The 137,731-nt window shown below is 38.9% G+C and overlaps 5 protein-coding genes across 5 annotated transcripts; 2 read left to right on the top strand and 3 right to left on the bottom strand.

The window, feature by feature from the left end:
- Positions 1-2,027: 2,027 nt before the first annotated feature.
- On the bottom strand, positions 2,028-54,420 carry LOC133522202 (regulating synaptic membrane exocytosis protein 2). The gene is given in 23 exon segments (XM_061857438.1): positions 2,028-2,321; positions 3,030-3,164; positions 3,838-4,035; positions 6,859-7,021; positions 11,206-11,317; positions 20,940-21,116; positions 21,588-23,509; positions 23,613-23,796; positions 26,309-26,417; positions 27,358-27,485; positions 27,867-28,014; positions 29,637-29,723; positions 34,718-34,876; positions 38,212-38,349; positions 38,553-38,798; positions 39,411-39,562; positions 40,265-40,429; positions 40,530-40,746; positions 41,481-41,691; positions 41,693-42,017; positions 44,150-44,618; positions 44,814-45,018; positions 54,287-54,420. Coding segments are annotated over 23 exon segments (5,763 nt in total). The 5' UTR covers positions 54,397-54,420; the 3' UTR covers positions 2,028-2,318.
- A 17,997-nt stretch (positions 54,421-72,417) lies between these two features.
- LOC133522173 (DNA-directed RNA polymerase I subunit RPA2) lies at positions 72,418-101,668 on the top strand. The gene is made up of 20 exons (XM_061857404.1): positions 72,418-73,006; positions 73,086-73,415; positions 75,242-75,334; positions 75,697-75,843; positions 76,378-76,550; positions 79,580-79,829; positions 80,644-80,799; positions 82,493-82,659; positions 83,353-83,500; positions 84,062-84,122; positions 84,925-85,124; positions 89,307-89,460; positions 90,034-90,124; positions 90,371-90,566; positions 91,023-91,237; positions 93,484-93,622; positions 96,014-96,220; positions 96,593-96,796; positions 97,916-98,080; positions 101,420-101,668. Exons 1-20 carry the CDS (start codon positions 72,884-72,886, stop codon positions 101,633-101,635), a joined length of 3,435 nt encoding a protein of 1,144 aa, XP_061713388.1. The 5' UTR covers positions 72,418-72,883; the 3' UTR covers positions 101,636-101,668.
- A 139-nt stretch (positions 101,669-101,807) lies between these two features.
- LOC133522181 (serpin I2-like) lies at positions 101,808-112,167 on the top strand. The gene is made up of 7 exons (XM_061857415.1): positions 101,808-102,930; positions 103,333-103,506; positions 104,755-104,964; positions 107,308-107,547; positions 109,988-110,191; positions 111,448-111,565; positions 111,836-112,167. Exons 1-7 carry the CDS (start codon positions 101,950-101,952, stop codon positions 111,943-111,945), a joined length of 2,037 nt encoding a protein of 678 aa, XP_061713399.1. The 5' UTR covers positions 101,808-101,949; the 3' UTR covers positions 111,946-112,167.
- On the bottom strand, positions 107,549-109,914 carry LOC133522191 (neuronal acetylcholine receptor subunit alpha-5-like). Its single transcript, XM_061857426.1, has one exon. The coding sequence runs from the start codon at positions 109,015-109,017 to the stop codon at positions 107,668-107,670; it is 1,350 nt and encodes a 449-aa protein (XP_061713410.1). The 5' UTR covers positions 109,018-109,914; the 3' UTR covers positions 107,549-107,667.
- A 6,532-nt stretch (positions 112,168-118,699) lies between the features above and the next one.
- On the bottom strand, positions 118,700-133,476 carry LOC133522149 (dnaJ homolog subfamily C member 5). Its single transcript, XM_061857380.1, has 2 exons — positions 132,672-133,476; positions 118,700-120,047 (listed from the first exon to the last, which is right to left on the bottom strand). Exons 1-2 carry the CDS (start codon positions 133,282-133,284, stop codon positions 120,022-120,024), a joined length of 639 nt encoding a protein of 212 aa, XP_061713364.1. The 5' UTR covers positions 133,285-133,476; the 3' UTR covers positions 118,700-120,021.
- Between the last annotated feature and the right edge of the window lie 4,255 nt (positions 133,477-137,731).

Here is a 137,731-nt window from a genome sequence, read left to right as displayed (position 1 = left end):
GTGTATCGTAAAGAACTCTTCAAGACATTTTAAATGAGCCCAAACTCAATAGCATTACTAGTAGTTATCGATGAGTTCTATCAACACCTTCCGATTCCACCATCAGACCCTCGCCACCATGTGTATCGTAAAGAACTCGTGAAGACCTTTAAAATGCGCCCAAACTCGATAGCATTACTTTTAGTTATCGATGAGTTCCATCAACACCTTCCGATTCCACCATCAGACCCTCGCCACCATGTGTATCGTAAAGAACTCGTCAAGATATTTAAAATGAGCCCAAACTCGATAGCATTACTAGTAGTTATCGATGAGTTCCATCAACACCTTCCGATTACACCATCAGACCCTCGCCACCATGTGTATCGTAAAGAACTCGTCAAGACCTTTAAAATGAGCCCAAACTCGATAGCATTACTAGTAGTTATCGATGAGTTCCACTGACACCTTCCGATTCCACCATCAGACCCTCGCCACCATGTGTATCGTAAAGAACTCGTCAAGATATTTAAAATGAGACCAAACTCGATAGCATTACTAGTAGTTATCGATGAGTTCCATCTACATCTTCCGATTCCACCATCAGACCCTCTCCCCCATGTGTATCGTAAAGAACTCGTCAAGACCTTTAAAATGAGCCCTAACTCGATAGCATTATTAGTAGTTATCGATGAGTTCCATCGACACCTTCCGATTCCACCATCAGACCCTCTCCACCATGTGTATCGTAAAGAACTCGTCAAGACCTTTAAAATGAGTCCGAACTCGATAAAATTATTAGAAGCCATTGATGAGTTCCACTGATACAGGAGATGTGCACAGACAGCTAACGATAAAGAAAGTGACTATAATAGGAGTAATAGGTACTAAACAAAAATATACCAAAATCAATGCAATGCCTTACCATATTAGGTAATTTGCCTTAAACTTTAGCATGTGTTTTGAAATCTACGTTCTGCGCTACTTGACTTAACGTACACTTTTGTTTGAATTAGCAATATTAGGTCGGCAAATTACAAAGCCTTTGACAAATACCGACTGCCGCAGCGCCGCGCCGCGCACTCGCACGTGCACGTAGGGAATGGAACCGCCGTGTTTCGCGTCGGGCGCTACGTTAATAGACCATATGCAGTTCACGTAAAAGTTAAAACAGCTTGTTCGTATTTAATCAGCGCTTGAAGCGGTAACCCTTTCCCGGGTTTTTAATATCGGTAAGCGCTAACCTGAATTAATTCAAATAAAAGGATTAGTTTCTTAACCGGTAAGCCAATCAAAAGCTTACCGAAATGAAGCGGTTTTTGGAACACAGCTTTACAATAACCCGGGTTTTTGAACGGGTTAGGGTAAGCGGGTCCGGTCCCTGCATGACAATCGTGCGTGCCGCTATTGATGACTGGCCTCGTCGTTTGAGGGCCTGTGTCAAGGCCAGAGGAGGCCATTTTGAATGATATTGTCATATGTGATTCCTGATTTTGTGTACTTCTTTTTAATATATAGTTTATTTAACTTTCGTTCGTATATTTTATGTAGATAAAGATTATTGCAGTAACAGAATTTAGTAACCAACTAGGTATATGCGGTAGCAACTGATATGCTTGAAGCAGAGTTCAATTGGCACCGACGCCAAGCCAAATCTTAAACGCTTCAACACATTGTCGTTTCAACACGTTTGTAGTTGGTTTTGCTTCTTAATTAAAAGGTTAATGAGTGACGGAGCATTCTGCAAGTCTCGGTATGAGACGAGGCACGAGTACGAGTATATCGGTGAGTGAGATGCATTACGAGGCAGTTTCCGCAATCGCTACAGAATATGGCCGCGTTACATCCATGGTCAGGGTACCCAATGGTCAGTTAATTAGTGCAACCTACAATTTCCTCGATGATGGCGTTTATCGACACGAATAAATTAACTGTCTCTTCCTAACAACAATATCGGCTACCAATATACTTACTTTATTCTTTGGTGCTACTTCTGGTTTTAACTCATTATAGAAAGGGAAAGACATTGGTAAAAATAAACTCAGACATGCAATTTGGCTTTTATTTTAATACTTAATTACATATTATTGAGTACACTATACATTTGTTTCATTGCTATAAAATGCTATCTATTCAAAACTCCGGTAGGCATTTCACAAGAAAAATGATAATATAAATAATTTTAACTTTCGTTTTATAGAAAATTTCCTATATTCAAGATATTTTGCGTTTTATCATGATATTAAAGCAGTATCACTAAATTTATTATTTGGACAATTTAATTTTTATTCTGATGATATAGGTTGTTCAAACGTTTTAAAGGTGGTGGTAAACCTCCGTTACTGAAACAAATAAAAATTCATTATGTCATCGCACGGTAAACAATGAGCCATACCTACCTTACTATATCGCATTCAGTATCTTGGACACGTGTTTTTTTTTAAATATATGTAATAGGTAGCAAACGAGCAGACGAGCCGCCTGATGGGAAGCAGTCATCGCCGCCCATGGACATAAGCAACATCGGAGGAGCCACTTATGCGTTGCCAACCTTTGAGAACCCTAAATACCTGCTTCTTGAAGAACTCCATGTCGTAGCGCAAGGGAAACACCTCAGAGGGTAGCTCATTCCACAACTTGCACTTTCTGGGCAAAAACGAGCGTGATGCCCGCTTGTTCTTGGTTTACCACGTGTCGAGAAAGTGAAGATGAACTTTGTTTCTTTGGCGGGAGGTGCGGTGATAAAAACGCGACGGTGGCACCAATTCAAAAAGTTGTACACAGTAACTTTTAAGTATAGTTACTGTTAGTTGTTACCATGTAGGTATTTAGAGTCAAACCAAGATAAGTTGGCAGCGATTTTGATAGCCCAGACGGTGCACGGGTAATTTTAAACGTCAAACTTTTGACGTTTACTTGACACTTGCACCGTCTGGGATTTCAAAATTGTTGCCAACTTATCTTGGTCTGACTGTATACGTTTGCGGCACTGAGGAAATGTTGTAATACATGCCAGCATTGAAAGCGCTGTCAAGACGTGCGGTACTCACCAAAGATACAGTTCCGAAAAGCTTGTACCATCCTATAACAATATTGGAAAGGTTGAGGTCGTCTAACATAATCTGCGCCACGCCCATGAACACCTTCTTTCCCTCGATGCGGCCGTAGTCGCCCCAAACGGTCACCTGCAACGAACACCATTTGTAACGCATCTTAAATTAACCGGTAGAAAGCGACTAGCGACCGACTATGTGAATGACAGAGATCTGTGTTAATTTGTTATTCGCTAATTGTTCAGCATGCTGACGAGTACGTTTTATAAGAGAATGTACTGGCCCACAAAGGAAACTCGCTCATCGCTATTCGCATTTCGCTTCACTTGCTTTAAACGCTACAGGAAAGAATTGTAAGCTTTTAATTATTATTTTAAGTTCAAAATCAACGGTGAGAGTATAAAGAGAAACATATTCGTACATTTACATATATTTTCGTTACTTCTGATTGCCAAAGGACTTTATAGGTGTACTTAAGGTACTTACGGCTTTTGACGTTCAATGTGTTTTAACGCATTTGACACTCCAAACGTTCATCAATAGGTGGGTCCACCCAGAGGAAATTGCCTCGCGCGTATGCTCGCCCTGTGTGGACCCGCCTAATCGTGTCGCTTAACTTCAAAGGGATAAATCCATGCCAATCCAATCCAATCCATCGACCCTCTTAGGAAATTTCTACCCTATTACCTACCTCTTCTTAATACCAAAATCGCAAAATCTGACAGTTGGATTTATCCGAGTTTGAAGTTAAGCGACTCGATCATAATATTCATAATTGTATCTAGGAGTTTACTAATACACTCACTTGCAATACACATCCTTTAAAATTTTCCCGAAACGTGAGCGTCTGCTGGTAGAGGGGATCGAGGGTCCTCCGTGCGGTGCTGGTCTTCGCCTTGGCAACGCAGCGCTTGCCGCTGACGAGGTATACCTTCACGTAAGGCGCTGGAAGAGTGCGGCAGCCCTGCCGGGCTTGAAGACCACGCGCTCGTATTACCTCCACCTGAGTACACAGGAATATTATGTACTCTAAAGGGCTCATGGTACGATTAATATTTCGTTACAGACCAATCGAAACGACGGATTTATAGTGTATGTTAATATCGTTAACGATTTACTTAATCGAACCCGTGCAATCATGAATATCGTAAACATGAATCGACATTGTAATTAGGTTTTCTGGTTTCTCGGCCTTTTTCATTTCTCGAGGCACGGGAATTCTCGGCCAGGATTTCTCGAGTTTCTCGAGTATCTCGAGAATTATTTGTTATTTTCACTTTTTTTTGCATTATTACAAATCAGATGCATAGAAGTCGTAGGTGAGATCAATAATCATACAAATGGTAAATTTTTAATTACCATAAGTTGCACTTAATAATCAAAACTTCAATAACAAACAAAAAAACTATAGGTGCATAACACCAGACCCTACTCATAGTGTTGTGTTCCTGCCGGTGAGTAAGGTTGCCAGAGCTCAACGAGGGGTGGGAGGGGGTTAGGGTCGGCAACGCGCATGTAACTCCTCTGGAGTTGCAGGCGTACATAGGCTACGGATACTGCTTACCATCAGGCGGGCCGTATGCTTGTTTGCCACCGACGTAGTATTAAAAAAAATTGCGTATTTCTTTAGGTATTTATCAAAATGTAAACAAACCACAATATGGTGCTTTATTATTAGGCAAGAATATACAAGTGAATTGGGTGAATCAACTTTTTAGCGTCACTCGTTGCCATGGTTACGATTAGTTGTCCAGGGGACAAAAGTTCATTGAAATACTGATTTTATGGTACTTAAATGTATCAAACTTGCGTTTTTGTGGTCATTATAACCAATGTCCATAATGGGCCCCTTACTAAGCATGTTAATAGAACAGCATACACCGTCTCTTCAAACAAACTGTGCCACTGTTGTCCCTTGGACAACGGGACAGGATAACAAAACAAAAAACTTGATTCACCCAATTAATTTAACTCGATTTGACAAACTTACAGAAGATTTACTAATACTTACTCAACGTAACAATAAATCTGTTAAAATTGTGCTATTTTGCCAATAGGAATATATCGTGATGATTTGATTTATTAATAGTAAATTATTTTTGTAATATTTGTTATTACAGTGCCCAGTAATTCGTCTTTTAGCTTTAGAAATAAGATAAACGATCTAATCTTGGCGTGTCTTTTCATTGAAAAAACACGTTTGAAAAATAAGTCGAGACAAATATGTAACAATTATAAATCATATACAATTACTTTCGTTTTTATAAAGCGGTTTTAATAAAAGACGCGTCTAGATTGTTTACCTTTTTCTAATGCTAAAGGAAGCATAGTAATGAACCTTACAAGAGATGAATTCTTTAGACATTTGAGGATAGCAGTTCAAATGTTACATATATGAAAATCTGTTGAAGCCAGAGCGTTAGGAGACGGATCAAGGCAGTTTATTATTCGGTGTTATTTTGCCTAAAAATTAAAAAAAGCGGCCAAGTGCGAGTCGGTCTCGCCCATGAAGGGTTCCGTAACATTTATGACGTATTAAAAAATAACTACTTACTAGATCTCGTTCAAACCAATTTTCGGTGGAAGTTTGCATGGTAATGTATATCATATATTTTTTATAGATTTTTCATTCTGTTATTTTAGAAGTTATTATGAACACTACGATGATGACAAACAAGCATACAGCCCGCCTGATGGTAAGCAGTCTCCGTAGCCTATGTTTGCCTGCGACACTCCAGAGGAGTTACATGCGCGTTGCCGACCCTAAACCCGCCCATCCCCTCGTTGAGCTCTGGCAACCTTACTCACCGGCAGGAACACTACACTATTATATTTATTTATGTACCTAAAGAAATACACTATATACACATCACGTCTTATACGCGTGTTTTCTTTTTACTATAACAAGAAATTTATTTCTGTAGTTCTCGAGGCATTAAGTTTTTTTTCCCGCCTCGGGGAAGAAACCCTAATTGTAATACTCTTTGCGACTAACGATTTGCTTTTTGTCTCATCCTTGACCCAGGCGTCGCAACGACGACGCACGATCGTAACGACCAATTGCTTCGTGTATAAGCGCTGAATCCCTCGATCGCGCATCGATCGTAGCGACCAATGGGGAAGGCGGCTGAAAGCTAATTGTAGATGGCGCCACTAGAGTAAGAGTCAACTTGACCAACTCGTTCTAACTTAAAAAAATATTTGTATTTAATAAACCAATGTTTAATAAAACTTCATAATTAAACTCTCTGTATAAGTATTAAACTTTGTATCTAAGGCCGAGAAACTGTCGGATAGTTTCACAGCCATTCAAATAGAAAGTTTTGTTTTGACAGGAGCATGTAGGATATTTTCATGTTCGTAATAATAATCGTCTGTTTAACGCAATACAATGGATCCTCATGAAAATGTCATGTCACAAACTCTAGTGGCGCCACCTAGTAGCAAAGTTTGGCAGCCGCCTTCCCCATTGCTCCGTGTGTTGAATGGCATTTTCGACCGATTGTCACGATTTTCGTCAGATTAATAGAAGTGATTAATCGTATCATGAGTGAACCCCTTTAGTCGAAGTTCGTTAGTAGTTGAGGGTAGAGCTCTAGAGAGGACCTGTCTACCCGCATTATCTACTAAAATAATTATGATTTGACGAACATATGAGATACCAGTAGTTAATAAACCGTTTGGACGCCACGCCTGCGAGCCATAGTAATTATAACTGTGCGCGTCTGTGGGCGTCAAAGGATTAAATAAAACGGACGCTTCGCGCGGAACAGCCTTATGTAATAATTTCCTCATATAAACATGTCATAACGAACGGAAACCGTACCTCAAGGAAGCCTTTTTGGTAGCACATGGAAAGTTGGACATCGCCCAACGTAGGCGCCCCGAGCAACTGGCGTCCAACTAGTTGTCCGGGACCTAGGCCGTCGATGAAGTCCGACAGGCCACCGCCGTCCGACGAGCCCGACCCACGCATGCCGGGTGACCATCTACCAAATTGTATATTCGATAATATCATTTTTCGGGTTACTTATGCTTTTTACTCACAAAGGTTAGTACACAAATGTATTTGTGGCGGGGATATACACAAACATACTATAAATACATTATTTAGATTTACACCTATCCACTAACATATATATATATATATATATATCTCTCGCATGCATAGGATTTTGGAATAATAGACAATTGGTTATTAAAATGAAGGGCGAAGCGATAACAAAGCTAATATAAGACCGATTAAACTTAAGTAACAAACCTATCGCGCCAATCTCGCGAGATTTGTGCCTAGTTTCTTGTAAACACTGGCACCATTTACTGTCTGGCATGCACCGTCAAACATCTAAATCAGCCTTTTACAGCGTGATAAATTATGTTGTGTTGTATTAGGGAATGCAATCTCGATATCGAAATTTAGAGATCTCGCACGTTGACAGGAAATCTCGATTTTTGTAATCTCGTTAGAGATCTTGATTTTTTTTCAGATTTCGAACGAGATTGAAATATTGTTCCATGTGAATTACTTACTTTGTTTTGAGCAATCTTTTAGACCTTAGGTTCATCCCTTTCATGTGTGCGGCCTGCTTTAGCTGACTATAAAAGAACTGTGGCGCACTCTGTGCGGAAAAATTGGGCGAACTTACGTTACCCATAATGATTATATGATTTTTGTTCGCTTACGCTACATTTTTATGTAAGGTGCTCATTGCTTGACAAAAATATCAACTGAGCACGTTAGTGCACCTGCTTCGAAATCATTTTCAAAATACATAGCGAACTAAAATGCTGATTTTGAACGTCCAACACAACACGTTATAACTAATTATAATTAAAAATAATGAATACCACTTTTTCATACTTAGATGCAAATTAGAGCTAGGTAATTTTTGGTTGTTTTCTTGTTTTTATTTTCAAAATATAATATGACGTACCGCAAAAGTAAAATATACTAAATTCTTAGTGTTTTTTTTTTAAATAAAATAACTATTAATTTGTCACATCTCGAAACACTCAATCTCGATTCAGATTTTTCGTGCGAGATCTCGAATCGCCAATCTTGGTGTGAGATTGCATTCCCTAGTTTGAATATCCTTTCGAATAAGAATCTGGCCACAAAGATTATATATTGAGATTTTATAATTTATTATGGTTTTAATTTTCTTATGATACGGCTTTGACGATCGCTGGCACTTACACACTTGGCGAGGTCATATAACAATATTAAAACTTAATTTTTTTTTTAAATCAGCATAGGTACAGCTCAAGGTCCTGGTGTGGGGTTAACACGTTGCGTATACGACGCCTCATTATCTCTCGCTGCATATGTGTGCTACGAGGGATACGCTGTAGCCTGTAGCATGTCTTTCCGCCATGTAGCGAAAGCTCTTTGTAGCTGTAGAGCTTTGCTTTGGCATCGGTTCTTCAGTCAGTGAAAGGATTGGTTAGATTGTTTTATAGTTGCTTGGGTGCTCAACCATCGAATCGATAGGAATGTGTTTTGAAACAGTAGCTATCGGTTCGCCTTTAATTATTTAGTTTAGTGAATTGTTAGTGCTTAGGTTTTGAGTACAGATTTAAAAAATTATATAGACGTTAGATATGTGTAAGTTATTCATTATATAGAATTTGCTATGCATTGGTTTAATATTATATAAAGACCTGTTTGTTAGTCAGATTTCAAGACGCAAGGTCATAAGACCCTAATAAATAATAGACTTCATATAAGTACTTATTAAGATTGAAAACAACAATTATTAAAGTGTTACGAGTTAAACATTTTAAGCTAAAGTGGTTTTTTTGGATACATCACTGTCGTAATAGTAAAATAGAAAATTACTTTTTTTTAATACTACGTCGGTGGCAATCAAGCATACGGCCCGCCTGATGGTAAGCAGTCTCCGTAGCCTATGTACGCCTGCAACTCCAGAGGAGTTACATGCGCGTTGCCGATTTAAACCCGCCCCCCCCGTTGAGCTCTTTAATCGTACTGTTAGTATTTTAGTATTTTTAACGGATATCATGAAAGCATACTTGGGCAGTAAGAACTTAGTTCCGCATATCCTATGGGTCTGTCTTCAAATGTCGTTATTTAGTTATATCTACGTTAGGAGTTACAGTTACTTGTTTATTTTTTGTGTTACTATTACTTCAATTTATAATAAGTAAAGTCTGGACTGGATTTTTCTTCAATATTCACATGTCATTATAACTTTATTAGGAAATAAGTCATAATATAATAAAGTCGCTCACAATCCCTCCGAGTTTCTTGCCGGTCCCATATGGGATACCCTCCTACAATTTAGGAGGGATTTAAATCTTCTCGGGCCAGAGGTGTAGGGTTAGAGCCGGCGTAGCTTTATTATACGTTCATAAGCACATTGTACCTAACATGCCTACTTGAAAAATAAAATCGTTATGTATCTTTATCAATATCGATTCGCCCACTGGTTAGGAACAAGCAGTGTGCCTTTCTGTCCAATGAACTTCATGTTTTCAACCTCATCTGTCGCAGTACTCGTACTGTGTGTAGGTGTACTTATTTTACCAATGCATAACAAATCGAACATCGAGGCTCAGTGGTTAAAATTTCCGGTTTGCCCGAAGTCACATTCGAATTAACTTGCGCAAACTGACTTATTGAAACGATCACATACTTATTTGATGTGATCACTACTGTGGGTACTGTTTAAGCACAATACTATTACTATTTCTATTGATTACTTGTGTGTAAGTATGTGGGTAATGCGTTAAATGATTAAACAATAATATATAGTACATACATATGTGAATAGGTAATTCGCAACTCGTGTCGATTTAAAACACTCTTCGGTCGTGTTTTAATTTATCGCCATTCGTTGCGAATTTCCTATTTTTGGAACTTGTATTGTATAACGTTTTACAGTACATTTGTTGTCGACATAGTTACGTAATGTGCTAATTATCGCGCTAGTGCGGTAAATTAGCACCATATATACTGTAAAATAAATAAATTGATATCAATCAGTTTACAGCTAATTAAAAATGCGACTTAGTTTAATAGTGATCACAAAATTACAACTAGGTTACATGTAATACCAGAGCCTTGTTTTATCCACCAGTCCTCGATTTTCAAAACTACCACAGGATCAGAAAATTCATAAAAAAATTACAACATATACAATGACAACATTGATACAATAGTGAAGAAGAGGGCGGTAGTCTTTCAGATGCATCGAGTGGTAAAAGTCAAGGTTCTTCCTATGTGGAAAGTACGGTAGAAAATTGAAGGAATCTAGGAGGAAAAACTGAGCAAGTGCTAGACAGTAACTAAAGCTTCGTAAAAAATACAAATCGCCTTGATTATTCACTATTCCAAATAAAGGCGCTAAGATTATATTACTAAAGACAAACAATTCTTTAAATTACTATATATTTGTAACTATACATTTTTTATAAGGGGCCTACCTACTATTAAATACTGGTACTGGATTTTACTTAGGTAGATACTTTAAGAGTAGTTTTAAATTATTACAAACTAGTATAGAAAATTCAATTGACTATAAAACCAGCCATTTGCCATAATTGCAAGAAGTTCAGAGGATTGACACTACAACAGCGCCCCAAACTTATTCCTTCTCATTATCAATGATTTATGAAATGTATATATCAATCATAGTGAAACATGCATGGAAATCAAGTAATAGGTGTGTGGTGTGAGTGGCGGTGAATGTACATTGATCAGACATATATATAAATTTGACAAACAATCTGAAATAATATTTAAATTAGTGCAAACATCATAGGCGTTCAGATCAGGCAACATTTAAATTCCAACGACACTCGTGCAACTTAAAGGATTTCCTGACCCCAGTAAACAGAGTATAGCTATTGACTCAGGAACTGTGCCACGAAGCTTATGACAGGAGGGACTAATAAAAGTTACATATCACATTATCGAAAGTGTGCGTTGCCTAAGCGAGAGAAGACTGATGCGTGCTGAACGTGAATAAAAAGAATGAAGTGAGAAACACCAACACAGTCCCAGTTCATGCGCTTACAAGACGAGAGGCATAACAGAGAGGATTAGAGAAGAAGACGCGAGCAACATCAATGCGCACATATTAGAAGAGTCGAGTTTGGCGGGTAATCAGCGAATGGCGACTTGGGTCGGAGCGGACAGCGAGCGACTTACGAGGATCCCTCCGAGCTAGATATGGAGGCGAGGCTGGCGGCATACACCTCGTGCGAGCGCTGGAAGGTGGTGGTGGTGGGCTGGGTACGCTTGCGCCGCGCGCCGCCGCCTTCTACGCGGACAAGCGCGACGTTAGCAGGCGGGGGGTCGCAGGCGGCGCGGGCGCGGGCGTGCGGCCGCGGCACCGCGTCGCCACCGTCGCCACGCGCCACTCCGCCGCCCACGCCGCCGCCACCGGTACAATACAACGTCACAACACATTCAGTACCCGTACCCACAACATTGTACATACATTTGTTTAACGGCCTCATTTCCTAAACATGAAAATACGTGGCACACACAATGGTAGTATTGGTAGTGAATCTTTTACTTATGACAGTTATGACCATTGCACATGATCTATGATAAAATCTGGTTATTTGATGGTGGTTGTACGATCTGCGTATCATAGAATGAATTCATATATATTACTTAAGTTGTGTTGTGGTAGGTATAAGAAGTGGCTTTGTTAGAACTCCTTAAACGTTATATTTGATTGTTTTCAATTGACTGAAACGTGTTATAATAAGGTTCCCTGCGTGACGGTTTCAGTACTAACAACACGTCGATTTTTAAATAAAATTATTATTTTAATAGAGTCCGTCTATACGAACTTTGCACCGATTTGAATAGAACAAAGAGAGAGAGAGTGGTCATCAATATAAACGTCATATTGTTGTTATCGAGTTATCTTTGGTTATCTTGCTCCGACTTTAGCTTGGGAGCGAACACCAGCCCAGACCACATTCATATTAAGAAAATAATAATACGTACTGTCTCTAACATTAATAACGGTATTTCACGAGGAACCCGAAAGATTTGAATAGTGTACTCCTAATCATATTTTAAGACTAAAATGTCCTATAAAGTTTTCTGGATTCACCTAGTTCCAGAGTTACTGCCAATTGAAAAAAATAATGAAATAAATAATGGATTAAATCTTCTCGGGTCAGAGGTATAGGGTTAGAGCCGGCGTAGCTTTATGTGACGTGTTATTTCGCATCATATTATGCCTACTTAAAAAATTAACTATCTTAGCTTTAAAAGTGCACAGAATTATGTTTTTGTACCGGAAACAAAGGGCATTAAATTGTTTCATAAAAACATATAGAAAGTATTTTATTTAGCATCATAAAATTTAACAAAGAAAGCATAAACAGATACTCCTACTCGACCATTTTGTGAGATAATCGACTCCTAACGCGAGTCGAGCTACCCACGCTGCGGTCATTTAATATATTTTTTTCACCATATTTTTGCGTTGGAACATTATTTAAAGTGTATATTTTTTGAATTTGCATGAATTGCGCAGTATTATTGTATTTTTTGTCACAATACTAATATAAAATTATGGATAAAAGTTATTAGCTCTCAAAGCAAAAATCTCTCTCTCAAAACTTGTAATATTACTATGAAACTCAAAAAAACTAATATCAACAAGGAATTTTACGTGTTCGGTTTATGCGAAAATGATATCAAACTTGCCCTATTAGCCACCAGTACGAGAATAGATTTTTTTAAAGATGACGTGTGGCAGCCATCTTTGTACCCCACTCTCCCCGACTAGCCGCACATTTCTTATTACCTCCCGGACTAGAAATGCTTAGTATTACTCAAGTAACATGTGTGATGAAGCTCATAGCTTAATTTTTTTGGGTAAACTTTATAACTGCCTCCACTAAAATATCCTGAATGATATATGCAGAAGAAAAGTGACAAATAACACTTTGCAAAAACTAGGTTTTGCGAAAAAAGGACAAAATCATTTTATGTGACAAGTTTACTAATAAAATTTGATTTTTATATACAAATACATTAAAAAACGAAAAAAACCTAAACCTATAAATTTTATTCCTTCTTTGGTTTCAGAAGTGCGTGGTTAAAATCTTTCGGGTTCCTCGTGATACGCCGTGTACACTATACCAATAAGTTACGTTAGTTTTTACCTCAATCATATAATGTATATGTAAGTATAAAACAGATCATTTTTGTAATCGATCGGGGCAATACTGTTCTGATCCGAACACATATAATGAACCTACAAGTGATAGTCTGGCAAACACAACTTGTCAGTCAATAAGGACCACTAGGACCAGGAAAATTAGACTCATCCCTTTCTTTTGGGTGCTAGTGACTAGCGTGAGACAAAGACAGTTTGATTCTCTAAGTATATATATGAACAAAGGGTATAGCCGGGTAAGCATGGCCAAACTGCCCTTAGCGAAAAAGAAAATCCTTTTACTGGATTATTAACCTATATATATGTAGTGCTTGCACCAAAAATTAAGCGTCAAATGCTTCAGGTTTTAAAAAAAAAAATTAAAAAAAGAAAAAACATTTTTATTTTATTACAGCCAAGCTACTAATCCGATTTCTTTGTAATTTGGGTATGTTGTACATACAATTAAGGTCGTTTTCTAAAAAACTGAGTTGAACATTTTCAGAAAAATTAAAAAATTACGTGCGAGATTGTGACAGTCATCAAATTTATATATATCATTTAGAATTTAATAATGTTTAACATATATTTTTTTCAAAAATTAAAATCGGGATTTACAGTGCGACAAACTCGAATTTGTAACATCCCATGTCTTTCTCTTCATACAAGCAAAGTAGACAATAAACGAATGAAGTAAATTGTGAACGCAATCTTTAAGACTAGTTAAGACGCGGACTGCTAAACGAGTGTTACGGGTTCGAATCTCGCCCGGTGACTAACTTTTGTTTTTTTTTTATATGTTCAAGTTTATATATAATTTTTTAATTTTTATTGTTTTAGACAAGTTTAATTTAGTAAAAATTTTTAGTTAAGATTATCACCTATACACCACCATATTACAATAAATAGTTATAATCGAGCAAAGCTCGGTCGCCCAGGTACTAGTACATTATGATACAAGTTGGTCAATGCACACAAGGCGATATTGTGCGCGCGAGCTGTAAGCGAGCGCGCAATAAGAAAGCCGATGTGTGTAATGACCAATGCATACGCGTTTCATACGATGTTTTTCAACACACTTGCGAGGAAAAAAACAAAACTTATAAATTAGATTTTTTTTGTCAAAAAAGTAAAAGTTTTTAAAAATGGTGACTCACAGTTTTAACATCGAATAATTGCACCAAAGCGTGCTGGGCTTGTAGGCACTTATTCGCCAGTTCATTGAAGTAAGCTATTTACCAACACGTTTTTCAACAAAGACTGGGCGTTATTGCTGATTTTCCATTGAATAAAAGTTTCATATGCCGCCAATTATTTTTCACCCGATTTTGATGGTAAACGGCTATCGTTCTCGACTCTTGCCTCTATTAGTTAGGGAGGCGAGGTAGCTAAATGGCGTAATTCAACGGCGCCGTCGAGACCTATCAAAATCGAAAGATCAAATAATTTCGAAAAGAAAAGCTCGTATGATAAAAACCATTTTAGCGGTGGGTTTGGCGTGTACGGTTTTTCAAAAATGTTAAAAAAAACAGTTACTTGGGCATTCTCGAGCGCGTCAGATATTCATACTACGTATGCCCCAAGTGCCTCTGATAACAACGGTATACTAATCTGCCGGTTTGCGTGGTGGGGGTAGGAATATAAAGTAGTCAAAAATTCAAAATAAAAAAAATTACTCGAGCGCGTCAGATTTTCGGAAGGGGTGTTAAGTAGGCCCCAAGGAAGCTCCCTTTAAAAAAACTGACGATTTCGGCTTGACGATAAGTTACGATGAATTTTTGAAAATGCAAAAAAAAAAAGTTTTTTTGAAATACTCGAGCGCGTCAGATTTTCATAGGGGAGGTTTATCTCGGTATCCTGAAAGCATATTTTCTTAATCTGACAAAAATGTTGGTGGGTTCTCTTAATCTGACCGAAAAAGGTTTTTTGGTTTCTTTTTTTTCCTTTCTTTCTCCTTGATAAAACGGGGATTTTAAGAATGACAATAAAGCGATAGATGCAACCAACGTAAATGTAGATGAAATATAGTACGAATTGTATTATTTATTGTATAAAAAAATGAAATGATATAAAAATTGTATTATAATTGTATTGTTATATATGGCCTTCTCCTCGACACCGGGGGCGGCCCTAGACGCACTGCTGGATATTATACCACTCCACTTGCAGGTGCAAAAGGAGGCTAAGCAGTGGGTCTACAGAATATGCATGCTAAACAGGCCAAAATGGCGCTCTCAAGCATTAACCAAACTAAAGGCCTGGGTTTTTGCAAATAGAACCCTTAGCATGCCCACCGATGACACGCACACTGAATGTCATTTCACTAAACTGTACACAGTAGAAATACCTCCTAGAGACAAATGGACCAACGACCAAATGTACGTCTAAGAGGGAAGCCATATTTGGTACCCGGATGGTTCCAAGAAAGGCATTGGTGTAGGATGTGGGATCTATGGTGAGAGACCTAAGCTCAGAGCCAGCGTCAGCATGGGCACACAGGCCTCAACCTTCCAGGCCGAAGTCTACGCCATCAACAAATGTGCGGAGATTAACCTGGATAAAAACCTACGACACCAACATATCTACATCAACTCAGACAGCCAGGCTGCTCTGCTGGCACTAGAATCCCTTGAGTCAAACTCAAAACTAGTCCAGAACTGTAAAACAAACCTCAATGCACTGACAAACTCCAACAAAGTCACACTTAGATGGGTACCAGGGCACTCCGACATTAACGGAAACGAAGAAGCGGACGAACTTGCTAGAAAGGGCGCAGACACACCCCTGGTCGGCCCAGAACCGATCTGTGGAATCACAAAACGGGATGCATATTCACTGCTCAGCAATTTAGAAAAAATAAGGGCAAACGATTGGTGGAAGTTCGTAAAAGGACAAGAACACTCGAAAGCTCTAATCAAAGGGTTCAACAGCAAAACTGCTAGGGAGCTTCTAGGGCTCAAAAGACACAAAGCCTGCGCGGTGACCAGAATTTTGACTGGACACTGTAAATTGAACAAACACATGTTTCAAATTGGAAAGAAACAAGACGCGACATGCAGGTTCTGCCATGACTCAGAGGAGACTGCAATGCACATTCTCTGCTCCTGTGGACCACTAATGTCAAAAAGAAGTACCCACTTAGGGCGGTACGTATTGCAACCCTATGAGGTACACAACATTACGGCCCAAAGAATCTGGAATTTCCTGGATTCAACGGGCATCAGTAATGAACTTTAAAGGGCTGTCACAATAGACCAATGCCTGGTCGACGTGGCAGTCAAAGGCCCACAAACTACAATAATAATAATAATTAATATATATGACCTTTACATTTTTGCTCAATACAATTCATCTTCTTCTTCTTTCACATAATTTAATCATCGTTATTTCATATCAATTATTTTTAACACCCTCAGTTTTCGTGATATACTCAAAAAAACCGGGAGTTTGAGTTTTTATGATGCTTCAAGTCAAAAAGTTTTAACTTTGGACAAAAATGTAAAGAGACCTTTTTTGTGTATAATAAAATTACCTTTTTTGTTTATTTAAACTTTTTTTTGTAAAATGTATCGTTTGCGACTTATATGCCGCAACGCGTTTTTCGGAAGACTAAATGGCTCCTCCACACTTCCGGTCATGCAGAAACCGGCAGATTTTGTATTTTTAGTAAGTTTTAGATTATATTCTTCAAAATAAAATTAAAAGAAATCGCGCTCGAGAATGCCGGATTAACGTTTTTTTTTTACAAGTTCGCGACCCTATAACTCGGCGGCGTCAAGGACTTATCGTCAGATTAGTTAAATTTAGTCTTAAAACACTAAAATCAACCCCCAATATCTTAATCTGACGCGCTCGAGTATTTCAGACTATCGATTTTTTTTTACTAATCTGATCGTCTATCCTAGGCGCGCGTCACTACATATAGAGCTAAATACTTTACTAGGTTGTTCTATTAGGTCTAAGGTATCTCTCATATCTTAAACTGCCACGCTCGAGTATTACCGAAAATTCCCCTATTCGCCTCCCTAACATTAGTATTACTGGCAGCGTCAATTTTATGTGTTCTACATTTTCAATGCTTGAAAATGACATTTTCGACAATATATAAACTAAAAACATGCATAACTGAAATACTACTACTAAATACTAATACTACTGACAAATAAGGAAAATGGCTGGCGCGTTATTTTTTTTATGAACGATTCCAATGCGCGCGCATGGCAAAGGCGCGAACGAATTCGCCAAACAGCCAATTGAAAAAATGTAAAAAAAGCTAATATTTTCGTATTTCTATTCGACGGATGGAGGTCAAATCGATAAAATGTTATGTTTATTCATTCATGTAATTTACGAGATAATTTAATCTATAAATTATGTTTGGTGTGATAAAACCTCTTTGAACTAACATTTGATACCTAATAGTTGGTTAAAAAAATTATTACTCGACCAAATTAAGAAGGAAACGGAGCCTTCTTAAATTGGTCGAGTAGATTTTACAATGTGGACTGTCGGGAGCCGGCGCCCCACCCGCCGCCGTGGCCCGCGGCGGCGGGGCAGGCAGTATATGATATTATGACACATGCAAGACTGCATACTAACCGATTTAACTGAAAAGAATGTACAAATTCGAGTTTTTCACACTGTTAATCCCGATTTTAACTTTTGAAAAAAAAAAAATTTAACATTATTAAATTCTACATGAAATATGTAAATTTGAAAACCGTCGCAATCTTGCACGTATTTTTTTAATTTTTTGGAAAATTTTCAACTAAATTTTTTTGCTGTTTATTCACGAGATAATTCAATTTTTTTTTTTCAAAAAACGACCTTAATTGTATATTCAACATACCCAAATTACAAAGAAATCTGATTTCTACTTTGGCTGTAATAAAATAAAAATGTTATTTTTTTTAAACCTCAAGCATTTCAGGCTTAATTTTTGGTGAAAGCACTACATAGACATATATATATATATATATAGGTTAATAATCCAGTATAAGGAATTTTTTTTTTTTTTGCTAAGGGTAGTTTGGTGCTTACCCGGCTATACCCTTTGGTTTTAATCAAGGCTATACCTTATATTGCCACACAAGAACGGAACCTTGACGCAAGTAACCTACTCTAGATCAGCCTTTTTGTACCTCCATGAGGGTATTTAATATATTTAGCATTATAATACAATACCAATTGTATGTTTTATTAAAAACACGTTTGAAATTGTCTACTATTTTCGAGTTTTCAGACGTTTCAAATTTATTTTAAAAACTTAGTCGTTTAACGGTGGACTTGAGTACTTTTTCTTTAGTAGATATATGACATCTATTTCTATTTATGTCGTATATAAGTTTAATAATGTATCAAATTATTTGAATATTTTATGGAGCGATACATTAAGGTAAATACATATTATATATAGATAAATTGATTTGTATGATTAGTTAGCCATAACGAGTGATAACAAAAAAATGAGAATGATTTTCTGTAGTTATAAACAAAACTATCTATATAAACAAAAAATGCTGTTAATAAAGTTGTTGCTAGTTCTTTTGAGATTCTTGAATTCCAAATGTTTTATTTTTTCAAACATTTGTATTTGTTAGAATGGAGTCGATAAAAGAAACTCAGTTGAACATTTAAAAAATTATAACTTAAACATGGGAAAAGGGACACACTGGGTCTCATTTTAGTACAGAAAATGTACCAGTTTCTATTATATATAGAATTCTTGCATCCTCGAAGATGATAACCAAGGCAAGCCTGACTTGACTCCAAAGCACTTTTAATTATATGAATTCCATGAGCCAACGAGATACCGCCAAAATTTTTAAGTGTACATTTATTTGTGTTCATCCATTTGTATTATGTTCAACCATACATTTGTTGATCATTAAAAAATATAGGTTTGGAATGCTGCTAGAAGTTAAGAGCCCCGGAATACACTGATCAGTAAAAATCGAGCATTATGTCTCAGTGTCGTTAGATGACTCGAAATTACAAAGGGAAATCATTCAGTTTGGATGATGAAAGTTATTTTCCTTTTAGCAAAATACCAGGCAATATCAAACACAAGTATTATGGACAAGTTTAAGCAGACTTATATTACAATTCTTGGACTCCAATAACATACCATTTATAAATAATAAATAAATATTATAGGACATTATTACACACATTGACTAAGTCTCACAGTAAGCTCAATAAGGCTTGTGTTGAGGGTACTTAGACAACGATATATATAATATATAAAAAACACCCATGACTCAGAAACAAATATCCATGCTCATCACACGAATAAATGCCGTTACCAGGATTTGAACCCGGGACCATCGGCTTCTTTGGCAGGGTCACTACCTGCCGGTCGTCTAAACCATTTGTATGTGAAAGTCCGAAATCCCTCAAACCTTCCACAATGTCGGCTTATTGATAGTTTTTTTGGCTGTTTGAGTAGTTGAGTGCATAAAAATAATTGGAGAGCTGAAAATTGTGCCCAGCTAATAAAAATGACTCAGACTTGTGTTCCGAAAATGGACAAAAACGGTGTCCAAAGGTCTTATTCGAACTTTATATCTAAACTACGTCAAAAAGCTGACCACGGGCCCTATTCTAACACCCACTCATATTATTGTAAATAATTATCATGTATATATTGCCTCAGTATGAAGCGGTGGTGGCCGAGTGGATATGACGTCCGACTTTCAATCCGGAGGTCGCAGGTTCAAACCCTGGCTCGTACTGATGAGTTTTTCGGAACTTATGTACGAAATATAATTTGATATTTACCACTAGCTTTTCGGTAAAGGAAAACATCGTGAGGAAACCTTCATACATCTGCGAAGAGTTTTCGAATTCAAAGATGTATGTGAAGTCCCCAATCCGCATTGGGCTAGCATGGGGACTATAGCCCGAGCCCTATTGCCTAATAATAACAAAGTATCGTAGAAAGTTATATGAGTATTTTTTCACAGTTCTAAAATAATTCTCATTTTTGTTATCACCCGTTACCCATAACGTTAAAATACAAAAATATTATTTTATTTTTATATTATAATCCTTAGTTTGTAATTTTTATACAGCTGTGTGAGCTATATTACATATTATATTTAAACTATTTTAGGAGTACCTAGTAATATGGCGTTACCCAGTAAGTGAATTTTATTAACTCGCTTTAAACTAATAAATAGCTGACCAGTGAAAGCTCTAAACATAGTTGGCTGGTTTATATACAAAAGCAACACCGCACATTAACTACGGTTTCTGTAAACTGGTTTGGCATGCTGTGTTTTCTGATGACTTAGTCGAGATTTCGGTAATAATAATAACTAATATATTTTGAGAGGTAAGTGGTCATAGTGGTGGATTAGTCAGTCGCATCAACGAGCCGCCCGGGACCGCACTATTGTGTCAATGTCGCCGCTCGACGGCCGCCAACCTGTCCTCGTCGTTCTCGCTGGACGCGGAGGAGGCCCGCGACACACCCACAGCGCCTCCTCGCATTTCTCCTGGCACCACTTCTTCACTGCGTTGTACCGTGAATGAATTTTTCCCACGTTTACCGAACCCTAACCTCCGTTTTCGTCCTGCCGATCATTGCATTACACACTTCAGTCAATATAGTTAGGTACATTAACACATTAGCCTTTGCGCATTAATAATGTAATTAATTAGTTTAATGTTTCGAAACGAATGCAAAAAGGCTAGCATGTATGACGCGGCGGAGATGCACGTGTGGTGGGTATAAGCGAGTAGTAGGGTTCACCTGTGGCGGACAGCTGCGAAGTGGAGTTGCTCTTCTTGCCCATACCGGGACCGAAGTAGTCTCGGGGTTCCGCTTTCAACAGCACGTCGTCGCTATTGGGCTCCATTTCGCTGGCGCCGCCCAGCGCCGTGTCGCTCAGGCTGCCGTCTTCGCAAAGTTTTACGTTATAGTGGAAATCTTAAAAAGTATAACACTCTGAGTATTGTAATCGTTATGCAAATTATATATATCCGTCAAGTTCCGGATATTCGCCTGCGCTATTTATTTTCGCCTAGTTTATAAAACAATATAATACTATTAAATAAGCAGTATTTTTCATGCAAAAAATTCTCAGATCAATTCTGGCTAAACTTCACACTGTTGCAGATCAGTTACTCGTTTTCGTTGGACTGTCAACACGTGTTTTTTTACCCGCTATAAGAATTAGCGCATAAGAGTCTAGTCAACGCTTTTAAAAATAGCGACTCTGCGCAGTTTCGCCAACGTTGCGTTGAACAGCAGCCATAGAGTTGACTAGACGCCGATGCTCGGGAGACGCTGGTGTGGGGTGGGCCTAAATTGCCTATATATTGATAGTATGCATGCATGATTGAGAAACGTGCCAAAACCCAGGCGAAGTCCCGGAACTCGACACTGATATATATGTACCTGCTTTTTCATCCGGCGGGACGTCTGCGTTGCTGAGGCTCCGTGTGAATTGGCCTCTGCGCGACTCTCTTCTCTCCAGCGGCTGCGTCTGAGTGCCGTTGCGCCCGTTCTCGCGCCCTCCGTAGTCATTACTGCGTTTGGACCCCCGCCGCGACGAACATTTTCCGCGTTGATTTTTTCCAGATTTTATAGATGTTTTTTTGAGTTGATTAGCGGCGCGTCGAGATGCAGATGGTGCCAATGATTGTATAGTTTGAAATTCGGGATGCGCGGGTGGTGCGTTGAGCACGGGTGGTTTGACGTCCGGGCGTAGTGGCGAGTCGGCAGTGGTTTGATGGGTGTCGTCGGATGGCAGATGTGGGGCGACGGGAGTGAGCGCGCAGCGGGGCGAGCCGAGGTTTGTAGGAGAGAGAGCAATACACATAGAATTAGCCATAATCATACTAAATTCTTGGTCTAGATGATTTGTTGATGCTAAAGAATACGAACGGATGCGAGCCTTTTTAATTATAGACGGTAACGGTTCTCCGAACGATAACTCTAAGTCGGGTGGAGGAGAGAGGGAGTTTGGTGAGCGATATTCTTGGAAGGTGGGGTTGTCGTTAATACTAACAGAGCCTTGCCTCTTTGTGTTCATGCTGTTTGATTCATTCTCTTTATGATCACTGGAATATTTTGCGGCAACCGTTTTAAGTACCTCGGTGTCTTTAGACGTTATGCTCATCTTCTTAAATATATTATTTACATTTTCCGGGGTTGTGACATCATGATTTTTGATGGAGTCTAAATGACATCTAGTTACAACCTGCGAATCGGAATGACGTCTTTGGGATCTTTTATGATTATTTGGTTTGTAACTATCCTCGTCTTTTTGTTCAATATATGCCAATTTGAAAGAATGTCTCTGATCAACAGATTTGACTTCGTTTTCATTGTTCAAATGAGATACCTCTTGTTTACAGTCAGGTGCGATATCTGACTCAAACGGTTCGCCCTGGGAGTCACGCGATTTTAATTGGGCGGTATCGGTGTTCTCCAAACTATTTTGTTTATCTATGCTTACGTGAATAGTTGTTTCTGCTGTGCTGCCATCACTGTCATACCCATGGTACCAGGAACAATTCTCACAGTTTTGTGTTAGGTCGGTACTTGATCGTTTATGCAATGTGAAATTGGATGCCCTTCGTTCATGATGGTGTGAATCTATGCTACAGTTAATATTTATGCTTGGATTGGGTATATTACATTTGTTTGAGGTGATGAGATCATTTACAAACACCTGTGTTGCTGTAGTACTTTCTGGTCTAATGAAACTTTCGATACTAGGCAGTTTTCTTCTAACGAGTTCTTTAGATCTGAGCGGATAACTATCAATAGTAGCGGATCGTCGATAATCCCGGGATGAGTTTTCTAATTTTAGTTGTGGTTTTCTCCTAGATGTTACAGTTTGGAGAAATGGATGGGTAGGAAGAGCACGATGATTTTGATTTGTAGACAAACTTCGTTGTTCTTCATAAAATGGCAAGTGTTTTATATTATGTATCTGTCGAGGAGTTCGGAAGTCTATTTGATAAGCATATCCGCTATATCCTTCGCTCATGTTGTACGCGTGAGCGTGATTGTAATATTCTGGGCAACTTTGACTTCTTTCGTATAAGTGACGGTGTGAATATTCTTTGGAGGATGAACCAGTCGAGCCGCTGCGAGCCAGAAGCCGTCTGAGGCGTCGGGTCGGGCGCGCACGGTGGCCCGTGGGCGGCCCGCTATGGCCAGCCTCGAGGCGCAAGCGAGCTCGGCGGCGCGACCCGTTCGACGTGTACACGTAAGGCAACAATCGATCAGGAAGTTGGCGATAGAGTCTAGGGATGAGGGAAGCACTATCACAAGAGGATGATGTGCTATGTACAGGAAGGATGCGTTTCCTGCAGTAAAGTTGTTTGAATCAGTAAATGCTGGGCTCATTTTCATCAAAAAGATAGTGAATATATTTTACGGCATACGGTATTTAATTATTAATTAGTATACCTGAGCATGCGTGTAGGGCGTGGTCGCTCAGACTGCGTGCTGAAGGCGCTGGAGGTGACAGACGCGACGGACTCGAGGTCGGAATCCGCGGCGGCCGCGTCGGGCGACAACCGGCGCCTCGGCCAACCGCCGCCGCGCGCCGCCAGCTCGGAGTCCGACAACCCCGCGTAGTGCCGCTCCCAACCTAACAACACGTAAACTCTCGTAACAATTAACGGCCCATTCTCAATGGATTTCGTTAAATAAATAAATTTCAGGTAAATATCACATTATGTGTCTTAGATTATATTAACCCATTTATGAAATCCGTGCATTTTGGGAAAGCCTCATTCAACCCGCGAGAGAACGAAAACGAGAAATGAACGCGTTTTGTACCTATATGATGGAAAGGAAAGCTCCATAAACCAACAAGTGGGAGATTGTTAACTCCGTCAGCAGACCCCCGGAACCGAGCTGTAGAGAAGCTGTGCAAATGTTCACCTGTGTGCGGCAGGTCGAGCCGGGGCAATCTCGTAGTTAATCCAGATGCAAGAAATTTTCTCTCAAGAACAAACAATCTATGAAGCAGTCACAAACGGACAAGTGGGGACGAGAACCAACACAGATTACCCAGAACAGCACGGTGTATATGTCCCTAGTTCAGCTATCAGAAGCGGTTTATCTATCTTAGGGCTAATACACAAATCTAATCTTTCTACACTTTAGATATAATACACGCGGGAAGAGACTTGGGTTTTATAGCGCGGGCCTTACCTTTTTTCGCTTCCTTTCCGTGGGCCAGATTGGACGGCTGTGCTGTCCGAATCTGACCCGCGGCCAGATATATTATGTGTTGTTTGCGTGTTTTCATCTTTATATTTTGTCACGAGTAAACGATTTCTATTTTTATTCTATTCTATTTTGGACGCATCCTAACAATGTGCACATAGATAAGCTGAGCAACTCATAACTTACGAATCTGGAGACAACGCATTACATTACCTCAACGACTTAATAACATCAGGTATATCATGCAAGAAGAGCCAGTTACTGGACATCACAGACTATTGTTGCAACGCTACAAATTTTACGAATCACTCCACATAGAACAGGAAAGAACTCCTAGAATAAAGTGTTGCATTTACATTTGTAAGGGCACATTGTTTGCTTGTTGAATTCATATTATAGTGTCTGAATTATTTGAAAAAGGGACATCTTGAAAGGACCTGTGTGAGAAGCACCTTTATTAGGAGTGGCAAGGCCGGAAGACAAAGATATAAGTGACGGATTGAATGAAGTAATAGAACATATCGAGAACTAGAAAACTTGCTCTATTGTAAAGTCACGTCTGAAAGTATCTATACGGACAAAGTGCCAAAAATATGTATGCACGACCTTATTGCCCATATATTAAGGTAGTGTGTACATATTTTTTGGCACTTTGTCGGTATAGATATTTTCAGACGTGACTGTATGACAATATTCCGTTATTTTTAATAGCCTGTTTGAGTGTCCCACTGCTGGGCAAAGGCATCTCCCCTTGATTTCCACTTGGCGATGCCGAAAAAATTCCGATACTTAACCATAATTCAAGATATTAAAACAAGAGTATTACTTACATTAATACTATAATAAACTGAATCAATGCAACACTGAAATCACAATTCACTGTTATGAAATGGCAATCCTAATGTGGCGCTGTAAAGATTGAGAACGATTCTTCTGAGGACCTGTAACTAACCTCAAACCGGTACTAGCGCATATTAAAATGCAATGATTTAAGAATCAGTCGCACTAATCAAATGTAAAGGTTTTAGTTTATAAGTATTTCGTCAGACGATATTCTTCAGGAAATGGTGCTGGGCAACCAGCAATGGAGCCAAACTTCACTCAACAGAGATGAAGAAGGTGAGAAAAACAAACCTGGACATAATCCGAAACGAGTTCGTAAGGAACAGTTTTAATGTGTGTGGCAGCAATCATAAAAGCGTACTCGAAAGCTAATTACGGTACGGATATCACATTCGCAGGAGCAATGATCATATACCTAAAAATCACATTAAATATCAATGGAAAACAACTCCTAGCCCCAACCTACCCCAAAGAAGGAAATCAAATTCTAGAAAAACCGTCAACAGAATCTCCAGAACACTTCCAACAGAGCAGAATATTTCGCTGAAAAATATTCTGATCGATGGCCCCAAATGCAGTTACTCGTATCAGATATAGAAAAAGTAAGCAATATCTGTGCAAACTAAATCACTTGCTCTACATGTAGTTTACTACAGATCATTTACAAGAATGCAAATAAAGGTGATGATTAAAGCAAATACTACGGCTAACTATAACTTTTATATTTAGGTTTAATTATTACATAGAAGTTTTAAATAAATGATGAATTCTAATGGCTATATCAGCTACGTGATAATTACTGTAGGTCAAATGATAAGGTCTCATTTTATTTTGCTCATAACCAATTTGCGTCGATATCTTAAGGCAAAAAGAAAGTACTGAGTTTCGCTGAGAATGTACAGTAAGATGCAGAGATAGGTGACCCCCCCTGCATACAATCAGTCTATGCAGGAGAAGAGGGGATCACCTCTTTCTGCAGCTGACTGTACATTTAGGATTAGTAGAGATTAAAATTTGTTATTTCATAGATATGAACAACCACATTTTAGTGGTGTCCAAGGGCAGGGCATTTTCGTGTTATTGACCTTGTGGCGTGCTTCGGTAGGTGAGTGTGGCGCCAATGTGGTGCGGGGCGATCCACTTACGTTCCTCGAGGTCCGCCGACACCTGCGCGCGGACCGCTCGTTGTGCACTCTGCACAAAAAAATAACATTATTTATCGTATCTTTTAATAATATTCCAAGAACAGAAAAGTACTGCATTGCATGGCGTGGTGTTTGGTTAGAACGAGTCTTACATGCCAATTCCAACGTACACAGACATCACAATGAGATCTAAATGATTTCATTTAGCTATTGTGTATTTCGATCATGTATTGGCGCGAGCCAGGCGCACGACAACTAGATGTCATCATTCAAATATCATTTTGATGTCAATGTACGTTCGAATTGGCTTGTTCGTTAACTTTCTTGGTAACGATCAGGTCGTGAAGAAGAATACTGAATTTATAAAATCTACAGAAACATATTGTTACGCTAGCTTAGAGACAAGTTAGGAAATTCCGGATTCTTTCAAGATTTTTACCATACACTAATTTTATATACCTAGGACTTTTCTGAAACATCATGTATGTGTATAACAAATACATAAATTTAGCATTCAACTTGGTTACAATTTCCCCATGTTTTTACAAAAATCGTGAGCCTAATACTATAAACTATAAGCGAGTTGGCTTTGAAGTATAGGTACCGTATTTATTGTAATACACCCCCACGCTTCATAAACTTAATCTGAGTAAATATATAGGTATTACAAAACAAAATTGTGTTCATAAATTCGCTTTGCCACCTTTTTATTTTCTTTTTCTTATCTTACATTTTAATGTTACAAATAAAAAATCGCACTACCTCCCTCTCGCTTACTGGGTCGGAATACGAGCGGGTTGCTTGGCAGAAAGTCAATTTCCCTTACATTAAAAAAAAGGGTATTATTTTATTTTTACCGAGAGTAGAAAAAAATTTTTTTTAAAGAAGTAATGAAAGAAAACTAGTTTGTTAGTTTTTCAAAAGAACTAAGGAACAAAAAATGTCAGACCAAGGTTGAAAAACAAAAAACGCTGTTGAAATATTTATACCTGGTGGGGTATTTGAGGCAATTGTCGTTTCTTGGGGCTAGTAGTGGGCGTGGCGGTGGCGGAGCGCGACTGGAACCGCGGCGCATAAGCGTGCGTTGGCAGGCGCGACGCCTCGCGCTCCTCGCACACTGCAACACAAGCTCCGTCAGCACCCAGCCGCTCCGGCTCAGCCGAGACCACTCTTTCACTAATTTGTTCAGTAGGTAGCAGTAAAAGATCATGCAAGAGGTCAAGATGAAGGTTCTTTACATCGGTGCGATGTGCGCACGATTATTATAGTAATTCCGCGTGCACAACGCAATCTAAAAAGTAGATACAGTTAGCGTGCTCGTGGTCAAAAACGGGACGAGGGCAGTGGAAGATGCGTGAAAACAAAAATAAAGAGGAACAGAGCGAGGAAGTCGATAGTAAGTGGTAGTAAAGTGATGATGAGCGGACGCGGCGACACGCTTGTCCCGGCGGTAGTGTTCCGTGCGGGGTGGGCCCGCGTATGAGTGAGGCGTGGGCACCTGGGACACCTGGGCCACCTGTGTAGCGCCACGAGCCGTCGCGGTCGGCCGGCGGGGACAGCGAACGTCGCGGTGACTTGCTGCGCGCGCGCGCCGGCCGCGCGCCCGCTGCCGCCGACTGTGACCGCCCCGTGCTGTAGCCGCCGCTCTGTGTACAACCAACACATCAACTACTTGCCGGGTTTTACCACCAAAACTTGAACTAAAACTCAATGTAAAGCTCAGATAAAATTCAATACACAAGTTCATACTTTGTGTGTAAATTGCCACACGTCCGGACCGACATTCAGACGGAATTGACGAAAGTACAAGACATCCGACATACTTTTCTTGCCAATTTGGCTACCTTTAAAACTACTAGATTATTCATTCAAGAGTAAAATAGGTATTACTCTGCTATATTATTGACCTAAGATTCAATCATTATATTAGCCTAAGCAGTCTAAGCCCATGCTTCGAAGCTGACAGGTTCCGTACGTTATGCGGTATAGAAGTAAGTGTGGTTGGGCAGGCTGCCTTTCATTGGGGCCCTTTTACTCATTGATTTGTGTGTTTTGCGAGTTCATACACTTGCTACTCGCGCTTAGCAATCAACTCGCAATTAACAATAATCAATGTGTAAATGACCCAATGTGAAGGACAGCCACGCCCGTATGCCGTATGCCACACTTATCCTAATTGGCATAAATTACGTTAGACAATTCAGCTGCCAAAGTCCAGGGCACGATTTTTTCTTTGACCTTACACATTTTATATAATAAATGAATCTTTGTTTTTCACTCTTTCTTTCAATCTTTGGAATTTACATACCTATATATGTATTCGTAAAACGATTTTATGACTCCAAATGGAAAATGACAATTTGCGATTATGATTGATTAAAATAAACATGCAACTTGGATAAGGCGTATTCAGATTTTAAAATATGATGCCACTAACACCCCACCTCTGTCGCGTGACGTGCTATTGAGATTGGTATGATATTGCTATAGGATATTTAAAATCTGAATATGCTTGAGGTGAGGATAGTAAATAAGACAAAGGGCAAAATTCGACTTGTTTCTGTATTTGCTGTGTTACATCAAAAGAGTCATAGAAAGTTCGAACGTTAGGTAACTCATAGCAAATATCAGGACCAGATTCATCGGAAATAAACAGTTTAATATTTTTATCGATATTTGTGTCTAATTGGGGGCTTATTGTTACTAACAAGAAACACTACAACGCATTTTATATTGAAAAAAAAAATGGATCTTAATTTTTAGATTGCTGCTTAAGGTGCGTTCAGTTCTAGCAAATGCAATGCGAGTGATCACGCATGTCTGCTACAGATTGCGTGCTTTATGCGGCGGATTCTACTGGATTCTATAGATCTGGACGCACCTTAAGTGTGCAAACTAACTGAATGCTCAAGCGGGGCAACCAGCGGAGGGTGCCGTGCGGTGTCTATATTGCTGTTAAAAATGAAACTGATGTTGAAGTGTAAAAAAATGCAAACGTATGCGAACATTGCGAACGGTCTCAGTAAACGCTGCTTACTCGTAGCTCGATGCCACGCTGCCGCCCCGACGCACTCAACGCGCCGCTGGACGCCCGCCACTGGGGGCCTACCGCGAAAACCGAAATTCGCAAATTGCGGGGATCTTTCTCTTTTACTCTCACTAAGACGTAATTAGAATGACAGTAAAAAATACCTGCAATTGACGAACTTCGATTTTCGCGGTTATAGCTCTGAGTACACTTAGAGCAAGCGGCAAGCGTGCTACTTACTCTGTCCCTGGTCATGCCTGCGGCGCGAACGCGTCCGGCGGGCGACATGTCGCGGCGGCTGCAGCGCGCGCCGTCCGTCTCCATGCGCTGTCACCAACAAAACAACTCAAACTCTGCTACCTACTACCGGCGAGGCGCCCATACGAGTACTAGGTACGACTCCAATTCTACCGACTTACTTGTACAGCATCTGATTATATCTAAGTCTTTGTATTAAGCACCCAAATTTGAGTCGTTATGAGACCGAATTAAATGTCCTAAATTAAATACATTGGGTATTAATAGGTTAAGGCAAGACACAACTGGCTCGATTTCTGGTATTATTGATTTGATTTTCTATCGAGCAAACTTAGTTAGGTTATATATACTTAATGATAGTGAGACGTGAACATATATTAATAACACTAGTTTAGTGATTTCGTAATACGTATAGTTCGCTATGTAATCCTAATACATAGTTGCTACAAATCGGCCTTCACCACAGAGCAGGTACTTGGGTAGCATGCTAGGAGCGTTAGACGAGCACCTCGACTCTGCTCATTAGGTACTGGACAGAAGTAGTCATTGGTAGGTTTAAGTAGGTAGATAGGTTACCTACTAACATAGTGGTAAGTATAAAGTGTTAAATAAATAATTATTATTTTATTTATTTACTCAGGTTTGACGTAGCGTCAAATATCTAAGATGAATACTAAATTTTGGCCTACTTTTACTATGCAGGGTGTTTATTTAGTCACCTGTAATAATTTACGGGATGTACATATAGGTCATACTGACCAACATTCACTATTGGACCAACTCTGAAATCATACATTTTGGCTCTCTGACCTTGACACTTTCTATGGGAGAGTAATTTTTTTTCGCGATTTTGGGGTTTGGTCCCATAGTAAAAGTTGCTCGGTGTAACTTATACACCGTGGGCTGGTAAAACCCGATAGATTTTAACCACGCATTCCTGAGGTCATGAGGAGCAAAAAAATTTATATAAGTTTTGGGAAAATTCGGCAAAAAATATTTTTTATCAGACAAGAAATTTTTTTTTGGTTTTTCTTCATACGACGTTATTTCTTCTTACATCTTGTCGACAAAAAAATAATAATTAGTTACAACGAATAACTAAAGTATTTTTTATTTACACTAAAAATTGCGAGTTTCTTATAAAACTTTTATGTCTGCCAACAGGTATATCTAAACCAAGTCACATAGTGGCAGCGTCGCAGCCAAAAATGCGTTTTTCACTAAGTTATTACAGAAACAATTTTTTACAAAAATTGTCATTATCTCTAAAACAAGACCGATTTCAGGAAACTTTGTATCACATTTTAGTCTCTAAATGCGGTCAAGATTATATTAGCCAATATCTACAGCCCAGAAAGCTGCTCACAGTATTTTAGGCAATATAAACTTCTTACGCTGACCTCCATATACATCTTAGAATTGGGTAAATTTGTTAGGGAAAACCCAAACCTATTTATCTATATTCAAGATCAGTCGCGACGGTATGAATCCCGATTTCACAATAATCTGGCAATAATAACAGGCTCTAAATTAAAGTTATACAGCTCAAGTCCGTACGCCATGGCAATAAAAGTGTACAATAAAATAGATAACAGCATAAAAGCAGAAAAATGTAACAAAACATTCTTGACCACACTTAAAACTTACTTGATTGACAAATGCTACTACAATTTAGAAGATTTTTTCACTGATTCGTCCGTTTAGCAACACCTCTATTTCTGTGCATTAATTATAAATTTAGATATTATTGTATGTAAGGTTAAAATGAATCAAATCATTGACATATTGCATTTAAATATTAATTATATTTCTAATACAATTATTTTACATCTCTTATTTTTATTGTACTTATTAATTTGACATTACTTAATAATTAATTATTTGGCTATTTGTATTTAATTCACTGACAATTATTTGATTCAGAATAACTTTCATATGTACAAACAAGATTAGACCCTATGCATGTTATATTGCTATGCCCTTACAGGGTCCATGTGGAACTACCCAGACTTTGTAATATCGATAATACCATGGTTGCAATAAATAAATAAATATGAAATATAAGAATACATCTTTAAAATTTGTCGGGTTTTATCAGCCCACGGTGTATATTCAGCCTGTAAATGATTGTAGGTGACTATATAAGCAATCTTTATAGGAAAGTATGTTCAGACTTGAAGTGGGCTCGATGGACGCCTTGCCACTACTATTCCGGAGAAACAATAAGCCACAATAATTTTTGGGCAACTAACTGGACTTTGGAAAAAAGTTCAGTATTAGAATTGGTTGATATTTAGAAACATCAAATGTGTCGACGCATGACAAAATACCATAGTTAATTTGTCACTTGTATCGTTATTAAAACATATTTATAAACGGGATTATCGCGAATAAGGGCATAGCTGTGGTTGATATACAACAAATTGTCAAAATATTTCCAATAAGTAATGTTCATATCATCATATCTAAAGAGCAAAATAAGGACTACGTTTGTATGAAACGGCGATTACGCACGGGTCGTCCACTTTCGTCTTAACAGATTTTGTTATGCATCGACATGTATTGTGTGTAGGTTTATGATAATCACATGTGTTACGCGATTTTTTGATCCCCAATGATCTTCAAAATTTGTGCCGAATTTTAAATTAAATATTTTTGTAGCTTAAGCCGGCCAGAGACCGTTTCTTGAATGCTTACACCTTGGAGCATAACCGGAAGTTCCTATTTTATTATTTCTCTTGTAAATATTCAAATATTCATTTGTATTATAAGTTACAAGCTTTCCTGAAACGGGCTCCAGGACTACTTACATGAAATGTTAGTACTGATTGATTTGTGATTTCATAAATATCGTGGTGGACCTATTGTTTCGGGGTTGTTAGTTGAAGACAATGTAAGTAGATAATTATGTTGCTGCAAGCTATGATAAAATTAGCGAAATCTTAGCGCAATGAACCTAGATAAAAAACACTGGTCCCGCGTAGCCAACGTGCAAATCGTTCACGCTCCGTGGCGAACGAAACGCAACTGTCACAGTGCAGTTGCACTAATATGGAAGACTGATAGAGAGAGATGACTACGCTACGCTACGGAGCGTTAACGATTATAACGTTGGCTATTTATAGGTAAGTTAAACCCTAAGTATGGAACACGTACCTATGTGATCCTTTATTGTTTGTTATATCACGCTAAGCAATCGCAAGTAGAGATGCAACGAATAGTGGCTTGGCCGAGTACCGAATATTCGGTTAGAAGTTTTACCTAAAATGAAGTAATTTCTAACGTGCGCGTGCGTACGCTGTGCAAGTTGCATGTAGGCAGTCTGATAGAAATTGCGCTTATTCTGCACGCAGTACGTATTGAATTGCGGACATTGCGGTGCGTTCGTTTTCGTCGTGTGTGTCAAAACTATCTATAAGATTATACTGATATTAATAATTGATTCCTTGGAGTTTGTTACTTTTTAGGGTTCCGTACACAAAGGGTCAAACGAGACCCTATTACCGAGATATTGTCCGTCCGTCCGTCTGTCACCAGGCTGTATCTCATGAACCGTGATAGTTAGCCAGTTGAAATTCCTACAGATTATGTATTTCTGTTGCCGCTATAACAACAAATATTAAAAACAGAATAAAATAAATATTTTTTCCCAATCTCGAGGTTCTCATCCAATCACCGAAGTTAAGCAAAGACGAGCGGGATCAATACTTGGATGTGTGACCGTTTTTTTTTCTAGATAATGGTATGGAACCCTTCCTGTGCGAGTCCGACTCGTGCTTAGCCGGTTTTTTACTCCTCGTTTACCGTCATCTACGTGTTAACGTACTATTCGGTATTCAGCGGATACTTTTCCGTTATTCGGTATTCGGCCGAATAGTGAAATTGTGGCCGAATATGCCGATTACCGAATAATGGCCGAATATTCGTTGCATCTCTAATCGCAAGGTACCTATAATTGAAACATGCTAAATACTGATAGTAACTAATAATATATTGAATATTAAGCAAATAGATAAAAGTAAGGTGGTTCGATTTCCATACAAAAACCGATTGCGTTTTATGAAGTCATTACAACGTTATTTTGGTGTTACTTTGATAGAGAAATATTGTTTATTGCGTGATTTCTGTATAAAACATAGTTTTTCTATCAATTTAGCGCAAACTAACAGTCGAAAGTAGATAGATGCGCACATATTTATGTAGTAATAGTGTGTAATGACTTCATAAAACGCAATTGTTTTTTGTATGGAAATCGAACCACCTTAAAGGAAGTTATTACGTCTACGTATTAGTTATATATAGGTAGGTAATGTATAGTTTGTCGAATCGTTGAACAAGTAGTTGTTAGCTACATTAAGCAAGTTATACATGAAAACGTTACTATGAAATAAAGTCACGGGTTTTACGGACAATTTTCGCTTTGTAGCTGACAATTAGCACTTTTCAGCTACAAAGGCGACGCAGGATTACATATTCTACTTATGTGCATCGCGTGCACTAATAACAGTAATAACGCATAAACACGATTTGTTGGGATTAGTGTCATATTAATAAAATAAAGTTGAGATTTTCAAAGGCCGTCTAAGCCTTCAGTATTTTGTCTATGTTTTATCCCAGTTAAGTGAAAATTTATGGTCCGTAAACGCAATATAAATATTATACATATTTTTCACCACATAAACTCTTAAAGGGTCTCTATAGACTTCAAAAACTGACGAGAAAGTTGCATTTTATCCATAATAGTAGCAAAGTAATCGGACTGTTTTGAATGATACTTAAAGCTAATATCGTTTGTTTGAATTTGATTTGCAACGTTTTTTTACAGTTTGTATTTTCCTCGCGTTGGTGTGGTGAAAAATTGTATGTTTCACTCGGGAGCAAATTTTGTTTAACACTCGTGGCTTCTTGTGCACTATCAATATTAGCACGAAGTACATTGGAATCGCATGCGTAGTTGCGTATCTATTGAATAGGTTAAAAGGTGGACACTGGCCGGGAAGTCCTGTGCCGATGTCTTGGTGTCTTCTTCTTAACTGCGCCTGCGATAAGTCAAGGTGACTGACCTCGTGGGGCGGCGGAGGGCTGGAGCTGGACGCGAGGCTGGACAGCGAGTGGTGGCGGCGCAGGTCGCACTCGCTGGGCGTGTCGGAGTCCGACAGCCGCGACGTGGACGTCGACGGCGGCGACAAATGCTCGCCGTCTGCTTCTTCTTCGCGGTAGCGCTACATCACCATATTTATTTACATGATATTTTCCTTTATAAAAATTTACTCTGCGAGGACCATTCATTCCACTTTGTGGTACAGTAATAAAATCCTATCATTAAGATAAAAAACATTTTACTCGTACACAACATTTTTAGTTTGTATGAAAGAAATGTTTACAATTTGGTAGTGCGCATAAAAAGTAGTAGGTATAAATCCTGCGTTTCCATGTAAAATGTACAACTGTGGGTACCACGACAATCAAATTGCAAATGTCAGTATACAAGTCCTACGCGATCCAACTGATGCCACTACAAACAATGTTAAGCACGTTCGTAGCATTATATTGCTGCGCTGTGGTGCGGTCTCTGTTTACTAAGTTAAGTATCATCTACCTATTGTTTGCATGATTACAATCAAATACAATATTCATACAATGTCTAAAAAAACTATTTTTATATCCGAAACAAAGTTTAGTATTACTTAGGATTGGTTAGTCTGGAAAATCATTAAAGTACAAATTAATAATATTCAACCATTTTTCAATATATGTTTTCTGAGTGTATATTCCCATCTGTCAGAGTGTAGTGAGTGTAGCCCCCCCCGGTCAGGGGGCAGGCACAAAGGGGAAAGTCCGTCATAGATGGTAAAGATTCATTCCTATTTGTTCCCGTCGGCAGCAGATGGGAATGGATCCTTTCCATTTGTGCCTGGCGGGGACACACAGTTAAAATTCAAATACTTGAAATAAAAATCATATAATGTACCTACATTATATTATACTAGACGCGGATCAGCATAGACGTGTGCGCCGATTTAAAAACGATCGGCGGCGGCTTTTGCCAAAAAATTGGCGGCGGCGGCGTGAGATCGGCGTGACCTTCGGGTTTCTAAAGAAAAATCAACAATTTGTTGTTTTTCTTGAAAATTTCATCAATCCAGGTTGCTATAAGTGAACTATGTATAGTTTTGAATAAGCTGTGAGTAAAATAGGATTTGTAAATTAATATAGGATTGGTATAATAACTTCATATCCCTTGTAACTGGCTTGCATTAAGGGGTTACCTAAACCTGGCCCCGATGACCTTCGATCATAACTGTAACTCTCCGTTTTCTCATGATTTCCATGCCTTATCGTATTAAAAATGAGGTAGTTTAACAAAATAGAATTCCAAATATCTTTGAAATTTACTAGACATACTGAACTGCTATTAGGGAAGCCTCCCTTAAATGGTTTTCTTGTCGTACAAGCACCATTTTCTCATTGCTGAGGATCGCGACCACATGTAATTTGTCTCCATTTCGTGCGGTCATAAGCCGTGTGGACTTAACGGTGCAGACTGCCGCCAGGCGACATTTTCATAACGTTCTACCATCTCACATGTGTACCATCCACCTCGAGCACGTTTGCCATTAATTGCCATTAATTCATGTCTTCTACACATCATGCGTTGAAAACCGCTTAATATGCCCTAAGAAGCTAAGGGCTCGCCCATGGAGAGCCGGGAGGGGTTTGATCTTCTAGCTGTCCATGTCCAGGGTATGAGCAGCAATCTTCTCAAGAGCATCAACGTAACGTAAAACTTTTGAGGCTCCACGTATCGGGTACCATACTGGAATATTGAAACGACGAGAGCGAATACCAACTGCACGTTAGTTGCACGTCGAATACCTCTGGCCGTGTAGCTAACATGCCAATCGCTTACGCTCCGTAGCGATCAAAACCCAATTGTCATTGTCGCACTAATATGGAAGAATGATACAGAGCTACAAAGCGTTTCGTTGTCGTAAAGATGGCTATTGACACCTTGGCTAGGGCTGTTATTTCAGATCTTATCGAGGTTAGTCATAGCACTCTTAGCCATGCCAGCTCTGCTGCGTATCTCGGAGGTGCCACAACCAGTACTGGTTAATAATTCAAGAATTACAAAATAGCTCGTTTAATTGTAATCGCCGACGAGTGCGTCGGTAACTGGGAATATGTCTACTCTGTTTACTACCATTACTGTCGTCTTAGCATGGTTGATCGTAAGCCATTTCTATGTATTTCTTTTTGTTATTCCCGTCAACCAGGTGAAAATAGTAACACAATTTGCTACAAGAACTTTTGTACCGAGTCATACCTATATTACCGTTCTTGTTAGATGGCCCATTTTGGAAAGGGCTTATAACTACCACAAAAACGCATGTTTGGTTAACTGAAAGGCCCAGGTGACTGTAACCATAGCACCGTGTGATAAGAAAATGTCGCGTCATTAATCGCGCGCTAGTTAGTTTTCCTTTTCTGTTGCACCTTGAGATCCCATGGTACATGAGCCATGTGTTTTCGTTGCGTAATTAATTGTTAGCCTTTCATAACGAAACATTCTGCTTTAGTGTGTGAGGTGAGGGCATAAAAATTAAAATTAATAGTTGAATGTGAATTCATAATTAACAGAGAAAAACCTACTTCATATATCGCTCCCTCATCTTTCATGACGCTGAATACTGAGGATTAATCGGTAATTTTAATTGGTGTGCCAAATACTTTGTACAACTAGCTTCATTTAGTTAATAATTGATGTATTTAACAACTGTAACATATATAATACAAAAAAATATAAATTGTAATCCAAATATCAAGTTGGAATAGCTAATTAACAACACTCAAGGTCACGCAGATTACACGCCGATCATTTATCGGCGGCAGCGGCGTGGCAAAAAAACCTGGCTGCGGCGCGCCGGCGCGGCGCACACGTCTAGTCAGCATTAAATAATTTCCATCATAAATGTGGAAAAAAAAACTGGCTTCATCATAACAACAACCTATAACAAGTATAGAGTTATGTAGCAAATTTGATTGTTATTTTAGTATTAAAAGTAAAGTATTTCACGAATTGGAATTTTAACTGTTCAATATAGCGACTAACAAAATCGACATTAGTATAATAAAAAAGACAGGAAAAAACCGAGGCGGTCACAGATGGGAAGGATTCATTCCCATTTGTCCCACAGATGAGACTGAATCCTTCCCGTTCGAGGTAATTGACAGTTTTCAATATAGGCATTCTGCGGAAAAAGGACTGTAATTCTTTCCGTCATGGTGGTTTAATTTTTATAGTGTTTCGACTACAGTCAGGAATAATAGTAGCAGATGAAACAACGCACCGAAAGTAAGTATCTGTCACCCTCGAATACTCTTCCGAATAGGAATTAATCCAGTTCCACGGTCTAATCGTTCTACATAAAGAGAGATATCTTTTTTTGCTAAGGCGCACGACTTTTGACGCAGTCTGATACGCTAGTTTTGATACTGACTGTACATACCAAACAAATCAATATTATTAGGGTAAAGTACCCTAAACTAAACTTACGCTAAAACTGGAGTTTTCTTCATGCGGCTTCAAAGGGTACCAGCAAGGCTCGTTGTTCATCACGGCCGTGTCCAGGTCTAGGAGCGCTTCACCCAGGAAATCGTTTGGGCCATAACGGTTCAAATCCCAAACCGTTACCTACAGAAAAGTATTCTTATAATTTTCTGTTTGATGACGTTTGCGTAGAGAAAGCTGCTACGAAACGTTTTTTAGTACTATGTGTACGTGTAGTTAAGTGATCAGTTGAAAATAAGCAATTACTGACACAAGAAACGGTATATGATCAAGATTATTTTGTTAATCAAAACCAACGAAATTGTGTAAGTAATTAATGTTCTTACCTCCAATATCCGTTTCTTAATATCGGTGATACGTATGCCGCAATACACGAAGGTCTGGTTCCACCTTGGTTCCAGGGTGTTGGCGAGAGTTTTAGTCCGACGCTTGCTCTTTTCGCTCTTGTCGGGCAGCAGGAAGATCTTCGCGTACGGGCAGCGCGTGGTGCCGTCCGGTCGGGGGCAGAGCCCGCTGGCCGACACTACTGTTAACACCAGCTGCAGGGCGCTGATGTCGAAGTATACTTTCAACTGGACGGAAACAGACACTCAATTGAACGTGGGATATGTGTACGAGATTGTCTCAAACATGCTTTCCTCATAACCCTTCAAGTTGCTTTTCAATACGAAAATAGTTTGTTTTTCAAATAAAAAGAATACAATTAAAACCCTGATGTAAAATGGTCACATAATACCCATTTTTTGGAATGAAATAGTAGTAGCTATTTTGGCAATTGCAGATAAAATGAAATAACAACAAAATTACTCCCTCTATCCAACCAAGCAATCCGCTCGTTATTCAACATAAGTGCGTTGCGTGCGATCGATAGGTTTTTCATATTTACTATTTAGATTATTAAAAAGGTGGCAAAATTATGTTGTTTAGAAAAAAAAATGAAGTAAAGAAAATAGTTAGATTTCAATTTTGTTTTTGATTTTTAGTACACCTAATCAACGGGAAAATTTTTATGTATACAATATGTATAACCAAATGTTCCGTTAAAGTTCTGTATTCCTAGTAGCATTATTGGAGACAAATACATTGGTGAAAAGAGTAGACGGTGTATTCGTCCTTTTGCAGGCGTATCCCAAGCTTCTGATTCAATAACGTGCTAAGTATTAAGTATTAGAATGGGTAAGTACCTGTATCCGTCCGGCGACGTGCGCGCTGTGGTGATGTCGAGGGCGGCGGCGTGCGTGCACGTCGGGCGAGCCGGGCGACGTCACCAGCACACTGGGGTTCTCGCAGCCACCCATCACCTCCGTGTACACTTCTGCACAGTACAACAATCTCGCTAGAACAAAGTCTCGCTACAATCAACTTAATTAAGAAGCCCGTGCCCGGCCGGCCCCATATTGCCTTTCGTAATAAATCGAAAAAATATAATAAACCGACTGAAGGTTTCGAGTTAAAAAGTTATTGACTGTGTACGTGAGTGGTAACTGCTTAACGGCTATGGCACATATTGACAATGGACTGATAGCAAATACCTAGTATACAAATTATGATTATAATATTTACATTTTTACCACGTCGTACGCGACGCGTAAGGTGCCATGCATTAAATGTTAATAATGAAAGAAATCTCTTGTTATATTCAACTTGGACCCTTGTTTGAAGTCCCACCATTATTCAACGCAAAGGCGGAAAATTAAATAGCCTATAGTAGTGAAGTCAAGTCATTGTACCATTCTCTAAGAGATTTACAAAAACCGGCCAAGAGCATGCCGGGCTATTAACCAGAGAGCACTCAAAACAATTAGAGTATGGAAAATAGTTTTGAACGTGACCAAGGTGATAATCGCTTGCGTTACGATAGCGAAACGCTTTGTGTCTCTTTATCACTATTCCAAATTAGTGCGACAGTGACAGTTGGCTTTCGTTCGCCACGGAGCGTAAACGATTGGCAACTTACTTTGTGCAGATATGTGTATTACTATTCGTAAAATAAAAGTATTAGAGGATGTCAGATAGTTTTGGCGCATTGTTGTAGTACCTTTGTGTGTCCTCCACTGCGGAGCGGGGGGGCGCGCGGCTGGTAGCGGGCGTGCCACGAGTAGCTCCACGTGCGAATCATGCTTGCTGTCCGCCACCACCGCCGCCACCTCCTCCGCACTGCGGTTCTGCAGCGGCACTCCGTTCCATTGCAGCACCTCGTCGCCTGATGGTCATCGAGTCCAGTTAAGTACAGTACACGTATTATTTCATGTGACCTTTTTTAAGAGGCATGCAATATTCACAAGCATGATGCAATTATCTACCTGTCCTCAGTTGGCCCTCCAAGTCCGCGATGGAGCCCTTCTTGACTTTCTCGACGATGGCGCCGCGTGTGCCGTCGGACAGCAGCTTGCCCCCTACGACCTTAAGGCCCAAGATGGCGGCGGAGGAGTGTCCGCTGCCTTCCACCACACTCTTGCGTAACACCATGTGTCCAACCATGCGCGAGCCGTCGGTCGACACCTGCCAGCTCAGCGGGAACTGCCGTAGGTAATGCACACAGACTTTATAATAAAACCCTCGAGTCACGAGTTAATACTCATTTTTTAGTTGATATATTTTATTCTCAATAGACATTGAACTACTAGAGCCATGCTCACAAAATAACTAAAGAATTACGCAAAGATTTTTTTATCAGAAATATAATTTATATAGATTTTTAGTTGAGTATTTAATTTGAAATAAGCTCGAAATTTGCCTCGAGAGCGGGCACAGGCTTAGAACAGAAGCTAATAATAATAAAATGAATAAATTATCAACACAATGGGTATGCAGCGTATAACATCTAGGTGCACATTTAATTTGCAACGTGCATGCGTGGCAATGCAACCGTGCTACAGCTAAACATAAACGAAAAACAATCATTCACGAATCTTGCACTCACAAGAATATATCCTACTGCCATTTAGTTATTTAAAAACTATTAACTATATCACAGGTGAATAATACATAGGTATAACAACCTTTCTTTCCATAGCATAACTTAAATGATTTGAGCGAAGAAGGCAAATCAAGGTTACTATTTTACAACGACGCTAGACGCTATTTAACTAAATTGTACCTTACGGGTAAATCATAAAAAAGCAACGTAATGTTGCAAACTCTGGGTTGACTGAATCAGGCCATGAACGGCATTGTATATTTGAACAAAATGTGAAGCGGCTATGGGAAATGAATCAATCAGGTACAATGTAAAATATGGATTCACAAAGTACCTTAGGGCAGTCGCCCCTGTTTGAGTCTTCGCTGGAGGTGAAGGTGCTAGAGGTATCGATGCCCGAGTCTTTAGTGGCGGAGTCCTGGCTGGTCTGGCGCTCAGACTCCCAGCGCAGCGAAGCCCAGTCGTGAGGTGCGCCAGACGCGTCGCGACCGCCCCGCGGGAATGTCGCAGCGCCCTCGTGTCCGTCGAAGCGGACTGTTTTTTTTTCTCCTCTCGGTAAAGCGTCGGTTGTCAGAGGAGTCTTCCCACAGATAGGCACTCTTATAAACGGCTCGGTCCGGGCGCGGGCCCTCACCGAGCGCGAGCGGACGCAGGTAGGCGCCCTCGCCGTCGTCGCGTGCGCGCCAGCGGCAGTCCGTGACGGAGTCGAAGCTGCGTCCACCGGCGGGCGCAGGTCGCAAATCGAACATACCGCGCGGCTCCGCTTCGTATGTGCTTGCAGCATGATTAGTCAAATTGTAATAATTGTTGGCTACTACGCTGGCGCTGCGCAGGTGTGGGTGCCGTAGCGTCGCGCACGCCTCTAGTTGTCCTAAGGATAACATCGTATAAATAGCAAAGGTACAATTAAGTTACTAACTTGCGTCCGAATAACGAGTAGTACTGCGCGTCCGTACGCGCCCGGAACCGTTGTTATAACTGCGATGTGACGTTTTGATAGTATTAAATTACGACCTGACTAAGCGCATGATCAACCCATTGATTGGGATTCAAACTTTGGAATGAGTGCAGTTCTCTGCCGAAAAATAAATCATTTTAAAGCGGTGATCACGCACAAGCGGAAAGAATGTGTGTTTACCAGATCATACAAGAAAACAACAATCAAAAATAAAACACACGTTCACACAATCTAATGCAAGACTGTAGTCAAATGTATACACTTCTTTTCGCTCAAGCATGCGATTTTATTTGAACCATAAATTAGATGAAAATTACGGTATCTGAGCAAAGGTAAACTCAAACGATGTACGACGTGCGTGGCGTATAAAGACAGTCATAATTTAACTAGGTAGGTACTACAGGCTGTTTATTTAGTCACCTGCAATAATTTACGGGGTCATAATGAGCAACTTTTACTATTGGACCAACCCCGAAGTCGTGAAAAATAAATTGGCTGTTTTATACATTTTGGCTGTCGGATCTTGAGATTTTCTATGGGAGAGTAAATTTTTTTTCGCGATTTCGGGGTTGCTCCTATAGTAAAAGTTGCTCAGTATGACCTACCCCGTAAATTATTGCAGGTGACTAAATACATGCCCTGTATAATAAGAACTACTTTTGTAAGTGCTTTTATAATTGCAAATTATACAAATCATTAAAAACAATTGCCGGTAATAATTTTAGTTCTGCATGATAAGAGCATGACTATGAAATGTTGTCTAAATATTAAAATATTGTCCTTATCATGATATCTGCAATAGTAAGCTGAAGTTTGGTGAAGATTACGAGACGCGTATTTTACCGAGCACTATTTTTTTTTGTATGTAATTGTGTTGTTACTCGTAAACAATTATTTTTGGTTCAAATAAAAAGAAACAGAAGAATGAAACGGCCCAAACATGCTTATGTAGGTATCATAGGCTATGAGCACTGAATAGGTATCCAAGTACCCATCGAAGTGAGAAAGGTATTTTTACAAACGTCTGTTTAACTTATCATAAGCAGGTTTAGGTGAATTCAAACGAAGTGACAGTCTTTCTTGAATTATAGGATAGGGTTTACAAAGTTTAACAGCCATCACAGTTGATTGGTCATAGGATGAAGTAATTAAGATGTTGCGCTTAAGAACAATACGAATACGGAGACATCTAAGAACCAGCAATATAGTACAACGCATATCTTCCCAAAAACGTCCTCACCGAAAAGAACGTATTCATTTTCTCGTTTAACATCACCCGTCGTTGACTCGTGGAGCTCTCGGATCCGCTCCTATCTCTATTACCTGCGAACAGTGGGATGCAAGGTGAGGCGCGATTCGGACAGAGCGGCAGCGACCGCGACTGCGGTGCTGCTCCGGGCGCGTACGGGCGCGCGCGCTCTCAGCCACGGCACGCATTTAATATTGTTAATGATTTAAGCGCGGTACACACATCGTGCATGCGTGTGTGCCAAATATACAATTCGTTCTGCACCTGACTAATTCTGAAAAGAAACCTAGTGTACCTACAGGGTAAAGTTGGCGAACATCAAACTCGGGATGATGCCGTCATGATACCGACATGAGACAATGAGTTTACAATTAGGACAGTCATGATGATAACAATGGATACACGTGTACGTAGATAAGTTTAGGTGCTCTACACTAGCCGTTTCTGTAAAAACATATCAAATTATAATTAGCCTTAAACATAATTACCTGAAGCTACCACTGCTAATACTTAAACATAATTATTTGAATACCTCGCACGGAACACCTTAACTTTATCACTGCGAAATGAAATGATGGATAAGTTTATGTGCACACGCATTTATGGCAGACAGTATTGTGGGCCGGTTAGTGTACCAAAAGGTGGTCAGAACTGTTATCGTATCGATAGCATGTAGTGTTGTGTTGTAGGTATGTGGGGTGATATATAAATAAAATTAGCTCAGGTTGTCGGGATCAGTGGTGAGACGGGCGGGATCGGGTGGTGAAACAATGGCTTAGCGAGCGCAATGACTCACCACGATCGCGATACTCGTCGTTCTCGTCAGAGATGCACTCCGGGGCCTCGTCGTCGGAGGAGGAGGAGCGCGGCGGCAGCGGGTGCGCGAGGGAGTGCGGCGTGAGCTGCGAGGCCGAGGGTGGTTCCTCCACGCCGTACGCTGCCTTCTGGCGCGGGTGCACCAGGTGCGGGTGCGTGCGCGCCAGCCCCTCCAGCTCACCGTAGCAGCGCGGCTCCTGCTGACTGTACTGGCGCCTCAATGCACTTCCCGAGCGCTGAAGCGGCAGGTTCTCTTTCTCCGCGGCGCTGTGGGCTCTTTCCAGTTTTGGTCTCTTGTCGATGGTGGAATCAGCGGGCGACACTAACCCGTGTAGGTCCGATTCCATGCGCCATAACATGGCATCTTGCCCGGCGCTTTTGTGTATCCATTGTCCGGTTTTTGATAACAGTTCTTGTTTTTTGCGACATAATATACATACCCAAATTACCTGTCAAAGCAAGAAGTGCACTAAGAGAAAGATTTTTGTAAATGACGGTCGGTATTTATTGCTGTGTCCATATTTATTGTCAACATTTGCCATCCAGTGCTGGCTTAGCAACAATCAAATCAGGATTCATTCGCGTCATGAATTAATTGTCATTCAGTACCGTAAGAAAGCGCAAAAGCTACTTGTATGACGTACCTTGTTAGAGCGTAAGGTTACTTTTCCGCCACAACGAGCGCAACACCTGACGCGGCAGTAATGGCACGAGTGGCCCACTCCGTCCGCGAACTTGGTCTTGAGGCAGATGTGGCAAGTAGCGGCCAGCTCCACGCCCGCCGCGCGTTGCATTTCGTTCCTCGTGCGTATGGTCTGCTCCAGCACGGCCACTTCGTCTTGTTTACGCCTGTCATCGAAGTGAATTCATACGTTATTTTAGATTTAGGTGTTGGTAATAGCGCCAGACTTGTGTAAATACCTATACTATTGATCGACTACACCAAGGGATACTGGGTTAAAAATCGGTTTCGGTTGATAAATATTAGCTAGAAGATTTGGTAAAGGCATGCGACTTTCAATCCGGAGGTCGCGAGTTCAAACCCCAGCTCGTAGCAATGAGTTTTTCGGAACTTATGTATGATTTATCATATGATATTTACCAGTCCCTTTTTGGTGAAGGAAAACATCGTCAGGAAACCGGGCTAATCGCAATAAGGCCTAGTTTCCCCTTCGGGTTGGAAGATCAGATGGCAGTCGCTTTCTTGAAAACTAGTACCTACGCCAATTCTTGGGATTAGTTGCTAAGCGGATCCCAGGCTCCCATGAGCCGTGGCAATAAACCGGAACAAACGCTAGTAAGAATATAGTATTAGCTAGAAATGATATGTATTTTCAATATGTTTTTTTTTTTCAGTATAAGTCGGAATAGCGTTGTTGTTAACGCAGCTTGCTGAGAACCAAGCGGACGGCCGCGCGTGCCTAAGGTATCGCGGATATAATTGTTATTTTTAGTTATTTTTAACAAAAAAAGTAATCGATGATATTGATGAAAAAATATCATTATGCATTTTTAAAAACAATATTTACGAATGGCTTGTGTGCAAAAAAAGAAACATTGTTATTATATGCGTGAATTTTCCTATATTATAATTCACTATAAAAAGGTATCGAGCGAAAGTTGTTTAATGGTTTCGAATCGATGAAGTTACTAGTCCTTTATACTACGTAGGAAATTGATTCATATTTTTGGCATTCGTATTTAAGAAAAGCCCTACTATGTATTTATTAAACACTACTTGCTGTCTTAAAAAGCTGAGAGAAGTGTATATTTTGTTTTTGTTACACCAAGAATGTATGATACCCAGTGAACGTTTCCGTTCACTGATGATAGGTACCCAAGTTACACACTCATAGGTTGAAGCAGGGGGGGGGGGGGGGGCACTAGGAAAATAGTTTACGTTAGTAAAGATGGTGGCGATTTCTATAATTCCATTCCAGACAACCTACTTTTGCGCAAAGTTGACTTCCGATTATGTAAACTACATCACTAGATGTCACTACAAATTGTACAAATGTATATAATTTTAAGGCATGAATAAAACATTAATAAGGTTGCATATACCTCGTTTGTCAAGACCTTTCTTTATTTATAATGTTGTTACCTAGCAACTGTTGTTTACAGTTAGAAATAAATAAAAGTCGTAAAGAGATATGAGCTTATTTGTCCTATCTTATACCTTTAAACAAGCAATTCTTGTATATATATATACTAGTAGCTCTGTGAGCTGTAGACCTCGCGAGCATAGCTTATGGCTCCTCTACACGATGGCCCAGCGTAGGCAAGTCCTAGAGGCGCATTTATGCGTTAGAGCAGCGGTTCCTAACTTGGGGGTAATTACCCCCGTAGGGGTAAATCTGGTATTTTACGGAGGTAATAAGCTCAATTAAATATAACAGAAATTAGACCTGTAAGAAAGAATATTGATATTTATTGGGAGTAGGGGTAAAATCGAGTTCCCTAGTTAGTCATAGGGGTGGCAGAACTAACAAGGTTAGGAACCACTGCGTTAGAGGGAGCAAGTGATATTTCTATCTCATTTCACCGCATAGCTGCGTCCCTTACATTGGCCTACGCTGAGCCATCGTGTAGAGGAGCCCTTAAAACTGAATAAATGTAAGGCTCCGCTGTTTAGAAGAATTTATAAAAACTAAATTGACAAAAAAACATAATTATCGAATAGGATGGTCCAACTTTGTATGTAGATAAAAGTTGAAAGGGTTTTATCTTCACATGGCTCCCTTTATAGAACAGTAATCTATGTGCCAAATTTGAACTCATTTGCGAATGATTAGGTGGTCGCTATGATTTTGTGATTTGCAATATCCTCATACAAATAAAAAAAATGCAAAGTTACCTAAAACAAAATAAACGATCGCCATCTTTTTTAGCATACTTATAAATAACAAATAAAATGAATAAAGAGCCGTTAAAGACATTTTCAAAAAAGAATTATTGATGGGTCAATTTATTTTCTTACTATTTTGTATAGCAGTATTGTTTCATTTATAGCGACCTCTAAATAATGTTAATTGCTCTTAATTTTTTATAGATACTTTTTCGTATACCTATTAGAATTTAAAAAGCCCGCACGGAAAAGGAATTTTCATTAATTATTAACTAAGAAAACTTTGTAGACACGTAAATTTACTGCCATCTTTGGACACATGATTAAAACTTTTGGAACGTTATGGTGCCATCGCTCGAAACGATGCTGTCAAACATTTGGGCTTTAATCTATTAGATGGCGCCACTTTAGGTATTTAACAATTATAACATATATTAGTAAACGAATAAGGATCAAAAATATCATCAAGGAAAGGAAAGTCAAATGGCGTTCTACAAATTTTTATCATGTGTCGAAAGATATAGCAGCAATTTTACAGTAGCAACAAAATTTTGTTTGACAATCCACCTCCATTTCAAATTCTCTTTGCCAACGCCTACAAAATGGGAAGAAAAGAGAAAATACTCCCTTTCCCGTTTCCAAATGCCCACAGTTAGTCGGTCATCCCCTGAATGGTAAAAGTAGAACCACCTCCATCTTCGTCGGCAGAAGAAGGGCTATCAGAGCTTCACTCTGTAGTGTTTTATCTCTATAGGATTTGGCAATTTAATCCACTAAAACATCATTTTGCTACATCGAATACCTTGACTAAAATATCAACAGAAGATATATAATGTGTTCCTGCAAATTTGTGCCCTGAATTTTTGTAGACAAGATTATAGCAAGCATCGCTGGCTCTTAGTAATCTATATGCACCTAAATTTTCTAAAAGAATGCCACGAACCGTACCGAAACTTTCTGCGGCGACTGCACGCAGGAAATATGTTAGAAAACCGTTTCCCTCTTTTAGCTATGATATATATTTTTTTTTTATTAAAGCAATATAACATACATTTACGTTTAAACTTCTATTCCTAATATAATATCAATATTCCAATCTACAACTACGTCTCTATAGCAAAGCCAAAGTTGATAAATTAATCTAAATGCAAAAACTGCTCAGATTTTTTTTAAACATGAACCCGTTTTCGCCTGCGCAACTGTCCGTCTCCTTGAACTTAAACGGCTGTAAAAAAAGTTCAGACAATAAAACTGAAACGAATACGCTTTGCTCGCGCTTCGTGCTCGCTTGATCAACAATACGAAATTTAAATACAAAAAAAATACAAAATGTTACAATTCAGGGAATAGATCCAGGGTCCTCTTCTCTCTCCCTGTTACAAAGCTTAGTCAATAAAAAATAGGAAATTAAAGTGCATAAAAAAACAAAAAATATTTCATTGTTTGGGATTTGAGCCCGGAACCTCATGATTGTAAAGCTAGTGTATTCCAATTGAGCCACGAATGGATATATGTGACACAGTGAAATTAGGCTACTTATTCTCGAGTATAATCTAAATATCTAAATACCCCCTAAACCAGCGTTCTAAAATATCTGAATTTTTCGCAAACCACTCTGTAACCATGTCTCACAAGGAGGAAACTCTTATGATATCGATACGGCTATTTGTTTAGGCGCGACGTACCATGACTCCGCCATTTTGAAAAAATTCCAAAAAGTGGATCGACAAAAAAATTCTATTTGATCATAGAATATGGTCGCAAAATTTCACGCGAATCGGTTGAGAATTGCGACCTGTAGAGGAGAACATCCGGACATACGAAAGCAGATTGCGCGAGTCAAAACGTAGACCTACGCTACGCTTCGGTCAATAAATTTCTGTGATCTCGGAAACGGCTCTAACGATTTCACTGAAATTTGGTATATGGGGGTTTTTGGGGGTATACAATTGATCTAGATTAGTCTTATGTTTGGGAAAACGCGTGTTTTCGAGTTTTCATGCGTTTTTCTTTCGACGCAGAATATGGTCGCTAATTTCGTGTTTCCGGGCACTGTCCGTCTGGTCCAGCGGGTTAAGACGCGGACGGCTAGCAACGAGTGTTACGGGTTCGAATCTCGCCCGGTGACAAACTTTTTTTTTATATGTTCAAGTTTATATATAATTTTTATTGTTTTAGACAAGTTTAATTTAGTAAAAAAATGTAGTTAATGTTTGAGATAACAATATATATTTCTCATAAATATGTCTAACATTTACCTATACTGATTACGTATATAATAATAATTGTCAGTTCACATTTTACTTTTTAAGTTTATATAGATTATCATTATCACCTATACACCACCATATTACAATAAATAGTTACGAGTATAACAAATTGTGTCAAAATATTTTCAATAATTTTAATATCCAGAGAGGAAAATGAGGACTACGTTTGTACGAAAAGCCAATTTCGCGTGGGTGCTCCACTTTCGTCTGCTAGGCGGGTTCTAGTCAGGGGGGCGACACTTAGAAATGTAGTTAACATTAGTAAAGATGGCGGTGGTTTCTATTAATGTGATCCGATAACCTACTTTTGCGCAAAGTTGACTACCGATTGTGCAAACTACATCACCACATGTCACTATAAAATTGGTACAATTTAAGGGCATGAATACAACATTAATAAGAAGGTTGCATATACCTCGTATGTCAAGACCTATCTTAATTCATAATGTTGTTACCTAGCAACTGTTGTTTACTGTCAAAAAATGTAAACATATGTGATTGATATGAACTTATTATTTCTCTATTAATGTTAAAGTGCAGAGTAGAGTAAAATCGGAGCAAGCATTAAACACGAGTCAAATTCAAATAGGGAAATTAGAATTCCAATAGTTTCAATGTTACAAAACCTGGAGGTGTAAAATTTTAACTGTCTTCAAGACAATGCCGGGACGTTTAGATATTTTCTAAGGTAAGAAGAAAATACCATCCTCCTTAGCGCTCATGCAGCGATGAAAACAAGCAATGATTATTTTAATTTTGTTTACGGCAAACATGTCCGATGATACTGCCAAGATATGTGCAATTTGATTCCGCTAAGTTAGACGAGCTTAACATCCAACTGGATTTGAATTCAAGATATTCCGGAGGTAAAGTGCACATTAGGAGAATTCCTGGTAATTTGGTCTCGCTCTTTAGCTCCGTAAACAATTCGCTCCGGATATTCTTTAAAATAAACACTTGAGTAATGATGTCGTGGTTCGGGTCCTTCTTGTACTAAATTCATTAGTCAGGCATAGGACGTATGTCTTGTCTACGCACGTACCTCCACAGATGCACTCTATCTCGTCTAACTTAGCGGAATCAAATTGCACATATCTTGGCAGTATCATCGGACATGTTTGCCGTAAACAAAATTAAAATAATCATCGCTTGTTTTCATCGCTGCATGAGCGCTAAGGAGGATGGTATTTTCTTCATACCTTCGAAAATATCTAAACCTCCCGGCATTGTCTTGAAGACTGTTAAAATTTTACACCTCCAGGTTTTATTACATTGAAACTATTGGAATTCTAATTTCCCTATTTGAATTTGACTCGTGTTTAATGCTTGCTCCGAATTTACTCTGCTCTGCACTTTAATAGAGAAATAATAAATTCATATCAATCATATATCTGTTTACATTTTTTGACAGTAAACAACAGTTGCTAGGTAGCAACATTATGAATTAAGATAGGTCTTGACATACGAGGTATATGTAACCTTCTTATAATTGTTGTATTCATGCCCTTAGGCACTGGTCCCACCGCCGGCTACAAACTATAAGCGAGTGAAACTATAAACTACAAACTAGTGGGCGAGCGGCGAGAAGCGAGTATAGTTTTACTAGTTTAGACGCTGAGCTATAAGCGAGTGTTTGCGTGCGACGGGCGATTACTCGCTCCACTAGCTCAGCCGGGTGGCCCAGCATAAAGGTAAAAAACTTAAGAGGGCCCTATTCGCCAATGACCTATACAGGGTGGAAATAGATTTTGGCTCAGTGAGTGCAGCCACCAGATTCCGTACTGCTAAGCGAAAATGGTCTTAGAAGACCTTCCTTCTATTTCAAATTAATAAAGATTGGCGTTTAAAGATTTTTGAAAAAACATACGGGGTGCGAGAAAATTTTTGACAAACTTTTTTATTATGTCTATCGATTCTATTCCTATCCAGTATCAATAGTTTCCGTGGGTCAGCTTTCGGTAATGTACAAAAAAGTCAGATATAAAAAAAAATGTTTTCGTACATTTACTATGAAGAAAAATTTACAATTGAGTGTTACAAAAATAGGTACCTTATTAGTGCGGCAGAGACAGGTAGATGCGATTAACCCGCAATTATTTCCTTTATATAATAAGTTCGATCGACCACTTGCAAAGTATGGTTAACTATGTACAAGGTATATTTAATTGCCGCAGCCAAGGTGTTAAAAAAAAGAAAATCCTAATCAAAATGTTTGTTAAATAAATCGATCTCTTTCAATTGGCACATGGCACACGTCAAAATCTATCAATCTAAAAAAAGTATAGAATTTTTTCATTTTCGTATAAGCACTTGCTTATGCTCGGCCTCCTAAGGAATGAAATCTTGATATCCTCGGAAAAAATCACTTACTTATGTTTATACTATCACCGAGAAAAGTGGCTTGCTTCCATCTAAAAATGCAGCTTTTTTCATAACATCTTCTATGATCCTAGCAAGGGTCGGGATTACACTATCTGAAGGAAGGGGTGTATGACTAAACATACTGGACCCTTTTTTTAAATTTGTGATGTACGCAAACTATACGTATTGTATGCAAGGTATTAATAAGGTAACTATACTATTGATCGCCAAGCAGGCACCGGCGAGTACCGCTGAGCTAGTTTTATAGTCGATAGCTTTTATCGCGGCGGTCAACTAGAAAACAGTGGTCCCACCGCCAACTATCAGCGAGCTCGGCTATCAACTAGTAAAATTATGTACTAGAACAGTTGACAATCAGCGGGCGGCTAGTAAACATTGTATGGAATTATCGCTTACTCGCCGGGCGGTGTGAGAGTGTCTTCGCCGGCGGTGTGAACAAGCCAGCTATGAACTATAAATATATATCTCTCTCTTTTATTTACACGAAAGCGATTATCTTTTGTTCGTTTCTTGAGCTAGAAAATAGCCGATAGTTCATAGCTTACTCGCTCGCGGTGGGACCAGTGCCTTAAAATGTACCAATTTTATAGTGACATGTGGTCATGTAGTTTGCACAATCGGTAGTCAACTTTGCGCAAAAGTAGGTTCTCGGATCACATTAATAGAAACCACCGCCATCTTTACTAATGTTAACTACATTTCTAAGTGTCGCCGACCTGCTGGTTCATAAACGTATTGTAATATGCCTACTTGAATAATAAACTATCTTTATCTTATCTTTATGTTTATGACTTTTTAAATTTTAATACAGCCCGGCAGCTCGAATTTACCATGCTTGCTTAATAAAAGTCCTTGCTTACGGTGGCGTCGGCACTTTATCGAATGAAGGTTGAGGGAGGCGATGGCCGAGATACGCTTCATACTACTCGTGAACGAGTGCTGTTTGTGTTGTGTTAGGTATTACACGAACCGGCCTAATTTTTTGAGTGGCATTAACCAGAGACACCTCCACTTTTTTGTGATATAGGAGGCAACCGAGCAGACGGATCACCTGATGGTAAGCGATTACCGCCGCCCATGAACACCCGCAGCACCAGCTAGAGGGATTGTAAATGCGTCGCCGGCCTTTAAGATGGGAGTACGCTTTATGCTTGAAGATTTTCTAATTGGGTTAAAAAAGGTTTGAAAGTTTGTAATGGGAACGATTTGAGTAGGGAATTGAAATTAGTAGGAAGAGAAAATATTAGAAAGTACGAAAAATGATTTTAGTGCTTTAGAAAATTCAGCACTTATAATAGGTTAAAAAGGGGTTGAAATTGTGTGTTCGGGAAATAAATCCACGCGGATGATGTCGTGGGCAACAGCTAGTCCATATTTATATCGGTTGCTACGTGGTTCTAAAAAAGAAATCTTGAGGGTTGCGAGGGTTTTAATCTTTTCGCCGCCATTGACTTGATATATAGTCAGCACATTCGTGCCCCACACGCCACGACTTCATATCAAGTTGTGGTTTTGATCGGATTTGTATACGTATACGTGCAAGTTTTGACGTGGCATTGATCATTGATGTCTTGAGCATTGATGACGCCACGACAAAAGGTTAAGGCACGGACGTTATACAATGCTACCGAGTGAAAAACCAAAATGTTCACAACACCAACGAATACAAATCGAATCCAAATGAATGCTTTTACTAATACTCATTATTCAAAATCAGCACTTAAAAGTCTACCCCAGTAAACGAGAGGAAAAACTAAAAATTTGCTATTAATTACTTTGTCACTCTCGAGTATATAACTATATAATATAATCCAAGTTTGGTATCTTGTTTTGAAGAATAAAGGTAGGCTTTCCGAGCTAGTTGTGTAAAATTAGGTAAGTACAGATACTTAAGTACAGATTTATAGGACTATAGATATGTCGTTCAAAAGACATTAATTAGCACGATATTAATAACATAAAGTGTCCCTTTTGAAACGAATTTTTTTCGATATTACATACCTTAGAAGGTTTAACTTCCGATGGGGTTAGTTTCGATGATAAACATCATTCATGACTCTCTGCGCAGGCACGTACGAAAAATTAACAAATAATACTATAAGGTCATACTTTACAACAAAATCGTACCAATAATAAGACTCCAGAAACACTGGAAACAGTGTCAAAATACTAAATAGTAGTAGTAATTTTAACTCGCCCAGCCAGAACGAATTGAGTAGAAGGGTTCCTTAATTCAATTATCTTATTATTTTCTTAACGTTAGGTACGTCAGCAATATGTATTGCGTACCTATAATAAAGACACCATACAGAACTTCCACTACCTACCTACCTAGTTGACCTTATTTTTGAGACTCATCTTAAATCTGTGCACCTATAGTAGGAACACATTTTATACGAGTAGATAATAGCACTAAAATAACACTATTTAATGCAGCAGTCCAAGCCACGTACGCGTTTAGCGCAACGGTAATCGATTATTGTATCACAATAAATTATTTCATAGCGCAAGCTTAGAACTGAAAACCAAAATTCTTCATAAATAATTAAGGTGGGTAGAAGAAAATGAAAACAGGGCGGAGGTAGGAAGGTGGTGGGGTCGGGTCGCGGCGGCGCACCTCATGATCTCGTGCTCTCGTTGTTCCTCCTGCCGCTGGCGCAGCATGACGCCCTCGATGATGGCGCGCTCCTCGGGCGTGAGGTGCGACAGGTCCGGCATGTCGGCCATGGCGTGCAGGCGGCGGCAGGCCGCGAGCGCTGCGCGGGTGCGCGGGCCCGCCGCGATGCGGTGCTGTGCCCGCGGCGCGACGTTCGAGCGCCACTCCGTTCGGAGGTTTATTTAATAATGCCGGACGGGCCAATGGCGCTCGCCCGCCGACTGACGTCAGCGCACTTATTGATCGTGGCGCTCCGCCGGCCGCCCTACCCGCGCCTCGCTCCCCTCGCTAGCGCCTCAGCACGTTGCGGCCGCGGTACCTCTCTCCGACAGCTTCAAGTGCGCGCGCACCCCGATCTGCACCTGGATGTTGCCATGTCAAAACAAATAATATTTACCATTTTTAGTCGGTACCGAAAAGATTACAATAAAAAATAACACACCCAATTCTGTTTCATATTTTGCTTTATTTAATTGGTTTAGCAGACATAAAACATACATATCTAACATTGCAAACTATGGAATGTTTAATTTTTTACTTTCAATTAATTACTTTTACCCGGACTTATTACAAAATTGTTACAGATTTTAAAAAAATATATATAAATTATGAAAATCGTATACCTAGTATCTTCTTATTTTACTCAAACTTTTTACACCGAGATGAGGGTCAGTTTTCAATTATAGTTTCCAAGAAGTTAACTATTCAGTAGTATAGCATAAGGTAGTTTGTCGACTTTCTGAAGTTTGAGATGGCCTTAGAGCGCTGACGCGGCTACATGCTAACGCGGCGCAGGGTTCTGTCATCTATCAGCCGACGGCGGCACATTTCAATCGCAGTCCAGCGGCGCGGGCGTGCATTCTGACGGCAGGTGGTTCGTTTCATCGTTATGGAAAAAAGTCTTAATACCATCGCCCCATGGGTACTTTTTGGTGCGTCTACGCATATACTCGTATTCACGGCATTCTCCTTTAGGATGGGGACAATGCCCTAAGCAATTAATCGTATGGGCGATTATTACCGGTAAAAGGAAAAGGAATATGTACTTGTATTTTTTCCAGGTATCATGGCCATGGTGGAAATGTGGGCAGCAGGGGTTGGGCGCGATCTTGGATGGACGGCAGTCCCTTGGGGGCGCGGGCTGGCGGCCGCCGCAGCCGCACTGGCCGGGCGGCGTGCGCGGCGGGCAACTCAGACTATAGGCCCGGTAGGTGCTCGCATTTTGCACCCATCTTATTACATGTTGGGTTAAGTTCATTGCAAATTTTACTATTTTTTCTAATCAAAATATTATGCCAAAAGCTGTCATTCTTTTATGACAAACTGGATCATTTGTTTGTTGGCAGAATATAAATAACCAGTACAGACAAGACAATCAAAAAAGGTGATGGTTGGTAATTATTTTTATTTTTATGATACTAATCAATCTAATTACCGAATAAAAATATCATAAAAAGTACACATATTGAAACAAATCGAAAAACCAAATAAAATGTCGATACAGCTAATCTCTTAAATGCATTTGCGGTTGCGACTAAATGCCACCCTATTTTACAAACCTTTTATATATGGAGACTCGGCGATTAATTAGACAGACCCAAAGAGTAAAGTAAGTATCAGACCATCAGACCACAAACATGTTGATTTTAGAAAACAAATCAAAGATTCCGAAAGTAGGTATTTAAATTGACTTAAATTTTGAGAGAAACGTCAAAGTTTAAGTAAGTAGGTCACCGGAAGTGACCTGAGTCACTTCGCAGACTTATCTAAGTTTTATCTTAGGTAGGCATTGATTCACCCTAGAGTTACGAGAAAGCACACATATATAGGTACCTACGCAAGTAACTTGTAAGTGCAGTTTCAGCTAGTTCTTAATAAAAAGATAAGAGAGCGGGGTGGCCTATATTGCTCTCGGCAGTAACCTAATTACAAAAAAACCGGTCAAGTGCGTATCGACCCACAATATGGAGTTCCGTAGTCAACGGTACGAAGATGATGTATCTACTTATTTCGTTTAAAGTTTAGATGTAACAATGTTACCTAAAATATAAAATTTACGTGCTTATTGCTATCTCTACCTAGCTTGATATGTCTTGCGTGTTTGAGTTGCCTTGTTAGCAAAGCACATCGCTGACCAGGCAGATGTTTATTTATAGATTATATTATATTCACACATTGTTTGCAGTTCAAGGCGAATAAAGGCACTAAGTAGTATTTTCGAGACATTTACCTACGTTATTTTATGTAAGAATAAAAAAAAATGTTTATTCTTGCGAAAACAAAAACAGGCTCAACCGATCATGTCTTGGAGCAACACTGGCTACCTTCTGACACGTCGGAAGGAAGGACCCCAATCGTTCTGTAATTTTTTTCGGGGAAACGTGCACACAGTCCCACTTCTCATTTATAACCAGTGAAATTTATTACATACAAAATCCAAGCTGTAATGACGACACAAATGCATAGGAAATGACACACGTCAAAGAGAAATCATGCACACCTCAATCTCTTATTGTGTATGGATGAGTCACATCATCCACCGCGCTATGCCTAGTTGGGTATGTGCTCCGGCAGAGGGGAAATAGTGGGAATGCTGACTCCCTTCCCGGTGTTGCTCAAAAGGTCATGTCACAAGTGCATAACAATTTTCATACAGTCTTTATTAATATTTCTACATATTAATGATTTATTTCACATTTCTCAACCCACATTTCAAATGTTAGGGCAATTACGTATTCACAAAAATGTTAACATTATTTGAAAACCGGGCAAGTGCGAGTTGGACTCGCCCACCGAGGGTACCGTACAAATACAACTTATTTTTTACAAATTTATAGTTTTCTGATTTTTCCCTGTAAATGTTAGTGTAAGATGATATGACTTGCCGAATTTCACAGTTCTAGGTCAGCGGGAAGTACCCTATAAATTTAGATTCCCTTGAGAGTGTCGAAATATACGTTTTTCTACTCGTCGATTGATTATTTAGGTTTTAAAGTAAAAAAAGTATTATTTTAATGTCTCTTAAAAAGTATTGTATACAATAGTGATATAATAAAGCTTAGCTTAGAGTTTTGTAGGCATACCCTTGTTTTGCCATGTCAGTCTGTCTGTGTGTGTATCTATGGCTTACCTCACTGATCGTTAATGCTAGAAAGCTTTGGCATGGATATATAAATCAATCACGCCGTACAAGTGGTCAAATAAACATTCGTTAAAAAAGGGTAAGTACCTCGCCCATACGTGAAGTAGGTAGTAGGGATAGATTTTTTAAGGGTTAAGCCCTATGTGAGGGGTATTGTTAGATATATAGGACTTTCAAAACGAATAGGCGTCGTCTTCATAACCTTTTTTTGATTATGAAGACTTTTGAACCATGGGTTTGAAAAACGTGAAAAAATAATCATGAGAGTAAAGCTTAATAATACCTTTTAATAAAAACTATAGCGAACATAATACGTGAAGCCGTTTTTGCGGTGTCACAAAAAGTGTTCTCCTTTTTTTTTGTAAAAAAGACGTAGGTACAAATGCAGCCAAGAAATTCCCTTCTGCTTGTTATGAACCTAAATAATATCAACTAACAGCCCCCGTTCAAGACCGCCTATTGTGACGGACGGGTAATAGGTTTGTTTCCATCTACAAATCTTAGGGCAGAATGGTAACACAATAAATTCTTTTCGATTATAAGAACATGTTAAACTACTTTTAGGGGACCTGTAATGACCATATTTTTGTAAATATTGATTTTAAATATATTTTGGCGCACGTCACGTGACCAAACTCGAAACGTCATTGAAGATTCTGATGACGTCACAACTCTCGGATTGACAGTTGACAGTTACGCGATAAACAACAAATGACAAATGTCAGTTGACAGTTCGTATCTTCTACGTGTGTATGTAGTTATGTGTCAAACCGTAAACTGTGACGTCACACAATTTTCAAAGAGCGTTTTGGGCGCGAAAGCATCTATCAAAAAATATTTTGTTAATTTAACATATTTAAAGCCGTTTTTAGTATAAAAGTTGAATTTTAGGGCACCTTTTAGTTAATATAGAACGTAATACAAGCGTTTCAAAAAATTTGAAACAACCCTATTACAGGACCCTATACTGAGCATGGCCCGAAATGGTTTTGGCCGTTTGTATGGTTCCGTAGTTAACTAGGAACCCTTATAGTTTCGCCATGTCCGTCTGTCTGCCTGTCCGAGGCTTTGGTCCGTGATCGTTAGCGCCAGAAATCTGTAATTTGGCATGGATATATAAATCAGCCAATCCGACAAGGTCGTAAACTAAAATCAAAAATAAAATATTATTAGGGCACCTCCCCTACACCTACATTTACACGTTTTTTTTTTTCGCTTCAACCCTATAATGTGGGGTATCGTTGGATAGGTCTTTCAAAACGGATAGAGGTCTTCACCAAACATTTATATATAAGCAAAGTGAATATTTTAGGAAATAATCGCTTTCGAAAGAAAATATACTTAAGGGTCCAAAAAATATAGGCTGTATGAGATTCTGCTTTTGCTCAATTACGCAATTTTAAGGTGTATTCTATAAAATGTATATTATTTATATGTATACTAAATACAATTCAACAAAAGAAATAAAAAAATATATTGATTTGAATAATTTACTTAAGTACAGATGTAGTGAATAATCCTTTCCCATCGTATTTTCACGGAAACGCACGAACGTGTCTTGCTATTTCAGTCAGTCTCGATACAAAAAGTACTGTGGTTGATTGAAGTAACATGACGAATACGAACAAGTCCGAGAAAATACGATGGGAAAGGATTATAAACCAACTCACATCATTTTTGATTAAAAAAAATTGAATGGGGTATTAGTAAAATTAGAACAATTACCAATTTTTTTTCAGGCGGAGAAATAGGACAATATTTTTCTAGTAGCTTCCACCTAGTTGCTCATGGGACGGAGACACGGAAGCGTACACCACTTTTCTGTACTAGAGCAGAAACGTATCACTTTTTACGTACTTTATACATCAACAAACCCACTTTCAGAAAATGAGATATAAAAAATATATTAATTGCTTTGTGTGTAAGAAGCCGATGTCAGCTGGCTGGCTTATTATAGAAAATTAGAACACTTTATAACCACGTCTCTACGGGGGTGCCAATAGATAATAAATAAACAATAGACTTCAGACACAACATCTACAGTAGGATCTTTAAATTTCATCATACTTAATTTCTATAAAGTAAACATTAGCCGTTCGAGCTTCAAAACCTTTAAATGTTTTCACTGAAAGGACTTTATGAAATGAAAAGGTCGAGGTTGAAAGTTTCTTTCAGAAATGCCGTTGCAGGAAACTACTCATCTACGTCGCTGCCATCTCCGCTTTGAATTTTGCCCTAATGGACAACATAGTATGTAAATTGTGTTATCGAATTCTCGTTCGCTCGATGCACTTCTCATGCGTTCAACTGAATGTCGGTTAAGTTTGAGGCCGTCGGATATTCGTAACTTCTGCCCGTGACTCCACTCTACTCGCTGGACTTGAAGACTTGAATAGGAACAACAACAATTTTACTGGGTAAAGTAGCCCTAGTAGGTCTAGGGGAGCGGTTGCTCTTACCTGCCTACGCCCATGAGTAGGTACGGCCACGGAAATTGATTCTTTAGTAGTTTATGGTTCACTTTACATTGGACATTCTTAGCATAAGTATGAACAACTAAATTTATTTGAACCGCAAACTGCTAAAGAATCAATTTCCTCGACTGTACATACCATTTTTTTTATTTGTAATTTTTATGGTACCAGCTATTTCGATCTTAATAGGAGAGAAAAGATCCCATACATTTTCCGTTCCTTCCATTCCGTTACCGTGATACGAATGGGAAAAAAAATTAAGCACTTTTTTTCTCCCATTAGGATCGAAAGAGCTCCTGATTCTGAGAAGAATACACATACCTAAAATATTAATATTTAAAAAAGTGAAATCTACTTGTAAAATACGTATAATAGCAAGTCAAAGAGTCAGCAATTTTTAAAACGATTTTTACTATGGAGTTAGTAAAGAGACACCTCATTATCGCGTGGCTATGATTTAATAATCATTGAGAGTGCAAAAAGATGCTGTACCTCGTTACTCGCCTATTTTGGTAAAACTGAGATCGCGTAAAATGTTTCAGTAGGTACTTAATTTCTTTTTATACCTAATTAAGAAATAGATGTTTTTTTTATAGATACGAGTAACATATTTATTTAACGCTACACAACACACTACAGCCAAATTCATTAGGTACAATCGCAGATGCCTTACTTATACAAATTCTTCTATAAATTACTTATTTAAACATAATCATGAGTAAAACTTACCTTGAGTATTCCGAGTGATCGTGTTGCCATTCATTTACTTAAATTATTACTTTTATGTTAAGTACAATTAGATATCTCTTGTGTTTAATTTGTATGACGTAATTACTAGTGAATACCTATAAAGATCTCGAATATCCCATGAAAATAAAATTCTCATATGACAGAGGTCTAGGTAACAAGTAGTACTAAACGAAAAGTAAGACGCGGCGCCGCAACCGGCGACGTGTAGAACTGAACACTGCAACTAACTTTACAAAATGATGAAGGTTCTGTTTGTTACAAGTCAATTTATACCCTCACCCAGTACCAAGAGACAAATAGTGGTCGGAAAACCAACAGCTGCATTGTACATGTAGGTAAATTTATTTATTTGCGAGTGCATAGCTTTTATCCTACTTACTAGGTATGACTTCTTACTTTTTAACTTCAAATATGGTGGGACCATATATTATACCGCAGTATTCATGAAATTTGACTAGTATGATGTAGCTTTTACAAGAAAAAGTCGTATATTTTTGTTTGTAGTTATTCATATTTTTAAAGTGGCTTATAATCAGAAAGAAAGCATCATTACAATTAGAACTATTTTATTAACGGAGACAAATTAAATTTCTGATTAATTGATTATACTCGTAGTATGTATTCTGCAACAAAGGAGGTGTGGAACAATATTACGATACGATACATACAGTGCCTAAGTATGCAAAAAGTACAAAGTTTTACAGTACATAATTATGGTACCCTTTAAATTTTCTAAATAAGTTTTTGTACACAAATATTGTTGTACTGTAAAAAGAGTCAAAGAGTGTTTTTATGACGTGAGTTTATAATTTACATAACACACAATGTTTTTCACCACATTTGCGAAGAAAAAGGATTTTTTAAGCGAAATATGGTAAAGTTACAAATATGGTCCGCCATTTTGTTTATTATTTGCGGTCAAGACATGAAAGAGAGAGACGAAGAGACCCATTCGGCATACAACAACCATTTAAGGTTGTGAAAAAGTGATTTAATCAGCTATTAAATATCGTCAAACTATCCAACTTTGCCTCCAGGGCATTGTTGCTCAAAAACAATTTTGCACTGGATTGCTCAAAAACAATTTTTTAATCAAAGTCGTATATGTCGCCAATTGTATAACAGTTATATGAAATAACATTACAGTTTTTTTTATTTGTAGAAAATATAAGATATTTGTGACAACTGCCGTATTTAACACACATGTTTTACTTAACTCGGGAATTTCCAGGGAGATGTTAATTGCTAACCGGGTAACACAATGTAGGGTCATAAGATTATCTGAGGTAAAATGGGTGTGCGGTAAACGCATAGCGTTTGCATCCGCAAACGCATCGCGTTTGCAAATGCATCGCGCAACGCGCGCGCATTTATCGAATAAAACAACTGCGCGCTTTACGTGTTCAAAGGATACCGCGAAGGAAAATGCCTTCACCTTGTAGCGCTACGAGCTACGTTCGTAGATCGCTACGCCGTAGCATTCGTACCGACTCCTTCCCTCCCAAGGTTCCTGGTCACGGGGACTGAAATGCCTTATTTAAGCTAGTATTTGTAGAGAAAAATAAAAATGGCGATTTTATTTGTGTAAAACGTTATCTATTTACGTTGGACATTTGGGAGACGTGCGCGGAGCCAAAACCAGCACTTAGAGTCCCTTTCGACTATTTAATGAAACGTAAGAGGTACCCTTGTGAAATGGTATGAGAATAAATATAAACCTGAATCTTAGGCTTTATTATGCTAAAAGAAAACGATAGGGAATAATGAAATGACAAAGTCAAATTTATGACATTCTTCCCTTCTTAGTCCTGAACGTAGTCCGACAGATGGGAGGGAGGTCGTCGAGCTCTAGCCGAACGACGTGGCTCATTCGGAAAACAAGGGGGAGGAGCTGGCTCTGAAAGACGTGGTTCATTTGGAGTAAGAGGGCTAGAAGCTGGCTCTGTGATCACGTCTGGAGCTCCGACATTTGGGGTTGTTTCAGTTGCTGGATCAGGGGGCCAAGCAATAGGATCTTCAAGTACTTCATGGCCATGGCATTCAAAATCGTTATTTGACTGAGTAGGATCATCTGTATTAGATTCCGTTAGTGGGACAGCACCCCTGGGAGCGAGGTGGCGATTCGAAACTAACATCTCTTTGCCGTTTGATAATCTCACTGAGCTATAGCTGGGATTTGCTTCTATCAGATCAACTTCTTCTACCAAAGGGTCGTACTTGCTTGCACGAATGAATTTTTTAAGGAGGACTTTTCCTGGCTGTAGCCATGGCGGCATAGATTGTCCCCACGAAGATCGTCGACAGTGGTTGAACATTCTCTCGTGCGGTGTCTTATTAGTCGAGGTACAAAGTAAAGATCGGATGCTATGTAACGCTTGTGTCATCACAGTCTCCCACATAGTAATAGGCAAGTTTTTAGTTTTCAATGCAAGGCGAATTGTTTGCCAGAGAGTACCATTCAGGCGTTCCACCTGTCCATTTCCTTGAGGATTGTAAGGTGAGGATCTGCTTGTGGACACGCCCTTAGAGTGTAAAAAGTTTTTCATTTCAATGGACATAAAAGAAGTCCCTTGGTCCGAGTGAATAGTTGCGGGGTATCCAAATACAGAAAACAGTTCGCTCAGGTGTTTTGTGACTGTCTCTGTGCTCATATCTGCACAAGCATACGCAAAAGGAAATCTGGAGTATTCGTCTATGATTGTCAAAATATATTTGTTCCGCGTTGCTGATGGTATTGGTCCTTTGAAGTCCATAGATAATCTCTCGAAAGGCGCGGTGGCTTTTATTAAAGTCCCGGTTGATTTGCTGAATCTGGGTTTGATTTCCGCACATGTAGGGCATGATGATACAACTCTCTTTACATCATCACAGCTAAATGGAAAATTTTTAGATCTAATCCAGTGTATTAGTCGAGCCACACCAGGATGACAAAGTGATTGATGTAATTCTTTTAGACGGTCATCGGTTGACGCTGCGCAACAAACTTGCCTTGACAGAGCGTCTGCTACAGTGTTTTGGCTTCCTGGACGATATTTAATGTCAAAAGTATAATTTGAAAGTTCTATTCTCCATCTCTGAATTTTATCGTTCTTAATTTTACTGGCATGCCCTTGTAGCATATAAGCTACTGATTTTTGGTCAGTTACGAGATAAAATGATCGTCCGAGTAAATAATGTCTCCATTTTTAAGGCTTTCTATTATAGCGTAGGCTTCTTTCTCAATGATAGGGTAGTTTTTCTCACTGTCGCTTAGAGATTTTGAAAAGAATGCCACAGGTCGGCCATTTTGTGTCAGCGAAGCAACAATGGAATAGTCTGATGCATCTGTTTCAACAGTAAAAGTTTCATCAGGTTCGATGGCGGACAGCGTCGACTTCGATATAATGCGTTTAATTTCTTCAAATGCAGCAGCTTGTCTAGAGTCCAAAGGGTATTTCTCTACTAGTGTTAGCGGGTGTAACTTATTTGAAAAGTCGGGCACCCATTTAGAGTAATGTGAAAACAGTCCTATGGCTCGTTTTAGAGATGCTGAATTTTGAGGCAATGCTAAATCGAGGAGCGGACGTAGTCGGTCTGGATCGGGTTTTACAATTCCTTTATTTATATTATATCCAAGAATACTGATATCTGTTAAAGCGAACTGACTCTTTTCTTTGTTAATAGTCAGATGATACTCATCTGCGACTTTTAAAAATTTATTTAGTTTTTCGTCGTGATCTTTTCTATCTTTTCCACATACCGTTATATCGTCCAAATAAGGAAAGATTCCATCAATATTTGTTTTCCGGATTATAGAATCTATAGCTCTTTGGAAACATGCAACACCGTTCGTCACCCCGAACGGGATACGACGGAATTGATATAAATTACCAGCTGCTTCAAAGGCTGTTAAGGGCTTATTTTCAGATATAATAGGAATTTGGTGATAGGCTGATTTTAGATCGATTATGCTGAATACTTTGAAGTTCGAAACCTTCGCTATAACGTCTTCGATGTTAGGAAGAGGATAAGCATCAAGGTAAGTATACTTGTTTACAGTTTGCGAGTAGTCTATACACATACGTTTTTTGTGATGCGCGCTGCCTGTCAGGAGGACTTGAGCGCGCCATGGCGAATTGCTCTCTTCAATGATTCCGTCAGCTAGAAGTTTCTTGATTTCATCTTCGATGAACTTTTGATCTTGAGGCGCATATCTGCGAGATTTCACTGCAACTGGGTGGCATTCAGGTGACATGTTGGCAAATAAATCGACGGGGTCGATATGAGCCTCTTCTAAGGCGAACAGTTTTAAGGGAGGCAAATGACCGCCGAAATCAAATTCTACTGAAGAATATTGCCTCAGTATGTCACGACCCAATATAACATTGCAGCACAGATTTTTCAAAACTCGAAGGACTAAGCCAGAATGAGTCCGATTCTCTAGGGTTATAGTTGCTGTATAGACTTGACTAACGTTTGATTGGTGCTCTAATGTCGCCATTGACACGCTTTGGCCCCAAGGCTTCGTGGTTAGGCCGTATTGTGTAATGACTTCTTCGTCTATGAAACTGGTTGAACTTCCTGTGTCGATTAAGGCTCGGAGACTTATTCCGTTTACCTTGATAGTTGTAATGCATTTTTCTGTCCCACATGCTGCTAGTGTCAAAGATGAAGACTGATTCTCAGTTTGTTCGTTATCGCTTGTTAATATAGCTGCGTTCTGCAAGGCGGATCCTCTACACACCTTAGCAAAATGGCCTTGTTTTCCACATTTAAGGCAGGTGGCTTGAAAAGCTGGGCACAATCGACGAGGGTGCCGTGGGTTTGCACAGAAGTAGCATTTTTCGTTTTGGGAATTTGTCAAGTATGCAGGTTTTCGAGTTGAAGCTGTAGCTGCCGCAGTGGACGTGGACTGTGTAGGAATGGACGAGGATTGACCGACTGCAGCGATTTGTTGTGGAATGAAACTTTGCGATTGTATTTGGGCAGATTCTAAAGCACGTGCTTGGTTGTGAGCTTCATCTAGCGTAAGAGTCATATTTTCAAGTAAACGTTGACGAATTGTGGAAGATGCTAGACCCGCGATGAATGAATCTCTGATGAAATCTTTTTCGTATTGGTCGGCGGTAACTGCTTTAAAACAGCAATCTTTTGAGAGCAGTTTAAGCGCTTGAAAATACTGATCAATAGTCTCACCATTCTGTTGACGTCTGGTGGCCAGATTATGGCGTGCAAAAATCTCGCTCTTCGGTTTGACGAATAAACATTCCAGCGTAGACATAGCAGTATTATACTCATTTGTTTGAGCAATATATTCGTAAATATTTGGTGCGATGAGATTAATAAGCAGTTTATATTTTACCGCGTCCGTTTCGGCTTTACATTCTTGGAGAAAATTTTCAAAAGTCTTTTTTCAGTAGAGCCATTTTGAACCATTTTGGCTATCCATCGGATCCGCTTCGAATCTTTCGGGTCTAAGGTACTTCTCCATTTTACTGATTCTCTTTTACATGAACATTAAAGAAAATTTAGCATAATAAATTGAAATGGTATGAGAATAAATATAAACCTGAATCTTAGGCTTTATTATGCTAAAAGAAAACGATAGGGAATAATGAAATGACAAAGTCAAATTTATGACACCTTGATCGTGTCAACCGCGTTGTACTCACCCAATTAACAAAAGATGATTCGGAAAAATGTATACATTAAGGAGGATCACATTAAGAAATTAAATAAATACAAATTTTAAAAAGTGCGTAATCATTTTTAACACAAGTAGACCATTGCGAATAGCCCGCTAACGGACAGACTAGCGAACTGCGTAAGCTTAGCGTGAGTCCTCCTGGATGACTCACGCTAGACTGGCCCGAGCCCAGGCGGAGGCGTCCGACACGTCATTTTCTATGATGGCTGATCGGTGATCACGTGGTGCTTTCCATAAAAAAGAAGCCACGGAAGCTCCGAGCCTGCCCTGGCCCGGTCTAATGTGAGTCATCATGGATTACTCACGCTAGACTGGCCCGAGCCCGGGCGGAGGCGTCCGACACGCCATATTCTATGACGGCTGATCGGTGATCACGTGGTTCTACAGAAAACGAAGCTTCTAAGCCTAGCGTGAGTCATCCTTATTCCGCTTCCGAAGTTATCCTAAAGCACCTGAGTTGTTTACCGGCACATGCTGTCACGAGCATTACTTAACTATACCTGCCATCATAATTGCCAGCAAAATGCGATTTTGCTCACTGTTTCTAAGTAGAAACAGTACCCTTATTCGTGCTGCTGAGGTGAAAATAAATAAATCAGTCTTTTAAAAGTAAAGCTCATTTATAACTTAATCTTAAATAGGTTTTTGTTTTTAATATAACTTAGTATTTCGAATCGTTCTTTAAAATAATATTCAAATGAAATGCACACAAGATACTTGCATGACCGAATTCGACACTATAGCTACATACTTATCATGAACTATGAATATCTTTCCGCAATACAGTCGGACTAGGAGGACGATTCTTACTTAACAATTTGTTAAAGCTTTGATTTTGTTATGATATGACCTTGACACAACTTACAGTGCATCTCACGCGCATCAATAAGTGCGAGTGAGATGCCTTATTACATGACTCCAGCGTATTTGGCGCGCACAAGTCAGCGTGGGCACTCGTCAAGGTCGTATTATACGAGTAACAAAGTAATTATGAAATCAGAATTGGCCAACAAGTGAACTCTCCAATGAAAAAGTGTGAAAGTGTCACCATAAACGGTTATTGTGGCAGATCCTCACATGATCACGTCATAGTCTTTGTAACCTAATCATTTCATGCTGAGGTCGAATCCCGGTAACGGCATTTATTTGTGTGGTGACCACAGATATCTGTTCCTGACATTGAGTCATGGATGTGTTTTATGTATTTAAGTATTTATATATTACATATTATTATATTTATTGACAATAACAATATACATAATGGATATATACAGATGATTACTATAACTAGCTTATATCTAAAATAGGCCCTTGAGGCATTGTACCAAGGATGCTGGCGGCATTTCCTCGTATTACATATTATATTATATATCGTTTTCTGAGTACCCATAACGCAAACCTTCTTGGCTTACCATGGGAATATTTATATTTATTTATTTAAATTTATTTTTATTTTAGATTTGCTAAATGTGGATTCGAAACTTTCATTTTCCAAGGATCACAAACTCCCTACGAGTAAGACTGGCTTGTACGCCAGCGCTATAATGCTTTGCTTCCCTGTGCAACTTTCTTGCTCTCTTTTGAAATAACGAATAAAAAGATGCAACATAAATTAATATTTAACTGAAGACGAGTTAATTTTATCTGAACGGTTACAACCAACATATAAATAATATCGACAGTGAACTTCAAACGTCGATTTACAATAAAAACGCTTTTGGTCATCTCCTTGATATTTTTAAGGTTTCAAAAACGTAAATCCAATTAGTAAAGAACTCTCCCGGAGCGACATTCGGTACCCCTAGTGTAAATTTAGTCGATAGCGAAACGTGACGTACGCGTTTGCGTTAAGTCTCATTTTGTATGGGTTTTTGAACAGCGCGCCAAGCGGGACGTTTTGGAAAGTCAAAAATCTCATACAAAATGACACTTAACGCAAACGCGTACGTCACGTTTCGCTGTCGAAAATATTTACACTAGGGGTACGGAATTCAAAGATTTGTTATTGACTTGTGTTATTATTCGCAGCGTATCTTGCTAAGCAATGGGCAATTTCTGAAACAGTTTTGAGACGAGAAAGCCGGCAGCGGCAGAGCTTTAATTATATATCTAAACTTATTATAATACCTAAGTCGCCTCGCAGCGTCTATGTCTGTTCGCTAAAAACTCGAAAACCAAGAAAAATTAAAAGAAATATAAGCGAAATTTTCCATTTGAAACTTACTGAAACTTACATGAAATTTAAGCACTAATCTAAGAGTGTAGTCAAAGTGAGATAAAATTAACATATATTCGCCAGATTAGAAGATCCGGTCTTCCGGCGTCGCATTCATTAAGATCACGTTACTCGTAATTTCGCAAATTGCAGGGATCTTTCTCTTTTGCTCTCACAAAGACGTAATTAGAGTGACAGAGCAAAATGCTCGTAATTGACGATTTTCGCGGTTATAGCCCAGAGGGCGTACTGCGAACCACGTTCGACATGTTGCCTGCCACACTTACGTACGAATTTACGAGTACGACAGAGAGGCAACACGTCGGACGTGTGTCGCGGTAGGACCTCAGAAATATAACTTTGAATGACGTCACAGTTATGCATTTTTAAGGGTGACTTTCATGAAAGTTGCTTGATAGCTACTTTTCCTTTGTCCAGTAGGGCTAAGATGGTCGACTCTTTATCATTTGTCACCATGCCTGTGACATTCTAACAAGTAAGCGCGAAAGTGACGGGCATAGTGACAAGTGATAAAAATGGAACCATGCTGCCACCGCTGATTTTCATTAGGTGAATAAAATGGTATTTAGTCAAAATTTGTTTCGCGTTAAATTTTCAGATGTTTATTTTATTTAGCAACTAGCTCATTTGTAACCGCCAAATCTACGTATGCGAGGACAATAAGGGCATATCGCACACGCTTTATTTATAACAAAATAAATTCAAAGGGCATCGATAAAATTTAGATTTTTGTGTTTGCCCGTGGGCCCTCAGACACATATTGTCCATGATACATGTCATTTGCCTGTTTTTTGTATGGGAAAATCACTTAGGTCACTTAATAAATTAAAATTTTCAGGCTCTGAATTTATGAGAAAATTCGGCTCGTATATAATGTGCCTGACTTTTTAGTAGCTTATTTGACGTTCATAAGCGCATTGTAATATGCCTACTTGAATAATAAACTATCTTTATCTTTTCTCTGTCGTACGAGTAAACGTTTACTACGAAGGGAAGACTTTTTGCTATAACTCCAAAACGGCTTAACCGATATGTTCGCTATAGTTTTCATTGAAAGTTTTGACTACTTTTTAGTTTCACGATTATTATTATTTTCATATTTTTTGGACTTATGGTTCAAAAGTTAGAGGGGGAATGCCCATGATTTTCGAAAATATTAACTCTATGAAAAAGTTAAAGACCCCCCCTCATTTTGAAAAGCCTCTCAACCGATATCCCACACGATAGGGTCACAGACAGACCGACATGGCGAAACCATAGACATAGTTGATTACGGAACCCTAAAAAGCATAAATATTCTACCTACTAATTATCTGTATCAAGCAGAACAGATATTTTTACTGAGATATTTATTTACAATAACAATATACATAATGGATATACATATACAGAGGATTACTATAACTAGCTTAAATCTAAAATAGACCCTTGAGCCATTGTACCATGGATGCTAGCGGCATTTCCTCGTAGTATCGCAATACGTTGTGCGAAGAAGCCGTCAGCTCTTTGGTCACCAGACCGCGTAGCAAACGTTAGAATCGTTAACGCTCCGTAGCGTAGCGTAGTCATCTCTCTCTATCACTCTTCCTTATTAGTGCGACTGTGACAGTTGCGTTTCCTTCGCCACGAAGCGTGAACGATAGGCACGTTGGGTAGGCGGGCAGTTACGTCAACCGCACGCTTCGCGATTTCTGCAAAAAAACTTGTGCTCGCTCGGACCCCATGGGCCTAGAGTTTCAACGCCAAATGGTACAAAATGGTACTCTCTACGGAGGCTCTTATTTATTATGTTTCAAAACTTCACTTCACTCTGCAGCTTACTGTACGAGTACCTTGCCTATTTTATACTGACCATATAATTGTCTGTGTTCTTTACTGCATTATCCTGTCTTTTGTTGCGTAAGTGGTACTACATAATATGTGTTAATTAAATGGCATTGAAATTTTAATAACGTAATTAAGTTACCTTCGGCAAGTGCGCTAAATTATGAATACTGTGCAAATCGCCAGCTGCTTCAGCAACCAAGGTTGCTCCTTATTACAATAACTGCTTCATTCACCACTCTATATTATATTATTTTCATTTACTGATTATGGTATAATACCCGATACTAACAGGCCATTTCGGCTTTTAGTTATTCGATTTTATTCTTCTTTTTTTAAATTATGGCTTCAGGCCAGTGGCACTATTTCGCCAGTATCAAGGTCCTAGGAGCTTAAAATGCGACTAAAATGGTACGGTATTAAGTGTACGGTGATTTTATTAGCTCTTGTAAAGCGATAGCTGTACTTTACAAGGAGCACGTGGACTACCGGCCGTTGACTCCAAAATGGTGGCTAAACGCGCGAAGATTAATTCTCCATTCACTGCACACTACCCAAAGAGAAAAGTAAGTATAAACACATCAATAATATTAATCACTAATACACCGGTCACACCAAGCAGACGACTTCATTAAAGTGTCAAAAGGGTCTCTACGTGTTGGCTTCGGCTTCGCGCACGCCTCCCAAAGGTCCGGAACACCATTGTTCCGTGATGGGAAAGACATACTAATAATTTTCCATGCCCAAAAATGTTCAATTATGGAGTATGGAATTACGAGTAAGAGGAGTGGCATCTCTTATGGTAGAACTGTTGCAAAAGTGTCCAGCTCTCAGCTATACATAATAGTTCCAAATCTCTCCAGAGTAGCGCTAGAGTAGCTAAGAACCTAGGCGTTATTGACGGAGTGAATTGAGCTGTCTATGATTTGATTTTTTTGTTCAAGTACTCTAGGTATTGTAGCGCCACCTATTTAAAGTTTTTTGATGACACTTTTTGGTACATGGAGATTTCGTTCCTTATCATTCCTTATCCACCTTCCGTATATTCAATGTTTGATATTTTTGCATATGAATCAGTCCCAATGTCGGTCCTGATAATTGTTTTCCGTTCCACGGAATAACAGCACATCGTTAACAATATTTGAAATGTAAAAAACACGTTGTCTGGGCCCAAAAAGGTTCAGTACCCCTAGTGTAACTTTGATCGACATCATAACGTGACGAACGCGTTTGCGTTAAGTCTCATTTTGTATAGGATTTTGAGGTTCCAAAACGTCCCGCTTGGCGCGCTCTTTCGAAATCCAATACAAAATGAGACTAAACGCAAACGCGTACGTCACGTTTGGAAATCGAATTTAGTTACACTAGGGGTACAGTTAGATATTTTTGCTTATATACCATTTATTTACATTTCAATTATTGATAACGATGTGCTGATATTTGGTGAAACGGAAAAATACTCTTGCTTGGGCCTTAAGCTCCCTCCAGACTACGCGCATGAATCGCGGCGCGACTTCGCGGAGCAAACATACCGCGATGATGACGTAGACTCCACACCAAAGAATATAATACTCTCCACACTCACACAACTTCACGGCGATTTCGCAGTTTGGTTCGCAGCAAGATGGCGCCGAAGCGTCACCAAGTAACCACCATAGAAGGTTATGACAGTTTAACAGATTAACCGACTCGTGAGCTAATCGCAGCGCGAAGCGATTGCGAGTGTGGAGTCTTGCAAGTTTGCGCTTCGCGTCTCCTTTGACGCGGGCCAAATACCGACAAAAAACGGGGAATAAGGCGCGAAGGCGTGAACAATCAGCGAAATCGACGCGAGGGCCATCCACACTCTCGTTCGTGGCTTCACGCCTCGATTCGCGCACGAGTGTGAAGGGCCCTTTACGTCTTAATGAGAGTAAAATAGATAGGAATTTGCAAATTTCGGTTTTCGCGGTAGGCGCCCTGATATCAGACCCGATTTCGGGCCCGAGCAAGTGTATTTTTACGTTTCACCAAATATCGGCACATCGTTTACAATATTTGAAATGTAAAAAAAATGGTTCATATGCAAAAATATCAAACATTGAAAATTTTTGGCAGTTAGAGACAAAGTATTTTTCACATTTCAAAAATGTATAGCGCAGAGATATAACCGTGAAAACCGAAGTTCGTCAATTGCGGACACTTTTCTCTGTCACTCTAAATACGTCTTAGTGAGAGTAAACGAGAAAGATCGCCGCAATTTGCGAATTTCGGTTTTCGCGGTAGGCCTCCTGAACACTGTTACGTAGTGCGAACTCCGAACACAGACATTTCGGACCGCACCGAGTAAAACGTCAACGTCATTTACAGTTACACTACTTGTCAATTTTGACATTAATTACTTAGACGCACGTGCAAACTGTGGTTTGTGGTTATTTCATGTTATATTTTTACGGAACTCGTTAACATGGATTCGTTAAAAGGAGAAAAAGATAAAATGAAATTAAATGCAAAGAAATTTGCTAAAAATCCTTCCCTGGCGTACACAAGTCATCCTGATTATCGGAAACCGCCGCAAATTGCTAATCCGGTACGTTTCAAATTGTTAACATTTTATAAACAATGTGTTTCTTCATGTACATTTGCTAATGTAAAAATATCATTTTCAGTATTTACAATGTCTCGGAGCGCCGCATATAGATTCGTTTAATTTTATGCTAACAGAAGGGTTAAAAGCTACAATCCAAAATATTGTACCCCTCGAGTTTGAGTTAGCGACAAAGCAGCGCGTAAAAGTGAGCATCATCGACGGAACGTTCGCGAAGCCGTCGGTCCCGATGGAGGCGGTCGGCGTAAAGACACAAAACGTATACCCAACAGAATGTAGGCAGAGAGCAGCTACTTATAAGGGTGAATTCAAGGTGCGGTTATCAATAACCCTTGATGGAGTGGAGACTACAATTGACAGATCACTTGGAAATTTGCCAATCATGGTTAAGGTATGTCATACAATATCTTTGACTTAGGTCAATATGAGGAACCCCAAATAAAATTTTCTTGGGAACAAGGGTTGGGAACACATAAGGTGCGAACTCTTTTATTTGTACATATAGGTGTGTCACACAAACACAGTCAGAAAGCAGCGCTTTGATCCTTCTGCTCTACCAACCATGTATAAGCATGCAAGAGTTAAAAGCAACAAAATTACCACAATTTATTATTGGGATGTTTCTTTATTTCTGCTTGGCGAAGATTTGTTTTTATTACTAAATAATTATATTGTATGCTCCCATAGCTGTAAAAAAGTTGTAAGTTCTGAGTTGCCCTGTTGACATTGTAATCAGGATGACGAGCAGTAGTCATTTCATATATGTTGTTATTATATTCATTATAAAAATATATATTAGGCCTTAATATGTGGAGAGGAGTTCAACAAACAACAAAGTAAATTAACAAGGTTTTCCCTAGTGGGATATTGTATGATAGTAACTGAGAAAGTAAGAAAAAAAATTTTTAAGGTGAAAATCTCTATAAATGTGTGTGTTATATGTAGCCTTGCGATAGGAGTGTGCATAAGCAAAGCCAATACATAAATACCCCTTGAACAATTAATAAACACCATGCATGGTGCATGCATGGTGTTTGCTTGAGGCAAACACCATTGAAGAACATAACAAAAAAAATTAGGAGAACATGAAATATTTGCACTTTTTGTACTGCCATCATATAATTTAATGTATTTAACACATTCACTGCCAGGTGCGGTGAATACTGGGTGCTCATGATTTATGCTCAGATGCTAGACCCTAGGCAGGTTGTTCCTAGTATATAGATAGCCATAGATAACAACAGGATATGCCAAAGAGCACACTAGCAGTTAGTAAATTATGAAATCCATTTGGGAATGTATCTGTATGTTTTATTTTATTTTTATTTATTTTATTTTATTTATTTCAAATAACAAATTGCACCTTACAGCTAATGCCAAAGTGGCACAAATTGGAACACATTAACCACATAAAGCATTAACATTATAAAGCAATAACACATGAGCAGCTAAGACACAGGAATTCATAACGGTTTTACAACCTAATGGTATTTTTAATGCCATTTGGGGGCGCTTACAACAGCTTGATTTCAACAATTATTTAAATTTTTCATTATTTTATGCTTACATTTAAATTGCATTGTAAATGCGTCACATAATGGCAAGACTAAGAACTGGCACAAAGGCGGGGCCTAGTGGGTGCTCGGCGGATACTACTGTTTTGATCATTATGTGGCCTCCCAAACCTGTTTATTATTATGTTGGATATTGCCTGGTTTTGGGATTACTGTTTAGTTTTTGCCTGACAGCTTAAACTATGATGGAAGCATTTATGAATAATTCTGGTTATTATTGTCTCGAGGATTTTGTTATAAATATGAATTAATCATAAGAAAAAAGTAGATCATTTTTGATGTCTGTATTCAGTCCTAGTCTACTATGTATTCAAAATAAATTAAAAAGTAATTACATGTGTTTAGGTCCTTTGCTTTGGCGATTGTTTCTAGTATTTTCTGCTGTGCATAATTGGCTTATAATAAAAACAAAAACATAAAAATATTCCAACTCAGTGTTCCAAAGTATGGGTCGCGACCTATTGGTGGGTCACGAGCAAATATTTAGTGGGCCCTGAAACACAAGACGACGTTCCTACCGATCGGCCAATGGCTATCTGAGATTTTGTCATTTTTTGTTAGATGGGACAGTGCCTAGTCAACTTTGGGAACCTCTGTTTCAAATGATTGGAAACATATTTGATTTGTGTCTCATTTTTTTTAGTCCAAAATGTGTCATCTGGCTGACATGACGCCTGAGGAGTTGGTGGCACATAATGAACATGCAGATGAATGGGGTGGCTACTTTATAATTAAGGTAATTAACACGAGTTGTTTTTGGTATGCATATCAACATTTTTAGGTTGGTTCTAATAATACAGTATATGTACAGTAAGTAAGCTGCAGAGATAACTGACCCCCTCCCCCTATGCAGAGCGGGGTCAGTTATTTCTGCAGCTTTCTGTAAAAAAATAATGATTTTGTATGAACTATTGTAATTATATTTACCTAGATTATTCCAGCATTAAGAGTTGAGAGTGTTTTAAGTAGTGTTTCAAACACTGTGTTTAAACACATCTACACAGGTTTTTTGAACAAATAATTGGCAAAAAAATAAACAATTTCTATTAATTTTTACTATTTATTAGTATATTATCTTATTTCTTATATATAATGCAGGGCCACGAGCGGCTCGCCCGCATGCTCCTTGTAACGAGACGCAACTTCCCCGTCGCAATAAAGCGTGCCGGCTGGAAGGCAAGAGGAAACCTTTTCTCGGACTATGGTATATTGGTGCGGTGTGTTACTTCTGACCAAACTGCTACAGTAAGTAAAATGTGTCTATTCTAAATTTAAAACATCAAGATTGTATTTTTTTGTCTGTCAATTTCATTTCCTGGGGAAGGGAGTTAATTAAATAAATAAATAATTATTGGACATTTTTAAACAAATTGACTAAGCCCCACAGTAAGCTCAAGAAGTGTGGGTACTCAGACAACGATAAATGTTATATATAAATACTTAAAATAAATATAAAACACCCATGACTCAGGAACAAATATCCATGCTCATCACACAAATAAATGCCCTTACCGGGAATTGAACCCAGGACCATCGGTTTCATAGGCAGGGTCATTACCCACTAGGCCAGACCGATCGTCAAAAATCTCCAGAGCAATATATTCAAAACAATGTTATAAGAAATCTTTAACTGTTCTATTTATATATTTGATATGGTTATAGTGGTGTTCTGTTTGGCTAAACGCATATACTGTTTGAGAATAACACAAGAAACAATAATTTATAGCCATATGGTTAAATTCATACATATGGTTTACCAAAAATATGTTTTGGTTTCAGAACAACACCTTACACTTTCTTCAAAATGGAACTTGCAAGCTTATGTTTTCTTACCAGAAGACTATGTATTACGCGCCATTACTACTCATCATGAAGTGTTTGGTGGACTGGCAGGACCATGCTATATACAGGGTGTTACTCAGTGGCAAGAAAAATGATTTGTACTATGTGAGGTCAGTACATGGGCATCAAATATTACATATAATATGTGTCCCTCCCCTCCGCCACTAGGTCTTATATAAACTGCCCCCGGTCACACAGTGGGCTGAAAGTCGACCCTTATTGACATAGAAACCAAAGTTATAATTTTTAGTTGAAGTGGGAATTACAATGGGATTGTTATATTAACCTGTATGAATTCCAGACGCATGAAAAATGCCTAGTTATTATTATTATTATTAAAGCCTTTATTATACGAACTGTTGGCAGTCTATTTATCAATTCCTTATTATATTAACAATTCCTATGAACATGTTCGTAAGGTCTTTTGACCTAGGCCTCTTCCGAATCACCTTTTTCTATTATATTTAGGTATTTGTCCAGCATTTTCTTCCATTTTTGTCTATCTATTGCCATTTCTTTCCAGTTTTTTCCTATTGTTTCTATGAGGTCTTTTTCCCATCTTGTTTTTGGTTTGCCCTTTTTTCTTTTGCCAACTTTTGGATTCCAATTCGTAGCTATTTTTGTCCATCTGTTATTTTTCATTCTGGCTACGTGACCTGTCCAATTGTATTTTTGCTTCAAAATATGTACTGCCGCGTCTCTAAATTTAGTTCTCCTTCTTATCTCTATGTTTCTAACTCTGTTAGTTAACTTTATGTTAAGGACACTTCTCTCTATTGACCGTTGACATACTTGAATTTGTTTGATGAGATCTCCTGTGAGTGACAATGTTTGACTGCCATATGTAAGACAGGGTAGTATGCATGAATCAAAGGCTAGTTTTTTGAGTTTCATTGGTATTTTATTCTTGAATATATCCTTCCTAGTTATTATTATTATTTAAAAATTTAAATTAAATTAAAATGAATAAAAATTTAGTTAATTGTATTGAGCAGGAACAAAAAAATCCAAATATCTCAAGAACTGCAGAAATATCAGTTGGTAACGCATGTACTTAAAAAAAGGATAATAATTTATTTTACCCATTTTGAAGTCGCAGACCCATTTTTGGTAAAAAGTTTTTATCTCTCCATTTTTCGCTTTAAGGTTTGTTAAGAGTCAATGACTGACGCGTGTAGCTTGCATTAAAAACACAATCATATTTAACAGTAAAATCGTTAACTTTAATAAATAGTCATAATTTTCCTTGAGTCCGTCTGGGAAATCATTCCTGCCACTACTCTAAATCTATCCTCAGTCCGGCCACTGACCCAAGCCCTTAACCTCACAGCACATCAAACCCTGATTACTGAACCCCTCGACCTTGAACCACCAAACCTTCAACCGCCATTCCCCGACCTCTTCACCCCAGACTCTTTAACCCTTAATCCTAATCCCCAATCCCTCAACTTCCAACACCCGACCGCTGAACTCCTAACTCCCGATCCTTCAACTCCCAACCCCTCAGTCCCTGACCTGCATATCACCGCCCCCTCAACCCCCTAACCTCTCTAACCCTGACTCGTCAAGCCCCAACCCCTCAACCCCCAACCTCAGACTCCCGTCTACCTTCACCACCACTATTACTTCTAACACTACCTATATCAAAAATCGTAATACATACACTCAATTATAAGAGGGAATGTCCACATATCGGCCGTGGCCTTTATAATCAGTAAGTTGCCTTACCATGAGTTTGACACTGAAACATTTACTAGCGTAACTTACTTTCTATGCATTTATTGAAGATGCCAGTACGAGCGAGATGTATAGAAAGTAAGTAACTAACACGTCATCGAATATGTAGAGCCCAACTCGTACTAATGCTACATTTGCACTACATCCAATTGGTAGTTTTCGAGAGGAAATGCTTGAGTTGCTTAAGAATACAGTCAATTCACCATACATGTGCCTTTAAAAATTGAGGAGTTCCTTCAATTTATCACGGACTACATCATCAGATCAGAACCAAAAACATAGGACTACCTTGGAGGTATTAACTTCTTCCAAACAAAGAAAAATGGTTACTCAAATCGAACTACAGGTGTTAGAATAATCGATGAACATACTATCAGATCCACTTCATCAAATTGATGGATTTTGAGAGAAAATGATCGAGTTGCTTAAGAAAACAACCAAATTACCATATACATACGTGCCTTTAAAAATTAGAAGTTCCCTCATGGATCCCATCATCAGATCAGAACCATATTAATACGGGACCACCTTAGAAATAACTCCATTTAAACTAAAATATATTTACTCAAATCGGACCACGGGTGTCGGAGTAATCGATGAACGTACATTTAAAAAAAATAGCCACAATCGAATACAGAACCTCCTACTTCTATGAAAGTGAAGTCGGTTAAAAAGACATTTCGTTCCTAGGTACGACGGTCAAACGGTTATGTTACAGGTTTACGTGGCACGCGATAACGGCCCATCTCTGTTAGGTAGAAATTCAGTGCATAGTATAATAAAGCACGTGCTTTTAGTTACTATAGACAAAGAGTCAGCCAGCTTGAAAACTAACGACTATACTACACTACAGGTAAGTCACTGATGAGGTAGTTTTTGGCAACAAATTAAGAAGTACATTAGAGTTGCTTTGCATGGCCCAGCAACAGCTGACGCAGCGGTCGAATGCGCTGTAAGAGAAACAGTGTAAATAATAAATATTACGGCGATAAACGAGTTGCTGACTTTAAAGTGAACGATATATAGAACTAGTTAAAATATACAGTGCACAAGAAAAACTATTGGGCAAAGGGAACTTTAATAAACCAGACGGGTAAAAGTTTGTACACAGTTAAGCTTAGTGATTTTAACATTATTAAGAGACATGCTAATCAATTGTTAAAACTAAAACGGGAGGAAATATCACGAAATAATTTGGCGACTCAACCACTCGCACAGAGATACTCTGACATAGACCAGACCGTGTCAGATACGCCTGCTATTATTTTACCATTAGTACAGCGAAACTACGTAACGATTTAGCAAATGTTAATGTAATGAAAAATGTATTGAGGTGTGCAATAACGAGTATTTGTATTGTATTGTATGTTATCTTTCAAACTTAATCCGCATTAATTTACAGTTGCATTCAAAACATGCTCCGTGAGTTGCACGAGGAGGGCCTGCACACGGGCGCCGAGTGCCGCGCCTACCTAGGCCGTATGTTCCGGCCGCGGCTCATAGGCGTGCCGCCCTGGGCCTCCGACGACGAGGCTACCGCCTTCCTGCTGCAGCGCTGCCTGCTCATACACCTGCACGACAACAAGGACAAGTTCAACGCCCTCGTGTACATGACGCACAAGCTGTATGATGTCGTGCAAAACAAATGCAAGGTATGTCGCAGTAGTAGCGCCCATTGCTTGGTAGAAACTAGACGCTAATATAATAGTAATAAGAGCCGTCGAGGTCCTCCGACGGCGAGGCCACCGCCTTCCCGCTCCAGCGCTGCCTGCTCTTACACCTGCATCTAGCCTAAGGTGTCCATGCAATTTTTCAGTTCGCTGTACATGACGCTTATTGTTTGGTAGAAATTAGACTCCAATATCAGTAATGAGGACCGAAATCGTAAACACTTTGACGACAACAATACTCCATAACACACATATTATTAAATTCGTTCAACAAAATATAACCTTTTTACATACAATTCTTTTTTTCAAAGATAGTATAAAATGTTATTGCACTCACATGCTTATTACCTATGTTCATGTACTGTTGTCTACAAGTTTTGGAACGTCAGTCGTACGCTATCCTAAAATGCGAATGATTTGATTTGACCACTTAATCTAATCTGCCGTTATTTCAAACTACCCTGTTTAGCATAGTACTACATGGTTGAAAAACGTTCCGGAAAACAGGCGTCTGTGGACATTATAAATGTTAATGATTTGGGTAAATGTTACTAAGACTTTCATCATACAACTTTTAAGAAGTAGTGGGATTCGACATGCCTGTAAAGACCTGTGCATACAGGATAGCTGTGCGACGTCTATGTCGTGCGTGGCGTGTGCGTGCACGGCTCCGACATTTTTGCCCACGCGCACGAGCACGTCTATACACACGCAGCCGGTGTGATTAGGCCTTAAGGGTCTAGCAAAAATATTACATGAAAAAAGTTTTTAACCCATATGATATGTTGTGTCGCAGGTGGAGGGCGCGGACGCAGTGATGTGCCAGGAGCTGCAGCTGGGCGGGCACCTGTACATGCAGGTGCTCAAGGAGCGTCTGGAGATGCTGCAGATCGCGCTCCGCGCCAACATCACCAAGCGCACGCACTCGGGACACCCCATCACGCTCAATGCGGTATACTATATAACATTTTCATGAAGTGCGGAGTTTATGGTTAGCCATAAATTAAAAAGTTAAAAACATATCAGTCTCGATTTCAGAACTGACATGTTGCATACAATTTCCATTATTTGTGGAGTTCAAACTTTAAAAAAAGTTGAAATGGCCATATCAAATGAAAGCATAGGTCCATTAAACAGAGTACTTATTATTATAATTTTGGTAGTGGGTTGTTTAATATAGGGTAGACCGGGGACAATTAAACCAATTTTCGAATAATGGTTTCAAGTTTGTTGATCTATGTACATATTTTGGGGGTTGTTCTTTTCGATTAATGTGATCTGCTCAGGTAGATCAGCTTGAAAATGTTAATGCTAATCACTTTGAAAGAACGAAACAAGAAAGAAAACAAGGGTTCAAGAAGCATCCAATGTTAATAAACGGTAAGATTACGGCAGAAAATCCAATTTTCCACACTGTTTCCTTGTGTCTGATTTGTTTATACAGGATACGCACGCCGGAATCCATCTTTTATATGATACGAGAAGTTGGAGTGGCAATTCTTGCATTCAACCGACTGTTGGTTTCTGTTTACATCTATTTCAGAATTGAAATCAAATTGTTTTCAATATGCAAGAATTTTTTTTTTGCCAACATGTAAAAATAAATAACGTGTCGTGTGCAGAAAACACATACACACTTTTTTTGCCGAATGTGATCAAAATACAATTTTTTTTTTGCTCCTTAAGACAGGAATACGTGGTTAAAATCTGACGGGTTTCTCGTTCATACAGTGTAATTGTATACACTGTTTTAGTTTTTGAAGATATTTTTTGTATTTTACCTTTTCCAACTAACTTTGTCTTGTCTATTAACTACTTAGTGAGGTCACAAGTTTTACAAATAAAATGTTATACAAAGCTTTTAATTAAAAAAGTTGGACATGATTTGAAAGCTTATTTTATACTGATAAAATGCAATATATTTTTTTTATGTAAAGCTCGTCTTTATTTACTACTTGTTTACTTTGGGATTGTCGTTAGATGCGAATACACGCGAAATAAAATAAAATATAACTTCTTTTTCGAATATTACATATGTTTGAACCCGGATCCGTCCTTAAACTACGTCCAAAAGAGAGGTATGGGCATTGTGAAAGTCATCTCGCTCTGTGTGGTAGGGCACAGAATAGCGGATGACATTCCAGATCTAGAGCAGAGCCCAACTGGGGAAGTACCTCCACCTTACAGAAAACCGCAACCAAATAAGACTAGACCCTACTCATTTATTATTATGATTAGTGTTGTGTTCCTGCCGGTGAGTAAGGTTGGCAGACCTCAGTGAGGGTGCGGAGTGTCAGGGTCGTCAACGCGCATGTAACTCCTCTAGAGTTGCAGGCGTACATAGGCTACGGAGACTGCTTACCATCAGGCGGGCCATATGCTTGTTTGCCACCGACGTAGTATAAAAAAATGAATACTTAATGCAAAACTGTATCTATATTTTTTTTATCAGTAAAAATCTTTGTGATGGAACTTATGACCTGACTAAGTGATGTTGATCATTAATTGGGGCGGCAAATTTCTGATCGGCCCCGGGCGGCAAACACATACGCTACGCCGCTGGTCCTTTGCTAAGTGATGTTGATTAGTCAGTCGAGTGAGGTTAGTGCAACCCGCCCTAATTGTCTGTTGTTGTTTGCAAACAGAAAGAGTTGAACATGATAATGCGCGCGGTGGGGACCCTCGAGCAGCGCATGGAGGCGTTCCTGGCGACCGGCAACGCGCCCTCCAACCACGTGTCGCTGCCGCAATACAAGGGGCTCACCATCGTGGCCGAGAACATCAACCGCATGAGATACATGTCGCACTTCAAGTCAGTACCTGAATTTTTGAGAATATTTCTCGAACGGTATTAGTTTAATATTGTTAATGTGTTGCCATGGTAATCCATACGACTTGACAGGTCATGGACTAATAATATTATACCGTACGAGAAATGGGCTCCAGTTTGTAGTATAGTAAATATTAGTGTAATTGCTCGGAAATGATACGCCATCGGTTGTTAAATCCTCCAAAGCCATTGGTTTTGTTACCAGCACTTTGTCTTGTTATTTGGGTAAATCCGAAAAGATTTACATTTAGTTTTTAGGGTTCCGTAGCCAAATGGCAAAAAACGGAACCCTTATAGATTCGTCATGTCCGTCTGTCTGTCCGATTATTGTTTTTGCTGTATTCACATGGCAACATTTTCGTTAAGGAACAAAAGTTGCATAAATAAAATAACTCAGTGCTTATGCTACACACATTTTACAACGTCATAGTATAACTACCTAATATTTTTACAAACACTTGTATTCTGCTTATTAATTCCTATTAGCCTGTAATGTAAACAAAACCACTCAATTCGGTCACGGAACTGAACACTGAAATAGTATTTCATACAAATGGCTTAGCACCACCCCGTCCCAAATGTAATTAACTCAACCCAACCACTGTCCTTCCACCTTTTCCTTGGCCCGCTGGAATATAATTCCATATTCCATAATGTTTATTTTTGGCGTGTCAGGGCCATCCACCGCGGCTCATTCTTCCTGGAGATGCGCACGACGGAGGCGCGGCAGCTGCTGCCGGACGCGTGGGGCTTCGTGTGCCCCGTGCACACGCCCGACGGCGCGCCCTGCGGCCTGCTCAACCACCTCACCATGTCCGCGCAGGTCACTTCCTACCATCTAAACTTTGACTAACATGCTAGCGGTAGGGCGCCAAAGAACCCAGCTGTCCGTTTGTCGGAACTAAACTGGCCTGAGTGGCCTGCATTTTCTTTCAGCATGTAGTTGTAGGATAATGAATGAACTAAAGCATGGAATGGCAAGCGAGTTCTATGGACGCCTCGTCACTGCAATATATTAGTTCGTATCATCCACGATGACGCGCAGATTTGTCAAATCTAACCTTTAAATAACATGACAATATGAGTCACACGCGTCGTCGTGAATGACACGATCTATAATCCTTTTAATCTACAAAATGAGAGCTCCATTATGAATATTCTTTGATCAAGAAATAATCGTATTTTTTTTTAATTTACAGTGACTGTTTTTTTTTTAGTTACTGAAATGCCATGAAATCATGACCGCGCCAGTATGTGTCAGCCGAGTAAAATATATTTTATAAAACAGTTGATTACCTTCATACGACAGGCGTTGAGCATCTTTAAATTGTACTTACTTTCTTCATACGTAATTGTGACTTTTTTTTGTTTTTCTTCATTATAGGTGACACAAAATCCAGATGCCAAGAAAGTCGAACAACTACCTTCTGTCCTAGAGCGATGTGGTAAGTCAAAACCCCTTTGTTATAGCTCTTTTGATATGTGAATGGTGAACACAGTCACAGTAGGGCTAACCTAAGGTTAAACGCTACTCACAATCAATCGTCTGCATTACACCAGCGGTGTTGCTAAGAAGCCCCTGCAAATACTAATCACGAAGCTAACAGGTACAGTACAAATTCCAAGCATTTCGTAATTTAATTGTGACAATTGTGACTTCTATATTTCTTTGATTGTGACTAACATTTTGTCAACTTGTTTGTTAACTCTTAAGCTTAACTATATAATGCAGGTGAAGCTAAAACAACAGTTATGTCTTGGTTAAAACATCTTAGTTATAATGAAACAGAACAACTAATGAAGGTTAATGATTGGTAAAATCAATGGTTTAACTTCTCGGTAGGCTTTGTTAGCGGTAAAGTTTGCCTTCAATTTCGCTTAGTAATATTACACACTTAAACACACACACACACCACAAACACACCACACACACAATTGCTGTCACAACGGTTAATAATATAAATTCGTGTAATAATTTTACTCTACCTAAATTGTGATCGTTCCTATTTAGTTTAAGCCTGTTATTATTATCAAAAATGTTTTACTATTAGTAACCTATTATAAAACCAAAACTTCAGCGTAGGATGTAATTCAAATTAGTATTGTTTTCAATCTGACTCCACAACACAGGCATAGCCTAGTGTGGCAGTCATAGGTTAAGGAAATCTTGTAAAATTTTTGGTAAAAAAACTATTTTTATTTTTATTTATTTTATTATTTTATTTTATAACGCGCGTGTGTGTACAGGAATGGAGCCAATCAGCACCATATCCCACACGCCTCTATCCACTGACGAGTACAAGTACCCAGTGTTCGTGGACGGGCGGCTGGTGGGCTACTTCGCCGAGGACACGGTGCAGAAGTCCACCAACTACTTACGCACGCTCAAGATCAAGGGTGACGAGGTGCCCATCAGCACTGAGATCGTCGTCATACCAAAGAAACAGGTGACTGTGGTACTAGTTCTAGTATAGATCGGTTTTTAGCTATAAGATCACCTGCTGTTTTACCTCTATGTGTTTCTTCTTTTGTAGTTTTAATGTTAGACTTGCAATAGGTAGAAGAGTACTTGTAGTATATTGTATGTTCATAATCTTGATTATATTTCGTTTTATCATTGACAGACAAGTCATCCAATAAATTGATGAACTAAAGAAACCTAGAGCTCTTTGAAGGAGTATTTTTATACACTGACCGGGCTGCAGAAGCTGTGCTACTAGACACTATTCTCCTAGTTAGTTAGTGCTTCTGGGCATTTTCCGCAAATCGACAACCATTGTGCCTATTTTGCGTGAAACGAGGTAGCGCTACTCTAACCACCCCAGCTCCTCCACGAAGCCTAGCAAAGTTTTCAGGTTGCTAATTGCCTCTCCTAGTGTGCACGGAGTCCCTAGGTATTTGTTCCTGTATACTTCTACCTGTTTGCAGTCTAGGAGAATATGTTTTGTTGTTTCTTCTTCTTCCATGCACGCTCTGCACATGGGGCTGTCCGTTTTACCCATATTGTGTAGGTGTTTGTTAAGTGTGTTATGTCCTGTAATTAATCCTACTATTTTACGTAGTTGGTGTCGAGGTGTTTTAAGTAGTATTTTGGTGAGTTTGTGGTTCAGTTCCGGTAGAAAATCCTTAGTCTGCCTGCATGTGTCCATTTCATTCCAGTATTTATTGTGCAGTTGTCTGTGATGTAGGTCTAGCTGGTTGTGTATATAGGATATTGGTAGGGGTATGATGGGCTCGGGTCCATATGCCGGCGTTTCTGAGCCTTTCCTGGCCAGTTCGTCCGCTGCATCGTTTCCTCTTGATCCACTATGCCCCTTTATCCATTGAATTGTTACTTTGTTGCCTTCTTTGCTCACTTCCGTGAGGCTTCGATGACATTCGAGTATGAGCTCTGAATTAAGTTTGTCGCTGCATAGCGCTTGTAGTACTGATTTACTGTCTGATAGTATTAGTATATTTTCGTGTTTCACCTGTCGTCTTGTTATGGCATTGCAAGCTTCTATTATTCCCACACATTCAGCTTGGAATACCGTGTTATGTTCCCCTAGGGGTTTTGAGATGTGTATGTTTAGGTCCTCCGAGAAGACACCACATCCTGTCCCTTCAAATGTTTTTGAGCCATCTGTGAATATTCTTAGGTTTGTTTGGTCTAGTCCTTCTTTTGGATCTTCTGTTAATGATATGGCGTATTCTTTCCAGAAGATCATAGTTTTTGGTGTTTTGTCGATGGGCGCCTCCAGCATGGGTAGTTTTGAGATCATATTTTCATAGATCTTCTTGTGCGATGAGCTGAGGGATGTCCATAGGTTTAGCTTTTTCAACCGAAGAGCCGTGGCAGCCGCTTCTTTTTGTATATATATATGTAATGGTAGGAGTCCTAGCATTATTTCTAGCGCCGCAGTCGGAGTAGTTCTCATACAGCCCGTCGCAGCCACACATGCTAGTCTTTGTGTTTTGTTTAGTTTGTCTATTACCGTGGTTAGCTGGGTGCGGGGCCACCATACGACCGAGCCATAGCTGATCATTGGCATTATTACCATTTTGTATAGCCACAGTATGATGTGAGGAGCAAGTCCCCATCTCTTGCCCACCATCCTCCGGCATTGCCAAAAGGCTACTGTTGCTTTGTTTAGTTTATTGTCCAGGTGTTTGTTCCAGTTCATTCTATCATCCAGGATTATGCCTAGGTATTTTACATCCTTTGAAAGTGTCAATCTTGTGCCAAAAAGGGTTGGCAGTTCGTATGTACCCAGTTTTCGTTTGTGTGTGAAGAGAATTGTGTCGGTCTTTTTTGGGTTTACCGATAGGTCATTCTCCTTGCACCATTTCTCTACTATTTTCAGTGCTGTCTGTGTGAGATCACATAGTGTGTTTATTACTAGGCCGCTGATTAGTATTACTAAGTCATCTGCGTACCCTATAGTCATAAAGTGTTTGTTGTTTAATTTTGTTATCAATTCGTTCACCACCAGGTTCCAAAGCAGTGGTGAGAGTACTCCTCCCTGGGGGCATCCTCTCATGACTAGTGCTTGATGAGTTTGGTTTTCGGATAGTCTTATTATTCTCTGTCTTAACATATTCATTATCCATTCGGTTACGAGTGGATTGGTTCTATGTCTTTGTAATGCTTGTTGAATGCTGCTAAAGTTTGTCTTGTCAAAGGCTCCTTCTATGTCGATGAAGGTGCCTAGGCATGAGTTCTTCCTTGCTAGCGCATTCTCTATGTTGCTTACTACAGCATGGAGAGCTGAGTCAGTTGATTTCACTTGACTGTAGGCGTGTTGGTTTGGATGGATTTCTATGTTTTTTAGGGCCGTGTCCTTCAGTTCTCTGTCACATAGTCTTTCTAGTGTTTTTAGCATGAAGGATGTAAGGCTGATTGGTCTGAAAGACTTGGGATCCGAGTAATCGGTTTTGCCTGGCTTTGGGAGGAAAATCACTTTCACTTCCCTCCATTTATGTGGTATATATCTAAAGGCTATACAGCTGCACAGTAGATTGGATAGATGTTTGATTAATGTATGTCCACCCCATTTCAGTAGGGCTGGGTAAATTCCGTCTGTTCCCGGCGATTTAAAGTTATCAAAACTATTTACCGCCCAGGTTGTTTTATTATATTCTGTTATACATTCTGCTGTTCTCCATTCGCTTTCAGTTGGATTATAGTTAATTGTATCCTGTTCTGGGTCTTGCTCGTTTACTACTTTGCATCCTGGGAAGTGGGTCTCCACCAGTAGCCTTTCTGTCTCAGCTGGGCTGCTGGTGGTACTATTATCTTGTCTCCTCAGGGTACCCAGTAGTTGTCTTGGTTGGTCTGCAAGGATTTTCCTTGTTCTGTTTGCTTGAGTTACTGTGGATATGTTGTCGCAGAAGTTTCGCCATGAGGCTGATTTTCTGTATCTTAGTCTTTTCTTGTAGTCTGTTTTAGCTGTTTTGTACCTGTCCCAGTCCTCTTCAGCTCTTGTGTTCATTGCTCTATTAAGTAACCTTCTCATTTTTGTTCTCATTCGTTCCAACTCCGGTCCCCACCAGCTGTTGTTGTTATTGTTATTGCCTTTTCCTCTAGCTGATGGAGTCGATAGCGGACATGTGTTTTCGTAGCTTTCAGTTATGTTTTTAATAAGTAAGTTTACCTGTTCCTCCAATTCCTTTGTATTGCTAGGTCTGTTAGTGTGTGTGTTATTATGTAGTTTACCTTCCAGAAGTTCCTTGTACGCCGCTATGTCCGTGCGTCTCGGGTTTCTTCTAGGTGTGGATGTTTGGGTGTCAGCTGTCAGGTCATACCGAATCCATCTGTGGTCGGAGCAGGATAGCTCGTCCGACACGTGCCAGTTGGATATGTGTTGAGCTGCCAGTCCTGTGCTTAGAGTAATGTCAATTATAGTATTACACCTACGAGTGACAAAAGTTGGTTTGGATCCTGTGTTTAATATATCTAGGTTAGTTGACATAAGGTATTCAACAATATCGTTACCTCTTTTGTTGTTGGTTTCCATTCCCCATAGGTTGTGATGGCCGTTGCAGTCTGCAGATATGACCAGCTCGAGCCTTTCTCGTTCGCAGTAGCGTATGAGGTTGTTCATCTCCACTGGAGGTGGTTCGTCCTCCGCCGCCATGTAGGTGGACGCCAGGACTATCTCCGGTAGACTTGAGTTTTGTGTTCTGAGGAGTTTTATGGCACACACGTCTCTGGAACAGAATTGAGTTAGTGGTTGTGCCATTATGTTACGAGATATGTATATGCAAGATCTTGGTTTGAAATGTGTATTGTAAAATAAATTACCTCCGGTGTTACCAAGGCCGTTTATGCGTGTGTTCCTGATCCACGGCTCTTGAATCAGGGCTATGGATGTTGGGTTAACCTCCAGCCATCTTCGAAGTTGAGCCGTTGCAGATTCGCTGTGCTGGAGGTTAACCTGGAGGACCTTACAGTGGGAAGGCGCCATCTGGGGATATCCCTTCCGCTGCCCTTCCCTTTAGGTCCAGGAGACTGACACTATTCTCCTATACCCATTTACTAAATTAGGACCAAAGACAAAATATATTACAATTAGGGTTTTTTTAATAGAAAATTTAAAAAACCGTATAATTAGTAGTAGGAACTGTTAATACAATTTCTTAATTTATAGAATAACGGCCAATACCCGGGCGTATTCCTGATGACAACGGAGGCGCGCATGATGCGGCCCGTCATCAACCTGGCCACGGGACAGCTGGAGCTCATCGGCACCATGGAGCAGCTCTACCTCGACATCGCCGTATCTCAACACGAGATCTACAAGGGTAATTACAGCATACATCTAAGGGGCCGTCAACACCCGTCGTTGAAATTGATGTTACTTAAGTAGTTTTTTTGTTTTAGTAAAGCAATAAAAAGAAATCATTATATTTCAAAGACCATGGCCATACTAGATACAAGGTTGGATAAAATCGTCTCGATAGAAAATGATTGCAAAGATTGATTCTGTCTTTCTTTTTCCTTATGGGTCTGTAATTAAAATCACAATTTCAGAACATTTGTACCTAAACCGCTAACGAGTAATATTAAACATATAATCCACATTTTTTTTTATTTCAATACTTGTCCTGCCCATGCCCAGTAACAGTGATAGTACTATCTCATTTACTCCGATACAAATAGACAGTGTGCGCGCTTTAGGTATTGGCAGCGTCTTAAGTACGGGCGTTGCACGGAAAGTTATGTATGATGTGCCATGTTGTCTAATCCGACAAGCAGTTCAACTTTAAAAAAGGAAACCTTTAAAAAAAATTAAAACTTTTTTAACCATTATAAAGAACTTTGCAGATGCTTGTAGTTTCGTACGAAATTGAATACAAGATTTCCTTTATTTGTAGGTAAAACTACACACATGGAGCTCTCGAAATCGGCCTTCATGAGCAACCTGGCCCAGTTGGTGCCCATGCCCGACTGCAACCAATCGCCACGGTAACGCTTCGTTCACATTATCTTTTACTTTTTTTCTAATTATGACAGCGTGGATATAAATACATCAATCAATCATTTGGTATATATTATAAGTTTTGTATTGCAGATGCATATCTTTCACAACGAAACTCGCATAAATATATGACTACTCGTATCTCTTATGACTTTGAATACTACCAGTATAACACGCTTAATTGTGCAGGATATTAAGACAGATGACATTGTAAAATATTGGGTTCTCCACAGTAACATGTACCAGTGCCAGATGGGTAAACAAACGATGGGTACGCCGATCCACACGTGGATCACGAACGCGGAGACCAAGATGTACCGACTGCAGACGCCCGCCACGCCGCTGTTCCGCCCGACGCACTACGACAACATCGGCCTCGACGACTACCCCTGCGGCACCAACGCCATTGTCGCCGTTATTTCTTACACGGTAACACCCTGAATTCCTTGCTCGTATGATTCAATATCACATTTAATAATAGGGGTATAATTTAGGTCGTACCGGGCGTAATATATAGATTATAGTGACATTGAATTGCAACAAGTAAATATTTTTAGTGATAAATAAATAATCACATAGATATATAAGTATTATGAATTAGCAACATTCGTAACATCCATTTTCTAAACGTGTAAAAATCCCAACAGTTCCGGATTATTTCGGATATAGGAACTACAACAAATTCTCACCCAGTGAGTTATTCTGTACTACTTTGAAGATCGGGATGGTCCATGCGTATTTATAATCGTTATATTGCCGGTCAACCCGTTTATTTATTTTATTTATTTTATTAACCGGTTTAGGGGAGTAGCGAATATATTTCATAAGCAACAATATGAGTAGGCAAGGTACGCGTAAGATATAACAAGATTTATATTATGACAGGGCTACGACATGGAAGACGCGATGATCATCAACAAGTCTGCGTACGAGCGCGGGTTCGCGGCCGGCACGGTGTACAAGTCGGAGATGGTGGAGCTGCCCAACGGCTCCTCGTACTTCAGCCGCGACGACACCAAGCCGGCGCTGCGCGACCACCTCGACACGGACGGCCTGCCGCCCGTCGGCGCGCGCATTCAGCCCGACGACCCTATTTACAGGTACCCTATCTACAGTATAGTATTTTTCAAAGGAAGGGTAGGCTGACATGTCATAAAGAGATGATAGGTGACAATGCAAATGAGAACTTTTTTACGATTCTCGATTAAATCTGCAAAGGGCATATTGGTGATGATTTATATTTTTAAGTAAAAGTACCTTCACAATTGGACGCGACAGAGACGATTTGATAGGAGCGGAATCGATTCGGTCGATAAACAGATTCAAACACTGCAATTGAGTTCCGTTTTACATAAAGAAATTCAACGATATTAAAATGTATTTTTTTTATTTTATTTTACATAGTATTATATATTTTGGTGATTTGTGTCCATTATAATGAGATTAATGAGATATTCTAAGCTAAAAAGATATCTATTTTTTGCCTGTTAGGCTTCAAGTATTTTTTGTTAAAAAAGGATTGGTCTGACACATCAATGGCATGGAATGAAAAATTTTAATGTCTGCCTACCCTTCCCATTTGAAAAAGATTATATACGGCCAATGATCGTGACCTAACTTAGCCTATCTAATCTTTAGTAAGTTTGTACCTAATTTTGTCCGTTTGAGAATTCTTGTGGTCTTTACTTTCGATGTTTGATACTCGTTCTAAGTAACACACCATGATAATCCAGTCGCGTCTATTGTCACTTGCGCTCGGGGCGCGAGCATGCAGCCTTGTTTGACAGGGAGATACTATCTATATAAATCGCCTTAGATATAAGGGCTAATATATCATCGATAATAATAACACCAATCAAAATTATCAGAAACCCCAAAATTTTCCACGCTACTGCATTTTTGAACGTGTAAAATCCTCGATGAACGAAACAAATAAACGTGACGAATGTTTCGCGATATCCACATTGCCTACATGAGCTGAAATATTAGCACGCTTACGCAGTGTTTACAATCGTTTACATAATATTTTGCACTTTGCGTAATACAAGCTGTTTAAGTATCACAGTCCAGTAAATGTCCTTTTCACGTCAGCAGCTCGAAAAAGGGTAATTTGCTGCTTAAAAACAGTGAGCAAAATCGCATTTTGCTCACCGAGTGAGACTAAATAACATTCAAGTGACCTTTAGATTCGAATGTCATTTCAACGTGCGGGGCCTAATACAAGTTCGAAATATTTGAATTCTATTCTCTTTATCCCTTTCACGTCATTAGTAAAAAGAAAGAGACAAAAAAAGTGCATACGTAATTCAACGGTATATTGACGGTTTATAATAGACCCCCGAAATAAGTCAGACCGCATCGTTCCAAAACACCCTACGAGTCTTCATTCGTAATAATTAATTAATGAAATAAAAGTTTAAAATTTAATAAAAACACCATATTTTACGTAATTTATTATACAATCAAAACAATGAACTTATACAAATTTACGCAATTGTTACGTAGTAAATTATTCTACTTAACTACTTTTAACGATCTCTACTATAGTTGACAAATAGTAGTATCCGCAATTCGGAACGGATCCTACAAAGTTTTTTTTACAAAAAAAAAATTGTCGATTGAACTGTTAATTGATGTTCGTTAATTCATTATTTTCGTATTATTTTATTGACATTTCTTTCGTTTTGTTTTATTGCGGTAATTAAAGTTAATTGTTAGAATACCTTCAGAAAACATGAGTGAAATAGTGATCCGCCCGTCTGGATTATATTTTTTCAGATTGTATTTTTTGATGGCTGACTGACGTGAAAATTTTTGTGTACTACACGAGATCAAAGTTATTTACATCTCGTGCGCTTTTGAGTCCCTTACTGCGCTCAAGATTCTAAATTAGATTAACTCGCTACGCTCGTGAATCTATTATAGAATCTTTCGCTTGCACGGGACTCAAAACAAGCACTCGAAGAAATATCAAACTTTGCTCTCTTGTTGTACAAATAACTATTTCTGTACTCTGCATCTTTAGGTATTTTAATAAAAGTAAACAAACAATTTGTACATTTTCGGGTTGTTATAATATTTATTGGTTAACCAAACAAATACAAAACCGCCTGGATCTGTCGCTGAACGACCTGACTTAACCTACATTATTAGATCATGTAATGTTTTCATCTACCCTCAACTGGCTTAAGGAGCCATTTAAGGGTAGATTTTGTTTACTTTTATTTAAATACCTAAAGATACAGAGTATAGTTTGCCATGTCAAGCAAGTAACCGCCCACACCTGAATTCAACGTAGCGTATATACTCGTAGTGTAAACGGTGTATGTGTACGTTTTGTGTTCAGCTACTACGACGGTGACAAGAACCAGTACGTGGTGTCGCGGTTCCACGGCAAGGAGGAGGTGTTCGTGGACAGCGTGCGGCTGTGCGGCGAGTTCAACCCCAACGCGCCCAAGAAGGCGTGCATCATGCTACGGATACAGGTGTGTTGACGTTACAGTATCTGTGGTGTGGACAGCTTGAGCCAGTACGCGGTGTCGCGGTTCCACGGCAACACAATCCCTGACTTGTACATAGCTATAATGTTGACAAGATCCAGTACGTGGTATCTCGGCTTCACGACAAGGAGGTGTGCAGAAATAAAATTGCTTTACTTTGAATATGTCCGCAGTAGAGACCTGACCGTTATTGCTGTCTGAATACAGGTTAAATTCCACACTTCAAGCTATTAATTAGTGTAGTCGATTTGTTTAGTATCGGTTTATTAAAATTAGAATTTAATTACTTCACACGTTAGATTTATACGCGCATTATAACCAGTAATTAAAATAGCACATTTTCAATAATTATAGGTACAATTACATGGCTAATTAGAATTCGTTTGCAAATATATAAAAACATGCTATAATTATGTTTTAAACAAAAAGCTGATTATGTTAAAAAATAAACGTTTTATTACGCCTTAAGTAAAAAAGTACCCAATGCTCCCCCTACCTTCCCTACTCATTGTAGTATTAGTAAAAGCAGCCCTTATACACGGTGTATCACGAGATTCACGAGGAACCCGAAATATTTTAAACGCATTTCTGAAGCCAAAAGAAGGAAAAAATTTATACGAACTTAAGCCCAATATAAATCTTTTTGGTTAGATTCTTTCGTTTTTTTTTATGTATTTGCACATAAAATCAAATGTTATTAGTAAACCTGTCACTTTAAATGTTTTTTTTTCGTATATCCTAAATATTTGCAAAATGTTATGTCACTTTTGAAAATTTAGGCTACGTCCCATAGTAACAAGATCGCCAACAAAAAGGCGTTGAGCACTAAACACACAAATATCTATGTATGTAAGTCGGGTGACAAAGCAATATTATGGTACCATCGCTGATCTGATGATGGAGACAGGAGGTGGCCATAGGAACTCTGTGATGAAACAACGGAACCTAATTGTGTTTGGGGTTTTTATAATTGTCTCAGTGAGTATTAGTTGCCTGTGGAAAGAAGAGTACACTCAGTGATACAAGCTTGTCCCAAAAATGAAATGTTAAAAACTTAATTCCAAAAAAGTATATAGGAACTTTAAGTCTTTTAATATGATCACTATTTTTCGGGATCCTCTTGAAAGGCCGTGTATAGTCAGCCAAGCTTAAACTTGTGTTATATGGACATATTCATTTTAACTTCTACTTTAAAGCGCGACTTAAAACGTCTACGTCTAACCGTTACATTCCCGGCAAAATGTATGGGATTTGACATTGACCGTCAGTTTTGTGACGATTGCTAACCGCCGTTAATGGTACACAGTTAAATGAAAATGCTCATATTGCCATATCGTACTACATCTTAGGGCTAACTACATACTATCGCAGCATAAAATAATCCAGAAATAGCTCCCTCTCTCTAGTTGCTCGTTGCTTGAGGTTCCATCCATAGTTACGGCATAATCATAATCGTTACGGTAATCATTGGGATTTATAGGAAATTATACTTCTCACCTCAGTCTCACCACATTATAGTCATTACATTACATATACACAGGATGGTCCATAAATAAGTCAACATTTGAATAGGCCGTTATTTTGTTTAAGTGAGAATAACTAGGAAAATGCGGAGTATGTCAAATAAGAGAGTTTTTCTTAAAGTGCTCTAGCCAATCGACTTGGTATCAAGAGAAAGGGACAACATGTTACCCCCTTCAATTACGCTATTTCAGCAGTTTGGATAAATCGCCGGTAACTTATTTCCAAAAGAGGTAACCTTAGCCATGAAGTGGCCAGTTAAGGTTACCTCTCCGGCGATATCCTAAAAGTTAATTTTTAGACAGCCATCTAAGCCCCATAGAGGAATATATATATATACGGGGAAATGCAAGAAATTTTCCATCATGCTTTTCAGGCTGTAATGAAAATTTTCAGGTTCAGATCAGGAACCACCAAGTCAATCAAAAGATAAAAAGTAACATTTAAAATTTCCTAAAAACCTTTACATTCAACTGTGAATAAAAATAATAATAATTACAAACAAAAGCTATCCATTATACAACACAGTGTTCGAAATGACATTGATATGTCATAGTATAATTTAGGTTGAGCTAAAATATGCCTGTGTTACAACGACGCTATATGCACCATTTAATGATTTTGTATTTAAAAAAATACAGAAACGAACAATACCACTTAACTTAGTTTCCTTAAATGTACATAGCCATACGCCGAAGTTAACGGAATTCAATAAAAAGAACACCATGTATATTCCAATTTTTCATCTCTGCCTCACTTACCTATATTTTAAATAATCGGCAACCTGTATTTTCAGTCGGAATCTTTTATGACGTGCCATCACTGCTATGTAGTAACAAGTTATGTAATTTTCAGCGTAACCCGACGGTCGGCGACAAGTTCGCGTCTCGCGCCGGCCAGAAGGGCATCTGCTCGCAGAAGTGGGTAGCGGAGGACCTGCCCTTCACTGAGTCGGGGCTCATCCCGGACATCCTCTTCAACCCGCACGGCTTCCCCTCTCGTATGACCATCGCTATGATGATCGAGTGCATGGCGGGCAAGGCGGCGAGTGCGCACGGACATGTAACTATACTTTTTGCTAACCTGATCTCGGTTTACTGAAAATTCTAGCTTACAGAAGGCTCCTCCAATTTCTACACTGTTTTTCTTGATATTATGCTTGATACCCGGTTGGAACAAAGTCTGGAGTTGGGTATTCTTGGTCACATACACAAACCATCCATTGTAGACGTTCACCGTAGCCTAAGGATGCCTGCAACTGCATCGACAAGGAGTTTTTGTTTGTTCGTTTTTTGTTGACAGCTGTAGAGACCAATGCCCTTTTGCCTTAATCACAGATCGTCCGTAATACCTTGTACTGCGAATCTATATCATCATGAATATAATTTTACTCCACTAGTGTTTAACTAAGCTAAAATTAAATAACCTAAATAGGTACACGACGCGACCCCGTTCCGTTTCAACGAAAAGGACACCGCCATTGAATACTTCGGCAAGCTGCTGGAAGCGGCCGGCTACAACCACTACGGCACCGAGCGCATGTACAGCGGCGTCGACGGCCGCGAGATGCAGGCTGACATCTTCTTCGGCGTCATACACTACCAGCGGCTCAGGCACATGGTGTCCGACAAGTGGCAGGTGAGCCTAAACTTTGAACCTTTTACGGTCAAATATTTGATCAGACAGGGGCCGAGTCGGTCGGCCGGCTAGACCGAATAGAGCTGACGGAGCTGACCCACCGTCGACGATTTAAAGCGTAGATAGATGTATAATTATTTATTTATTATACAGAGAACCAACAGCTATCCCGTTTCGTGCCTATCGCGGCCGTTGGGTTTTTCTATTAGTTACCACCGAATGTAATAATTGAGAATATTTTTCTCACCTGTCCCCATTTTTAAATTAGTTTGTCGGTACAAGTATAAAATAAATCTACACAGACCAGTTTAACAGTATAGCCACGAACAGCAAAACAATAAGAGCCATTTTAACAATTTTCTATTTTATATTTAGGGCCGGTTGCACAGTTGACGGACTGATCAACGGCACTCACCAATGAACTGTCCAATTTACCATATAATAAAATGTTGCGTACACGGTGACAGACGGTTAGGTGCAGCCGACCCTTATCTAAGTATTTTTACCAGTATTGAACATTACAAAATTTTAGTGGTAACTACTGAAAACATTACTTAGGTGGTAATTATAAAATAAAATCCCAGTGCGCAGTTTTATCTCTAGACAAAAAATCTCAGCTGTTACCACTGATAACTACTTGGTGGTAACTGGTAGGAATAACCATCTATCTATATAATCCGTACGAATGCAATTGTTAAATTATACTCGTATATTCTTTGTTCGCGGATTGTTAACACTTAAAATCTTCCTAGTTTTATTTCATCTGCAGGCGTATTATGGTGGACTATATTCACGTGATAAAATAACCGTTACTTTTTAACACCACGTGTAAGTTATATCCCTTCATTCTAATGGTTGGCGGTCAGATAACTGCCAACTGCCTATATTCTGAATTCTGATATTCAATAAATTAATTCAGTTAAATTGCAGTAACAAAGTTACCAACTGTGCACACCGGCTGCGTGTGCGTAGACGTGCACATGCGCGTTGTAATATACAGATCCTTATGAGAGATGGCACAACGTTGTTGGCACGTCGTTGGCAACGGTACAAAGTGTGCGGCACAGCTCCAATATTTTAGCTCACGCCTGTATCTAATACGAATGCTTCCTTACATAGGTCCGTACGACCGGCGCGGTGGACCGCCTGACGCGCCAGCCGGTGAAGGGTCGCCGGCGGGGTGGTGGTGTCCGTTTCGGAGAGATGGAGCGCGACGCGCTCATCTCACACGGGGCGGCCTTCCTGCTGCAGGACCGGCTGCTAGAGTGCTCCGATAAGAGCCAGGTCAGTACACTATACATGAGCCCATTTTATTATTACGTACAAGGTGTAAAACGGAAACGTTTTCAGCGGCTTTATCGGTTTACTTGTTTGACTCACTGCGCAAGATTTTTGACCTGAAATATTTGTATGGATTTAACTTAACAGTATATTACCCTTCACAGTATATGCAAAAATACTGACTGTACATTAAGAGGCTTTACGCCCGTAATTAGATAGGAAAGGAAATTTTAAGTTTTGATTGGAATCTGCCCGTAAACTATAGTCTAGTTTCCGTGTGATTTTTTTTCATGGCATTTGCCCTTGATTTAAACGTGTTAAGCCCAATATAAAACTATAATGTTGCGCTAGCCCCTTCTCAAGATACATGTGCGTAGCTCTAAATACAGAGCTAGTCGATGTATGTATACTGACACACTGCATTTACTATTACACGTTTGATGGTGGATGTTGAGCGGTTGGGCTTAGCTACCCACCGGGAAATTAACACGTCATTTCCATTCATTCATATTAAATTCATAGATCCAAAATCTTGTATCCTCCATCCTTGCTTAACCCATCAAGATTTAATGCTAGTTCTTGCCAGTGATACCAGGCAACGAACTCTGAGTTCAGTATAACTTACGTCACCAGTTTACTTTGTACATAGGTGACGCGTTCGTCGGTTCTATAAATTCTAGTCAAAATGGGCGTCTCAAAAAATTAGAAAATGTTAATTCAATTCTGTCACAACCTATACTTATAAAATGAAGTAAACACATAAATAGTTTCTGACACTAATTGGTTCATACACCAACTTCTGAGAATCAAGCTGTAGGTTTATCCAGTTTGATTTGACACGATTCGTGCTGGTGATAAATAATATATTTATTTGTTTAACATCAATTTGTTCCTTCTAATGTTGATTTAAATTGATTCGGTCTTACTGAAAATATATTTATTTTCTATGGGAAACGTGTGATCGCAAAGTACCGTAGACGACACGTTCTATTTTTATTTTTTTATTTAAGTCTGAGAGCCGTAAATCGTTAAATCAATATATGTTTTGTTATGAGTATTGTTAACCAGATTGATAGTACTATAACATTGTTATTAATATTGTTAGCTAGGTTATACCGGGTGGGCCTGTAAAATTAGCAAATAATTAAAACATAGATTGTACTCCTCAAAAGGTAACACTTTTGTTCAATAACTTTTAAAATTTATGAAGGTTTGGACTTCCTATTTTTCATGCGATTAAATATTATCTTCAATGTACGCCACCGACAATTTAATTAGGCGGGTCCGCACAGAGCGAGCATACGCGCGAGTCAATTTCCTCACGCACAAACCAGCCCGCCAGGACCCGCCTATTGACGTTGCTTGTCACGCCTTAAACATAATACCATTCGCAACACATTGTGTCTTAGAATAGAATAAACTTTGAAGTGTACTAAATCGAATAACAAGTTATTTAATAGTTGTTGAACAAATGTTGGTTAGTTTGAGGCGTACAACCTAGAGTATAGTTTTTTCCTTCTATTACTGTGCCCCACCCGGTATAATATGTTATTGTGTTGACCATGTTTCGGCTGACATGATTGTTAACTTGTTTAACACAGTACTAAAGACCCACCCCGGCTTTGCACGGGTTACATAAAACTTTAAAAAAGTATACACCTAAACCTTTAAGAATCACTCTATTGATAGGTGAAAACCGCATGAAGATCCGTTCAGTAGTTTTTAAGTTTATCGCGAAATAATGAAAAATATTTTATTGGTTTTTGTAAGTGTTGTTACAATATAGGTTGGGATCTTATTTTAAGCAACAAATACGAGTATGCTTATATCGCGAACATACAGACAGACGCGGCGGGGGAATTTGTTTTATAATATGTAGTGATAAGTATACATATACATACTACATACCTATTATTTTCATGGTCTCTACAACCAATATCCAGAAATTTTTATCCGACTTTAAGAATAGGAGGTTATTAATTAGACTTTTTTTTTTCTCAGAACTCCCTTTCTCAACCAATTGGTTTTTTTTTGTTTAAAGTATATAGTTTCAGATTGATTCCATTTGTGTCAAAATCCAGTCATATGAATAATATTTAGCGATTTACGATCTTTTATCATCAAATCAAGCATTTGCATTCAAAACAGTGCAATTTGATGAAGTCGAACTACTGATGAAGGCCAGAACGGAACTCTTCAACGACGCACGCTATTTCGCGTTTAGCGATTTGTCGTCTTCGGCCTCGCGGTCAGAACAGAAGGGCCTCGCGCCTCAAATAAAGTAAAGTAAAATTTTGTTTTAATAACCAGTCAGATACATTTACATAAATTTTGGGGGTCACAATAGGCTAAGCCTGTCCCGTGATTCCACGTTTGTACATTCTGTTAGAAGCGATTTTTCATATATTTTACCTTAAGGACAACTTTATAATTATAGTAATACATAACTTACCTATAATATTGATTACACATACTACGTACAGTCACGTCTGAAATGAAAATAACGATACGAAAAATGTGCCAAAAATATGTATAAACTACCTTAATATATGGGCAATAAAGTCGTGTATACATATTTGTGTATACTCGGGCACAACGTAAAAATGTTCGTTATTTCTTGCGCCACCAGATGGCCTTGCTAAATGTAAGCTAAATTAGCCCACATAAAGATTTGGTCTTGCCCCGCCACTGGTTTTTAAAATCCATTTTTATTATTCCCGTTTGTCCCGCCGCGCATAGATGGGAATAGGCGCTGCATATAGGTAAAACATTCCCATTTGTTTCCGCCCCATGTATAGCCGTGGTCACATGGGGCGGGGACAAACGGGAATATAACAACATTTTTGTCATTGTCAAGTTCTGATGATGGGTTCCATGAGGAATAAGGACATACTTCAAATCTAATTCACAGCCAGACAAATATGAACTTGAACGCACAATTTTTAGTGAAAATACTCTTTGGCTAGATAGATACACGTCCTGCAGGATAACGACACTCATAACAAAAATTTAAAAAGTAAAATAAAATCATAAAAAACCGACTTTTAAAAAGATAATATTAAAATTATATGCCCTTTATGCTACGAAGGTACTCCCTTTTGTTTGTTATATACATTATACTTACTAATACTAATAGCCCTCGTCTAAAGGCATACTATTGTGACGGACGGGTAATTACGGAACCATACACTGAGCACGGCCTGACACTCTATTTTATAAGGCTGCTTTTCCATTAGTGCGATTCCATGGTTTTGTCCTCGATTACCGGTCCGCTAACTTGCTCATCTCTGCTTTGAACCCTAAAGATGTCCATTATACTGACACAATGCTTGTGCCTTTCAGGCGATAATGTGCGTGAAATGCGGGTCGTTGCTGGGCCCGATCGTGGGCGGCCCGCTGGGCGCCAAGGAAACGTGCCGGCTCTGCGGCGAAGGTCACCTCGTCTCACTTGACATACCCTACATCTTCAAGTTCTTCGCCACGCAGCTCGCTTCCGTCAACATCAACGTCAAGATAAACTGCGACATAAACCTGGCTGTGAGGAGAGAGAAAATTTAGATGTAACCTAGTTAAAATAAAACCATTGTCATATTTTCTTCGTTTTTACTTTATAGGGACTAATACCACTGTTGTTGCTAAGATACATACATACCTATGTCTTATAATTGGTTCAGAAAGAAAGCATAGAAAGCTTTGAATTGGTTTTTTGTTGGATATGCTATTAGTGTGTTAATGATAAGAATGCTTTGAAAAATTACTGGGCACTGAGGACCATGCCATCGTACCGTATGACGCATTCGTTTATTAAGCATATCAAAACGAAAGATTACTTTAGCCAATTTCTCGCCAAAGCGAATGCAGTCAGATAAGCCATGCGGACGGCCGCGGTGGCGTGTAGTACGCTGGCCGTTAAACAACGTATATTTTCACGTGCGGACACCTACTCGTACGAGTATTCTTGCAGTCCGCGCAGGCATGATTCGCGGATCCGTATATTCTTAATTGTGGCCTACGTTGTATCAAGTTTCATTGGTGTGAAAGGCCAACGACTTCTTACTTTAAACCCTATTTCACGGTCTATAACTCCCTTCAAAATGCACCGGTACTCTCAGTCTGCGTGGAAAAATTGTTACTTGTATAGTGCGTGTCCTAAGTGTTGTATAAATTGGTATCCAAGGTTTGCAACGGGTTCTACCCCTTTGAAAATCATACCTGTATGGGATTCGACCGTGCGAATAAATCGCAAAGGGCAAGTATGGCCGCTTAGTAATTATCCCATGCTACGAGTAAATAAGATCAGTTTGCCTGTGCATTCAGACCGAACGGACCATTATAGGCTTTTATCGCTAATGACATCCACAGTGTCCACACATCCACCCAGTGCACATTCACCGATTAACAATTTATCTCGAATTACAACTGTGACGTTAAACAGCTTAAATAAAACAAGTGAGTCTATGATCACATACCAGAAGAATTCTGTTAAAAATAAAATGAGTTCTGACAAGCCGGGACCATTTTTTAATAATACTTTCAATGGAAGAAGAATGAATGATGCAAATAGTAAAAGGGTCACAAACACAAAACCAAAGTTGCTGCAAAATAAGGCTGATCGTGATCATATGCACAATTCATGGAATGCATCCACCACTGTCCCGCCCTTGGATGTGGCAACTACGGAGTCGGTGCCAAGTTTAATGCAATATCACTACGGAACCACCTCAACAACTTCCTTTAACACGTCTTCCCACAACAGTAATGAAACTGACCAAAAAAATAGACCAACAAAAACAGACATTCTTTTTAAAATGTTCAGGAAAACACTAGATCAAGTTGAACGTAAGTTTTTATTGGTGAGTAATTACTGTTTTTTAACTTTCCTGTACTTCTGATCTGGTCACGTTTTTAATTAATAGTCTTCTACTAGTAATTATGTAAAAATTACCTATACCTGAGCAAGTACCTATTGCATAGGTCACTATTGCGGCTGATGCATAAGTACAATGTAGTTGTAGGTATACTATACCGCAATAGTGATCCATGCAATGCCGGCTTGCTAATTTAATTGTTTCATTTCATAACAAGTAGTAAAACTGTATGTAGGTACCTAAGTCATACCGTAACTCATGCATTTATGCTATGCATCTCAAATATCCGTGAAATTATATTCAACTTTTCGCTTCGCATATTCTTCTTACACCTAGGTTGCGGTTAAATAACAATATTTATGTTATTTATATAATTTTTGTTCGCAGTCGGCATTTAATAAGTTGACCGCTATTAGTCCAGACAATCGGAAAGAAAACGGGATTAGCTTTTTACAATCAGGGCTTTTCTTATACCACCTGCTGATGTCGCTGTCTCTTACAATGGATCAAAACGCAGTTCGAGAAATAGAAGAATATTTTGGCTTAAATATGTCGGAAGCAGTAAGTGACACCAACTTTTTAACCGACTTCAAGATTTCAAAAGAGGTTATCAATTCGGTTATATGTATTTTTTTTTAAATGTTTGTTACTCCATAACTCCGTCATTTATGAACCGGTTTGAAAAAAATTTTTTCGTTTGAATTGATTTATATACAGATTGGTCCCGTTTTTGTCAAAACTCAGTTCTGATGATGGGATCCATGAGAAATTGAGGGAACTCTTCAAATGTGAAAGGCATACATATAGTGATTTTTGTATTTTCTGTAACAAATCAAGCATTTAAAAAAGTGATATTTGATGAAGTGGAACTGCTGATGATGATCAGAATGGAACTCTTCAACGACGCATAGTACACGTTTGGCGATTTGTCCTCTTCGCTGTGTTTGTTAAGCAAATTAGATTTTCAAGACAAATTTTTGTCAAGTTCGAGTTCTGACGATGGGGTCCATTAGGACTCGAGGGAACTCCTCAAATGTTATAACAAATCAGGTATTTACATTTGTAGAAGTGACATTTGATGAAGTGGAACTGCTGATGATGAACAGAACGGAACTCTTCAATGATGCATAGTTCACGTTTGGCAATTTGTTCTCTTTGCCAAGCAGTTAGGTTTTCAAGGCACATTTTTATATTCCTATCCTATTTAGTTTTTTTAATAATTATCTGGTGCTTTATTTCATGCATGGTGTGAAATAATTTATCTTAAATACAGTCGAATACCCTATTGCGGGTATCTTACCAGTCAACCATAGGGCAAATGTGAAATGTGTCAAGGTGGGTGCAGTGGCAAAAAATCCTTTTCTACATAATTAGGCGTAGGACGCTGTCTTTTTAATGTCATTGTATGTAATCTAAAATCAATAATAATCGTTCTTTCACCGGTCTTCCTCAATGAAGTCGGTTTTTTTTTCTTAAAAATTATTATGCTTATCAACTATGTGCATTATTAACTAAATCAAAGACAGGTTCAGTCAATCAACCCTTTCACCCTCTAGGTTTAGTGTTCAGTACCCCTAGTGTAAATAAATTCGATTTTGAAACGTGACGTACGCGTGTGCGTTTAGTCTCATTTTGTATTGGATTTAGAAAGAGCGCGCCAAGCGGGACGTTTTGGAAACTCAAAATCCTATACAAAATGAGACTTAACGCAAACGCGTTCGTCACGTTATGATGTCGATAAAATTTACACTAGGGGTACTGAGCTTAACTCTGGGTTTGATAGTTAGAATAAGTAATATTTGTTCGTAGGACAAAATCGAGATTTTAGAACGAACAGTATCATGGCTTCCAAAATCCAGCGAAGAGCTGAAATTCCGGTGGTCGTCGCGGCTGGTGCTGCAGCGGGTGGCAGCTGGAAACGGGCTCCACGGCGCCGCCGCGCGCGTTCTGCCGCTGCGCCTGAGCTGGCTCGTCGGCAACGAAACTTCTACACAACTTGCCGAAACCCTTAACAGTATGGTAACGTAACTTCTATCCGTAATAACGAACAACTATTGTTTGACATAATATTGCTCGGCAAAATAACGATGCCGCAATGCATTTATTGTTATCCTAGAAATTATAGTACCGTAAAACGCTGCAACTTTGCCTGGATTTTGACGTTTTTTTCATATATCTGTGAACCTATTTTTCATTATGAGTTTCATGAGTATTAGTCGGAAAACATACCCTATGCCTTACCAGATAAGACTCAAATCTCATTACCTAATCATACTGTATTTCCGATTTACAAGCAATCAAAGTGGCAGGCAAAGTTGTAGGCCTAAGACGTAACTTTGCCTAGACGGATATCTCCATAAATAAGGTGTTGCTATTTGCAATAATATTTACTCTTGTGCATGAGACATTATGCTTGTCCCTGACAGTCAAATTATTGCCATAAACTTAATACTTTTTTTTTCACATGCAATAGGTAAAGTTGTAGCAGGTTCCACAAACTTTCTATACAAAAATATCGTTAACTGTAGGGTTGTGCCAAAAAATTATTATTATTAAAAAAATCTATTTATATTGTTAGTTACAAAATAATCAACAAACAAATGTAATATAATGTTGTTTGATTTCTTTTTCTTTTAGTATTTAATAATTTGAACTTATTTTAATTTTTTTATTACAAGTACATTGCAGATACACTATTTTGCTAATTTTCAATACATTATTATAGTGTAAAGTTCTAATCACCCATCACCTTTGAACTCCAATTGTAATCGACCTGACACCTAACAACCCAGATTTCGATAAGACAAATCAAATGAGCCTAAACACAGTGGGTTTATTATGTGTAGTTTAGAAGTTGCTATTTTCGGTCTCCATCATCAGACCATCTCGATGATACCATAAACATTGCATTGTCACCCAAGTTACATAAGTATGTCAAACACCTCAATTGGTGTGGCTAATAAGTGGTTGAAAATTAGATTGCAAATTTTGAACAAAAAGACAATTACAAGTAAACATACAACATAATTATAATACAATAAATATACAATCGCAAGTCTTCTTCTTCCTCGCGTTGTCCCGGCATTTTGCCACGGCTCATGGGAGCCTGGGGTCCGCTTGACAACTAATCCCAAGATTTGGCGTAGGCACTAGTTTTTACGAAAGCGACTGCCATCTGACCTTCCAACCCAGAGGGTAAACTAGGCCTTGTTAGGAATAGTCCGGTTTCCTCACGATGTTTTCCTTCACCGAAAAGCGACTGGTAAATATCAAATGATATTTCGTACATAAGTTCCGAAAAACCCATTGGTACGAGCCGGGGTTTGAACCCGCGACCTCCGGATTGCAAGTCGCACGCTCTTACCGCTAGGCCACCAGCGCACCACAATTGCAAGTAACTACAATAAAAATATAATAACAGATTGCAATAAGTTTTTTTATATAATTTTCATCTTAATATAAGTTTTTTTTGTTAACGTTAGTTTAATATTGTATTGTCAGCAGATCTACATAGGTACCCACACTGAAAGTCGGTGAAAATCGACTTGCAAGATTTGACTTAAACAAACATTGCAAGTTAATAAAAAGCTTGTAATAAATAAACTCATTTAAGCAGTTTAGGCAAGCCTATTTTTACTCTTTTCTGTACATTTATAAAATTCAGCTAGTGACAGCCCTAGACCCAGGCAAAATTGTGTCATTCAAGTTTCCAAAACACTGCCCAATATTGCCTGGTACGTTATTATGCTGAAATCATGTCCTTTTCTTGAAAATATTAAACTTACGGGAAATAGACAGTCTTTGCTTACCCTGGGACGTTAACACTTCTCAAAAAACACCTTTTTCGTAGATAAAAATTCAAAAGTTGCGAGACACTAAAAAAATGCTGCCACTCACGCCGACTTATGATACGTAACTGGCGGAGCAACAATGGAGTTACCATTGTAAAAAAATGAAATATGTGTTGCCAGAATAATGAAAATTACTACCAAATTCTAAAAAACAAGAAAAAACTAAGCAAATTCGAGAGATCGTAATTGAAATGAAATAGGCAAAGTTGAGCTTAAATGGCAAAGTTGCAGCATTTTACGGTAGATACTTTCTGGAGCAGGTGCCGCGGTTTGCGATTATTGCCAGAATTCATCATACTTAAGTATCATTAAGTTATTGATGACTAAAAACTAGACACTCCTCAATGCCCTACAAGATTTTACTAATTATCGTTGGTAGGTGAGAAGTGAAAAAGCTTTAATTCTTAGTGTAGGCCGCACATTTCTAGCATTTCAAGTGACTGGGCCAGCAACTGATGTAGGTACAACATTATTACAAAATGACATAACATTGGTTGGTGTACTCTTGAAGGTGTTGTCGGACTCCGGAGGCAGCATGCACGACACGTTCTCGGAGGAGGAGGTGGAGGCGGGCGTGTGCGCGGCGGCGCTGGGCACGGTGTACCTGCGCGGCACGTGGCGCACGGCGCCTACGCTGCTCAACGACACGCTGCCCTTCCGCGACTCGCCCGCCGCGCCCAACCGCTCGTCGCGCTACTTTCGCCTCAACGACCTCATGGCCTACTCCTACTTGCACGAATGGGACACAGAGGTCAATAATCAATTGTTTTATTTCGTTACCCATATACAATATTTCACATGCATGCTATATTGAAAGCGACCTATAGGTAGTATCTACGTACATACAATAGTGTGATACACAGAACAAAGTTTAATAAGGGTCTCTCGGAATGTAAATGCCTATTAACACTGCGTAAGTTATCACTGAAATAATGAACACGGCACTGTTCATAATATTCGACAGCTGCAGCCAGGATGATACTTGCTTTGGGTCCTCGACCGCACTGGTTCCGGCGTCGTCTTCTGAAAGCGTAACCTTCTCTTCCGGGGCGCGGTCAGGGTCGAACTCGGTGAAGACGGCGTATTTGACGGGGCCCGCGGCCACGAAGCGCGTCACGCGTAGCAGCCACACCGGCGGCGGCGTCGCGCGGGTCCGCAGCGACATAAGCCCCAGCGTTAGCAACACCGCAAACAAAGATACGACCATCGAATCTCGTATGAACAATAGAATAATGGGCGTGTCCGCGCTCTCCTTGGGTATGTCGTAGCCGATTTCCGTTAAAAATATAAAGTGACAGAAAAGACTGAAACACGCCACTATTAACCTCGTATTGTCCTTGATATCTAACATTAACGATATCAACGTTAACATGACGATGGCTATGGAAGGGACGACAACGATGGCTGCCGGGCCTGCCGCTTCGCGCTGCATGACGAATGTGTATTTTAACATCGGATAAGTATCATTCGGGCAACAGGCATATTTACCGGCATATCTTTTTTTAACCACTTGCAAAAGTCTCCAGCCGGGTCCATCCTGATATTCGTCAGTATTCACGGCTTGGACGGGGTCAAAAGTAAAGTTGATCTGCTCCCCGGTGTGCATCCAGGATCCAAAATATAAAGTGCAGTTTTGCGCATCGTAGGGCCAGCGACGCAAGGTCGTGCGGCAGATGCCAGAGTGCGCCATGTGTGGCACGCACGTCACCGAGCCATTGTTGTGCACTTTGCAGGTCGTGTAGAACGAGTCTGACTGGTACCTGCTGGCGTCTGCGTTGAACAATGCCAGTCCCGGGGTCCATATTTCGTGACTCTCTAGTAATGTCATATTTAGACCTCCATAGTCACTAGGTTTCCACTTCAAGAATTCATCTTTCCACGTCATCATTACCCAGCTGTGAACGGTGAAGGTTTCTTCTAGGTAATCAAAGCTAATGTATTTAAGTAGGAAGCCGACCTCTACGTTGACTGTGTCCTGATGGTGGAGAACGGGGCGGTAGTTGCTATTGTAGGCGCATTTGAGGTCTTTCCGGAGGCGCGCGTCTTCGGTGAGCTGCTCTTTCTTGTCGGGGCAGTCGTCCGTCTCCGCGCGCGCGAGGAGAACGCACGCCCACAGCACGAGTGTGAGGACGGGGCAAGCTCGAAGGAACCTTCTGGGCCACATTCTGTTCGACGACTGGCCGCCCGCAGGCATAAACTCGGCCTGCCATTGCTGTAACATGATAGGGTGCGACGCCCCCTCGATAAGCGTGTAATGGTGACAGTTTTATTAGGACACGATAAGGTACGGTGTTATTCTGGCGTGATTATTTTTTGTGAGTTTTAATTGCAAGTAAGTATTGTTCTAATTTACTTTCACCTGTAGTTAGGCTGCTTTCAGATAACCGTAAATATCAATTACTTACTCGTAGCGATAATGACTAAAGTTAACGTTTATTTATCACACTAGGAGCTAGAAATTAGTTGTTGTCCCAAAAGCTATCTGTGAGTGGTGTTGCTATAATGGTCAACCCCTTCGCTAGAAGCGAGATTTCGGCCGAAGAGTAACTTAGATTATTTAATTCCGAAGTACCTGTCTTTCTGCATAACAAGTCTCGAGTTGAACTTCATGTGATCGCGATAACATGTCTTCCATCTGAATGCAGCAATCCAGAATTACCCTTCTACAGAGATTTTCACTATTTGCGAGAGTAGCATCTTCTATCTCGTTCCAACCGTTGCGTAAATACGTGCGTGGCGCCCTAGTTGACTCCGGCCGCCGATGCAAACGCATGTCTCATAGGACTTTTAATACAAAACACATTGATTTTCTCCTTATTCTATATATTTTTTATAGAATATCCACATTTTTTATTCAATGGCATCACATCTTATAACTAAAATGCATTAAATAAAAAAAATACAAATAAAAATAATGGAATAAAAATAATGGAATAAAAAAAAAACGTAATATAATACTGCTATGTGACATAAACATAGAATTACAATATGCATCTACACATAAGTTAGAGTCTGTTCGGAAAGAGAAGAGTAGTGGAATGTATTGGGCCCCATACATTCCACGACTCTTCTCCTTCCGAACAAACTCTACTCGTATGTAATGCAGGGTGTTTCTGCGTCATACGTTTCTTAAAAGTCGATACATATTGTAATAACTGGTAATGTTAAGAGGATATATCTTTATATTCCAGGCCATAGAGATACCGTACGCTATGCCTGGCCTCACGCTACTCATCCTGGTGCCGAAAGAGCTGTCGCTGCGGCCGTTGGTGGAGCGCGCGGCCGCCGTGGGGCTGGACGCCGTGGTCGGCGTTATGCACACGATGAGGATAGCCGTCACACTACCGCTCTATACGTTGCGCATGACTTTATTGCTGCCTAATAAACTACAAGATGTAAGTTCGTTTTACAAGTCAACACAATGTTGTTTGTGTTCGCTTTGGTTTATCACACATTCTATGCGGGGGATGTGTTTGTTCAGAACCAATAGAATCACTACACGCTGAGCGAGAAAAAAAAAAAGTAATTCTATTGGTTTTTAAAAGACACATCCCTCGGTACGCTTCTCGCACATTTCTGGTAAAAACGCAACCTAAAAGAGAACCTTTAAAGTGGCGTATAAAACAACGCGCCAAAAGTATCTGCCACCCTGTAATACTTTTCCAAATAGAGATAAATCTCTACAGTTCGCATTAAAACGCACCTAATGTGTATGTGTATACATATGTTCTATTTATTATATATTGGTTTGGCCTAGTAGGTAGTGACCCTACCTATGAAACCGATCGTCCTGGGTTCGAATCCCGGTAACGGCATTTGTTTGTGTGATGAACAGTTCCTGAGTCATGGGTGTTTTCTAAGTATTTTTATATATTATATTTATCGTTGTCTGAGTCTTGAGCTTACTGTCTTGGGACTTAGTCAATTTGTCTAAGAATGTCCAATATTTATTTATGTACATACAGAAACGAGATAGAAGCGGTGGTGGCCTAACGGCAGGAGCCTGCGACTTGCAATCCGGAGGTCTCGGGTTCAAACCCCGGCTCGTACCAATAAGGTTTTCGGAACTTATTTACGAAATAGCATTTGGTATTTACCAGTCGCTTTTCGGTGAAGGAAAACATCGTGAGGAAACCGGACTAATCCCTACAAGGCCTAATTTACCCTCAGGGTTAGAAGGTCAGATGGCAGTCGCTTTCGTAAAAATGAGCCGTGGCAAAATGCCGGGACAACGCAAGGAAGAAAATACATACAGAGATATATCGTTTTGTTAAGCTGTTAGAGAATGATAGATACTTTTGACGAGTAGGCTGATTCGCTACTTTTGATGCTTACAAATTACAATTATGCGTATGTACTTCTACTTTCTGCCTACTGCTACTGCCTCCTAGCCTAACCTAGTTGGTAGTGACCCTGCCTACAAAGCAGGTCCTGAGTTTAAACCCGGTAGTATGCATATAAGGATTATAGGCTTATTAGGTTTTATAGTGTTCGCTAGCCTTAAAAGTGTTGATATATAAGTGTATGTCATGTACAGATGTAGTGAATAATCCTTTCCCTAAAATGTCAAATACTGAATAGATTTACTTAAAAGCAACGGATAAACCAATTGATATGTACTAAACGCAAGATCTACGTACACGTTTTCCAGATGGGTATGCAAAGTTTGCTAACGAATGGCACCGACTGTCAGCCTGTGAGGCTGTCCCACGCCGTACAGCGTCTCATGTTCTGGGCAGAAGCTGGTCGAAACGCGTTCAAAGACGATGGTAATGTAATATCTTTTCCCCTTTTTTATGTGTGATTAATTTACAAAAAGAAGTTGAGCAAGCCCACCAATGCCCGAGTCCGGATACATATTTTTTATTTCCTCACAAAATGCATGGTAAAACGTTGTGTGATATGCGTGCAGAAAGACAAATCTCAACTCTCGATGTCGTTGTGAAACACTCTTGCTTGGGTTTAGGTATCTCTATTAAAGATAAATAGAAACAATAGTTGCAAGAATTTGTTTATGTGTTATTATTATGGTTTTTCAGGTATAGAATGGGACCCGCGTCCAGAATTGGAAATTGTCGTAGACCGTCCATATCTGTTCTTCGTTCGTTGGAATAACGTAACCATTATGAATGGAGTATTCGTACTGTGAGTAGTATTGGTCGCGTAACCAATGAGGATCAACGATCTCAGGCCCCCGAGCGATCTTCGTGCTGAGTAACCATGCACGTGAAAAATAATCAAAATCAGACGGGAATTTCGTCACGACACGTATGGTCAGGAAACCATCATTTGCACGGCGAAGTGGACGATATAAACTGAAATAGATGTAATGTATTACCAATGGCATTAAATAAAATTATTTTGTTTCCTAGTTGACGTGTAAGGTACCTATTGCTAGCCAAAGCGAATTTGAAATAGAGGTGTATTGTTAAAGAAAACTTTGTAGCCACGTAAATTTACTGCCATCTTTCGGCACATAATTAAAACTTTTAGAACGCCATTTCACTTCGATCCTTATTATTTTACTGATATGTGTTAAATATCAAAAAGTGGCGCCATCTAATAGATCAAAAGCCAAAGGAAGCAGCATCGTTTCGAGCGATGGCGCCATAACCTTTAGGTAGGGCCCGGTAAGATGGCGCTCCTTTTTGATATTTAACAAATATCAGTGAAAGAATAAGGATCAAAGTCAAATGGCGTTCTAATAGTTTTAATTATGTGTCAAAAGATGGCAGTAAATTGACGTCGCTACAACGTTTTCTTTGACAATACACCTCTATTTCAAATACTCTTTGTGCAAACTAAGGCCAATACAAACCTAAATAAGGGAAAAATAGAAAATTAGTTTTAATTTGGAATTTGTTGCGCCAGAATACGGATATTAAATGAGTTTACGAATGTCACTTATGATTATTATGGTGGGGCGTAATAAAATTACTAACTGTATGTAACTGTTTTTTTACGGAGGTAACAAGCTTAATTAAAGATAACAAAAATTTGTCCTCTAAGAAAGAATATTGATAATTATTGGGGAAGGGATAAAATCGGGGTTCCCTAGTTAGTCATAGGGGTGGCAGGACTGAAAATGTTAAGAACCACTGGTTTAGGTGAATCCGTTTTTAAATAGATATATCTATATATATAATTGCGTTGTAACCGCACCAATCATAAAACGAAGAGATAAAACTGACCTCACAATACCGTTTGAAATGCCATTAAAATTACATATAGTCTGCCGGCAAACCCAATTTTTGTCAGTAAATAAGAATGAGAAAACTATACTTGTCGCTTTATTTTCGGTGCTAGTATTAGCGTAAGACAAAGAAAGTATGATGTCTATGTTAGAAATGCTACAGTCCCTGGCCCAAATATACCTACAACTATAGGGCATCTCATGACAATTACAATTGGGTAAGTAGCCCCAAGACGTAAAGGGTTATAGAAATAGACATTATTTATTGCATAAATTATTGGTAAATTTTTGAAGAGTATATTTTTTCGACATTTGTATGTTTTTTAATACTTAATTAGATTCGGTATGATTGTGTAATCAACAAAAAATATAGTGTACAACCATTCTACTTTTTATAGTTAGTTAGTTGCTATACGGACGCTAAATTTCGTTATTTTTATGGCACTATATGTATAGCCTTGTAAGGCGGTGTTCAACTGTACCTTAGTCAGGTCATAAGTTCTGTCACAAACAAAATGTATAACAAAGCTTTTACTGAAAAAAGTTATCCATGATTTAAAAGCTTGTTTTATAATGATCAAAACGTAATTTAGACATTTAAAAATTTGAAGTTTAATTTAATTCAACTCACCCTCACCTCGCTGAATGGCAATACTTATGCGCTGCGAGAGAAAGCTGCCAGCTCTCTCGTCACCGGTAGAATCTATGAGCCTTTTACTTATTTTAAAATTTAGATCACGATTATTTATTTATTATTACCTATGACAGTATTACTGACAGAACTTATAGCCTGACTGAGTATATGGCATTTTATTGACATTGTATGGCAGTATTAACATTTTTATGGTACTATACAGACATCTGTAAGACCCTGACGACATTTGTATGGCAGTAACGACATTTTATGGCACTGTGTAGACATTTGTATGATCCAAGTAGCCGTAGAAATGTTGCCAAACGCAAAATTCTTACACCATACTGCTAACTATTATAATAAAAAAACACAATCAATTCAATTGTATATCAATAAATACCTAAGGGCCCATACAAATGTTGTTACCCGTACCAAAATATGTCGTTCAAAAAGGTTAGCTGTTACATCGGTCAAAAAAACTGTCTCTGTATCCACTTCTTACTGTTGGAGATCGAAGCCCAAGCAACGTTACTGTATCGCTAATTAAATGTAGTAGTAGAAAAATGGACAAATCAGCCCTTCGTGTGTCTGAGCGTATGCCGTTCTCCCGCTGCTGCCAGGAAGGAATATCGGCTTGCCTGTCGGTGACAATCAGTTCTGTATTGCTCTGACAGATAACAATGCTAGATCATTAGACAATGATAGGCTACCGTTGGTCAGTATCGTCAACAAACTTTTAGGTCAGGTAGAAACTTTATTATTCCGTGTTTAATTGGGCGATGGTGTGTTGGCCCGCCCAACGGCCCTCAGATTTGGCAATTTTTGCAAAATGGAGGCCGGCAGACGTAGCCATTTTCTCCCCCTCCCGCTGTGGGAATTCAGCACACGAAAGGTTAAAGAGGTAATAAGGTTGTAATAAATGGGAGTTTTCAGAAAAAAGTGTATGTAGCCCAATTAGCGTGAGTAGTTAAGAGTCCTTATTCCTACAGACGAGCGTATTTTGTAAAATGCTTCCTTTTTCATTCAAGATTACGACGTAACTATGCCCAAACACGATGGAGTTATGATAAATAGATTACGAGTTCTGGTGACCAACTCCTGACTCCATCATGAGACCCTGGACTTCATCTAGATCGATGGTACTCGTCAGGGCAAATCTTTTGAGCCCAAACACGATGGAATTATAATGAGTAGATTAGGAGTTCTAGTGACCAACTCCTGACTCCATCATGAGACCCTGAACATCATCTAGATTGATGGTGCTCGTGAGGGCAAATCTATTGAGCCCAAACACGATGGAGTTATGATGAGTAGATTAGGAATTATGGTGACCAACTCCTGACTCCATCATGAGACCCTGGACTTCATCTAGATCGATGGTACTCGTCAGGGCAAATCTTTTGAGCCCAAACACGATGGAATTATAATGAGTAGATTAGGAGTTCTGGTGACCAACTCCTGACTCCATCATGAGACCCTGAACATCATCTAGATTGATGGTGCTCGTGAGGGCAAATCTATTGAGCCCAAACACGATGGAGTTATGATGAGTAGATTAGGAATTATGGTGACCAACTCCTGACTCCATCATGAGACCCTGGACTTCATTTAGAACGATGGTACTCGTCAGGGCAAATCTATTGAGCCCAAATACGATGGAATTATAATGAGTAGATTAGGAGTTCTAGTGACCTACTCCTGACTCCATCATGAGACCCTGGACTTCATCTAGATTGATGGTGCTCATCAGGGTAAATCTATTGAGCCCAAACTCGATGGAGTTATGATGAGTAGATTAGGAGTTCTGGGGAGTTCTGGTGACCAACTCCTGACTCCGTCATGAGACCCTGGACCTCATCTAGATCGATGGTGTTCGTCAGGGCAAATCTTTTGAGCCCAAGCACGATGGAATTATAATGAGTAGATTAGGAGTTCTGGTGACCAACTCCTGACTCCATCATAAGAACCTGGATGGACTTCATTCGGGTCATAAATAATAATACAAACCCTAACGTGATTTCAAATAACACTGAAACTCTATAGCACTAATGTGCGCAAACGATTGGCATCTTGAGGCAGCATGGGTGCGTAGCCACCATGCCAATCGATACGACAACGAACCACTATCTGTCTCTCTCTCGTACTAATATGCACAAACGATTGGCATCTTGGCTGGGCAGCATGGGTGCGTAGCCAACATGCCAAACGTTTACGATACGACAAGGAAACACTATCTGTCTCTCTATCGCACTAATATGCGCAATCGATTGGCTTCTTGGCTAGGTATCATGGGTGCGTAGCCAACATGCCAATCGTTTACGATACGACAACGAAACACTACTGTCTCTCTATCGCACTAATATCTATTCGCAAACGATTGGTATTTTGGCTAGGCACCAAGCAAGTGTGTGGCCAACATGCCAATCGTTTACGATACGACAACGAAACACTATCTGTCTCTCTATCGCACTAATATACTTTATTTATACCTGCAGTCATTTACTAACTTCTTCATTTTCCATTGGTGTGAAAGAGACAGAATAAAGAGCAAGGGTTATAGTACACTCTGTAGTCTGTACACTTAGTAGTAGTGTACATAAAAAAAACTACTGTGCATATAAAATAAAATAAAGAGTGCCCATATGATATCATATAACACTAAAATTAATGTTGCTTGAAATTATATTGAAAACTATCAAGATTATTCTAGTCTGCATTGAAACGCGCGTCGCGTTGCCGGCGCTCGCGTACCGAGCGCCAACGCCATCTATCGAGCGTTATTTCGTGAAATCGGAGAACGCTCCAAGGATTAAGGGCTCTTAAGACCACTGTCAGTTTTGTGACGACAATTTGTTATTTATTTATTAGACATTTATAAGCTTAACGGGTGCAATGCATGAAATCTTTATGGGATTCAACTTTTCGCTTATACTTTATGAAATATTGATCGAAAAAAAAAACTATCTAACAAAACATACTTATTTAAACACATTCTTTACGATGGTAAAAGAAAAAAATCAAAAATGTATGTTCCAGAAACGACCCTCCTACCCCATACCCCAAAGGTTTATTCTGTTTACATATATAAAAAAATTGCGACTCTGTGGATTCAAGAACTAAGGTCTTCTTCTTCTTCCTCGCGTTGTCCCGGCATTTTGCCACGGCTCATGGGAGCCTGGGGTCCGCTTGACAACTAATCCCAAGATTTGGCGTAGGCACTAGTTTTTACGAAAGCGACTGCCATCTGACCTTCCAACCCAGAGGGTAAACTAGGCCTTGTTAGGATTAGTCCGGTTTCCTCACGATGTTTTCCTTCACCGAAAAGCGAGTGGTAAATATCAAATGATATTTCGTACATAAGTTCTGAAAACTCATTGGTACGAGCCGGGTTTGAACCCGCGACCTCCGGATTGCAAGTCGCACGCTCTTACCGCTAGGCCACCAGCGCTTCTATTCAAGAACTAAGGTATGCTACCAAAAGTCTTAAGCCTATTTAACCACATAAATACTACGGTAAAATAAAATTAAACGAGTTTGTTCCCGTTCAGTCAGTAGTGGTAGGATTGGTAACCGCTGCACAAAAGAAAAAATAGTACATTATGATACAAGTGTGCTAAGTTGGTCATCACACACGAGGCGATATTGTGCGCGCGAGCTGTAAGCGAGCGCGCAATAAGAAAGCCGATGTGGGTAATGTTCAATGTACACGCATTTCATACGACGTTTTTCAGCACACTTGCGAGGAAAAAACAAAACTTCGATTTTTTTTTTGTCTAAACAGTTAAAGTACAATTTTCAAAATGATGGCTTACAAGTTTTAACATCGAATAATTGCACCAAAGCGTGCTGGGCTTGTAGGCACTTATTCGCCAGTTCATTGAAGTAAGCTACCAACACGTTTTCCAAGAAAGACTGGGCGTTTTTGCTGATATTCCATTGAATAAAATTTTCATATGCTGCCAATTATTAGTCACCTGATTTTGACGGTAAAAGGCTATCGTTCTCGGCTCTTGCCTCTATTAGTATTAGTGGCAGCGTCAATTTTATGTTTTCTTCATTTTCAATGCTTGAAAATGACATTTTCGTCAATATATAAACTAAAAACATGCAAAACTAGGTACTCCAATTTTATGACATATACGGAAAATGGCTGGCGCGTTATTTTTTTTACGCACGATTCCAATGCGCGCGCAAGGCAAAGGCGCGAACGAAATCGACAAACAGCCAATTAAAAAAATGTAAAAAAGCTAATCTTTTCCTATTTCTATTCGACGGATGGAGATCAAATCGATAAAATGTTATGTTTATTCATTACATGAATTACGAGATTATTTAATCTATAAATAATTATGTTTGGTGTGATAAAACCTCTTTGAATTAACATTTGAAACTTAATAGTTGGTTAGAAAAAATGTTTTACTTGACCAAATTAAGAAGGCACCGTTTCCATGTATATTATTAGCAATCAGTTACCTTTTTAACTCAGTCCGATAATATAATAAAAAAGCACGAGTGTTATAATATACTGAAAACCAAAATCGGTGGAATAAAAACGTCTTTTTGAGCAAGTGAGTAGAAATATGTTTTACGTATGGTATGCCGTATATGCAGATGTTGATTATGATAAGAAAAGCCTTGATTGATGTAATAGTAATCCATGGCAAGTATAATTATACCGACTGACCATGAACGGAAAAAATATTAAGAAATTACACTGGGAACTTAGTTTTTCGGTAAATTATTTTTATAATTTCATTACATTTAAATCGCTAAGCATTTTTATTCATAACGCAAATCGCGGGGCCAAATAAATATTATTATTACCTAAACATAAGTGAATGAACCTAAATGCTCGTTCGAAGGAACAGTCAGGACAAGTAGATTATGCATGCACTTCTGTAGAAAGAGTTATCTACTTTTCTCTGGATCTGATTGTAACAACATGATGGCAATCCATCACTGTTATCTTACAAATATACATTACCTTCTTAATAGCAGCCAAGTAATATCTCTCTCTGAAGAGAATAGGTTAAAAATATTAAAATCATAGCCATGGCAATATAATAATTAACAATACTTAGGATAATACTTTATTGACGTAACTTTGAAGAATAAAACAATTTAAACATATTATGTATGGAAGGAATATCTATTTTCGGTGGTTGAATTATAGGGCTTAGTCTCCGCTACGTACAGTGTCACATAGTACGGGAATAAAATTACATTTCTACAAAACGGGACGCTCTACGTAGCACCCGGCATCAACGGGAGACGACTCAAGCCTTAGAACATACGTATACAGCCAATATTTAAAAAACTAGTCCTTAATGACCGAATCATTTGAGATAATGAATATAGGTACATATTACTTTTAAGTCGAATATTCGTAAGCAATTATTTTGAAAGCTATATTTTGAGACGAACTGCGCAGATAAACTTGACTGTGATAGGCGTAATAGCACGTATCTCGCTTGTGTTCGCTTGCTTAAGACGAAAGGGGACGACCGCCCCGAAACCGCCTCTCCATACAAATGTAGTTCCCATTTTCCTCTCTGGATATTAACATTATTGAAAATATTTTTACCATTTGATGTGTTTTAATCATAGCTATGCCCGACAGGTTGATTCTTTCGAATTTTTGAATATTATAAGAGTCAGGAGCATTAAAAAATTAGTATGAAACTTATTTTTCGCTCCTAATTCTCATAATAATTTAAAAAACTAAATAATTCAAACGGTCGGGCCTAGTATTTTTAATAATAAAAGTTATAGCTATGATTAAAATACATCAAATTGTGTAAAATTATTTTCCATAATGTCAATATCCAGAGAGGAAGATGAGGACTGCGTTTGTATGGAGAATCGATCGTCCCCTTTCCTCTTTTAAGTATCACGGTAGCTTTTTTGATAAGATTCGTTCAAAGAAAGATTTGCGGGCGTTTAAGTAGGTTACAGTGTTGAAAAGTCAAAAGAAAATACTGTACCGGAAAATAATAGCAATCTGACTAGATGATGTCTCTGAAACCTTTCCGCACACGTATTCAATTTATATGTAGTGCAACAGTTCTTTTCGCGGCACGATTTTTCCCTTGACTAAACCAACACTAACTCTCTTCTCTCTGGAACCACAGTTAAAAACAAAATAAGAACAGAAAGTGTTTTAAATGGATAGAAAAATAGTTTGCATGTCTCTTATAAACATGGTCACATATAGACTAGCCACAGGCAGAAAAGTAATATCAGAATAATATTGTTGAAAAATAATTATACAAAATTAAAAATATAACTTACAGTTAATAATAAAAGGCTCGAATTTTATCAGCAACAGTGCGCAATCATGGTTAATTTATTTCTTCATTACTCTTAAATATACGTTAGACTAGCCGAGAATAGGTACTTCACGTGTACTTTGGAATACTGCTTCCTGAAAATAAGAAAATATAAACGGTTACGATTACATAACGGAGATAAATAAGTATATAAAATGACAACACTATGGGAGACTTGACGACTAAACTTTGGGTATTTTTATTCGAAAAAGTGTCAGAAGCTTACGTAACGTACTTTTATAAAGTAGCATTGTGCATTCAAATTCTTATGTATGACATCGCAAAAATAGCTACATGGCTAAAATATATGAGGTTATGATCTCTTTCTGCCACTTTCTCGAGCTCAAATAGCTTTAAATAAGATTGGGATACCTGATATTATTAAATGAGAGAGATTATTTCATAATGCAGTAATTTATTTGAATCCAAGTACGTTAATTACATATAAGAACCTTATTAGGTACCTACTATTTAATATAGTCGTTGACTAGTACAATGTTAAATACTTTAAATATTAACAGCAGGCGCAGGAGCCCTGCACGCGCAAGCTTCGAGCGCCAGCCCAACGCGGCTGCGTCGTATATTCTCAGTCGTAATTCCGAACAATTGTTTAGGTACCTAATTGTTTTGGAATACCATCTAATAAGCTAGATACAGTAAAACTCCGCGGAGACGCGGCTCGAGTGGCTCCGTCGCAAGGGAGCTTGCGCACCGGCCACGGCGAGCGCGCCGTTCCGGGAGTAACATTAAACTTCACACAAAATTAATACCTACAATTGGACTATCCGTATTTAAAGAGATTTTTAAGTCATAACAGTGTATTAGGTTTATAGAAACGTGAATGTGGATATTACGTTTAAGCGATTGTGAATAAAATATCGATATAGCTCGTTATTCTTACCTTATAACTATAATACATAACACAGTGATCAACAATCTCGTTTCGCTCTGAATAATAAATCTAACGTCTTATTCAACTAGGATTAATCTTAATTATACGTGAATACATAATAAATTAAAATACACTATTATTCAGAAGCTGCAATTCCAATGCTAAACCCAGACTAGCTAAACAAATCAGTACCCGAAACTAAACTGACACAATATCACTATGCCATCCCCTAGCTTTAATAGTCAACCAAGTTGACATTTCTATTAATTACATCATAAGTTTAGTTTGGTCAATAACAATTTACAAACTGTTACACTAATATCGAAGTGAATAATCCCACTTAACATAGACAGCCAGTTGCCAATTATAAGCCGGTAATTAGAAAACATAACAAGCATAACTACAATATACAAATCAGCTTTTAGTTTTTAATACTAACCTGTATTAACCTAGTTCAGCAATAATAATGACACGCGTTCATTCAGTCAAGATTAACATGTTAAATGCTAAGGTTGCAAATTACGCCCCCGCATTGAAAGTGTGAATCTTTTTTAAAGGAATAGCACCAGCGCGGTAAACCGGACCAGACAAATAAAAACTACACAAAACCCTACTAAACTACAAACACTTGTTGCACATAAAAATCATAATCCACTAATTTTCCTATTGGTTTTATTCTTAGTACTTTATACAATAGAACAAGTAGTATTATGTACGTAGCAGTGGTGCGACGGTTATTAAATCGATTTCTAACCATTCCTATCGATGTTAAGACTAATGGATGCATTTTTGGACACCTATCAAAGTACCTTAAAATATTATTTTACAATACATTAAATAAATACGGTTAATTCTTAGTTCGGCTTACCCGGGTCGGTATAATATCTGGCACCATGCCACTGGTACGCAAGTACGAAAAGATCGGAAAAATCGTTGCTTGAATGAGCCAACCGGTCGCCTCTGTGCATTATGCAACTACCTCGTCCATATAGTCATGTAAAACTATTAAAATTACATAATATAATTGATACCAAGAGCTGTAATTGTCCTTTTTATAATTTATTTCAATTTACTTCACATATTGTATTTTAACCCCCGACGCAAAAAGAAACAGGTGTTATTATACAAGGAGTGGTTCAGTAGAAAAGTGGCAGTGAATTATATTGTTTTTTTTTTACTAATTATGAAGCAGTTTATTATACTATATAATAACAATAAAGTCATATTGGGAAATATCAGTTTGTTTGAGTTTTCTCATTTTTATTGCAATGTACTTCGCAATTTTTTGTACAACAGAATTTGACAATCTTCACCTGCCGTTTTCCATAATGCCACACTTGAATTTCAATTTTCACAACTAGTTGTATGCTTTTAGGAATATCATCTTAAGAGTAAATTATACCAATAAACTGGAGTTCATCTTCGGTAGTCAGGAAGTCTCTCCAATCTAACCTCTGACAGAGGTTTTTCTATGGGAGACAAATTTCTGTAAAAATCGCAAATACACAGAAATTGAAATTCTATGTAACTACCTCAAAGTAAAATCAAAAAATTGCAATATAGAATATAAGACAATTTAATAATGCATTAAGTAGCTTATCAAACTTAAAGAAAAAACTATGTTTATGAGAAACACCTCATAAATTCTCACAGAAGACGATGTTCAAAAAGTCTTAAGAGACGTAATATAAAAGGAGAACACCGAGAGTATTACTTGTATAGAATAGCATGTACGGATTACAACAGAAATGCGCTATTTAAAAATTATCACTAAATAAAATGAAAAACCACATAACGTGCTGCTACTTTATTTCTGAACCACTCCTTACATGTTAATAGCATTTTCGCGAGTCATTTGTTGAACGAATGACTAAATTTTACGGCGGTAACAACCACTTCATAAGCCTCGTTTTAGGGTCTCAGACAAGCAATATCTGGGCTGATTATACTTATAACAGTACAGCGCTCTGCGTGTTCAATATAATAGCGCTTTCAGAGTGCTAGTGGGGCAGCCTGAATTCTAGATAGCATCGGTGATGTTAGCGCAGGCGCGGAAGAACTGCTTCTACACCACCATGCGCGAGCAAGCTACACCCCTTGTGCGCAGAGTGAGGGTCAGCTCCTAGAGCATTCTGAGTATCGTAGCAAACAGATTAGATTGTCTGTACCTGAATAGTTGCTGCTTGATACACATTCGAAATAATAAATAAATAGCTAACGTTAATAAGTATAGTTATGTCGTTCTAACACTAGGAATAGACTATTTACTAACACAATGATCCTCGATGGTCTTAAGACGATGGTGGACGACCGCTTCCCCATACAAACATAGTCCCCATTTTCCTCTATGGATATTAACATTATAAAAAATGTATATTTACGCAATTTCATGTATATTAACCACAGCTATGTCCCTTAGTGATTTGTTCCAATTTTTAATCATTATAAGCTTTCTAAAATTTTATGAAATTAATTTTTGGCTCCTAACTCATATAATAAGCTAAAAAAGCTTTTTTTTTTATTTCCTCTATTCGGAAAGTTCACCTTTCATAGGCTGATAGTCGGGTGGTAAGTTGCATTTCCCACCCTAGGGTGGAAAGTATTTTTTTTTGTACTTCGAGCAACGGCTAACAGCCACATATGTCATATTATACATTTTCAGACCAAGTATTATCGAAATTAAATTGCATTGCATTATTAAAAAAATATACTACTTGTATTTAATATATAAATGACGATCCATGTTTTTAAATATTATCATTACATTACATTCATTCATCCAGTTTCACCTTTTTAAGGCCCTTTCAGAGACATCCCTTTGTTTTAGATTTTTTAACCGATCAGAATGTAAATGGCTCCAATTCCAGTCATAACCTACATTTCTTGTGTTTAACTTTCCTCATAATCGAAATGAAAAGTAGTGTTTAACGAGGGTAAAAGTAACCGTCTCACCCTCGAACTATTGGCGAAATATCTCGGGTGTTATAGTTCTCGTTCCACTCTTGGTTAACAATCTACTATTATTCGTACCCACATCGTATTTTTGCGCAAAAATGGAACACATAGTGGCTTGCGTTACCAGGAAGTTACAAGGACATTGCGTAGTGAATACTCGATTCCTTCTCATCGAAAACTCCACACGCACAAGTGACAATTAAATGAGTCCAAACTTTTAATATTCATAATATACGAAGAGAATGCGATGTACATATTACATCGGTATATCTCATTTTTTACTTATGCCCTTTAAGACGAGACGAATAATTACATGCCGATACGATACTGAATAAATCATCGCATGTAATCTAGGATTGCGCCCGAACGTGGTATCGAATAGAAGTTTACATAGACAAACAATAAGATAAGCATCAGGACATTAGATACTCGTGTTAGAAACAATTAAAATGCCCATATCTTCAGAATGAACCGCCAACAGTTCCAAAGCATTATATGTGATTATAAATGAAAACATGCAGTTCGCCAAAGAACGAAATACATATTACGGTTTCATATCAGTAAATTTGAGAGAAAATGTCAGTTAAGCCAGAGTTTAATATAGGCATTAGTTTCAATGTTAAAGACGAAGTGTGACTCTTAGCACTACCTAAGGACCGTGCCAGAATGATAGTGGACAAGTTTATGATCATATAAATACTTGTTTCTGTGTCAAAGAGTAAAACTTTTTAGTCGTTTATAAAGGCCAGTTAAGTGTATTTTTTGACAGTGACAAATACCAGTTTAAATTCTAATGCATTATCAAGATGGCACGAATAAACTTAGAAGTTCGCAAAAATATTTTGGACGACTGGTGCAAATTAAAGGGTATGACGTTCAGAAAACTCGCTAAAAAGTATAACGTTGGTCCATCAGGTGTGCACAAATTAATAAAAAAGTTCGGTGAAACTACTAGTTTACAAGATCTGCCTAAGTCTGGCAGAAAGCGAGGTACGTGGGACTCGTCACTGGAGAAGAAAGTGATGCGGATGTTTCTACAAAAACCGTCCCTTTCGGTACGAGACGCCGCGAAAAAAGCCAATACGTCGTCTTCGACGATTCAGCGAATCAAACTCAGGTGTAACTTAAAAACATACAAGAAACAAAAACAGCCCAAACGAGATGATAAGCAGACGGCAGCTGTCCGAAAACGTACTAGAAAACTCTACGATATTGTACTAACCAAAAAAAAGCTATGCATAATAATGGACGATGAAACATATTGTAAGTTTGATTTTAAAACCTTACCAGGACCCCAGTTCATCACGGTACCCGCTAGTAAAAAGGTTAATCAAAAGGATAAGGCCATCTGTATTGAGAAATTCGGCAAGAAGATATTAGTTTGGCAGGCAATCTGTCAATGCGGGATGCGGTCTAAAGCATTCTTTACCACAGAAAACTTGAACACCGAATTATATCGCAAGGAGTGCTTGCAGAAAAGGCTGCTACCCTTCATCAAAAGGCACAGGATACCGACTTTATTTTGGCCAGACTTGGCATCATGCCATTATTCTAAGGTCACACTAGAATGGTATAAAACCAACAAAGTGGACGTAGTTCAAAAATACATGAACCCGCCTAACTGCCCCGAAGTCCGGCCTATTGAAAGATACTGGGCTATAATGAAGCGGCACCTACAAAAAAATGTCAAAGCTGCAACGTCAGTCAATGACTTCAAGAAAAAGTGGAATAGGGCATCAGAAAAAGTGACAGACTTCGTCGTCCAAAATCTGATGAAGAATATAAAAAAGAAAGTCAGATTGCAAGCAAAATAAGTAGTTAACAGTGAATTCCTAAAAATAGTTTATTAAGAGGATGTTAAAGTTTGGTTTATTTTATGTTTTATTTTTATATATTACTCAGAATTTAAAAAAATGCACCTTTCCAGTTGTCCACTATCATTCTGGCACGGTCCTTAATGATGAGGGATTTTGCCTAGAGGATCCCTGTACTGTAGGCTTAAAATATGTATAATGTAAAATTTTACTTTTACTATGAATCATTCTACAATAATTCTACTACTCACACTCACAAGGTTACATAACCTTATTATAAGTGGAGGGGTCACAAACAATATGTACCTACTTGTAAAATAGTTTGACAAAACATGGGTTAAGGTATAAGGTAGTCACAGATATCAGACATGCTTGATTACCTGTTTGATAAAAGAAATATGTATCACCGATGAATTATGCTAACCGGATAAGATAAAACATAATGAGGTATAGATAAGTCAACAGTCACAGCTGTGTAGATACCTACATTGAAATAAAATAGGTGGTATACGTTTATAAGATGAGGCCCATGAAGCGCTTGGTTAGAGAGGAACTTAAAGAATGTAACATAAATATATAAAGTTACTAAATACAACACAAGAGATTACTTAAACACCCTTTACGTGCAAATGTAGTGAATATGTAGAATTATTGTTGACCTAATATTTTTTTGACTGTACTTATGTCACGCGTACCAGTGCACGTCGTTCTAGCGCGGGTTTGGTACCTATGCATTTAGGCACATGTGGTTTTGTACCATTAATTTAATCTTTTCTTTCTATTGTATAAAATAATTTTAGTGCAATACATATATAACTTTCTTATCATGCACTATTGGTAAGCAAACAATAAACATATTTTTATTTAAATTTTGGGAAATGTAGTTTTTACTAATTTACTTATAATGTATTAAAATATTAATCGCTTAAAGGGCTTTAAGTTTCGCGAAATCCATGAGGAGATGGGTATTTTCATACGCGATAAATTCTTACGAAACATATATAGGGTAGGTAAAACAATATTTTTGAAAATATGTATTCAAATTACATACTTACATAACACCTATCATTGTTATCAATTTCATACAAAAATAATAAATTTTAATTCATCTTATTTCATTGAGAATACCTAATTATTTTTTCTGGAAGTTTTAGAAATGGAAACAGTATTCCAAAACTAAAACTTCTTAAACACCAACAACAAAGAGCATGTAGCGAAAACAGAACTAAAAAGTGGGTTATGATTTTCAAGACGAGGGTTACGAGATTCTATATTACTACAGCGGCAGCGGTTTTGTGGTTTACAGATATTTTCCTACAAGGATTACAATGCTAGTTAACAACCATTAAGGCGAACGATTTCTATCGCCAAAGAGTGGGAGCGTAATATATAAATATGGCCGGGATCAGGACGGGAGTGAAACGAGCAACCCGGCGCGGTAAGATCGGAGCCGTATATTAACTAGTTAATATGGTGTTTAAAAATATACGACTGTCATTTATTTTGATGTATTTTTTTCTTAACCAAGCAGGATGTAAATAAAGAGAGGTTTAAATGTAAGTATTTTGTCAGAAAATATTTATTGATACAAGTTTTTATCGCCGATTGTATGTTTCTTACAAAAGGAAACTAATAATATTCATTGAGATAATTCCAAAAAACCCAAACAATTAGGTAGGTTGCGTAGTTTCATTAAAGAGTTCCTATCATGTGTCTATCATCAGATCAGCTAGATCTCGATGGTATGGTACCATACGAGTAATATTGCATTGTCATCCAACTGACAAATGTTTGTGAAGTTTCAGCTCAATCGAATAATGGGAAGCAGGTCTAATTTAGTTTGCAAGATTTGATCCGAACATACATACATACAAACATTGATAGTTAAAAATTGTAAAAATAGAGGTATATTTAGAATCTTTTTTCTAACGAGCGAAGTTCATCCAATTATGTTCCGGGTACCCGAGGAACATCCATGAAGGTCACAAATATAGCATATACTTTATTTTGCATATTAATACATAGCAGTTGTAAATAAACCCCTCGCCATCATTTTAAACCTCTAGTGCCCTGCTGCACTCGGCGGGTAATAAAGCGTATCTGTCTTTGCTACTACCGAATCGTAGGAAACCTTTAAAAACTCCAACAATTATACCATTAACACCTAGCCTAAGCTGTACTGATGAGCAGTAGTGGTACTGATCGAAATAATATATTATTCGATCGATATAAAACGCTAAACAGTTAATATTTCATAACGCTGAGGGCTCACCGTGAACATCGAAAATCGAAATTTCTCTCTATCGCTATTGGGACCGTGCGAAGTGCATGGTGGGGGTAAGTAAAGCGATCCCAGCGCATAAGGTGCTAAAAATTAGAACTAACTGCGGAGAGCGTCTTTAACATTACATACAAGTTATATGGCTCGAAGTGAAACTTTCATTTACGATTACTCCTGAAATATTCATTTAAATTGTATGGTGTAATGGACCATTGTAATCTGTATGAAATGCTTAATATAAGTAACATATTTAATTTGATAATTATTAATACTGTATCCGTGTAAATAGCTTTGCAAATGCCACATACTACGTCATCTTTTTCTAGAAGTTAAGAATGGGTATAGTAAGTTATCCTTAAAAGATAGACATTCAACATCGCGGACTTTTTTGTAGACCCATGAAAGAGAGACAACTCCACAATATTGTTATAGCTCAAACGGATTAGGCAGCGTTTTCGATTAAAGCTCCTAGCCAGCGTGATTTTTTCTAACAGTATCGTTATATTTCAACCAATTTACACAAAACCTTAACAAGTTATATACCTAAACTTTCCTCATGAATCACTCTATTGATAGATGATAGTCGTATGAAAATCTGTTCAGCAGTTTTTAATTTTGGAGTAGTTTTATAAGATGTAGTGAATTGACGTTTTCCCCTAGACTTGCGGACGCTAGATGTCGTGACAGTCGTGCACATAGTGAGTTGCATATTGAGTGATTTCGATAGAGGTGATAGGTCGATAGACAAGACAATGAAGTTAAAATTATGCCATAACACGTTAAATTTAATAAAAGTTTACGGGGTTCAAATCGCATAGGCAAAAAACATGCGGAACTCTACCATCGCAAAGGCTAAAAATATTTAAATCTTACGGCCGTTTAAAATCCTCAAATCGGGACTATACAGGGAGCAGGGCTGCCAGATCGTATAATTCTATACAAATTTCGTATAATCGGACTGATTATTGTATCTATTATGTAATATGTATACATGTGGTAATTCCGTATTTTTGGATACAAAAAAACACGGACGTTTATTTCGCCTTTTTATTTCACGGCGGGATTAAAAGAGACTGATTGCTAACTTGATAATATGATACAGTGACGGTTTGAGTGATTTTCTCTTTAGGCTCTGACCATTTGATCGTTTGGTGTTCTATATGAGATGAGGGGTGTTTGTTAATCTGTGAGATGTGTTTTATATTTTTTGCTGTAGTTTGGCGGCACTTATTAAGAGATTTTAGTTACTACTTAATAAATATGTCGGTTTAATAAAGAAATCGGGTATATTTTGTGTATAATGCAAACGAATTTCGTGTATTTTTTGACAGTTTATAATCAAGAGCGCCGCGACAGCATCTCGTCCACGAGATAGACAACACGTCTTTTTCCAAATGTAGCCGTATGTGGCGTAAAATGGTGCCCTATGTTCAGAGAACAGAAGTTCAGAAATATCGTATCGCTTTTTTAGACCACAATACGGTTGCCAATAATTTAATTAGCAATCTTGAGACCTTTCTCTAGTGACTTTTTGGATACCAATCCTGATTATTGGACTGTCGCTCGATATAAAAAGATCACGAACATAGGTCTAAAATGCACTTTAAAGATGCACAAAAGCTAATAATATGAAAATTGCTTCTAAAACTACGCATATTTATTTTAAAGGGAACTCATCGATTGCTTTTTTTGTTAAAACTTACATCAAATTAAAATTACACGCAAAAACAAAACATTCTCACTCACGCTTACGCTCAGTGAGAAGAACATGAACGTAGGGAGCCTTAATTAGAGAGGGACGGGTAATCTATTGCGCGGGCACGATACTGTCGACGTTGCGGTGCTCCTGTGCTTAGCCTACTTAGCTCACTTAGCATTAAACAATCAGAAAAAAGATCACTTTTACCTTAAACACGTGAAAAACATAATAATAACATTTAATTGTTTTTACAGTATGTATGCCATAGATCCTGCCTACACTTTGTCTATTCTTATGTCTTAGATGAGCAAGTACCTATTATGTATGTATAGTGTAAATTCTCTAATCACAAAATATTAAAAAGAAAACCATAATAAATAAACTAAATTTTATAGATGGGTCATAGTCATAAGTAAATAGTTTTAAGGCCTCACTAAAGAATGTAATTTACCTGAATTTTAATATAATTAAGTATCAAAAAAATACATTTATATGTATAAAGATACAGGAATGGACTTCTGGCTTTAAGTCACTCAATCCAACTCACGCGGACTAATATGTAAGTAATGAGTTGTAAAAGGGTTGATATAGTTTATCTTTCTCCTATTATTGTTATTTTGTATGTAAAGTTCAAGCATAATGTTGCAATATTGTATGTTGTCACCTTTTGCAAACTTGTATCTCTTGGATAACATGGTCATTACTCTGTTCAGTTTTATTAATTTTATCATACAAGGGCTATATAATATTTTTTAGTCAATAACATGACTTGGGGAGGGATAGAAGGTTGTGAGACTGAGAACAGAGACCTATACGAATTACGCAAATACACCCTATCTATCTAAAGTAAAGTATCTATCTAGATCTACATCTTGTAACTGCGTAATTCCGAATGACTTCCGACTGTCCATTCATTCAGAAAATAACCCCTAGCATGATAGATGGTTATCGGAACTCCCGCTTTACGAACGTAATTTGCCCTTGGAATTAGCAGAGTACAGTTAATGCTTTCGCTGCGGCAATCAGTGAACCTCATAATTAAACATACTTTGCATGAGGACTTTCGACTTCATCCAGCAGTGACTGTGCCAAAGGTAGTTAGAACTTAAATGACTTTATACAACTATCCATAACCAGGAGTAGCCAGTGTACACATATGAGTTTTAAAGGCTTGAGGGATAAATACTCACATTAAGTCTTCACAACTCAAAGACCTTCTCATTGTCGAATGCTATTGAGCCTCAAGGCTTTAATACTCAAGATTAGCTATAAATTACCACTCTAATTTGTGGTGGTCAAACTGGAGCATTATTGTTGGTTTAGATATATGAGAAGTAAACATCTATCAAGTCTAGGCTGGGCAATAGGGATTCTCGATTTGCATTATCAAGGTTTAACCTTTCATATGCGCCTGTCAAAAATTTGCCATTTATTTAGCAACTATGACATCTTCATGTTTAAGATGAATTTGGTTGAATATACATGGAGCAGATCTGCTCCTAAGCATACCAAAGGTTAAGGTGGTCAGGCGAAAGCTTATGCACTTTTATTCTGACCCCAAGCATTGAACAGATTTTCACAGATAAAGTTTTTAGAAAATACCAGTGACGTCTCCAATGAAGTGGCAAGGGGGAAAAGGTATATCTGATGCCCCTCCCAACATTTACTTCCATCAGGAAAAATGTTAGGCAATATTTCAAAATATTACATACATACCTCAAAGTCTAAATAGTTAATTTGCAAATGAAATAGATTCAGTTTAGTGAGTATAAGGACATCAATCTTAATTTTCCTATTAAAATTGACTAAGTATATTTTTATCTCCTTTGGTACTACAACCCATATTCTCTAGGAGCAAATGGCAAAACAACAAATTGCAGTATCATATAATTCACATCAACCAGACGGGAGTGGATTAGCTGCCTCCGCATCACAGCAAATAGCACTATCACAATAAGAAATTATTTTAAAAATGGAATTATGAGCTACAGAAACTAAAGTATAAGTTAGCAATGAATTTTCTTTTGAGATAGGGCTATTTTGCTTAGTTGGGTAGCATTAATCCATCATCTAAAAACTTTTGCTGCCAAGGACTAAACAGCACAGACTGCACTAGTCAGGTATGTCCAGGTAAGAAAAGTAAAATTATAGAAACACTGATATCAAACTGCAGCTTAATTGTCCAGAGATCCAACTGGCATAAGTTTGTTATAGTTGATAATCAGTGCATAGTTGAAACTTGAAACATCATAAAACTAACCAATAAAAGAGGTAATTTGGCTGACTTATGCTCGTACAAGTTTATAGTTTAAATCATATGGTCAATTAATTTAGTTCTGCACTGTAATCTGCTATAATAGTACTTACTACAGTTTTATTCTCCATGCAGTGCTGCATTTAGAACATAAATGGTGACAATTGAAAGAAATTAAGCAACTAAATGTGGATTTCCATCACCGAAGGGTCCTTATGCTTTGAGAGCAATATGGATGTTTCCATCAGAAATCTATCAGAAACATCCTCATTGCAGATGAAGCATAAAGACTCTTATCTGATGGAAAGCCACAAATAAAGAGGATTGCCTCATTATTATCACAAAAAGGTTGTGAACAAAATAATGTGAATATTTCATGTAATATTATGTCTATCATCCCTGACCTCTGACAAAGAAGTAGAAGCAGTCTTCATAACATATACATTTGTATCCATAGGTATAGGTATATCTCGGCCTGAGAGCAAGTGCTTAAACTATCATTAACCTGTAACTAATATTATGAACTATTTTACTAATGGTCAATTCAATGCATATAATGAGCAATGTTAGGAGGAAGGAAGTGAATTAAAACTTTACATTTTAATGTTTTGCTAGATGGTTGGATTGATTGTACTGACAACTTTTTCTTTCCTTCAAGCATTGTAGGAAAGCATCAATCAGAAACATTACAACCAAGAATATTAACTAAAATAGTTGTGGCAGCAAGGAATGGAGAGATCATTGCAGTGACAAAATGGAAACAATATTAAGATGAATATGTTGCATTTAAGTATGTTAATGTGAAATTCCATAATTGACCCCACCTGTGTTGAGGCCAGTATTTTCCGAGGCGCCAAAGGAGGCAGGCGCCGGTTCGGAGGAGCCGACGTCGGGAGGCGCGGGCATGGCGATCGGCGGCGCCTGCTTGCCAGACGGGCGGCCCTCGCCGCCGGGCTGCACGGTCACGGCCGCCACGCCGTCAGAGTCGTCGCGCTCCAGCGTGTGGTAGTCGCCTGACTCCTCTGGCGGGCGCGGCTTGCACTTTCCGCAGCAGCAGTTGCAGCAACAGCACAGGCAGCAGCAGAAGTAGCAGCCCGTCAGAATACCACATACGATAAACAGCGCCTTGCACCAGGTGCTCGTAACCACGAAATACGCATTAACATTCTCTTCGCCGAACTGTTCCGCAATGTACAGCCCGAGCGAGCCGTAATTGTCGTAAATGTTTCTCTTCGTCGCATCGCTCAAAATAGTATGTGCGCGGTTTACTTCTTTAAACTTTTCCGAAGCATCTGGATTATTGGGATTTTTATCGGGATGATATTTTAACGCCAATTTTCGGTAACTTTTCTTGACATCATCGGCTGTAGCAGTTTTGGGCACTTCAAGTATTTGGTAGAGACTGTCTCCGGCTGTTGATAGTTTCCTTTTATCCATTGCCTTTCTTTTCTGGTCACTACTTAAGACGGTTAGGTATATTTTGCGTTGGCTAATAATGAGCAGAAGCTGCAATGATCTGAATTTTCTACAAAGCAGTTTATCAAGTAGATAGTAATAAAAATTAGCCCCAGCCCAATCTACGTTTCACTGGTGACACAGACTAGACATCAAAGGCTGGTAATATTCATGTTACCAATCCCCGTTTTTGTCGATGGTTTAACGGACACATGATATAAATTATACATACCATTATACTGTTACAACTGAATGAGCTATTAATTAAACTACGACATATTTTGAAGATTGGAGTAAATAAGAATGCTAAACTGGGGATCAATGTAAGTAAGTATTTTGTTACGTATATAAATCATGCGTGATTGTCAATAATATAGATTAAATGCCGGTGGGTACCGCGCCTTATACGCGTGGCGAGTCTCGGCAGGCTTCCGCAGGCACAAGCGTGTAAACAGGGGGCCTACCGAAAACCAAAATTCGCAAATTGCGGGGAAAGAGCTTGGCGCGACCCGAGCCGACGTCGGTTTTTGGACACAGATCTAATGGGCCAATTAGATCTACACTTCCCGATATCGGGCCCAAAATCAGTCCCGATGTCGGGCCTGATAATCGTTTTCGTTTAACGGAATATCAGCATGTAAAAAATACTATATCTCTAATTACCAAAAATGTTTGATATTTTTGCCTATATACCATTTTTTTACATTTCAAATATTGTAAACGGTCTGGCCTTGTGGGTAGTGACACTGCCTATGAAGTAAGTACATATAAGTATTTTTAACTATATATATATATATATATATATCGTTGTCTAGGTACCACTAGGTACCCACAACACAAGCGTTATTGAACTTACTATGGGACTTAGTCAATTTGTGTAATAAAGTCCTATAATAAAAAATAAAAATATGTTTTTATAAATAATGGTACGGAACCCTTCGTGCGCGAGTCCGACTCGCACTTGGCCGATTTAGATTTTTATATATTTTAATTAAAAATGTGCCAAAACTGCCAAATGCAAGCCCAACACAAGTTCAATGTTCATGTCTGCCACGCTTGCCTGTCTGGGGCTATAACCACGAAAATCGAAGTTCGTCAATTGCGGGGATTTTCTCTGTCACTCTAAAAAAGAAAGATACCCGCAATTAAGAGTCCTTATTCCTACAGACGAGCGTATTTTGTAAAATGCTTCCTTTTTCATTCAAGATTACGACGTAACTATTAGTATTTATTCAAAAACTGATAACGTACTTAAATAATCGTTTCCTAAACTAGGGGCTCCAACAGTTCAAATTTTCATTTTCTCTTTTAAACCTCTTTTTTAATGAGGTTTTTTGGGAGTCTTTTCCAAATTTTGCAGTGAGATGTGGCGTTTCGGTTCTCAATTTTGCTATAAACAAGAATCATTTGGTACATGAATGACTACAATTTGATTCAACATATCTCGTACGAGGGGCTGGAATGATTAACAATCGAAGATTCATTTGAAAAAACTGATAAAATACCTTCCGAGTTTTCTTCATTTTTTTGGCGAAAACAGGGTTTTAGTATATTTTATTTCCGCAAATTGTACGCATGTTTTGCTTTAAAAATAATATTATAGCAAACTGTAACTTTATGTTAACCTATAAAAAAAAAATCGTAACTATGGGACCTACATTGCCGTAAATTTATATTTTTTTAAAACACGTATAAATCACGCAGCAGCGACGCCCCGCTCTCAGTCCGCGCGGAGCGCGCTTAGAGGAGGGACCTGTGCTCGATTGTCAGGCATTCGTTGCGATCGTAATCAGCTACGGAGTTCCGAGAAGTGCTATATACTGCGATTAGAAAATCTTAATAAAAGTTCATTTTTTACAGTATGCCTAACAGACTCGCTTATTGATGGATTTTCAGTGTTACTTTTTTTTTAATACTAAGTCGGTGGCAAACAAGCATACGGCCCGCATATGTACGCCTGCAACTCCAGAGGAGTTACATGCGCGTTGCCGACCCTAACCCCCTCCCGCCCCTCGTTGAGCTCTGGCAACCTTACTCACCGGCAGGAACACAACACTATGAGTAAGGTCTAGTGTTATTTGGCTGCGATTTTCTGAAAAACGCATTTTCACTTGAAATTACGTTAGGGTTTGCATTATTATTTTTGACCCGGATGAAGTCCAAGTTCTCATGATGGAGTCAGGAGTTGGTCACCAGAACTTCTAATCTACTAATTATAATCCCATCGTGTTTGGGCTCAAAAGATTTGCCCTGACGAACACCATCGATCTAGATGAGGTCCAGGGTCTCATGATGGAGTCAGGAGTTGGTCACTAGAACTCCTAATCTACTCATTATAATTCCATCGTGTTTGGGCTCAACAGAGTTGCCCTGATGAGCACCTTCAATCTAGACGAGGGCCAGGGTCTCATGATGGAGTCAGGAGCTGGTCACCAGAACTCCTAATCTACTCATCATAACTCCATCGTGTTTGGGTTCAATAGAGTTGCCCTGACGAGCACCATCAATCTAGATGAGGTCCAGGGTCTCATGATGGAGTCAGGAGCTGGTCACCAGATCTCCTAATCTACTCATCATAACTCCATCGTGTTTGGGCTCAATAGATTTGCCCTGATGAACACCATCGATCTAGATGAGGCCCAGGGTCTCATGATGGAGTCAGGAGTTGGTCACCAGAACTCCTAAACTACTCATCATAACCTCATCGTGTTCGGGCTCAATAGATTTGCCCTGACGAGCATCATCAATCTAGATAAAGTCCAGGGTCTCATGATGGAGTCAGGAGTTGGTCACTAGAACTCCTAATCTACTCATTATAATTCCAACGTGTTAGGGCTCAAAAGATTTGCCCTGATGAGCACCATCGATCTAGATGAGGTCCAGGGTCTCATGATGGAGTCAGGAGTTGGTCACCAGAACTCCTACTCTACTCATCATAACTCCAGCGTGTTTGGGCTCAATAGAGTTGCCCTGACGAGCACCTTCAATCTAGATGAGGTCCAGGGTCTCATGATGGAGTCAGGAGCTGGTCACCAGAACTCCTAATCTACTCATCATAACTCCATCGTGTTTGGGTTCAATAGAGTTGCCCTGACGAGCACCATCAATCTAGATGAGGTCCAGGGTCTCGTGATGGAGTCAGGAGCTGGTTACCAGAACTCCTAATCTACTCATCATAACTCCATCGTGTTTGGGCTCAATAGATTTGCCCTGATGAACACCATCGATCTAGATGAGGCCCAGGGTCTCATGATGGAGTCAGGAGTTGGTCACCAGAACTCCTAATCTACTCATCATAACCTCATCGTGTTCGGGCTCAATAGATTTGCCCTGACGAGCATCATCAATCTAGATAAAGTCCAGGGTCTCATGATGGAGTTAGGAGTTGGTCACTAGAACTCCTAATCTACTCATTATAATTCCAACGTGTTTGGGCTCAAAAGATTTGCCCTGACGAGCACCATCGATCTAGATGAGGTCCAGGGTCTCATGATGGAGTCAGGAGTTGGTCACCAGAACTCCTAATCTACTCATCATAACTCCATCGTGTATGGGCTCAATAGAGTTGCCCTGACGAGCACCATCAATCTAGATCAGGTCCAGGGTCTCATGATGGACTCAGGAGTTGATCACCAGAACTCCTAGTCTATTCATCATAACTCCATCGTGTTTGGGCTCAAAAGATTTGCCCTGACGAGTACCATCGATCTAGATTAAGTCGAGGGTCTCATGATGGACTCAGTAGTTGGTCACCAGAACTCCTAATCTATTCATCATAATGGTAATTTGATGGTGCTTGTCGGAGTAAATCTATTGAGCCCAAACACGATGGAGTTATGATAAATAGATTACGAGTTCTGGTGACCAACTCCTGACTCCATCATGAGACCCTGGACTTCATCTAGATCGATGGTACTCGTCAGGGCAAATCTTTTGAGCCCAAACACGATGGAATTATAATGAGTAGATTAGGAGTTCTAGTGACCAACTCCTGACTCCATCATGAGACCCTGAACATCATCTAGATTGATGGTGCTCGTGAGGGCAAATCTATTGAGCCCAAACACGATGGAGTTATGATGAGTAGATTAGGAATTATGGTGACCAACTCCTGACTCCATCATGAGACCCTGGACTTCATCTAGATCGATGGTACTCGTCAGGGCAAATCTTTTGAGCCCAAACACGATGGAATTATAATGAGTAGATTAGGAGTTCTAGTGACCAACTCCTGACTCCATCATGAGACCCTGAACATCATCTAGATTGATGGTGCTCGTGAGGGCAAATCTATTGAGCCCAAACACGATGGAGTTATGATGAGTAGATTAGGAATTATGGTGACCAACTCCTGACTCCATCATGAGACCCTGGACTTCATCTAGATCGATGGTGTTCGTCAGGGCAAATCTTTTGAGCCCAAGCACGA

The sequence above is a fragment of the Cydia pomonella genome, chromosome 1 (genome assembly GCF_033807575.1).
Source record: "Cydia pomonella isolate Wapato2018A chromosome 1, ilCydPomo1, whole genome shotgun sequence".
NCBI lineage: Eukaryota > Metazoa > Arthropoda > Insecta > Lepidoptera > Tortricidae > Cydia > Cydia pomonella.
This window is presented reverse-complemented; position numbering and strand designations above follow the sequence as displayed.

What these genes read in the sequence shown, in the direction of transcription:
- LOC133522173 (XM_061857404.1), top strand. Translation starts at nt 72,884, where the DNA reads ATGGATTCGTTAAAAGGAGAAAAAGATAAAATGAAATTAAATGCAAAG. An exon ending in GTGGCTACTTTATAATTAAG is followed by an intron (nt 75,335 to 75,696) that starts GTAATTAACACG and finishes TATATAATGCAG; the next exon opens with GGCCACGAGCGGCTCGCCCG. An exon ending in ACCTCACCATGTCCGCGCAG is followed by an intron (nt 83,501 to 84,061) that starts GTCACTTCCTAC and finishes TCTTCATTATAG; the next exon opens with GTGACACAAAATCCAGATGC.
- LOC133522181 (XM_061857415.1), top strand. Translation starts at nt 101,950, where the DNA reads ATGCGGACGGCCGCGGTGGCGTGTAGTACGCTGGCCGTTAAACAACGT. An exon ending in GCTTAAATATGTCGGAAGCA is followed by an intron (nt 103,507 to 104,754) that starts GTAAGTGACACC and finishes ATTTGTTCGTAG; the next exon opens with GACAAAATCGAGATTTTAGA. An exon ending in CCGAAACCCTTAACAGTATG is followed by an intron (nt 104,965 to 107,307) that starts GTAACGTAACTT and finishes GTACTCTTGAAG; the next exon opens with GTGTTGTCGGACTCCGGAGG.
- LOC133522191 (XM_061857426.1), bottom strand. Translation starts at nt 109,017, where the DNA reads ATGTTACAGCAATGGCAGGCCGAGTTTATGCCTGCGGGCGGCCAGTCG.
- LOC133522149 (XM_061857380.1), bottom strand. Translation starts at nt 133,284, where the DNA reads ATGGATAAAAGGAAACTATCAACAGCCGGAGACAGTCTCTACCAAATA. An exon ending in AAATACTGGCCTCAACACAG is followed by an intron (nt 120,048 to 132,671) that starts GTGGGGTCAATT and finishes TCTTATTTTCAG; the next exon opens with GAAGCAGTATTCCAAAGTAC.